At 41.8% G+C, this 140,381-nt stretch overlaps 3 protein-coding genes across 5 annotated transcripts; 1 reads left to right on the top strand and 2 right to left on the bottom strand.

Annotated features, from left to right (window-relative positions):
* Window positions 1-41,697: 41,697 nt before the first annotated feature.
* Window positions 41,698-58,876, bottom strand: CYB5A (cytochrome b5 type A). 3 transcript variants are annotated; one of them, XM_075704531.1, is made up of 5 exons: window positions 58,720-58,876; window positions 47,924-48,052; window positions 46,232-46,261; window positions 43,674-43,708; window positions 42,692-42,814 (listed from the first exon to the last, which is right to left on the bottom strand). In XM_075704531.1, exons 1-5 carry the CDS (start codon window positions 58,861-58,863, stop codon window positions 42,736-42,738), a joined length of 417 nt encoding a protein of 138 aa, XP_075560646.1. In that variant the 5' UTR covers window positions 58,864-58,876; the 3' UTR covers window positions 42,692-42,735. The 3 variants fall into 3 exon arrangements, with proteins under 3 accessions (XP_075560647.1, XP_075560646.1, XP_075560648.1); XM_075704532.1 differs by lacking the exon at window positions 43,674-43,708 and having other exon boundaries at window positions 41,698-42,814; XM_075704533.1 differs by lacking the exon at window positions 46,232-46,261.
* Window positions 58,877-62,437: 3,561 nt separating this feature from the next.
* On the top strand, window positions 62,438-82,310 carry C2H18orf63 (chromosome 2 C18orf63 homolog). The gene is made up of 15 exons (XM_075706132.1): window positions 62,438-62,470; window positions 62,726-62,895; window positions 63,573-63,651; window positions 65,009-65,065; window positions 66,487-66,598; window positions 67,824-67,865; window positions 68,855-68,931; window positions 70,178-70,287; window positions 70,948-71,044; window positions 71,141-71,226; window positions 71,785-71,962; window positions 73,078-74,154; window positions 75,139-75,255; window positions 77,621-77,708; window positions 82,257-82,310. Exons 2-14 carry the CDS (start codon window positions 62,762-62,764, stop codon window positions 77,675-77,677), a joined length of 2,223 nt encoding a protein of 740 aa, XP_075562247.1. The 5' UTR covers window positions 62,438-62,470; window positions 62,726-62,761; the 3' UTR covers window positions 77,678-77,708; window positions 82,257-82,310.
* A 29,592-nt stretch (window positions 82,311-111,902) lies between these two features.
* DIPK1C (divergent protein kinase domain 1C) lies at window positions 111,903-123,364 on the bottom strand. Its single transcript, XM_075706366.1, has 4 exons — window positions 123,182-123,364; window positions 117,128-117,805; window positions 112,848-113,012; window positions 111,903-112,118 (listed from the first exon to the last, which is right to left on the bottom strand). Exons 1-4 carry the CDS (start codon window positions 123,362-123,364, stop codon window positions 111,903-111,905), a joined length of 1,242 nt encoding a protein of 413 aa, XP_075562481.1.
* Between the last annotated feature and the right edge of the window lie 17,017 nt (window positions 123,365-140,381).

Raw genomic sequence — 140,381 nt, 5'->3', positions numbered from 1 at the left:
AGCAAAGAGGCCAGCTGTTAGGTTTACTTTTGTCTTGTTTTAGAGCCTTGTTTGCACTGAAGAAAGAAACTGTCAGGACTAAAAAATTTCTGGGAAGGAAAAGATGATGACCTCACATAATGTTGATTTTCCAACAGTGCAGGTATGTGAAATTCTATGTCAGGCTTGTGGTAAAACAGGAAATAACTTTTCCTGCTTTGGGAAAAAGCTGGTAATATACTTAATAAAATGAAGGCAAAATAAAAGAAGTAGCAGAAGAAATCCACCTTTACCTGGGCTTAGATATATTAGTGTTCTTAATTTGGACAAATGACAAATACAAGGCTCAAATGCTTTCAAATCTCAGTGGAGGAAAGCACTTGGGAATTCTTTTTCTAGTAAAATCTCTTCAGTGAAGAAAAAAAGGAACTTCATTGCTTCATTTATCATCCTCCTCCTAGCTAGATACCTCTCACCAGCAAGGTTATTTAAGCCCCATGAGATTTCAAGGGTATTAAAGTTCTACATGTATGTAGTTTGGCTGCAGAAAAATAAGTTAAACAGCTCTTGCTAACACAGAAGTCTTGTGGGAACTAGTTACTTCTTTCCATATTACTTGTGAGGCTGAAGTTCTGTCAGTCCTTATGGACCAAACTGGGATCCATGTTTAAAAAAACTATTCTCTCAAATCCTGTTTAAAGCAAGCAAATATATAGGGACACCTTCATCAACATTAGGTGAAGAAGATTAGTCCAGCAAGACATGCAGTTTAGAGAACACTGCTCTCTTCTGCAGTACCAATTTACCTGGTGGTAGTTTTGCACTGGAGGAGAACAACTGCATGCACTGAGTTTAATCATAATGTTTTAGAATGTCCCTGTTGTAATTTTGAAGACTGTTAGCCTAGATTGTTCCTTAAAAAGTTATCCCTGCTTCACTGGGTCATTGTTTTACCAGTAAGCCGTGCAGAGCTCCTTCTGCATGGCAAGCAGCTCAGACTGCTCCATCCTCTCACTGGATGATGCTTGGCTGGGGAGAAAACAAAAGTAACAGGAAGGTTCAGTTTCACTTTTTGGTAAACACAAGCAATAAACATTTCAGTGTTTCCTTTTTAAAGCTCTTTCTTCTTTTTCTGTGGGAGAGCACAAAATTATAGCATATGCCAGTTACTTTCTGATGTAAAACTGTCATGTTATTGTTACTAAAGCTGTGCAAAAAAAATAATTGGCAGGAAGTCAGAGCCAACACAATGACATTTTCATGGAAATTAAACACATTTTCCAGAGTTAAGTTTTGATCGTTGCAGAATTAATAAATATATATATGCTCAAAGCCTTGTTCTCCTTTAGGAAATGAAAATATGTCACTCACCAGTGAAATGCTGTTTTTCCCGAAACATTGTATGGCAGACTACTCAAAATGTATTTGAGGTGGGTGTGCAACCTGGTCTTAACTTTCTCGTCTCTGCCTTCATTTTTGTGGATGCCAAAACTTGTGTATGTGATACAGGCAGCCAACATCCTTAGAGCTGGTTTGTGGGAATAATAATGTTACTCTGTCATCTACATGACCTCTGTTTGAGTCTAGATCCTGTGTATGCTTGCTGTATCGTGACAAAAAGAAACATACCTTCAGGAAATTAATTTTGTAAAAGCTTTAAAATATCAAAAAATGACTACTCTTTTACTAAGCTTCAGTAAACAGAAGGTCATGCAAAGAAAATGGAATTTTAGACTGGGAAAGAAAAATGATGTGCAAGACTGATTTAGTTTAGAAATGACCTTGATACATAAATAATTCCAGCATGGAAATCAAGTTTCAACAACCGATTTAGGCAATGGAGTCATGATTTTGGGAATGGTTGCAAATAAAGGCATGTCTGATACAAGAAACTTCAACAAACTCAACAATCAGAGAAGACAGGAATGTGCATAGGACAATTATTGTATCATACGCCAACTGCAGAAATAAAAAGACAAGATGTGCTGGGGGTTTTCACAATTATTTTTAATTCACTTTGTTCTCAGCCTCATCTCACTATCACAAGGGATGCCATCCATCCTAATACTTATGGGATTATTCCAATGTGTAAATTATCAACAACCTAACCCGTTAAAGATTAGGTCCAAAAAACATTTGGGGTGCATTTTGAGTCAAAGCCCACTTTCAGGATCCATTACAGCCTGTAAGCTGATGGAAATATATAAGGAAAGCACAAAGATTTTTTTTTTTAAAAAAAGAGAAAGATTAAAGGATAAAAAGGTTCAAGAAGCAAGCTTAAAGGTAAGAGTGAGGGCTCATAACTGGCCTCTGTATATGGGTTTGGGAAGTCTGCTTGAAGATGTAGAATACTGTTGGCACTGGAAAAACAAAGAAATTTGAAAGCAAAAGATCTTCCCCGCCCTTTTCTTTTTTAAAAAAGGCCTAATCCCTAGAGAGATGTTCACTTGCTCAGAACAGAGGATAATAAAACTCCAGTGCACATTCTCTTTATGCATATGGGAATGTATATCATTATGATACAGTATACCAAGGAGTGAGTCAAATGATTCAAAACAGTACTGTAAATAATTGAACAGCAGAAATATTTGATATTTTTTCTTAGGAAGTTCTCAGGGGTTTTTTATTCTGTATGTGTTATGTAAAATAATCTATGGGAATTACAGAAGAATGTGAATTAATACCATCCTGTATTCAAATTCCATATATTTAGATTTTCTTAACAAAGATATATAGTTAAAAGTTGAAAATGTAGCAAAAATATTTTGCAAGTAGAAGGAAAAAAAATGAAAAAAAAATAAAAAAGCTTGTTTGGAAGTCTTGTTGTTGTCCTAGGAGGAATACATTTGATTCCGTTCATCTCATACAGGTCATCAAGGAACTGTTGTAACTTGACAAATAAAAGAAATAAGCACAAGTACCTGTTTCAGCAAAGCAGTTCAGCTTGGAAGGCCTCTGTTTGCTGTGGATCAGAGAGAGGTTTATATCCTCTCAGTGTTCAGTATGACACTGCCGTATTTCATTTTAAATATCCACATAAAAATTAATACCAGTTATGGAAAAAACGTAGTAAGTAAGCTTGTAATTATCTACATAAAGGAGATGACACGGTACATCTAAAGGAAAGTACCAGGGATTCTAAACTAATAGAAAATATCACTTTCAGTTGTCATATATGGCAAGTACAAATATTTACAAATATAAAAGTTTGCTGTGTGTACTTTGATACAGGCTTTTGCCTGAGGTGGTGGTGTGGGGAGAGGACGTGCACCCCTGCCCCTCTGGCTGGGGGTGGGATGCCCTCACCTTAGAGTCATAGAATCATAGAATTGTTTAGGTTGGAAAACATCTTTAAGATCATCCAGTCCAACCACTAACCTAACACTACGAAGTCCACCACTAAACCAATTAAGGGTAGAGCAGTAATTTCATGTTTCCTGGCTTGGTGGCTGGATTATTTTTTAATGAAAGTAAAAACTAGGAATCATTAAGGTTGGAAGGGACCTCTAAGATCATCAGTCCAACCATCAACCCAACACCACCATGCCCACTAAACCATGTCCCAAAGTGCCACGTCTACGCGTTTTTTGAACACCTCCAGGGATGGGGACTCCACCACCTCTCTGGGCAGCCTGTTCCAATGCTTGACTCCTCTTTCTGTGAAGAAATTTTTCCTAATATCCAATCTAAACTTCCTCTGATGCAGCTTGAGGCCATTTCCTCTTGTCTCGACCTTCTCCAGCCAGAAGCATACTGTGGCAGGTTAGCCTTGGCCAGCACCCAGACTCCCACCCAACTGCTCCCCCCACAGTGGAATGGGGGTGGAAATGGGGGAGAGCAGGAATGAGAAATCTTGGGGTTTGGCATGAAGACAGGGAGATCACTCACCAATTACAGTCACAGCCAAAACAGACTTCAAAATTAACTCAATTTATTGGCAATTATTGCTGTTGTTGTCTGTGTTGCCACGCAGCACAGCAGCGTGGGCAACCTGCTGCAGCGGTGGAGCACCCAGGGAGGCTGGCGGCATCGGCATCTCTACTTCCAGATCACGTACGTGCATCTGCCTCTGCATCTTAAAACCTCCTGTTACTGTGCTGGGAAAACTTTCCAGGATAATCGTGTTTATCCAGCCTCCATTTAATTACAATTCCCCTTTATCTGAATCACAGCTCTGTTCTCTAGCTTGAATTGCCTTCTTGTATTACTCAACACAATTAACTCTATTAACCTTCATTTATCCAAGCGCATTTTCACTTTTTACAGGAACAGGGTCGTTTTGCAATTTCAATCCTAATTCTTTTTCTCCACTAAAAACATAACAATTTCAGCCATAACAATGTCTTATTACAGCTGTTTTATACACATACTAAATACGTGGCTGTATTCCCTGAGATCTGATTTGCATCATTAGTGCTACAGCATCCATAGAGGAGCTGGAAGCGAATTGCTATTTTGTATGCTGTCTGGGTCCATGCATTACCTTATGTTTAATAACATGAAGCCAAATCCCAATGGCAGAGCACAGATTTGCAGAATGCCACCAGTTGCTTTTCAGCATGATACCTGGCAAGGTCCAGGCACCCCCTCCTCCTCCGTGTGGCTGCAAAGCCACCATATTCAGGTGTGTGACACTGCTAAGGATAAAAGTGGTGGAGAAAAATAGCTGAGACATCTCAAGATTTAAAACAGAAAGCAGCTTTCTATCAACTGTCTTGAACATAAAAGCCTCGTAATAAGCCACAACTATTTTCCCCTGAAAACATCTGTGAAAGATACACTACTTTACTAACTTCTTGTATTCTTCCCATTTCTTTTCCCTGAATTTCTCTTTTAACACTTTTTTTGGGAGTCCTGCCAGCGTCTGCATATATTTCTCTTTTCCTTCAAAATATTATGCCTATCTTCCATGTCTGCATTTCTTTTCTTTACCTATATTTAATTTAGCAGAATGAAAGCTGAGGAAGAAATATTACACCTTCAGTTTCCAAGGTTTATAGAGCTGGCAGCTTTTCTCCTGTGGTTTTCTCCAACTTTTCCATCATGCTGACTCACTTAAAAGGTGGTATGAAGTCAATGTCTACAGCCTGGAATTCAGCATCATCTGGGTGATAAGTAATCTTATAGCTACCAAATATTTTACCATATGTTAAGGTAAATAAAGTTAAATTATTTCAGGGAAATAATTTTAATTTTATGGAGTGTCTGATTTCTACATGAAACAGTGGCACTATAATACTCAAGGTATTGCCTATGAAAATCTGGAGATATTATATCAATATACCACATGATACATGATGGTTTATATCCAAAATAAAAGTCACAGAATTCATCCCTGCGCCATCAAACACTGAACAATTAATCCCAAAGAACAACATCATCCAAACCAGCCCTCTGCCACATTCTGCAACTATTTGCATTTTAATGTGGCATATGTCTCTGCATAAACACATATACATACATATACATATAAACATATATAAATATATAATGTTGAGCATATACGTTATATAATGTATATAATGTATACATAATAGAAATACCTACCTGCCTATATATAGATATATATGTGTCTGTGTTCTTGACCTCACCTTGGTAAGCTTTTCATGTAACATCAACGTAAACCAGCTTCTGAGGCCATTCGAAAACAGACGCCTACCATTACTGACCAAGTCATATTGGAGAGCAGGTCTCCAGTGATGTTCCTGAGATCGCTGTGATCCACATAAGCCACGTGGAACTCGCAAGTGGTGAATGCTGGATGGTGGGTCAGATTGACTCCTTCGTTTTTCAACTGATGTCCAGCACCCCATCCAAACCTTCAATGACTGACATCTATGAAAGCTCCAGACATCTCTCGGTGGCAAATACTTCAAGGGGAATTAAAAAGAAGAAATCAGATAAGCACAAGTATGTGACTTGTGCCAAGATTAAAGCCAGTCAACTCCAATCTTCTCTCCTGCACTGAGTGAATCATGACGGCAGTTTCTCCTTGATAATCCCTCGCTCCATCCTGCATTGTTAACAGTAAAGGCCAGAAAAATAGTGCTGCGTTCACTGGTGGTTGTCAGCCTTTAGGACGGAATACCAAAATGAAAGTATACGGATTTGTGGTTTTGTAAAAACATGCATTTTTCATGTTGAACGTATTAATTCTAAACCAACTGCCAGTCCCACAGTGAGCCCTGTTTCCCCACAGGCTAGCCATCGTGCTGTACCACCCACACGAAGGACAGTGACACATAGTGACTTCCTTTTCATGGAGGACTGGCCCTGTGCTTCCTATGTGGAGTGTTCCTACATGACATCTCCAAAATAATTATCCACCACAACATAAATATCAACACATACATGCACAAGATCAAAGAAAAACTAATAGTCTAAAATATTAAACCATTATAATGTCAATAAAATGAATATATATTCCATGGAGTGAAGTCTGTATTTTTAGATTTAGCACACTTCTATGAACATTGTCAGGCAACGCTACAATCAGTGAGCAATCTTGCTGTGTGAGAGCATTAACTACTTTTGCTATATGTCCAATCTAATGTGGTTACCTTGCTGTACCTTGTGACAGAGTTCAGGAGCAACCAGCCCATACATATCCATGTTGAGGTCATTGTGATGACTTATGAAGGGTTTTGCTGCTGTGCCCACTGGTGTCATACTCGTGGGAGTCTCCACCTTTCAAATGGCAGACATTTGATGTCTTTCTAAAAACTGTGTTCTATTCAGTCTTGGAGCCCCAGGGAAGGTTCCTGTCTCTAATTCAAGGGTCATTCATCTCTATCCTGGGTGGTTTGCTGGAGGGCAGCTGCAGGCTGGTCTTTCAGACTTCTGTGTACCACACACGTTCCTCAGGCCATGCTTTCTGCAGTGACTGCATGCAGATCTCACTGGGATTTTAAAGTGGATAAAGAAATAACGTGGATATTTTTGGAATGGCCTATACATCACTGCTGCGATATACAGGGTTGCAGGAAAAGCACAATTTCACAGTGAAATAATTTACTTAGTAGAGATACAGACTTGTCAGTAATGATACAGATATTTTCTGCATCACATAAACCAGTAATGAGCACAGGGCTGAAACTCAGGAGATATTGATTCTAAACTAAATTCTGTCACCCACCCCTTCTGTGGGTGTGGAGTGAATATTTTTTGTCTTTCTCTCTGCTATAATAATCACCTGTCCCAAATGAGTGTTGTGAGAATCAGGTAATGAACTGAAGCTGCAGAATGCCTAGGCAGGTAGGCAGGAGCCCTCAAAACAAAACAATGAGTTTGAGAAACCCAGAGGGATGGGTTTTCAGAAACTCTTGAGCACATTTTGTAAACACATTACAAGTCAGGTACTGAAAAGCATTTTTTCAGGAAGAAGATCTCATAACTTCTATTAAAGTGATGAGCAAAGAAATGATTACATAATATGTCATGACAGAAAAAAAACTCATGATACCAACCTTTCTCTCAGTCCATAACTCAGGAATCCATGATTATACAGGAAGTTTCATAGGAAACTGATCATATTAGTGCTGATAATGAAGGGCCAAAGTGTCCAGTAACCCAAGCCTGTTATTCCTGGACACCCCACGTCCCTGCGGTGCAATTCATCTCCAGTTCTAGTGAAAAGCTCTTTGGACTTGAAAAAGAATGTGACAAGAAGCAGAATCTCACTTCTAAGCTCATATTAAAAAACAGAAAACCAAAGAGTTTTATGCATACCAGAACTAAACCCATCACTGAAGGACAGTAAGGACTGATTTATGCATATAAAGAATAAAATACATTTCTCTGAGCTGGATGCAGCTTTCCTCTGAGGCGAACAGGAGCCATAGCACTGCACGCCGTGAGTGGGAGCACACACGTTGCTCCACGATATAATGGGCTGCGTGACTAATAGCAATTAAAAGTCATTGAACTGCCACCTACTGTAAATGACAATGCTGTAATTTACAAAATGTGATCTGGAAGGAACATTTTAAGCCTAACCATCACGTGGTACTGCGGGGTTTTCTCTTTGCCCCTTTATAGCTTAAGTCCTCAGGTTTCTTTCACTAACCCAAGTGGGTCTGGCTGGCGAGGAAGAGCAGGCGCTGCTGGAGCACATCCTCATCTCCAAGCGCAGGGACAGGGTGCAGAGCAGGTGAGCATGAGTCCCTGATGAGCACAACTGCCCGAGGTGAGAGGGAGGGAGCAAAAGCAGGTCTGGAAACAAGATCCAGCTGAACATGGGTATATTACCTTACAGTGCAAGTGGTCTAACAGGTAGACTGGTCAAGATTTTGCTCCCTCAGCTGACTTTTAGTGGATATTGTGAAACACTTGCAAAGAGAAATTTTCAGGTTTGTGTCTCAGACATGCATCTCATAGACTTTAATCTACAGCTGCTTCAGCTCCAGGATTATACAGATGATCCCCGTTCAGGAACTGCTGCCTCTCCTGACAGCCTGTGCCTCCAAACTAACCAGCACATCGCAGCAAATGGCCGGGAAACAATCCACAAACTCAAGTGTGTTGGCAATGAGCAAATTATTTGTAAGAGTGAACAAATACATGGGAACAATAAAGCAATAATCTGCCCATCTGTAGTTCACAAGCAAAAAGGACAGCAATAATTGACAAATATCTCTTCACTGCAAATAGCAGGTCCACCCACATCATACCTGGCTCTCATTAACATTTGCTTAAGAGTTGGTGGGAGTAAGTGGGAACACTTATGAGTTCAAGTGTGTTTTTAGTCAACACTTGAAAGTTTTACATTATATTTCATGTCCATGCACATTAATTAAGCTTTCTAGGAGTTTTCATAATAGATTCTCACTGATCATGGAGAAAAGCCACGAAGTTGAGAGCAGATCTTGATTCTTCTCACATGACAAAAGTAACAACAGATGCTGCAGAAAGGACTGAGCTTTCCTAACACTGAGCTGGGAACTTTATTAGGAGACAATAAATAATATTACCCTAAGCCCATTCACCTTTCTTTTCAACTCCCTACAACATTCCCTCTACAATCTTTCCGGATTTCAAGAAACAGTAACTACCATCCTTCTTTATCTGCAAAGAATGCATGTTTCATCAGCTTTTGCCATAATTTGTAGTTTAGCACCACCTTCCTAGACACTAAAGAATGACAGCTTTGCACTGCCAGATTTTTTGCCTTGAAGCCTTCATACAAAAGGAAAGAAAAAGGGAAGTACAAAGAAGGGTGGTTATTTCCTGATCTGTTTTAACTACTAGGCATTTTTAGTAATGAGATGGAGTTCCCCATCCTCAGCAATTTTTAGACCTCAGCAGTTTTTAGAAACTATCGCACAGATTAGTGATCCCTGTAGCACTTCAGTTATGGCAGCTCTATCAATAGCTGTGGATCTGTGCTGTCATGGTTTCAGGGTCCATGGCTCACGGTTCCAAGTCAAGAAAACTGAAGTTTCTAATGCAAACTGTAGTTTATGCTGAATATAGCGTATTTTCACATTAAAAAGGAGATTGTGAGTGCTTGATCTGAACACGGTACATTTGCTCAACATTCTAGGCAATAAGTTTTAGCCTGTTTTCTACACTTCATCATAAACAACTGTTATGGAAAGAGTTTCAATGATTCCTTGAAAAACAAACAGAATTAACAAATGTATTTCATTGGCAGCCTCATGGCCCACAATATAAATATTTTCTTCCATAATCCAAGGAGATGATAAGAAAAACAGTAAAGGCAACAGACGTAAAGGTAACTGACCTGCATTGCCGTCAAAGACAAGCCCATACCTCAAAGAAAATTCAAGTGAAGCATCTAGATTTTTTTTTTTTTAATGCATTCTTCAGTTTTCCCCTTCTGCATGTTTCCCAGCGTGCCCTCACTTGCATGGGGCATGTCCAGGATCAGCTAACCAAGAATAAGCTTAATCACAAAATTACCTTACAGTCACCCTCTGCAAAACCTCCTTTTAGGCTGAGCTCCTTATCTTGTGACCCAGAAGCTGCATATACCACCCATGACATGACCTGTTTTACAAAGTCGCACATGTTGATACTTAAAAAAACCCAAGAGGTCTGCATACTTTTGCTTGGCTTGGTGCTTCACTTCAGCGCTCTACCAGAGACTCACAGGAGGTGGTCCCCAAGATGCGGTCACAAAATTCTGGGTGACATGGTTGTGGCAGTCTTGCCTGTGTTTCTCAGGCCAGCCCCATGGCTGAGCCACTCACTGCCATGTAGGATGCTGAAGGTGCATCCCCTCTTAAATCTTTGCTTCCCTCTCTGGTTGTAAAATTATTCTCCACCTAGAAAATGAAAAAAAGGGGAAAACTTCTTAGGTATTTTGTATCTTAGTTTCTTTGCCTATGCAATTACTCAAGCATAATGTGGCTGTGAATATAAAGCAACCCCTTATTTTTATCTCCTTTGGGAAAGAAAAAAATACCAATATTGCATATAAAGCAACCATTGCACTTTCCTTGCCAGGTGTCCACCCTTCTGTCACGTACCTTCATTTCCCAAAATCAGAACCCCAGTGGCAACCAACAGTGGTTTTAGTTATGGCATTGAGCTAAGGAATGAACACATTTACGTCTGCTGATTCTGGGCAACAACACAGATAGAAGATGATAAATGTAGGAGCTGTAGGTGTTAACCTTTAAAATCTTCCCTGAACTCCACACATGAATCATTGTATCCTTTCTGGAGGCACCCTCAAGAAAATCCATGTGAATGAGTCTTTTGAGGTGGATTAGTTTAATTTCCTTACACTTTTGTATGGATATTCTCATTCAGAATTAAAAAAATAAAGTGGCCTTAATTTCATTTACTTAATTTCCAAGGAGAACTAAAGCAGATTGAATTAAGAACACTGTAATTCTGGCTAACAGTGTCCACATAATCCTGTGTAATGCAGTTTGATTCATGCCATTTCAATTCACACCTTTACTTTGCTTGGACTGCATTTCCAGCATGGCCCTGAGAAGACAAACACCAAATGCATTACTGTTTGAAGAATGTCACCATAGTGTGCAATGTTAAACAGGTATATATTATTTTCTTGTCCCAATTACTGGAGCATAGAAATTTTTCCATAGACATTGCTGCTCAATAGAGGCAACTGCATAAACATATCTGCGTGTTCACATTGCACGTGTTTTTGATGCTTCTGTTAAAATTTGAATCTGACTTTAATTGCACCTGGAGTTTGCATAGCAAATGTATTATATCAGAGTTCTTTCAACTGTGTATGACATTTACACTTGCAGAAATTACTGGTTTTCATACAGACATGCCCAGTGTAAACAGCTTAACTCCTACTTAGCAGGAAAACTATTTTTAGATGTCTGTACTTCCCCTGGAGCTCCAGACCTTCTCAGACACCAATTGTTAACTCTAAAATGCCTCTCAGATTCCTCAGTATCAGATCCAGACCAGCCACAGTGTGGGACAGGTAGCTCAGTCAGAAAAGTCATGGGGAAGACTTGAGCATCATGGCATTTTCCAGTCATAATGTTTATATCCCTGGTTCATTAAATTGATTTGGGTAGGCCCTGACTTCTCTGTTTAAAACATTAGCACTGTAGATGAGCCAGTGGGTATCTCAGAAGTGTTAACACTGCCCTTTACAGCTCCAGTCCGTCAAAAGTCACGGTCCTGGTAAGCACAGCCCACAGAGCAGGCAGCTGCCCTGGTCTGACAGTAGTTCTCCATCTTCCTCTCCACCACCCACAGCATTGCTGGCAGTGGCAGAGGTCCACTGTCCTGGTTTCAGCTGGTAGAGAGCTAATTTTCTTCCTAGGTTAAACCAGGACACCCCCCAGGACAAAGGGGAAAGCAGCACCCAAGGACTTTTGGGCCTTGTGAAAGAGTGGCCTGGAGAAGGGTCTGTGGGCTGCCCACAAGAAATCAAGCCCAGTTTGAAGCAGAAAAGCAGTAGAGTGGGAGCTATGGACTCAGTCACTTCAATTTAATGTTTTTCTTCAGTGCAATCCATCTTCCCTCATGAGTGACTGATAAGTAAGTCAAAGTATTGCGAGCAGTAAGAGATTTCTACCTCAAATGTACTCACCTGGTGAAGACATTTGTTTGCCAAGCGTTTTTCTGTCTTTCAGGTAAGTGAACTTTGCAATTAGCCCCCTGAGCATGGCATTTGCATGAAAATCGTGCCATTAAGGATGCTCTCTTTGTCTTCCAGCTGCTGCACTTCAAATTTGACAGTGTTGCTGTGTTGTTAGAAATTTGAGGAGAATAAAGGGCATACAGAGAGAACAGAAGGCACACAGTATTAGCAATTATTGTCTGATGAATACAAAGCGATAGCGCCAACTATAAAACCTAGAAAAGTCCTGCTTACAGTTGTTTAACAACTTGGAATTAAATTTTACACAATGAGCATCTGTTATCAGCCGATTTCCCCCCACACTCCTTCACCAAAAGCTTCAGCCAAGATAGTTTTCCCATTTCTGGAGTGAAGGCTGAACAAAAAACATGTCTCCATTTCTCCTCTGCCTGATGTAAAACACTGAGACCCTCTTCCAGCAGCTCTAGCAACTTCCAATTTGAAGCATGGATTTCAGATTTGCCTGCAGACAGCTTCTGCTGCAGAAATGTGGCCTTTTACCCCCATGAAAAGCAAGGCAAATTTTGCCACTACACCAAAAAGTGATAATTAACCTTGTTTGCTTCCTACAGGCCAACGCCAATGCCCTCTGCCTGTGGTTATACCCCAGTAACCGGGACTGGCAGCCCTTCCTGGGTCATGGCACCATCAAATGCCTTGGGGTGCCCAAGCCCAGGCATGCCAGGGTGACCATACCCCACTCAGCCTTGGCTGCCGGATCGTATCCATGCAGATTTCCCACTGGACAGCAGGAAATCCCCTGGAGCCTTGCAAACAGCCTTTTCCCAGCATTCCACCCTTTCCTCCAGGATTTATGGCAAACAACAGGGAATAGCTTGCTTGGAAAACTTTTTTGTCATGTTTTTAAATGGTAACATCTTACTTCTAATTCTTGACCGAAACTTTTCTGTGTGTTGACAGATCTTTGCATCCATCATGCTCCGGAAGGTGAAGCCAGCTGAGCAGTTCACCGCTGAATCGGAGTTGTGTGGTTGCAAAATCCATTTGGTAGACCCAACACAGCTGCCGCGGGGAGACCGGCACCTCTACTTGGGCACCCAAGAGATGACTTCTGATTAAAGCAGAGCTGTGAGATTCTGCTATAGAGAAGAACATCAATAACTAAAAAAACCCCACCTTATTTAGAAATTTATTTGATATTGATTTGTTCTTTTTTATCCTCCTGTATGCTGAGAGCACTGGCCACTTATCTTCAGTAATTGCAGCAGCCTCAGCAGACATCCCTGGCAGGGGCAGGGACTCTTCAGGTCTGGTTTAATTAGAACATCCCACCTCACCCTGGGGATGGGTGGCTCCTTCAGTCACGATGTCTCAGTTACACCCAGTCATGACCATAAGCCATTAGGTTTTTCCTGTCGCCATGCAAAACGTGATAAGCAGAGGCTGGAGGAGAGGTCTATAGCAAAGGAAGATGTTTTTCCCAAGGCGTTTAGCAACAGCTAATTATCAAATGTTTGCCAACTCCCATGCACTGCTAGCAATTGAAAAATTTGAAAAAATTACCAAATTGTCTTAGGTCACCTGTATAAACAGTTTAACTCATACAAATTGCACTCTGCAGGTATGCTGGGGAGGAGGCTGCTGGCGCGCAGCGGTGAGGACCCACTGGGATCCATCACCTCTTTCCTTGACTTGGGTCAGGAGAGGATTTATTTCCATGGCCTAATGGCTGAAACTCCTTAGTTTTAAGCCCAGCTCAGACTCATAAAATCCACTCTGATGCCTTTAACAAGTGTCTTTTTCCACTTCAGAGTTCCCAGTGTGGTAACTGGATTAATCGGTGTTTACACAGAGCTTTGTGATGGAAAGTCTCGGTAAAATGTGTTCTGTAGATTTAGCACTGTTCAGACTACAGATTCAAAAAAATGCAATACAAACTTATGTAAGGGTCCTCATTCAGCAAAATACTTAAGAGCTTGTTTAAAATCAAGGATTTTGGGTTAAGCACTCAAGCCTAACTTTATTAATTTCTTACACAAAATGAGCAGTTTTCCATGTTGGCATGCATGCCAGAATTCAACAATGTTTTATTTGAAGGTGTAAGCAAATTACATTTTTGTCAGACACCTGTAAATCCTACTGAAAATGTACCTGAGTTATTTTGCATAAATAATTTGTAAATGTATATTAGGAAATTTTAAATGTTCAGAGACAGGTGCCTGTTCTACATCCCCGAGGAAAAATTGAGAATAAAAGTGTCTTTAACTGTTTAGAGCAGATGGTAGGGCAATAAAAGTGCTGAACAGCTATAAAGCAAGTGTCAGAAAATGACATGCACCAGAGAAGAGCCAGTAGCAGTGAGATGTACAAGTACAGATATTAGAGAGAAGCTACTTAAGAGAAAAGAACAAAACTTTTTATCCGCTATGTTATATTCTGTCAGCCTCTATGTCTTTTTGATCCTCCTGATGCCAGTCTGCAATTGAGCGATGAACAAAAAATACAAATAATTGCTTTACTGGAAGCAGCTCCAGCCATATTCAGCATTTATCCCTCATGAGCAGCAGCATTTGTATGCTGTATGTATTACTGATTTCGTCACCTACCAATGCTGAAAACAGTGAACATTTTTCACTGCAAGTTTGAAATATGCTATCACACAGCCTAAGGAACTGTTTTTCCCACTCTTTGTCTTCTGCTCTGACTTGCCTGGTTACCACTTCCATGCAGAACTGGAAGAGCCAGGTTTCCCTGCCTTGGTAGTCAATGGCAATATTCAGCACCTGATGTACTCACATGTGTATTCATTAATGATTTCAGTGATAAAACTGTCTGTCTTTCTGCTACTGCCTGAACTTCTGTGGCTTACAGCAACTGCTTTTCAGAATTCTGTAAATAATATTTTAGTAATTAATAAAGTTATTAATCATTACATTATTATTTTTACAGTTATCTCTAGCACTCCAGAGCTTAGTGAAGAGCTGTAAAACATAACACTTCTAAACTTTTCTCTTACCTATCTACTCTGGAAGACCATTAATTAAGTAGCCTATTTGAAAAGGTAAATGGTTTCAGGATCTCTCATTATCTGTTATCTTCAGACTTTGAAAGTGTCAGTAGAATTCTTATGTTCAACCTCATCTATTCCAAATATCCATGTGTCTCTGTAGGACTTTCTTACTTGGTGGTCTTGATGTCTCTTCTGGTTCCTCATGATCCACGTAAGAACCCTTCTTGTCTTCAGTTGCTTGACTGAAAACTTTGGAAAAGAAGAATCTCCATAAGGAATAAATGTTATGTTTCAAAGGACATTTCTAGATTTCCAAGCCCAGAATTTAAGACTTTGAAAAGAACAATACTCTTTTAAGAAAATGGAGTTTTATCAACCCTAACACATTTTTTTTTTTTATGAAGTGTTTGGTTTAATTTGCCACAAACAAACGGTGATGCTAATGCCACCTATTCACAAATTTCTTATCCTTTTATTTTCCTTGTTTAGATTCTTACGCTTTGAATTAAATTTGAATATGCTCTGACTTTCATCACAGTTACAGCGTCTACAAACCTGTCAACTGGGAATCTTGGATAAATCACTTGACTACAGGAACAGAGGATTTATGCACATCTCTTCAAAAAAAGAGTAGCACTGCAAGTCTAGTAGCACAGCAAGTAAGAGTCTATAAATAAAAGGGAAAGAAAAGTTCATTTTCATTACCCAAGTTTAATCAAATTCAAGGAGTAGACAAGAAAATACAGTAGGAAAAGTAGATTAGATACTTTAAGTCTTTCTTTTTGGTATAAGAACTCTTGGTAGACAAGATGAGGATTATTTATAATTGAAAGTATAATTTAATTGCTTAATCTTCATTGTTTTGGTTCCACTGAGAGTGCTTAATCACATGCGTTGGCCATGGAATGGGTGTCTTTGAGACTGCACAGAGCAATGAAAATCATATGGCAATTCCTAAAGAAGTAGAGCTAGGCTTCTGCTTTCTTATAGAAGTACAGAAAACATCTAAGTTCATTTCTCCTCTAGAAAGAGAAAAATCTCTTCCCTTTGGTGGCTTCTCTAGAATATATGCAGAAGAAGGCTTGAAGTTTACTGACAGCAGGAGGGTTCGCATCAATTGACTCTACACAGTGTTGCCTGCTGCCTCAGATCTGCTGATGCTCCATTTTCTTTGGGATTCATCACCACATAAAAATCAGACCTGTGAATTACGTCTTTGCTTTGAAAATGTTTTGTGGTTATCTAATGCTTCACACTACATCACAGTGTTGCAATGACAGGCATTTTATCCCCAATGAAAAATAGATGAAAAGTAGCTGGAAATGCAGTTTCTTTGTTTTTTTCTGAACAAGACCAATATTTTTTCTCTATTCATAAACTAACTTGTTCAGCTGATCTTTACAAAAAGCAGGTATAGGATTTCATAGTGCTTTTGTCTACATCATGCATCACTTTTTACATAGCTACAGTTACTATAAAATGGGAAAACAAGTTTACAAACTTTTCCTGATGACCAGCAGACTTCGCTAGACTATTTTTCTTTCCATGCTGTATGTCAACAAACTATGACTCATACCAAATTCACACAGCCCCTAAGAGGATAATATTAACTCTGGCTAAAGCCAAATAACTCAAAGTTTTTGTGTGTGAACAGGAAACAGATTCAGCACAAATCTTCCGTTATAACTGAGATTAACATAGCGACGAAGGGGCCATAGCAGGCAAAGGAATGAGCTGTTGAGTTGGATATGCCTAACAGTTTCTGAGAACTGAAGAAATGTCTTTCAAAGTCCATGGGTAGTACCTTAGAGTTAGTAAGTCAACAGCAAAACTCCTAGTGCCTTAGCTGAACTCCCTCTGCCTGGATGGCTCTTCCCAGATATTTAACTGCAGACTTGCCTGGAATTCATCCTGGCAGGTCAGCCTGCAGGCACCAATCCTGAATTACACAGGAAGAAAAAATTTGAAATAGCAACATTGGAGTAACTGCAAACATGCTAATTAAAATGTGTTGCATCACACAATAACCATCAAGAATGTACACATAAAAATGTAGTAACTATTGAGAGATAATAACTTTTAATCCTTCTCTGTCATGCCACCATCGAAGCAGAAGTAGCCTATTAGTTCGACACATACTTTTTTCTAGTGTAGATGCTAAATGTGCTAGCATATCATGGCAAAATTCAAGAGAAAGTGCACACTAGTTTACATGACCATGTACTGAATGTACAACCTATACAATATTTCTTAATGCAATTCTTAGTCAGTTAGGAGAAAATGTTAAGACTATTAAATGAAATCACGGTAGGTTTTAGCGCTTGTACAATCCTCTGCAAATTTCCGAAATGCAGTCACCCATTTTTTCAACTAGTAAATACCTTATTAAAGCTAGAGTATTTTCACCAGCACAATTCTATTTTCACACACAACTTTTATTCTTGTTTCCCACAATGAAGCCACGCTAGCAGCAGTCCTTGCCCTTATCTGTGATGCTGTGTATCTCTGCACAGCTGAGGAAACAGGGAATTTGCACACAAGCACGTGGTCTCCTGCTGCTGTTCATACTGCCCTGGGCACGGGGTTGGCTGTGTGCCACTGACCTGGGCATCCAGCTCCACACTCTTCCTTCTTTCACAAAGAAGAGAAAAGGAAAAAGATTAAATTCAAACCCCTCTTGTCCTTTGAGCCTTTAGATGGGCATTCTATAAATACACAGAGATTGAAGGTTATTAGATGGCAGCCTTATAAAAAAGATTTTTTTAATGAGGGTTTATTACTAAGGGGCTCACTCAGATTAAGACTTTCACCTCGACTCTTGCCTGGCAGTCATAATAAATGAGAGCTTTACACTACCAATTATTGAATAAGCATCTGATGCCTTTTATACCATAGGGTTCAATGTTTTATTTACAATTGTGGCAGATGTGTTATGCCTATACTCCAAAGCAGTAGCTGGGAATACCCTACCCCTTTATGATTAAACACTTGCAAGAATTGCTTTGTTTTGCTACTAGAACATGGGAGTGAGTGTTTGGCAAATCTAAGTTGGTCTTTCACTGAAAAATGGTTATGCAGAAGGTTACGACAAGCCGGTACTGAAACCAGCCAGCTCCTCTTCTGTACACTCAAAAAGGGTTAAAAGGAAGACAAGACACATATATGCTGAAGGCGTATACCTCCAGTATTGTGGCAGCATGTAAAACTAAGGATATGTCTTCACCGTACAACACAGTACGGGGGAGGTATATGCAAAAGCTGAGACAGCTGAAGCAGCATGGATATGTTACTACCATGCCAATGTTGAACCTTACTGGGGCTCAGGCCAGATATCATGCTCTCTCAACCCAGTACAAACACTTTGTACTGTATAGACAAAAGCTCAGATAAAATCAAAATGGACTTCAGTTGAAGAAGTCATCAATGCCCATGAAACTACACTCAACAATTTTCCTCCAACTTTGGCCAAAAGCCCATGCAGACCCCGTGTGGGACCCGTCACTTTTGCACGGGGCAGGGACGACATCCAACAATGTTTTCTGAATCCACAGACCGCACGACAGGCATGTCTGCAATTCAAATCCCCCGTGGCTACAGCCTGCCTCTGTTTCATTGAAGGCTTTTGCTGGAATCTGCTGTTAACACTGCCTTTGACCTTAACGCTTAGACTCCTGTTTGCTAAACTGATCATTATAGGTAAATTACCCATAGGACACCACAAGTTCAGTGCAACCAAACTGTGTCAGAGCAACGCATGCAAAACCACCCAACACATTTTCGCGCTGACGAGGACACGTAGCCCCACAACAAAATCTGGAAACACATGGGTCCTACCCACGCACCCATTAGGTTATCATACACTGCTGGGTGCCCCAGGGAGGGTAACAGCAATGCCCTCACCCCTTCCCCCTTGCTAACCCTCCCCCTCTGCTTTGCAGGCACCAGCCAGGGCTCCTCTCACGTCTGATTAAGGCAATTACTCCGTCTCTTCTGAGCAGCTGTTTTCAGTGTGTATTTAGCTTTACAAGTTGCCAAGAATTTAAAATCCAAAGACCCTTCGCTGTACTTGCACAACAGAGTGCTTGGTGCAGAAAGCCAGCACGCACGCACCCACTGATTCAGCTTCAGCTGTATCCTGAAATTGCCAACTGTGCTTTTAGACCTGGGAAGTCACGGAAGAGACAGACCACTCTTATGAAAGTAATCTGAAGCTAACACATCCCACGCCCCCAGCGAGCACTGCCAATATCCACACAAATGGTAAATGGCAATAAAATAAATGGAAACTAAGTCGAAAACATGTTGTAACAAAAATATCTGCAGCATGTTTGTCAAGAACAGCTAGGGACTTTCCAGAAATGTAAAACTGGATCACCTTTTCCCTGAAGAAACTACTAAACAAGGGCAGATAAACATTAGGGGATTCTTATACCTGAGATACACTAGAAGGTCACCAGGAGTTATTTAATTAGAATTTAAATAAAAATTGATTTTCATAAAGAGTGGGAAAGTTCTTAGACAACCACTGAATCCAACTGAATTATTTTTCACCCAAAGTTACCCTTAAAAAATTTTGCATCACACAACATAACTTTGAATAAATGGCTGAAGAGTCATTTCACCTGAAAAAAATTGGCCTTTGGATAATTCCGTCTGGATGGGAGCTCAGGGCACTTCAGTCCAACCTCTTGCTCGCAGTGGGGCCAGCTCTGAGCTCAGACTGGGTTGCACAGGGCTTTGTCCACTTCATCCACTTCTTACCACAATGGATTTCTTTTCCCCCTCAAATTAAGGGAAAGAGAAAAACATGAGAAGAAGCTGTTCTGATTCAAACCGAGGAACCACTTAGGCCAGGATCTCATCTCCAGTGGTGCTTCACCAGCTGGGGCGTCAAGAGCTGCCTTCATTTTTGTCCTTCACGTGTGGCCCCCAGCAGCTTCACCTGATGCCCCCAGTGCTGTACTGGGGAGAGGGTGTCAGTCCCTCCCTAACTCAGTCGTACGATTTTCTACTGCTGAGGAGCTACAACAACAGAATGTCCTCCTCTCCTTTCCTGGATTGTTCCATTTCTTCTTTTGTTTAATTAAAAAATGCACACTAATGAGCCCATAGACCAACAGTACCTGGTGTCTGAGCTTTCAAATATGGCAGAAAGGACATATTCAAACATGACCGGATTAAAAGGAGATAAATCATTGCCTAACAGAGAATAACACAGGCCTAGCAAAATACACGTTCTTGTATGACCTTCTAGGTGAGAAGTTTGCACAAAAGGAACATATAAAATAATTTTTTTTTCCCCAAAAGATAAAATTCTAGGAATGAATAAACATTCATACGACAGAAACTTTACATGATTCTATACTAATTTTGGTCTTCCAGAAAAATCTAAACTGCTATGTTGAACAGGAAAAGGGGGCATTTTAGCTTAAAAATGCTACTAATTTAAAATTCATCACTTCTTTAGCAAAGGCCCCTAGCAATGTTGTAAAATAAGTACTTTTGAAGGCCACAAGAGAGGTCCGCCCAGAAACCCGAAGGGAAGTGAAGCACCTTCTTTAGGACATACACAGAGTAGCGCAGGCTTCTCAGAATCCGTCTTGTGCAAATGTGAACAAGCTCACTTTGCTTCCTTTACTTTCATGGAGGAAATAAACTTCTGATCCAGTAAAAAATGCTTACAAATATGCTTTTTATTTACAAAAATTAAGTCCCAGTTGTTAGGGTAACTCATTCTTGCCTGCAAATTCCATATATTTGTATTGCTGTTACCTTAAATATTTTTCAGCTGCAGGTAAAGACCTTTTTCGACCTGGGTTTGAGGGAAAACACTCTCTCAAATTCACCATTAACTCATGTTGTTCACCAGCCTATAGATGTGCCTCTTGTGAGACTGATCTGCTGCAATACCTACTGCCATACTGGAAAGAAAGTTTGATAGCATTTATCTTGGCTGTGTCCCTTGGAGGTGATGGGTTGCCCCGGTTCACTCCTAGCTCCTGCCAAGGCCCAGGATGGCTGTTTGCTACCTGCAAATAACAGAAGAGAATAAATCACAAAGAAAAAGAATTGCTGGGCTGTTTTCATATGTGATTGATTTGGTAGTTTGGGGCACAGAAACATGTTACTACTTTGTATGTTACTAGCAGAAAGTTAATAGCTCCTTTATTTTGCTACAAGGGCAGCAGCAGTAGCTGCTTGCCTAGTGGAGTCTGTCCCGTTTCTCAGCTTATTTATCAGGAATGAGATCAGATAAGGAGCACTTTGGATCCTATTCTTTAGTTGAATAAATCATGATTAATTCTTTTGGAACATTTCAGCCCGGTTGTGTTTTACACCCTTCTCCAGAACATATGCAGTGACACACCACTCATTCCTGGGAGCTGCTTATCTTTACAGTCATTTTGTACGCCTTGCCTTATAGTATTCTGACACATGTGAATATCCACTGAAACGCATTTAACAGCTTTCCTCTCCTTGTGTTTATCTAAAGCTTTCATGGTCTGTTCTTCTTATTATTCCCTGACATGAGAGCTTTTGATGCGCCAAGCAAAGCTGCTTTGGCATCTCGCTGCTAAAATGTAAAGCTGTAAAGCATTTAGAAGTTCGTCTGAGTTTCCTGATTTAAGGAATGCTACTGCATGCCTTAAGTCAAAATGGTTGTAAGAGAACAATTCTTGCTTTAAAGAGACTGAAATCATACAGCATTGCGTGGGCATAGTTAAAGAAATGTACAGTGGTATTTTGGATACAATTCAGCAAAAAAATTAATTTCATCAAAATCTACTCAAATAAAAACTCTGATACTTTTTTTAAATGAAGGTTTATATATACCTGAAGATGCAAGTCTGTTTTGAACAGACAAGTTTTAAGCAAGTATGGGAATGAGGTTGGGTACCTACACTGTCTCTCAAATGCATTTTAAATCCGCTGAGTTTACAAGGTCAAACAGTTCTTACATAGTCTGCCCTGCAAAGCCTGCCAGAGAGCTGTCAAATTAGGGTTGGTTTTTCTTTTTAATTCATCTTCATTAATTAAGGCCTTACAGAAGAGAGGGTTTCCATGTTCCAGTAGTGCCAGCTGTATCCTACTCTTCATTAAGCTATTTAAACTATGCTGAAAACTGTGAAGTGGCTTGAGAGTTTTTGACTGGCTTCCTGATTGCAATACAACATCAGTTCTGGTCCCAAGTGCACTTGCAGGAGAAAAATAATTTGTTCTGAGCTCTTAGCTTATGGGTCTTGCCCACATTAGGGATTTTTTACACAAAAATCCTCAGTTATTGCAAGTAAAGCTGAGAAGATACACATTTAATGTGCTGCTGAAAAATAAAAAAAAACAAAACAAAACAAAAAAAAACCCAAAAAACCCGAGGTCCCTGGAAGTTTTGTATGGTAAAATATCCAAAATTAACATTTGAAGATGTGATATCATCAGAGGGAATGAAAAAGATCTAATTACAGACAGGTCTTTTTACCTCAGTATTGTGATGCTAGCAACTCTAAAAGCCAGAAATACTTTATTTTAATTTCTAAAATATACATAACTCAATTCACATACAGCCTGGATGCAAATTTACTGACACAGAAGACACCATTCTTGTTGTCATGTGCAAGAGAAGAATTGCTCTTTAAGTATAATTAAAATCCTCAGAGAGACTAGCTTAAATATTTAATGATTTTCAGGTCTTGCTAAAGTGATGCTAATTATTTTTCAGGTTCTGCACACTTCCAGCTTTGGGAGATGTTTTTGCTGTGAGTGTTATGCATTCGCATAAATATCTCATAACCCCTGAGACTGAAATTTAAAATTATCAGGGTGGTGGGTTTTTTACTAATTGTAATGACCACAGTGCACAGGATGTGCATAGTATCTGGCAACTATAATGTCCCTCCTTCTTCCACCTCTCCTTACTGGGTTTGCAGAAAATACTGCTTTTCAAAATACATAAATCAGTGGAATCATAGAATCATTTAGGTTGGAAAAGACCTTTAAGATCATCCAGTCCAAACATTAACCTAACATTACCAAGTCCACACTAAACCAATTAAGAGTAGACTAGACTAAACCATGTCCCAATGTGCCACATCTACCCGTTTTTTGAACGCTTCCAGGGATGGTGACTCCACCACCTCTCTGGGCAGCCGCTTCCAATGCTTGACTACCCTTTACGTGAAGAAATTTTTCCTAATATCCAATCTAAACCTCCCCTGGCGCAGCTTGAGCCCATTTCCTCTCGTCCTATCGCTAACTACATGGGAGAAGAGCCCAACACCCACCTCACTACAACCTCCTTTCAGGGAGTTGTAGAGAGCAATAGGGTCACCCCTCAGCCTCCTCTTCTTGAAGCTCTTTAAATATTTGTTGACCCTGTCTTTCTGCACATGCTGAGTATTCTGTGGGTGAAAACACATTAAATAATAAGAGTATAATGTGTGGGGGCTGGGGGAGAGGCAGATCACTGAAGGAGCAAGCTGGAAGGAAGACATGAGATGATGTACCAGGGCTGCAGGTAGACAACAGATCCCTGGCCTGCGCTGACGCAGTCTCAGCAGAATGTGGAGAAATTGCTGGAGGTGACACGAGAAATTGCTGAAGGTGACAAATGACAATGGGAGAAGCTGGCAAAAGTTAGGGGGAGAGCCGGGAGGGATAGCTGGATTTCACAGGGGTCTAAGGGGAAGGTGTGTGAGAAAGGGCCAAATGTGACAGCTGAAGGTTGTGCGGGGGACTTCTGTACCTCGCAAGGCCAACAAGGCCTGGGGATCCACCTCAGCAATGCCCTCCAAGGCTGACATTAATCTCAGTAATGTTACCACAAACAGCAAAATCGAGGTGGGATGCAGCAAAACTGGAAGTGATGAGAAAAAAGTGATTGGGGCAGGCTGTTTATCTGGGTGGAGATAGGGGGAGGTGGACAAAGGGATATAAAAGGGCAGCTAAAAAAGTGATCAAGAAATAGGAAAAAGGAAGAGAAGGTATACAAACAATGAGATCTGGCGGTCTGGAGGTATTTGCAGAGCAGCCCAGCACGTGGTCACAGGCTTGTAGGACCATTCGGGCTGGAAGGGAGCTCAGAAGGTCACAGCCCAACTTGCTCACAGCGCTGAGGTTAGACCTGGTTGCTGAGAGCTTTGTCCAGGTGGGTCTTGAAAACCTCCAAGGACTGCCAGAACCAAGATGCTTAAACCACATCAGTTGTCTTGCTCACACTAAGTCTCAGCCCTTACGCCGAGCCCCAGATGCTGGAGGCAGGGGATTGCTTTCCCCTGCAAGCTGCAGGTGGTCCCAGGGTACACATCAAGCATGGACTCCCTTGTGAGAGCTGCATGTTATGGCAATGCAACCCTCCAAAACTGTGTTTGGTATGTCCCAGGTGGATGTCTGAAAGCTCACTGTCCCATCAGCCCTGCCTCGCCCCTTCTGTCAGGTCATCTCAATGGACACAGGCACAGGGCAGGGTTTAACCAGTGGCGAGTGACTGTGCAAGTCAGGTTCAACCAAAAATTTGTTCGCAGCTAATCCACCTTTAGCACTTTGCATCAAGCCTTTCCTACAGAACTAAGGCTAATCTACAAGAAAGTGGTTTTAATCAGGATACAAGCCATTTATGCAAATCAGGCTGCCTATCCAGTGTTTTAAAATTTAGTAACTTGTGACTAATTCCTAACTCGTTAAAAATTTTGGTGCCTAATCCATCATTTAATCACTCGGTTCTCTGCATTCATTAAATTAACCAGGACTAGAAATGCCCCATTTCCTTACATTTCACTTTGGTTGACTCTTTACAAGAATCACTCCGGGACCGCAATGCCAACACCTCTTCCTCAGGCATCAGACATTACGATTTAACCCCAGGAAACGTCATTCATGTAGCAGTAAGGCAGTAAAAGACCACAAGAGGTCAGCTAGTCTTGGCCCTGCTTCAAGGCCAGGGAAAACTACACCTAAAAATAAACTGTCTAACCTGAAGACCTTTGGCTGTGGCAGCTCCACAACCACCCATGCACCTTCTTCCACTGCTTCCTATCCTTGGTATGTTATTGCAGCACTGTTGGACCTGCAATCCCCAAATGTCCTCTGATCCTTTCCTGCAGAAGAGAAATGGCTGTTCCCTGCGCAGTGGCAGTACTCCGTGACTCCTGTCCAACTGTACCACCTTTCTTTTATCTCCATGATAAAAGTCATCCACGTGTCCAGTTTCTCAAAACTTTTGAATTCTAACCTTGTTGCCCTATGTTCACACCTTCTTGTATCCAAGGAAATGTGCACAAGAGACACGTTGAGCGAGGTGTAAATTACCTGTTCTCTAATCAGGCATGAGCCACTAGTGAAGGTGTGGCTGGGCACTCTTCATGTCAGCCTCCCACAGGTACTGTGTGTCCACACAGACTCTGGTCGTACACTGCTGTCCCTCAGAGCGTGCATTAGTGGCTTTTGCTTTGTAGCTGGCTAGCTATTTTTACAAGTAGTGTCAAAATTTAATATCTCCAAAACCTTTTTCCTACTGCCAAGTTTATTTCACAATAGCTAATAATTTCGAAATTTTTCAGGGGAAATAATACACACTTTTGATTCCAAAAGTAACAGGTCTTTAGAAAATAATAAGAGCAAAAGATGGATTAAAACATTTTGCACTCACATTAAGTAAATAATTTCTTCAACGGCTGAGCAAAATTAAGTGAATCCACACCTGAATCTAACATTTTGAGCCCTCGAGCATCTATTTCTGTTATGATTTTAAACTCCCAGCATAGGACAACAACTCTTAAAATAGTGACATTCTCAGGTCTGGACAAGATGAGATATTTTCTAAACACTGAGAAAAAAACTGATGTGTTACCTGTTCCACCAGAAAATACATTATGATACTCATCTTGTTTTCAGACATAGTTTGTTGGGGTTTTTTTTGGTTTTGGGTTTTTTTTTATCCAGAATAACAAACCTGGTGTGAATGCATATTTAGTACACAACTTTGTCTTTAATTTGAAAAAGGGTTTTTTGTTGTTGGGTTTGGGTTTTTGTTAATGGTAAAGAGTCCTGTTGTTTATGCTTTGACTTCATAGTATTCCAGATCCAATAAACTTCTGATTCTCTTTTCCTCCCCTCTCAAAGTGGCTGTTTGAAAGGAAGGGAGAAACAACTACTCTTGCTGCACCAGTACTTTAGATATGTAGAATAATCGGTAGTTGACATATTTCATCACTAGAGGGAAATCCATTATGGTGCTCCTCTCAGTAATGCTGGTAGGCACACTATTCTCCAGAGCTGCAAAACGTGCAACAGGCACATTTGGACACAAAAGTTGTAGCAACAGACTATGACATAGGGAAGACTGTTTTTCCCTTTCTCAGAGGGGTGCCCTAGTCTCATCATATCACACCAGAAAATAAGAAGGAAGAGGCTGGAGCACAAGTGTTCCTGGGAAAGAGAAAACCCCAAACTGGGCCAACCTTAGCAGTCCAATTGTCCTGCGGCAGTGTCTCCAAGCCAAAACCAGGACAGAAAGCTATCTCCCCAAAGGGAGCACAGGAAGGGAGAGAGTGAAGCCTATTTGTACCGCCAGCCCTCAAACTACAGACATTTGAAAGAAACAGCAGCATTTTGAGACACTTGTAGAAACCGCTTCTAGCTGCTCTTTCCCTAGCTAGTCTCCATCTTACCCAAGAGCTAATGTTGCTGTTGATCATCAAACAAGATATTGAAGACACCTTGTTCTGTCCAGTTTTAAAGACCTGGGACCAAAAAGCCAATCTGGAAATTAATGGTCATAAATGAAAAGCATAGCAAGCAGAGAGCTGGGGTGCTGCAAAGGCAAATTTATTGCACTCTGCCTCATAGCCTTGATGTCACCTTACGTACTGCTGTACTTGCTCCCTGTCTGCTATGCGCGCTGCAGACTTTCAGGACATGAACACGCTGGATGCGTACACCCTTGCCTCGCCACCCCGGAGCCCGCTGGCTGCCAGCACTGCTGCCTGGGGCAGCTGCTCGCTCCAGCTCCTGCCGCACATCCCGGTGCAAGCGCAGCACTTGCCCTCGCCCAACTCCCCATGGGGAGAGTCCCAACCGGCACCTGCCCTGGGCACTGCTCCAGCCCTCACATCACTGAGGATGACCCGCATCGCTATGAGAAAGAAAGAAATGCAAGAGAACTGCTGAAGAGGGAGCAAACCTGATTTTCAGTGCTGTCTCTCAGGGATTTTATAGTACATTTTATCTTTGACCTCGTTTGGTAGGAGTCAAAGCAAGACAAAGAGAGAACAGAAGAGGATTGCATGAGCCACCGCCATTTTGCATGAGACAGTTTGTCCATTTCTAGTTTAAACATTTCATTTCAAGATAATAAATTGAACTTGTCTCCCAAAAGACCACTTCATGATGGTTTTACAGTGACCTTCTGTGGCAAAGTACTACAGAAATCAGTATTGCATGTGTAGCTGGCATTAATTATCCTCCTTTTAATCAAAACCTCATTTTTAATGAAACACAGTTGCCACAATTCAATTCTTACTACTTTTATTTTCCTTTTTAAATAATGTTATGCTCCTTACCATTCAAACATTGCATCTAAATATCAGGACATTCTAAACCCTGAACTTCATGCTGTGAATAAAAGAAATAATAAAGATATTTCTGAGTGATTTCTTGATAGACAGGTCCTCACTTTGCCATCCATGCTTTCTGTTTTTTTGTTTTTCTCTCTACTGCAGTAGTATACACTAGTAACTACTTTGCTGCTCTGGTGTCCTATGCACAGATGCTGAAAGATGGAGTACATCTTTGGATTGACACAGGGTTACATTGACTTATACTGGCAACATCCTAAGCTCTGATCTGCCTTCTATATAATTTCCCAATTATATTGTTCCTTTAACACACTACAAAGCGATTTTCATCTTCTTATACAACTCTGAATGCAGCTGAGCATTAGATTACAAGATTTTCAGGCTTCACAGACCAATGCCTGAACCTAAGAATCATCAAAGCCTCGGAGATCAGACTGAGGAAATACTTGCTATAATTCTAGTTTTGAACAGCTGTCAAAATCCATTTAACTTTCAAAGTTTCTTATTCTGTTCCAAAACCTGGAGTAGCTCTGTGTTTGCATATTGAACGGCTGAAAAACCAAGACATAGTAATATGTCATGCGTCCTAGAAGGCTTTTTCTCCTAACAGTATTTTCTTCTCCTATGAACATATATTTTAGCACACATATTATGGACATTTAAAAAGGACTTATATGGGATTTAAGTGCTATTCCCAGAGAATAGCAACTGGCAGAGAAAAGATGATGAAGGAGAGCAGGAATAGTAGGAGGAAAAGAAAAAACTAGGGAAATCGCAAACAGGTTATCAGCGAAGGCTGGTGGAGACACCAACAGCCTGTCTGCGGCCACCACCTCCATCTTGTTGCTGCAGGTCACTTTTTGCTGTGCAGACAGGCAGGACTTCTAGATTTGCCTGTTTTGGAGCTAGAAATGCCAAAACACCCAGGATTCAAGCCTGTTTCTAGATTCTTTTCCTCCAAGAAACAAGTATCTTGGGGAAAAGAAATTTAACTTGCAGAAATCCATAAATAATAGCCCATTAATCACATGGATTGGTTGTCCTATCGCTGATTTTCCATACTTACATGCTTTAGAACAGCAAGATAATTGACAATCATTTTCCTTACTCACTGATTTAGCCAGAATTTTTTATGGTAAATTTCATACTGAGGTTTTCAGTGAAAATTATATCCTTAGGCTGAAGCCAAGGTGTAACCTTCTTTCGGTACTTGTTTGCATACACATCTATACACACATACAGAGAAACTCATAGAAAAACCTTGGTCGAAGGATCCTCCTGATCTCATCTAGTCCAATCTCTGCTCAAAGCAGGGCCAACCTTGAAGTTAGATTCAACATTAAAATTAGATCAGATTCCTCAGGGTCATGTCTAGTCAAGTTCTGATTATCTTGAAGGATGGAGATACATGTTCTTTCCATAATAAACAAGTGGCTTAGATCCAGAGCACAGGCAGCTCAAGGACTTAATCTTTTGGAGTTTATCTGCAAAATAAATTAAGAACTCTAATGGAAGGGATCATGTAGAAGCAAAGACACTTCATCTCATTCACTAGACTCAGATCTGAGCTTGGATTATAATCTACTGTTCTGTGATTAATTTTGCTTTTCCATTCCCAATGTTTTACTTTCACCCTAATAACACAAAAATCGTGGGTATTCTTTTCCTGTTAGGGGAGAAATTAATTACATTAGATACAGGTATGCAATTTAAGGGCTAAAATTAAAATTGTATCAAGATGTTTCCTTTTATATTCCCTCTCAAGCATAGAGTCTAAAAAAATTCCTTTACTGATTAATAGACTTCTGGCAATCAAACAGTCCAAAGTTTCACTGGCAGGACTGAACTCTATTGCTCTTTATCGATGATAAGCCTTTTCAAAGAGCTGTACAAGTAATTAGTTAGGCTTTTTAATAAATTACCTGGGGAAAAAATTTTCCTTTTCACCAGCTCAGAGTTCTCAGCAAGCAAAATAATAAAATCAATTGGTAAAAAAATAGGTTCATTTCAAGATAAGTTTCAAAATGTTGTGGCATTTGATGTGTTCCACATTTGTTTTGAAAGACTATGCAAAATGTTGATGTTTTGCATTATAAAATATAATTGCCTAAAAATATGAATTGTTTTGGAAAAAGTTAGCACAGACAATGTTTTAAATACACAAAATATTGAATAGCAACATGAAATTTTTCAGCTAGGTAGGACCTAGGTGAAATACAGGACCAGACTAGAAAACAAGGGCTGCTGTAGTTTAAGCCAATTGCAGACATTCTTGACCCCGGTGAAGGTCTCTCTTCACTGCTGAAGGTTGCTGAGCCCATCCCTGTCTCCGTTCTTCATCCATCACAGTCATGGCCACTGCAAACCTCTTTCTTATGGAGATGGGTTTATACTAATATGCTGAGTTGTAAACTGGGATAAACCAGCTGCCACTGGCACAGAGCTGCAACCTCCAGCAGAATGGGACTAAATCCACCACTACATGTCTGTCAGAGCTATTAGGCTCAGCAGCACACAACATGAAAGTGTTTGCCCCCAGATGAAGAACAGACTCCAGGTTCCTTCTCCCTTTACCTGCCCCTCATCTCTTAAAACAAAAGTTTAGCCCTGCCTGTGTAGCATGCTGAGCCTCAGGCTGTCCATGTTCTCAGAGGATACCAAAGCCATTCCTCTCAGATCAAGCCCTCGGGGACTTTAAGCAGAAGAACATCTATTTTATGGTTCACGTGATCAAGGTATCAATTTTCTCAGCCTGGTTAATGCTGGGACATCTCTGGAAGCATATACAAATGCTACCGTAGTCATGGGGGAAACTTAAGTCAGACAGAAAGGTTTTTCTCTGGAGACTAAGAAACTCCCGGGTTAAGCAACACCCAGGCATGGTTTTCAGGACCTCTAGTTTTGAAATTGGGCAATACTTTCATCTGGCTTCCAGCACCACCGGCAACAGTACATCAACAGTAGGAAATGAAACAGGACCAGGGCACAGGTCCCCACTGTATAGACCTAGCCCAGGCAGCCTTACACAGCTAGGAGGGTTGTGGATGCCGCAGCATGCACAAAGGCAGGCAAACTACGTGCAGAGGATGAGTACATCCGAGGAGGTTGGTTGCAGTTTGCTGATGTAGCAGCATTGCTCCACGGAGCAGTAAGCAAGTGAGACAGCATCATGCAGAGATGACCACAAACCAGGAAAGTCACTTGCTGTAACCCCAGCTGAATCTCTCTGCTAGCCTGGGCCTCTGGTAGATTGGGATTGCCATCAGTTCCTCTTTGTCCTCACTTCCAGACAGAGTATCCAGCACATCAACCTGTCAGTAGGTTGAGAAGCATGATCCTAAATCCATCCTTTGACAAGGCTTCATTTCTCACTGCCTGAACAAAGGTAGCCCTTACTGTGAGCCTAACCCAAGCCCTAGTGCAGCCTGTGCCATACCATCCCCAAGTTGTTTGCATGCCATTTCCCTGTTGGGACATCAGAAGGCTGCCACAGCCCACCAGGACACTTGTCTTGTGCTCAGTCTCCAGCCTCCAAAAGCTAAAACCACAACTGCACTATCAGCCATAATCTTACCACATGGGCTGTAGGACAGAACATGGCAAGAAGCCCCAAACTTGATCCCTCGGGGCTTCTTCTAGCTGAGGCCTCATTCTTGTTCAGTGAACTCAAGCACACATCTTATACACCAACCACCCCCCCTGCCAAATTGATCTATTCTGATTTCCAAATCAGCTCCCTGTCTGTCCTAGCCCTTATTCCCATCAAATGTCCCATCATTCCAGCCCAAAAGCAAAAAGCTGCAGTTCCCTCCAAAACAAAACATTACCTGTTCACATCAACTTCCAATAAACCAAATGCATCTAAACCATAGCCCTAATCTTTTACACATGCTTAAAAAGGCAAAACCTGATCTAGGTGTCTTCCTCAACACACTCAAGATATTCTGAGACTCCAGACTTACAACTTAAAAATAAATAACCAATAGCTCAATATAGAAATTAGAAAATTATGTCTTAAATATTTATTTTATTTCTCTAACTCCTCGCTTCTTTAGCTGAAACCTGTAATTAACCACAAATTATCTAAAGGTGCTCCTATCAGCTCAAGAGGAAGATCAAGCCAGGACACATTCAACAAAACTGGGCATTTTTTCTGAATGCAAGACTTACCTCTATATTTAGACCACTGAAAAAAACCTACCTTTGCAAAGCCCAATCAAACGTTGTACCTATTAGTAGGAACAAAGGTGTTTTGTGAGCCCAAAATGCACAAATGTTAACCTGAGCCCTGGACAAAGGGTCTTTTGAAGGTGGAGACTGAAAAAAATGCCCTCAAACCATGCCAGTGCACACCCATAGCTTGGTGTGGCTGCCCTTTACACCAACTTGCTCCACTGGAGAAAAGGGTGATCCTTCCAGAAGAGGCTCAGAGGAGCAGCCTCATGAGTTAGCCTGAACTCATGGTAGCTCAAGATAGCTGTTTTTGTGAAAGCAACCAACGTATGTCAGAAGCACTCTATCAAACCTCATTTCAGAAAACTGGAGTCTGAAACATACAGCAATAAATTCAAATCTTCCTCAGACCTAAACCCAGAGCCCCAATATAAAAACTTTTTCTGCCTGCATCATCCTCCCACCACCACTAAAAACTGTCAAATCCCAAACCAAACCCCTAAATAAGTCTTATTTATTCTAAACAGCTCCAAAACATACACACCTTCCAAAGTATCCCCCACTTAGAAATCAGGCTTATCAAGGAATGAGATTGGGGATGAAGTTAGGAATACAAGTTACCAAAACAATAGCCAAGAGCATAACATGTAAATCAGGATGGCATGAGTCCTCAGGTTTAGAAACCGGGGTGTCTAGGACACACTGTGGGCTGCAGCCTCATAAAGACGGCACAGCTGTTGCAGGCACCAGGGCACAGGCTTTGCTTTGACTTTGCAGAGCCTCAGGATGGAGGTTTATCAGGCTTGCTTTGCCTGAATTCATCTATACCTGCTCGAAGCTTTCCTTTTACTTGGTTTGATTTGTTGCTGTAACAGCTGTTCTTCTAATGACCAGGTAGCTATGCCTAACTTGCTTTACTTATCTTCTTATAGTATAACCATATTACACAGATACTAGCAACATGCAGCTGTTATGTGTAGCGTGAGATATTTATGACCTTAGCAGAATGATGTAATGCAGAGAAATGCAGGGCTGGTATGAGAGCCCTGAAGGTAGGCTTGCAAGAGGTGGTGTAGAGGAGTACAGGCACAGGATGACAGACAGGGCATGAGATAATGCTGAGGGCTGCAGGGCTATAACCAGCACACCAGTGGCCAGCCAGAAGTACAGAGCTGGGAGCTGAACAAAACTGATCTTAGGAGCAACAAAAGTCACAAAAAGAATAAAGAACAAGTTTCTAACATAGTTAAAATGTACCATAGATAGTAAATTCAGATGTAACTTAGAATTGCAGACCAATGAAGAAAGAACAAAGCACAAAAGCATTGGGAAACATGAAAATGACCCTAAGTGGATCCTAGAGGAGGAGGAAGAAACCACCGACACCATATTCCTCCCAGTGAAGGACTCAGGATGCTGTCACCTCGCCATACCCACTCCCCCTAGGCTGAAGCCATCAACCCAGAGGAGCAGTGGAAGGGTGAGCGGGACACCAGGGGAAAGGGGTAGATCCTAGACAGTGCATGCATAACAGTTTTGACTATTATTATTATTATTATTATTATTATTATTATTATTACTGAGGCTTTCCATAAATAGTAACATTCCTAAATTTTTTCCTCCTTCTTCCTGTTTTGAAAAACAAACAAACAAAATTGATCTGCATAATAACAATTTTCTTATTAGCCTGCTAAGATTTCAGTTATACTAACACTAAATTCTTGGTGTCCCCTGCCGTCCCCCCATAAGAAGATTTTGGATGTCACAAGGCTTGTACAAGCACGGATGTATTTAGATGAAGGGTGGCAAGGGTTGCTAGACTCTGGCTGAGGCTGGAGTCAGCGTCTGGTTTGAGGTTGGGTTAATAGCTCGGGTTTGAAGGGCTCTTCCAGAAAGCATGGAGCTTGGGCTCCAAAAGGTCTGTCAGGTGTGGCTGAGCTAAACCAATGTCATTCACTGTGATCCCTTCACATCTGCATCTATGTTTTTGCAGCCATCCCTAACTTTAACAAAAGCATTGGTCCTTGTTCAGTGACCCATGCAGGCATCAGCTGACAGCTTAACCTGCCACCATCTTTCTTAACCTATCGGTTGCCTTGGTGTATCCCAAATCCCAGCTGCGGCCAGGTGGTGGGTGAGGATGATGGCTCGGGCTTGCATACACCTGTGAGTAGGAGTAGGCTGGAGGTGAGCCTAGCTGGTACCACCAGCAGCCCTGCAGCTTCTTGCCTCCTCTGCTGCCCGAATTTGGGGGCCTGAAGCTCAGCAAAGGGTCATGCTGTGCCAACAGGAGGGGAAAAAGAGAGAGGCTGCCCAGGGAGAACCCAAATCAGTTCACTGTCTCCAAGACAGTCTCACCTTTCCCTTGGGCTTTCTGCTCTCTGGTGTCTCTGGACTTGGGTTAGGTCTCAGGGAATGCATTACTCTGGATGTTTTTCCTTCCAGTTTGGATACTGGACCATATCAATGGCTCTTAGGCAACAGAAATAGTTGATTATGCAGTGAACCTCTGAATGGAGTTGTCATGCAACAGGGTCAATTTAACTCTTTTGCCTTGGACTCTGGCCCAGGACTGTTGCCTCCACACAGTCCAGAAGGACACAGTAAAAGCTCAAGTAAACAAAAGATTATTGGTCTGCTTGGGCAACTGGGAAGAAGAGGAAAGATAAATTAAAATGGCTGGATAACCATAAAAAGATTGATTGTTGTTACCAGTTGTGGTTTAACCCGTCAGGCAGCTAAACACCACACAGCTGTTCACTCACTGCCCCCCTCCCCGGTGGGATGAGGGAGAGAATCGGGGGGAAAAAAAAAAGAAAAAAAAAAAAAGTAAAATTCATGGGTTGAGATAAAGACAGTTTAATAGGACAGAAAAGGAAGGGAAAATAATAATAATAAAAGAATATACAAAATAGGTGATGCACAATGCAATTGCTCACCACCCACCGGCAGATGCCCAGGCAGTTCCTGAGCAATGGTTCTCTACCCTCTGGCCAACTCCCCCCAGTTTCTATACTGAGCATGACATCATATGGTATGGAATAGCCCTTTGGGCAGTTTGGGTCAGCTGTCCTGGCTGGGCCCCCTCCCAGCTTCTTGCTGGCAGAGCATGGGAAGCTGAAAAGTCCTTGACTAGTGTAAGCACTACTTAGCAACAACTAAAACATCAGTGTGTTATCAACATTATTCTCACACTAAATCCAAAACACAGCAATATACCAGCTACTAGAAGGAAAAAAAAAAAATTAACTCTATCACAGACAAAACCAGGACACCAGTATAGGACAACGGTAGAGGATAAGAGGTTTATTCAAGTTTTGCAGTGGCGAAAGATAGAAAAAACATCAAGAACAAAGCCTTATCTACTTATATTTATATGAAAATTATTCTACACATAGACACTGAGTTAAAAAATTTAAGGAGGGAAAAGCTTTTTATTGTGTCCCCCCTTTTTTAAAAGGAATCAAAACCAAGTTTAAAGACCTCATTTACTTTAAAAAAAACCAAACACATTATGTTCTTATATTTACAAATAATTTACCAAGATAAAAAAATATTTTGGCCTACTGTTACACTGAAAAAAAAATAGATTTTAAGGGTTTTTTCCCATCTTCTTTCACTTTGGATGTTTCAGCAAACAGCAATTTTCACAGAACAAAAGACAACACTACTCTCATTCAAGCTGTCAGCTTCATTACGTCTGTCCAGTTAAGCCCACAGCCTGACATAACTATATTCCTCATCACCGCAGAAAAGCTTTTAGACAGTTAATCAACTTAACAAGATTCCTGCAAGGATCCCAGCATTTGCTGTTCCCATTAGTGCAACCTTACGATGCCTCGCTTCTAAGGTCACTGAATTTCTTTTCATTAACATGCACTTGCGTGACACAGCTGATCCTGGCACGCCTTCAAAGAAACTCCCAAGCAGCCTCTGGTAACCCCCCTGCAGAAACATTTGCTCCGAGAGGTTAGCAGTCTTCAGAGGTGCCTGTGAAAGGAGTCTTGCAAATAAAGACATGCTAAGAGAAAAGAAAGAATTATGGAAACGCAATAGGCAGCCCTAAAACATCACCTTTATGACCCAACTGCTACGCAGCCAGACATCTGTTTAAAAACCCCTCAGCTGTAGCTAATGAAACCCTTGGCCGCAGAGGGATCAGCAAAGTGCCTTCAGCCAACAAGGCAGCGCTGGCAAGCATTGAGGAAACACACATGAAGACAAAACCTCCTCTTCTGTGGTGGGTGTGCAGCACTTCTTCCTCCTCTGAACCTTGAACACTTAAAAAAAAAAAAAAAAAAAGTCCATTAACGATGAGGGAATCATCCAAAAACTCCCCTGGGCAAAGACCAAATCCCTCCATGACTCAGAGCCCTGTTATTTCAAGCAAGGTCAGTGGGAGTTACCCTGAACTTACGGTCAAGCAGCGTTTGGCCCAACGGTTTTTTTTTTAAATCTGAGTTTTCTTCTGCCTCTGCCTAACTTTCAATTAAAGGCATAGTAAAACTGAAGGAGTGGGACAGGGTATTTATACTGATCCCCCAGCCCCGCCTGTGCCATGCTCTGCATCGCCCATGCTAGGGAGGTAAAAGCTTTGAAGGAAGAAAACACAGCAGCAGTGCTTACAAAAGCCCGGTAACCCCATATAGCGCATATTTCTGTAATTTTATGTTGACAAGGAAAAAAAATAATAGATCACCTCAACCTCTTAGAAAACCTTTTGTTCCTCGCTGGTCACGTTGTCTGGCAACAGAGCAGCTTTGTGTTTGGGCTGAGATCTGTGTCTCAGCTGTGTTTTGGCACAGCTACAAAATCCAGATACAGCTTTTGCCCCACAGAAGGCGGCATGAAGGATGTGAGAGAGGAGGCAGAAGAGAACTATTCGTTCTTAGGTGAAAATTTGAACAGATCTTTTCAAAAAGAAAAGGGTTTTCCAGTGCTCAGTTCTCATGGATGAGCAGATAAGCTTCGGAATTGATTTTTCTGTGAGAGCTTTCCCTGTTTCTGTTATTAACATATATCTCTATATATGCAGCTAGATGAACAATTAGGAAGATACCTAGGTCCTTTCAGCAGCACGGAGTGTCCTTTCAGCAGCAACTAGGTTTTGGCATTAAGCAACCGTAAGACCCTTAAGATACCTTAGCTTAGTAAATCTGTTGCTTTCCTCAAGTATTTCTAATAAATACTGTGTCTCCGTGGTTGTGGCTCTGAGAAGTGCAGCTACCTGGGCAGAAGGTTGCAAGAGGCTTGGAGTATAGGTGGCACAAGTGGGTGAGGGTGGCCTTGTTTTAGCAGCACAAGCCCTCTCCTGAATGCAGCTTCACTGGCACAAAGCATTTTTAAACTGCGGCAAAGCTGCCCGTTTTAGAGGGATCAGGCTGGTCAATGCAACAAAGCACCGCCAAAACGCTCTGGAGTAAGGACACCCTCTGACACCTGGGGAAGCTTCAGCAGCCGGAGCGTGGTGGCTTAGTACGGGAGCCGCAACGTGCGAGGAGCGGGGCAGGAATCATATCATAGAATCATAGAATGCTTTGGGTTGGAAGGGACCTTGAGAGATCATCGAGCCCAACTCCCCTGCAGTGAGCAGGGATTGAACCTGTGAACTTGGCGTTATTAGCGCCGTGTTCTAACCAACTGAGCTAACCCCGCTGGTCGACCCAAAGATAACTCTAGAAATCCTCTGCTTTTGAAAACCAGCACCAGCTAAGTGTTGCACGACACTCAGAAGGTGGCATAAGAAAAGCAACTTTTACTTATTGAGAAGAGTTTCTCACAGTTTTCAAATCCATGTGCTCTTTGATGCCCACTGCCTGGAGCAAATCTTACTTTTATTTTACCAATTAAAACTAGTTAAACTTGCACTTACCTTCCTTACTCTTTTCTATTGTCAGCAATTTAAAGAGCCCTGATGAGTCCTGCACACTATTTCTATTTTACTATGATACTTCTCATCTCTGAACTGCTTGGTGACATGGTAACTCACAGTATCATTAGAAACTGCAGGAACTTTTGGATGTGAACTTCAGTATTTGAAATACTACAGTTTGAAAAAAAAGATAATGTAGTATGTTGGTGAACCTTTCATTTGTCTTTTAGAGTGGAAATCAAATCCAATTCTGACCTTGTGCAGTCATTGAATGTACCCTATGAAATTTTTTATTACTAGGGCAGAGATATGAAATTCCTGCATTCTGGCTTGGGCACATGAAATTGTAATAAGCCTCAAACTATTTCATGAAATGGAGAAATCAAGAGGAGGATGATAACCAGGTTATATGGTATATCTTTTGCTAATGTCTTAGCCACTTAAACAAAAGACACTAAAACTTGTTTTGATACTACTATTTATATTGTTTATAGTGCAACACATTGATAAAGATGACACCCATTTTGTTATACTCGTAGGAGACAAAATTTGTCATATGCTGAGCAGCTGCTTGAATGGATTTGTGGTCTACACATAGCTGATTTATGCAACAAGATGCTAAAAACCAGGAATGCCTAAGCGAACATGTTTCTGGAAGGTTATCCTTACTCCAGAGCACTTTGACAGCACTTTGTTGCATAGGCTGGGTTGATCCCTCTAATGTGAACATTGTTGCCTCAGCTTAAAGTTTATTTAAAGTTTTAAATTAAAAAAGAAGGCATTTTTATGATATAGCAATCTAATTTCTGTGGAAATCCTGTTTTCTTCATGACATTTCCTGGTCACTGATCTCCAAAGGTAACATCTGGGATACGATCAATGAATACTAGAAGTCACAACACTTATATGACACTTTAAAAACCTAGAAGTCCTTTTTTATTGTGTTAATAAAACAAGTATTAAAGTAAATTTAGCTGCCTTCTAATAGCATTGTATGAGTGGAGTCAAAATGAGATCATTAGGGGAATGTTTACCCAAAAGACAGAATGACTAGAGTGCAGTATGCCAGAAGAAATAGTGTGCTGAGCAACATATGTACTCCACTTTTAAATAACACTCCATAGCACAGCACACAGCCACAGGTCATCGCAACATTCACACGTAGCATCTCATTTGGTGCTCAGTTTCAAAACAAAGTTTGTAGTCTTAATTCATTCCATAATTCAGATTTTTAATTGTTCTGGTAGTTTACATAGTAAGCAAAACATCTAACACTGACATGCAAAAATTTGTGTTTATATGGGAATTTAGACTCATCCGCTTGCCTGCAAGCCCCGTTACTGATACCCTTTTCAGCAGTGTTATTAGAACCACTGAGCACTGCAAACAAGATCAGGATCTGTTTGCACTACATATTTTACACACAAGAGTGAAGTCCCTGCACCAATGGGTTTAAAATATGTGGATTTCTAAAGTACAACAAGAATGTAGTTGGGTGATTTGTTGTTAATGTTAGCCCTATGCTTTTTTTAAAAAAATTCTTATTAGCAGCTGGAGGTAAGAAGGCTATCTATTTTTAAGGAATTCCTAACAAGCTCGTGCCGACTTCAGGAACAAACCAAAAGGTTCCCACATGGAAGTGTGCGACAAGTCTGGAGCTGTATTTGTGTGCTTCATGCAAACCAGAAGTGAGGCCCAGCAGAAACCAGTAAGGTCACACCTACGGGAATGATGCAGACGCATCCAAGCTTGCTCTAAACTAGGCCAGAGTTCACCCAGGCTGTAAAACTTTGTCCAAGAACCAGGGTAAATATTCAAGCAGTTCATCTGTTCCAGCAAGAGAAAAAACAATGCCAGATTCATAGCAGGGAGTTGAGAGTAAGACTCTCTGCAGCTTAGCAGTTAGGGCACAGAGCTCAGAAAGAAAATCATGGATGACAGTCTTTGCTTCACAGGCTATTTCTGTTTTCTCCAGCAACTGTTCCCACTCTTTCTCACATGCTGACACTTACTCCTGAATACCAACTTACTGTATATGAAAAAGCACAATTTGTCATGAACACTAGTCTGATCCTGTAGATGTATGTTGTATGTGATCCAAGACACCATCCTGGATCAAGACTCTCATGGGACCTTGAGGCAGGAAGGTCTGGTTTGTAGACTTACACATCCTGAACAATTTATTTCAGGATACAAAGGCAGTGTAAACATTGTGAAGTTGTACAAGGAAACAACATGGGACAACTGATTTAAAGCATTGACCACCAAAACCAGCCTCTCCAAACAAAAATGAGTATTAAAGCTAATTGTCGGACAATTAGAGCAAGTACCTTCAGATCAGATCTGGGGACAAAGGATTTTATTCTGAGAAGAAAGCAGACTCTGTCCTTTTGCTGTCAGACCATAAAAACATTGACTATCCTTAATTTAACTAGTTTTTCAGTGGCATAGTCATTCATTCCTCACCACACCCATATACCTTTTCTCTTCCTCTTGTATTCATAATTAAATCTAAAGTCACATAAAAACTCCTGCATGATCCCTATGGAAAGCAGCTCTCATCTTAGGGTATTAAAAAGGCAAATTATAAGCCTGATTATTTTTTGAGTTTATAAATTTATCAGTTTACATTTAAAAGCCTGAAACAGTCATGTCCACCTCTGAGGAAAAACTTACACCAGCACAGGTGGAAGGGAATATGACCAGACCAACTACAGGAAACAAGCTGTATCCATCTACATTAGCACTTTAACCTGTATCAGTTTTCAAAGCATTGCCTACTCAGCTCCGCTCACTGTGTTTTTGGTTCACGTTGGGGAAATTCCCTGCACATGTCAGCTGGACTGCTTTTAGATGGAACTGAGCTTGCATAGGTACTCCAGGGGATTGCATGTGCTTTGGCCCCCAATAAACATCCAGTATATGGGACCCAAACAGAGCTATACTATACTAAAACTCCCAAAACATATACAGCATGGAGAAAAGGCTTTTTGCAAGAAGTGTTTTGCCTTATGAATCCACTTTGATTGCACTACCCTGTCTGCTGATGTGGACATAATTATTCCAGTCTGAAATTCTTGCAAAAAAAGAAAAATATATGAAAGGTTAAGCTTTCTAAAATTGTTGTATTGTTTTTTTTTTTTTGCCTAACCTAGACTTGCAAATTTCAATGTTATTTTTAAAAACAAACAGAAAATTCAGAACTTCAAACTTGATTTATAAGTTACAGATAACCTTTAAAAAGGATTTATTAAGAAGTCAATGAAGCCTGAGTTTTTAAACTCAGCTTCACCACATTCAGAGGAAAAGCTAGGACAAAATAAGTTAGTGCTAGACACAGGCCCAAACACTGCCATTTATACTGCAGGTTATAATTTTCAAGGTAAAGAAGTTGATGTACTGTGAGTGTACATGTGTCTATATCTGTAAACCAAGTCCAACAGAACACATGAATACAAATGTAAGAGATCCTAAACACTTTCACAGCTGAAGCTGTACAAGATCTCCTTATTTGCTATTTAACAGTAAAGGAATTCCCACAATAAGGAATTCTTGAAGGATACCTGTATTGACATATTCCTACATATGAACAAGACAATCTCCTGAAGTCACAGCACTTCCCCCCCCCCCTTTTTTTTTTGAAGCTGCGTTTACAGTGTACTATCTTTCAGTTTGATTTGACTTGACACAGGGCCTAAACTGCATGCAACTTCCCTGGTGCCGCCAAGAGGCGGCCCTTGGACTAGTGTTTCAAGTCCTGAGGTATGTTTGGGAGGCTGAACTTACAGGGCCAAACCACTGTTAAGTCATTAATTGGTGTTGAGGTTATGCTGATGAAAACATTTACCTAAGCTAACTGCTCCATAGTACACTTTTCCCACTTCTTGTATGCAACTTCCCTGCGTAGGGGAAGTATCTTGACTTTCAGGACACACCATCAAACAGGTACTTCTAAGAAGTGTCCCAATATGCAAGAGCATCCCTTCCAATGCCTTCAAAGAAGTTTAGAATGAACATATTTGAGCCAGCATGAGTAAGCAATTAAACTTTTATTCATGGTCATTTACATATGACTAAAAATGTTCACCACAAAATGCAAACTTTCAGTTATCTTGTATTTAGCAGTGAAAATAGTCATCTCTTCATAGTAAAGCACCAAGGAGCACATCACAGAGCAGTCAGAAACAGATTCCATGTATCAATTTTTCCCCTCACAACACACATGACAAAGATTTTATAAAAAGTCTAAAAGTTCCAGAACAAATTCTAGAATCACCTGAGTGCTTGGCAGGAACAGTATTATTTAGTAGCAGTTACATTACCTGTAGTGGAATTTACATAGCACTTTTTCTGCCTTTTTTGCAAAGAGCTACTTTTCACAGAATTGAGACAGACCTAATAGGGTCAAACATTGTGTTTCACAGTTCACCTGAATTTTTCAATGGGCATCAAACAGAACAGCTTGCTAGCAGGATTATCTACAACAAGAGCAGATGTCAGGAGGAAAGGGAAAAAAAATCAGCTCATTATAGCCCAATTGGTACAGCCCAACTGCTTACAGGCACCTATACCTACTACTCCACTCAGCTTTTTCCATTACATTTAATTAGCATTTCAAACATAGTACATTAAGAAGACAACATGATTTTAAGTTAAGTTGTGTACATGCACAAATACATGTACACAGCTTTGGTAGTCATTTAAAGCTGTAAAATTTATATATAAGAGTCCTATGGACCCCACTACAGATTAAAAAGAGAAATAACCAGAATCAGAGTATTACATACAAAACAGTATTCTAACACAGAAACAAATACAGTTATGAAATAATTCATTAGAGAATAAACTTGTTATACAAAAAGAGAAGTGCTGCCTTTTTATTGCTTCAGAACAGCAAATAAGAAGGCAACATTAAGAAAAAGTGCACAGCAGAAAAGAATTGTTCAATTTTCTGAAAAAGTTGGAATTTTTCTTCAGACATCAGGCTTTTGTCTGGAAACATATTGGGTTAGGATTGCTTATATTCTCCCAGATCAGTCTCTTCTTACATTAGTTCGCAGTAAGGTGCTTACTCTGACATGTAGGAACGATACATCAGGGCCACGATAATTGCTGCTACTGCTGGGATCACCCAGTTGGACCATGAACTAGAAGGAAGTTTTTGAAATAGCAGTTTAGGGAGTGACAACCAGCAAGTTTAAAACACACAACCAAAAAAGTCACTGCTTAAAGAAGTCCTTCCTCCCCACCCCAACAAATACGTTCATGTTATGACAACAGAACACCTGAGCTAGCCAGTAATACTCAAGCCAAGTAAAAAAGCTTGTACTGTTAAGGCTTTGTACTAGAGCTTACAAGAAGTTTGCTTACGAGAGAATAGTAAGACTCTAGACATGTTCAAAGTCATCATGTGCTGCCCAGAATATTATTCTTTCAAAGGCCATTTAAGTAGCAGCATCATATGACACTTTCAAGCACCCAAGCTCCCCACTCAGAGGTGCATGGAACAGTCCTCTGAGGTTTCAGCAGTAGGCAGTTGTCAGCAGGATATAACTTTTTTTAAAGTTTGATTCAGTGGTGTTCCAAAGTGTTCTTTCCACCCCCTCCCAATTCCAAAAGATTTTCCTTCTTAGAGACACGATACTCTTATTTCCCTTAGATGCAACTGGTGTAGCAAGTCTTAAAAGTAAGGTGTCCACGTCAGTAAAAAAAGTCAGCTATGGCACCAAGTATCTTCTATTCACCTGACAGCCTCCAGAAATGAAGGCTTGTGCAACACAAACCATTTGTTAGAGACTGATGCATATCAATGTGAGAAAAAAAATCCAGGCATTAAGCTAACATGCTTGTAAAGTGGTACACAGATGCCAACTTGGACTTTACATAGAACAGAAATTTTCATGCACCATCCTCTGACATATAAGCTTCCAGCAGGCAGAAGCTATTCAGCTTCCTAAGCTTCAGAAACATAGTGAACCAAGTTTGACATCAGGTGTCATACTATACCTGGCATTAGACTGAGTAGTGGTAATAAGAGTTTCCTGGAAAGCAAAGAATAAAGAGATATTTACATCAGGCAGACATCCCTCTCCATCTTAACTAGCCCCTCAACTGCTCAAAACTCATTAAATGGGACTAATTTAAAAACAACTCAGTGCATTGCATTTGGAAAGCATTTTCTCAGAATTCCTATAACAGACTGTTATATTAGAAGCTAGCTAGCAGCAGTTTCTGTAGTCAATATTGCATCAAAAGTTATTTAAAAAATACCACCACAAGGAATTTTGCTGCAAGTTTTCCATGAAGTTAACTTCAACCTCAGGTGACTAAAGCTTTTCAAATGTCACCTAAAAGACAAAGATCCCTTACTTGCCTAAAATCTAATTGAAAAGACTCTGAATTAATACACAAATACTTCTTATATGGAACCTACATGAAGAAAGCTACTAATTTACATCAATAAGGCTTATTAAACTAATTTTTAGTGTGGTGTTTCAGACTGCATAAGAATCAGTCAAATTATTATAGTTGTTTCTGATATTGGTTTGGATTTCTTGTTCAGCTTCCACAGAAAGAGCAGCACTACAAGATCAAATCCCAGTTGGGTACATGTGCACAATTTATATGAAGACTTATTAATTTGAATACTACTAATTGCACATGGTCCTAAGTGCATTTAAAAGATTCAAGCATTAAAACTGTACTAAAATTTAGTGGTACAAGCTGAAAAAGTAATTGCTTTAGAATCAGAATATTTGCAATTCATTTAAAGAGTGAAAGATTCCTAACATCCTCTCACAGGTTCAAATAGGCTACTTTTTCAAGCACCCAAATCATCACAAGTTTACATGTGACAAATACCATGTTTAAAAGGATAAGACTCAGTGATTACATCTATATTGGGTTTGTGAACGCTTCCATGAAAAACTAATCCCGAAGCCAAACAGTATGGAAGAGCTTGTGCCCACACTATCAAGGCTAACATCTTCCACAACAGACTTGCCACTTCTAGGGTGAGGGGATGTTTCCCCCACACACACCAAGACAGCAAGAAGAACACGGCCCAGTTCAACAAAAACTTGGTTTTAAACAGTATGACACTGGACACGTACACTGGGTGTACTTTAAATACACAAGAAGGACATTTGACCGCACAAGGCCTTCTGACAGCTCCTAGAGAGCCACGGCACACAGGGCCTAACCTGTCACATTACACACCCAGAACACAATGCAGAGTAAAACTGTCTTATCAGCTATGTACACATGTCCTGCTGGAGGAAAGTGCTTCAGCTTTCTTCTGGAATGATGGAACACACACGTGTAGCCTAGGTAACTATGGCCAGCACTAGAACAAGGGAATAAGCCAAATAGCAGCATAGTAAAAAGTCATTTGGATACATCTTAACTCCCAACTGACCTCACTCTGGCCAAACTAATATTCAAAGTACTTCAGTTCAGTTGAAGTTCCTGTGAGCTTAGTCAAAGGACTGTATTACTACAACTTGCACTAGGCAGTCTGCTTTTCAGTTGCATCTGTGGTTGCTGCTCTTACAGCTTAAGAGTAAGTTGCCTAAATTTTCAAAAGAAATCTAAATAGCAAATGTTATTCTTGGTGGGAAGAAGCTCTGAATTCCAGACACCACTCCATTTTTTATTTTATTAGTATACTAGTTCCAGTCCTTAATTAATAATACAGTTAATAATTACTATAACAAACATTTCTGTGTATATACATTTTTTTTTTAACTTTCTTTCCCTTAACTTATTCATATTATTGGCAGATCTTACAAGAGTGCTTGTTTCTTAAAAGTAATCTCTCAACAGCAAGAGTAAGGTACTATTCCTACTACACTTCATTTCAAAGTAATCTTCAACTACTTAAGTGCACTGCTGTACTGTTAAGCCAGCCCTGAGCAAACATCCTCTATAGACGCAGCAGCAACTGTACAAATTAATCCCTGATGCACTTGCTCCTTTAAGGGACACCTGAATTTTACAAGTTTGGTAGTTGAGTGCCAACACACTTTATTCTATTAAAGTTAGAAAAAAAAAATTAGAAAATAAGTGCAATACTGCATTGACAGGACACTCAAAGTCTACTGAAAAAGTCAGGAAGCAAAGAGTATTTTCACCTTGAAAAGGGTTGCAAACTAACTTATCTATAATACAGCAATCTATATCCTATATCTACTAGTGTTATCAACACATTGTTAAGCACCACATTTTCCCCACAAACATGTATTGGTTTAATCCATTCTGTCTATAAACTTTTTTTTTCTTAAACTGAATACCAGAAAACCATTGACTGATTCTAGACTCACCTTTTTGCTATAGTGTAATGCCATCACACTTAATAACCTCTTGGTTCAAAACCACACAAATTAAAGAAAAGAACAGCTAACATGAAGAATAAGTTGAAGCCAGATCAACAGGTTTAAGAGATTTATGACCTGAAACACTACACTTAAAACTGAATTATTTTTGCCTCTGGGTGTATACCATTCCAAGAGACACCGTTCCTAATGACTAAAAGAAACAACGTGGCATTTCAAGAAAATACTCACTGTTGGTTTCTGAAGCTTCCCTCTATCATCCTGCAAGAAAACAAGCAAAAACCCCATTTAGACAAAAACACAAAGCATTCAAATAACATTTATCACTAAATTCAGTTTGCAATTCTATTCTGTTAATGTGTACCTATTTTTACCTACGAAACAGACTTGCAAAAGAGCAGATATCAAGGTATGATTTTGAGCTACCATAAACAAGATCACTTCCTTAAATAACACTTCCCAGGATACAATGCAGAAGTGAAACCCAAGTCCCCAACATATTTCAGTATTTCTTGTGCCCATGTTTTTGCATTTCTTTTGTCTCTAAACAGTACACATAACCTTAGCTTATACACCAATTACAATCATATTAGTTTACTTCTACCTAGTCTACTCATTATCAGGCAAAGTCATCTAACTCATTTTGGTCCAATGTACAGTACAGAGATCCCAAATTCTATGGATCTTTCACAAACTCATTAAGTTCTACTTGAAATAGTCACATTTTGCTACAAAAAAGCCCAACAGTATATAATCCTGACAGCACTGCATTTGTACACTAAACTATCAAGCTGTTAGTTTCATATCAAATGAAGACAGGCACTTGTCAGACAACGAACTGGACTGGTGACCAGGTTAAGAAAACTTTACTGGCAAAACTGCCACCCGGAAGAGATAACAAGCCTGCAAGGTTACAAATATGCATCAGAGCAGAATTATTTTGCATGAGGAGAAGCTACACTATTAACATTTATCAAGAGAGGACCTAAACCCAGTACAAGATCAGGAATCTTACTGTGAAATATGCTGCTTAAGACAGTGATATTTACCCCAAATATAAGACAAAACAGAAGAGGAAAAGAGAAAGGCAGGGACAGGCACTAGAGTAGAGCAGACGGGCACACTATCAGCCTAAGTCTCTAACAAGTGGTTTTCAAGTATTAAGACACAGGAGAGCTTAAAAATAAAAAAGGCCTATCTGAAGGAAGCCAAGGCAGCAGCTCTGCAGCTAGCAATAAAGCATTCAAAGCTTGAGGCAGCACAAAGGTGCTTGTTAAAAGTACAGGAAAGGGTAAGGACAGTATAGAAAAGAGGAAGTGACAGATGATCCAGTAGGAAGTGATCATAAACAACCCTGAGAACTACCAGTAGGGAACACTGACACAGCACAAAACAGGGGGAGCCAGAGAGGGGGAAGACAGAGCATCAAACTAGAAGATGCTTAGAGTAACAGTTTTCTAAATGTACATATGAAGAGCCAGGATTGTATTTTTAGATCCAGACAGAAAAGTCTAGCATATATATTGACAATGATGAAAGAATGAAAGCAGCTGTTAGTAACCACTCTGCATACTGACATAAGAAAAGGTCTAGACATTCTGATATGCCCACCTTCAGGGGTTATAGTCTCATTATAAAGCTCACAGTGTTCACCAGAGATGGCATGATTCCATATTCAGTTTATTTGAGAACTAGGCTGTAAAATATTTCAAAGCAGCAAACTCTTAGATGTGACCACCCTTATGCTACACTAATCAAATCCCTTCACATTGGGGGAACCTATCCCCTGTCCAGGTCTATCCACAAACAGCTGCAGGGCCAGCATCCAACCAAAGTAGCAGCTCTCCTTTTTTCTAAAGTAAATTAAGAGAAATAACTAGACACAAAAACACGATAGTAGTACGGTTACTCTCACATACTCACCGGATGAAGTTCCCCAACAATAAAGGTTTCTGACAGTGTCCTTGCATCTGTGGAATGGCCAACATCTTCAAAGTTCTCAGTAGCATCTCCTCCAGCTTGCTCCCTGAGGACCTCTTCACCACCCGGGTGCTGCAATTTTTAATGAGTTTGGGTTTGTTACTGAAAACCATTCCACATTCTAAAAACCTAAATTCTTAATTTCTAAAAATAAATAAATTGTCCATACAAAATCAGCTTTTAGACTTTTTGTAGCAAACATAAGCCTCTCTGAATAACTAGAGAGCTTTATATACTCTCTGAAGCCAAAACCAAGGAAGCTAAGTTTCTATGCCATTAGCGACAGAGCAATAAGAGGCATTACCCCTAGCAACAAAAGCATTTAGAACATTATGGTAATCAGTCTTTTAATAGCCCAACTATTAGCTAAAGTTGCATTCCATGTCCTCACTTCTGCAGGAAATGTGTATTTTTATCCAAACAACACTTTATACGGCAAAAGAATAAAAGCCAAAAGGTGTAAGTTGTAGCAAGAACATTCCAGGTACATGCAACAAAAGAGCTATTCACAAGAAGAGCAATCAAGCACTGAAACAAGTTGGCAAGGGAGCACACAGAATCTCCATCTGTTGAGGTTGCCTAGACAAGGCACCAAGGAACCTGACCTTCAAGTTAATCCTAGTTTGAGCTGAGGGTTGGACCAGATAACTTCTTTTGGCAGGTTATTTTATGATCATCTAGTAAGCCAGCTACTTTGGAACTGCTGAAGCACAACTGAAAGCTCATAAAAGACACTAGAACAGCAATTTGGTTTTAGCAGACTATGGTAATCCCAAAATGACATTGCTAATAAAACCACTGAGATGTACAGAAGTCATGTCCCATATCTCCTAATACCTCAACCCACCACCATTCCTTTAACCTAAATCCCTGCTCTCCATTTACTTTTATTCTTCCCTGGGACACGCTTTTGGGACTGCATGCAGTTCTACATTTCTATCTGTCAAATAACTCTGTATGTACTGCAAAATTTATCACATCGTCTAGTTCAGTGATTTTTCTCAGTTTCAAGTTACTCATTCATATAACAGATAAGTAACATGCCATAAAAATTCACCACTCAACTTCTAAGTAGGAAGCTACTACATAAACACCAGGAATGATTAGGTAAGGAAGATGAAAACACTTTAGTACTACTGTCTTGGATTAAGGCAACCATGAAATAAGTTGTAACACTTTACCAGTGACACAGGAAATAAGGTTTTGAAGCCCCAATTCTATTTTTAATGCTTCTGACTACAGGATCTAAAATGATGAAAAAAGGCAAAATTTCTACTATTTAGCATCATCTTGCCTGCAGTATAGCTGAACAGAAAGGCTATGCTTAGACAGCAGATTAAAGAAATGGCATAAACATTTCTACTAGTCTAGGCAATTCAGGTTAGGATTTACTTCAAATCCACCATAATAGCCTCCTATCAATCATTCTCTTCCAACAGAAGTTAAACTTGTTCATACAGATCAGGAAGACACTATTAGTACCAGTTTCCAGCAGCACCAAAACTCCAAAACTTGAATCTTTGCATTAAAAGCAGATGTTTGTTTTAATAGATTAAGAAAGTTGCCTTTTTTTTTTAGAAAAAACAAAATCACCCAACACTTTTTTTTTTTTTAAAGAGCCAAGATACCAGATAGAAGGGTAAGGGATCCCTACCATGACTAAGCAAAAGCAAGATTAAGCAATCGATAGAGAGATTAGGCACAGCAGCCGAGCCAAAAAAGGTTAAAAGAGTGCATGCAGAGTAAAGATTATGCAAGCAGACGTGCAAATACAGTATGCTCACCAAAATCCTGCCCTTGAATCTATTCTGATAAGTATTCAGGGAAAGGACTGGACAAAAGTTGAGGGATCACTCAAGTTCAATGCCTTGAGATATGTAGTACATTTAAGAAGCTGAACTTAGGTCTACCAGGCTCTCCCAGATATTGCCACAACTAAGCCTTCAAAGAATTCCTCCAGCAACATGGAGTTTAGGGGTGGGGTTGGTTTTTTTTTTTTAAAATACCATGCTAAAAAAATTGCGCTCCACAAAACAGGAAAATATATGTAGCATCTTCAGCACAAAAGGTGGCAAAACTCCTTGGAAAACATGCTTAATAAACAAGATATCAACAAGTAGCAAAAAGAACTGAAGTTAAACTACCCATACAGCACTACTAGCTTGAGTAGCACATGCACTCGTACTCATGCATTGCAATGAACCCAAACCCTACTCATACATTAGATAAAACAAGTGCATCTACACCAATGCATGTAGCATGGACAACAAACAGCAGGAGCTGGAAGCCCTTGTGCAGCAGGATAGCTATGAGTTGCATCGTTGCCATCACAGAAACATGGTGGGACAACTCTCATGACTGGAGTGCTGCACTGGATGGCTATAAGCTCTTCAGAAGGGATAGGCATGGAAAGAGAGGCAGTGGGGTGGCTCTGTATGTTAGGGAGTGTTTTGACTCTATAGAGCTCAACAGTGGTGATAAGGTCAAGTGCTTATGGGTAAGGATGAGGGGGAAGGCCAACAAGGCAGATGTCCTGTTGGGAGTCCGCTATAGACCACCCAACCAGGATGTAGAGATAGATGAACTGTTCTACAAATGGCTGGCAGAAGTCTCGCAATCGCCAGCCCTTGTTCTCATGGGGGACTTCAACTTGCCAGACATCTGCTGGAAATACAACACAGCAAAGAGGCAACAGTCTAGGAAGTTCCTAGAGTGTGTGGAGGATAACTTCCTGACACAGCTGGTTAAGTGAGCCTACCAGGGGAGATGCCTCACTTGACCTGCTGTTTGCAAACAGAGGAGGACTCATGGGAGATGTCATGATCAGAGGCCATCTTGGGCTTAGTGACCACAATATGATAGAGTTCTCGATTCTTGCTGACGTAAAGAGGAGGGGCAGCAAAACTGTTACCATGGACTTCCAGAGGACAGACTTTGGCCTGTTCAGGATGTTGGTTGGGAAAGTTCCTTGGGAGGCAGTCCTGAAGGGCAAAGGGGTCCAGGAAGGCTGGGCCCTCTTCAAGAAGGAAGTCTTAAGGGCACAGGAGCAGGCTGTCCCCATGTGCCGTAAGACCAGCTGGCAGGAAAGACAACCAGCCTGGCTGAATAGTGAGCTTTTGCGGGGACTCAGGGAAAAAAGTAGAGTCTACCGCCTTTGGAAGAAGGGGCGGGCAACTCACGAAGAGTACAGGGATCTTGTTAGGTCATTCAGGGAGGAAATTAGAAAAGCAAAAGCCCAGCAAGAACTCAATCTGGCCACTGTCATAAGAGAAAATAAAAAAATGATTTTATAAGTACATCAACAATAGAAGGACAGCCAAGGAGAACCTCCATCCTCTGCTGGATGTGGGGGGAAACATTGTCACCAAGGACAAGGAAAAGGCTGAGGTACTTAATGCCTTATTTGCCTCAGTCTTTAATAGCCAGACCAGTCATCCCCAGGGTACTCAGCCCCCTGAGCAGGAAGACAGGGATGGAGAGCAGAATGGAGCCCTCATAGTCCAGGAGGAAGCAGTTAATGACCTGCTATGCCACCTGGATGCTCACAAGTCTATGGGGCCAGATGGGATCCACTGGAGAGTACTGAGGGAGCTAGCAGAGGAGCTTTCCAAGCCACTCTCCATCATCTATCAGCAGTCCTGGTTAACAGGGGAGGTCCCTGATGACTGGAGGCTTGCCAATGTGACTCCCATCTACAAGAAGGGCTGGAAGGAGGGCCCGGAGAACTACAGGCCTGTCAGCCTGACCTCGGTGCCAGGAAAGATTATGGAGCGGTTCATACTGAGTGCGCTTGACAGGCATGTGCAGGCCAACCAGAGGATGAGGCCCAGCCAGCATGGGTTCATGAAAGGCAGGTCCTGCTTGACCAACCTGATCTCCTTCTATGACCTGGTGAACCACCTGGTGGATGAAGGAAAGGCTGTGGACATCATCTACCTGGACTTCAACAAAGCCTTTGACACTGTCTCCCATAGCATTCTCCTTGGGAAGCTGGCAGCTCATGGCTTGGACGGATGTAGTCTTCACTGGGTAAAAAAACTGGTAGGGTAGCCAAGCCCAGAGAGTAGTAGTGAATGGAGTTAAGTCCAGTTGGCAGCCGGTCACAAGCGGTGTTCCCTAGGGCTCTGTTTTGGGGCAAGTCTTGTTTAATATCTTTATCAATGATCTGGATGAGGGGATTGAGTGCACCCTCAGTAAGTTTGCAGATGACACCAAGTTGGGTGGGAGTGTCGATCTGCTGGAAGGTAGGATGGCCCTGCAGAGGGACCTGGACAGGCTGGACCAATGGGCCGAGGCCAACTGGATGAGGTTCAACAAGGCCAAGTGCCAGGTCCTGCACTTGGGTCACAACAACCCCATGCAACACTACAGGCTTGGGGAAGAGTGGCTGGAAAGCTGCCTGGCCAAAAAGGACCTGGGGGTGCTGGCTGACAGCCGGCTGAACATGAGCCAGCAGTGTGCCCAGGTGGCCAAGAAGGCCAACAGCATCCTGGCTTGTATCAGGAATGATGTGGCCAGCAGAAGCAGGGAGGTGATTGTGCCCCTGTACTCAGCACTGGTGAGGCCGCACCTGGAATACTGTGTCCAGTTTTGGGCCCCTCACTACAAGAAAGACATTGAGGTGCTGGAGCGTGTTCAGAGAAGGGCAACAAAGCTGGTGAAAGGTCTGGAGCACAGGCCTTATGAGGAGCAGCTGAGGGAACCGGGATTGTTTAGCCTGGAGAAGAGGAGGCTGAGGGGAGACCTTATCGCTCTCTACAACTACCTGAAAGGAGGTTGTAGTGAGGTGGGTGTTGGGCTCTTCTCCCAAGTAGCTAGTGATAGGACAAGAGGAAATGGGCTCAAGCTGCGCCAGGGGAGGTTTAGATTGGATATCAGGAAAAATTTCTTCACGGAAAGGGTAGTCAAGCATTGTAACAGGCTGCCCAGAGAGTTGGTAGAGTCACCATCCCTGGAAGAGTTCAAAAAACAGGCAGACATGGCACTTTGTGACATGGTTTAGTGGGCATGGTGGTGTTGGGTTGATGATTGGACTGATAATCTTAGAGGTCCTTTCCAGTCTTAATGATTCCTAGTGTTTACTTTCATTATAAATAATCCAGCCACCAAGCCAGGAAACATGAAATTGCTACTCTACCCTTAATTGGTTTAGTGGTGGACTTGGTAGTATAGGTTAATGGTTGGACTGGATGATCTTAAAGGTCTTTTCCAACCTAAACGATTCTATGATTCTATATGGGCAGCTTCACTGAGGCACTCCAGCTTTTCTCTGTAGGATTAGTTTTTGATCTAACTAGTAACTGATCCCTCTGCCTACAAAACCGCAGTACTAGCATTACCACAGTGACCGTGACCAACCCTCTCAGTGGCTATCACACATCAGCTGAAGGGGACAAACTCACCCTGACCTCTGCTACCATAGCTGGACAACTGATAGTATTTTTCCCTCACATCAGCAAGACTAAGGTAGAGAGAATCAGATACAGAGTTCCTAACTTAGCACCTAACCAGCACTTAGCCACCTAGCAGATCTTACTAGTAACCTACCATACACACACAAAAGCACTTTGAAGCTAAACACTTTTTTTTAGATGGCACCTCTGCTTGAAGATGCAGCCTTGCAATCCCTCTGCACACAACTAGCACACAATACAAGCAATTAACAGAAAGACTTCACCTCCCCTAATGAAAGGTAACATCTGTAACATGTCATAAAGGGCAAGAAGTGACCTTTCTATCAAAAGCGAGCATTTTCTATAGTTCAATGAGTTTCTCAAAGTTTGTTTATACAGGGCCTTTGTTTACACTTCTGCATGGTAAACAAAGCTTGCTACCAGAATTTCTACTTTAATGAAGAGCATCTGGATAGACCCTGGAACTAGAAGCCCACAAGACTATACAGATAACTCCTAAACTGAAATCCTGCTGGTACAAATAACTGAAGTGGTTTTGCAGGTAAAACTGCGGTTCAAGGGAAATGAAAAATCTTTTGCTGATAAGTTAAGCTAGTCTAGCTGATTCCTAGGACATCCTGAATATAACAACACAGAAATTTAAGTTACATGCATAACAGAAGTCTGTACAAAGCCAGCACTAGTACATAGCACAGACTAATTCTTGACAGCAGCACATTAGAAAGTTTTAGATAAAGCAAATGAGCACTGCTCTCATCTGGCTCAGAAGTCTGTGATTACTTCATCCTGAACACCTATCACCCCTTCTCCCCCTTGGTACAGTCATGCAGCTTTCTCAGTGTCACAGTTCAAGACTATCAAAGTATAACTATCCCTCCTCCCTTCCCATACCGGGAGAATCAAATCTAGGTCCAATTTAGCTTTTGGGGAGATTAGCAGACATTTCCACCAGTGGCAGTCTTATAAATTCAAGTTTTTATTTCTGCACTACAGGGAATAAGAAGCAGAAAGGGGCAGCAACAGAGCCAGAAAGACCTGGAAAACGTCAGCTTTACTGTGCAAGATAGACAGACACTTGTTTGCTTTAAGGGCACTTTCATGTAGTCTGAACAGTCTTCAAATAATTTCCATCACATATTTAAGTTACAGGACAGAAAACTCATGTAAAATTTTAGATGCCTAGGAGAATAGATCTCTGTATGAGAGTGTATGTTTGAAAACCATCCTCAGGGTTTTAGATGAACAGCAAAAGAAATGGGCTGGGTGCCCATTTCCCCACTTACAAACAATCACAGCTTGCAGTGTCTTCCATACAAGAGCGCTAAGAAGTCCTATTTTTCAAAGCATTTTCAAATCTTCCTGCAACCTTCATCAGAGCTTAAAGAAGCAATAACACTGGTTTTGATACTTAGACTGCAAAGTTCTGAAATAAAAATTCATATGGTACATTGACAGACTTCAAAACATGCTAGTACCAGCACCTTTCGTTTAAGCTATTCATTACCTTAAACACAGAAGGTATTATGCTACTCCTCCACAATATCATTACACTGGATGAATGTAACTTATCACTACACAGTGGAGAGAACATTTTTCATTCTGACAGAATAAAACAATGTTTGTTTTTTCTGCACTTTATTTGATCAGCATTAACAAAACACATTTTGTGGGAGCTGTCCATTCCATTTAGAAACAGTGCTATGAAAGCACAAGTTCACACCTTATTAAAAACCCATTTCCACTGGCCATTAATATTTTTGCTAAATTATGACACCACCACCAACTGAAGTAACTTAAACAAAGCCATTATTAGATGAGTATGAACTACATACTGTAGTTAGTTTCCAGAATAAGGAATTTCTCTCAGGCAGAGATGTTTCTGTTCTTGTCAGCTTCTCTGCCTAGCTTAAGGAATCCAACGAAGTTCCCACAAAAGCCATAGGGAGGACTCTCACCACAATGGGAAGAGGATCAGGACATTCACCATTTCATTCTTATTTTTATAGGCCCAGCTACTCTTGTTTAGCTCATTAGATTGATGTCAAAGCCTAACTAGTGGGATTGCTTTATTAAACTATAGATAAATACTATCAAGCATTACCAACATACTTAATCCATTAATTGACATTTAATATTATTCACTTATGTAATTACCTGTAATACAGATACAGCCATAAGATACTGCTGTGAGTACACATGCATTTCTAGTAGCTATTTTCCCTTAAATGATGTAGGATCTGAAACTATGAAAAGGTTTCCCAAATTTTCTGTAATACAGGTCCGACAGCGTTTGAATGAAAAAGATGATATACAAGTTTCTGGTCTCAAGAAGTCTTTCATGCCAAGAGCTTTCAGATACTGCATTCCAAAAGCTGACATCTCAGGATTTCCTCTCCTAGAGGATATACTTTGATAATTGAAGAAAATTCATATATATATATTCAAGTTATAAAGTTTTCCTAAGATCTGCCATTTAAAAATATATAAAAAAGCAGTTGCTGGAATTTTCGTCTTCAGTAACCCCTAGGATAAAGTGTCAAAGTACACAATCCTTTCCTCCTCCAGCATTTCATCTGTATTTCAAATTATCTTTTCTAAGCCTTGTCCTTAGGAAACCAAGCTAATACGGTCACACCATGCAATGCCTCTACTCCTTTTTAGCCTCACCACTCCCAACACACATACATCACCACCCCCAGGTCCACTTAACTTCAGTCAAGTGTTCACAGAGGCTGATAGTTCCCAGAAACCAAACATGTTTCACTAAACATCTATAAGCTTTATGAAGAGACAACTGCTGGTCAGAGGAAATACACCCTTTAGGCATTGTAATGGAGTGAAAGGCAGCAGCATACTTTCACTTACTAGGCATGAGAGCATCCAGGGTGTCTTTAGCACTGCAGCACTATAAAGTTTTCTTATTGATTGTAAAGTTGAAAATACTTCCATGGGTTAACACAGTGGCTGGAAAGATTGCTTGTTGAATTAAGAAATGGCACTGGTAAAGTCAGCTTCCGTTCCCAGTTCTTCACTGCCTAGTAAACTGATACTTTTATTTATTCACTACTTGGGAAGCACAGGAGTGAGGTGATGCTTTAGCAGTGCATCCTCTTTAGTACTACTGGACTTATTTTAGCAGCCTAGATTTAATTCTTGAAATATTTTAAGCTTTTCTACTCCTGCAAGGAACTGCAGGGAGTAAACCCCAGTTTGACCAATAATGCTACTGAAACAGCTAACGTAATCCCCATTTCACTGAGAAGTGTTTACTGGGCTCCAGAACACACCAGCAAGAGGCTAACTCCAATTTCTCCTCCTCTGTCACACGTAAACACCTCAGGGTGCCTGACAGTATGGAAAGAATTAGCACATCACTTGATAACTTAACCAGGTATCAAAAGTGCTAAAAAAAAAAAAAGAATAAAAGAAGTATCCTATGAAATATTTTAATCCAGGGGTTGCATCCCAAAAATCACCAACACAATGAACATGACAATATCCAAGCACTTTCCTTAGGAGTATAGCTTCATTTAGATACTTTATTGAAAATAGCTATCCAATCTCATTCATTTATTTCAGAATATGACCCAGAAATTTCAGCTCCACAACCAGCTATATTCTATTGAAAACTGTTTAATGTGAGAATAAGATGTGTACCAGAGTGTATCAGACATCCCGCAGTTGTCCCAGAAACAACTATTTAACTGCTTACAGACAAGCTGAATTATTTTGATATGCTGCTGAATTAGCAACGTTGTCCTGAAGGCCAAAATGAAGGCTTTCTTGGAGAATTTGCACAAAGCAGCACTTCTTAGTATTTACAAATTTCATCACACGTACTTAAGGAAGAGGCTGTCAGCTTGTTTGTACAACTAAAATTCAAAAGCTCATTAGATCCTGGATTTTTTTGTCAAGTCTGTTTTTCTTCCTTGGGTTGGATTTGGGGGTGGGTGTGGGTTCCCCCCCCCAATCTGGAAGTGCTTATACAATTATGTATTAACCAAAACTGATCAAGTTTCCAAGACCAGCTACTTCAATTTCTCAGGCTGCATGAAAAACTGCATTCTCCTCCAGGGTTTCTACAATTACATTGGCCTTGCCTGCAAAACCAAACAAACATTTCCATAACTAAAGGATGACAGACCAGGGACAGAGCCAGATGAAAAATAATCAAGAATGAAAAATAATCAGGAGGGAGTCAGTATATCAGTTTCACGATCTGCCTTGCTGAAAAGCCAAACAATTTGTGCTGGCACATAGCTTCAGAACAAAATACTACCTGTATCAACACTACCTTTGAAAAATTGCTTGTTGACCTCTTATTCGCAAAAATGCTTAATTTATACTTTGATTTTCAAAATGTGGTTTACAACCATAAAAATCAAGACGGGGCCCCAGAACAACTGAGGCTTGAATTCTGTCATGTCTCTACCAATCTGAACTATATTCTCAGAGAAATTAATGTAAGTCTACCATAACACTTTTTAATTGGGTGCTAGATCTTTGCAGATTGAGAGTAATGGGAGTGAGGGAGCAAACTCAAAATATCACTAACAAATCCTAGCTACATTTAATACTAAAAAAAAATTGCTCACTAGTTGCATTTCTGCATCTCCACAGAAGAATGTTTCAGTCCAGTAACTAAAACGCTTCTTTATTAACCATGACTATCAATGATTACATCAATTGTTCATCATCAGCAAGTGACCGAAAATGTCAATCGTTAACTGGGGGGGAATAAAAGGAAGTAAAACCACAACCAAAGGCATTCAACCTGACCGCTACAGAGTCTGAGCTTCTGCAGGTTGGCAGCACGGCGCTGCACGCCCACGCTGAGCCTAGCAGGAGCGCGGGAAGAGCACAAAGCCTTCAGGGAACTTCGGTTTCCACCACGGCACAAAGTTGAGGGGCAGGTGAAGGGAGGCAGCAGCTCCCAGCAGCGCCTTACCCGCGAGTGGGGGGCGGCCTGCTCGGCACACTCGGGTTCCTCCTGCCCTAGAGGCGGCCGCTGCCCGGAGCCCCCCCCCGCCGGCCCCCCGGGGCCCGAGGCCGCCGCACGGCTGTGCCTCTGGAGCGCTATCGCGGCCGGCCGAGGGCGGCACCTCGCTAGCCGCACCCGCGGCGGCCGCCCGCCGCCCGGAGGAGGCCGACGAGGGCCCGCAAGCGACAGCCCCCGCTCCGCCCCTGCCGCCGCGCCCCCGGCCACAACGCGGGGAGCCGGGCGGGCCAGCCGGCGAGCCTGCACCGCCCCACCGCGCTCAGGGGGCCGCTGGCACCCGCAGCGTCCCGGCAGCGCGGCGCCGGGCTCCCCCGCCGGGCACCCACCTCGTCCAGAAACTTGGTGACATCGTAGATGCGGTGGTGCAGGATGATCCAGGTGCTCTGGCTGTTGTTGTGCTTCTGCACCTCCTCCAGCCGGTAGTACCGGCCCCGCCACGACTCGCCCGCCGCCTCCCCGGAGCCCACCATGTCCCCCTCGGCACTGGCGCCTCTGCCGCCCCGCAGCAGCCTACAGCCCCGCTCGCGGGCGCGCACGCCCACTGGCGCCCAGCCGCAAGCCTATCACCGCCCGCCGCCGCCCCGCCCCTTCGCCCGCCCCCTCCACGCCGGCTTCTCATTGGCGGAGCGAAATGCCTTTCAAAGAAGGCGTCAGGCTGGCGACGGCGGTGGCCGCGGGGGCGGGACTTGCGGGGCGGGTCGGCGGCCTCGTGCCCCGCCCTCCCCCCCCCCACCCCGCCGCGGATGGGAGCGGGGGCCCTCCACGTGACTCAGGCGCCGGTCACGTGCCGCGCCGCGCTCGCGCGGGGCTGGCGACAACGGGGGCGAGCGGCGGCCGCGGCCGGCTTCTCGGCGACCCCGCGGCTTCTCCCCCATTCCCCCCACCCCCTCCCCAGCAGCGGGCGAGACGCGCCCCCAGGGGAGGCGACCCCGGCTACGAGCTCGTCCCCTGTGGCAAGCGGTTGGCTGCGGTGAACGCCGGGCCGCGGGGCGACGGGCTGATCGTTTACCTTCTCCCCGCCCCCCCCCCCGCAGCCTTTCACCCCCACGGCTGCCGCCGCTTGTCTCCGCGGGAGCGCCCTGCCCTCTGCGCCCCGCTTTTCCACAGGGAAAAGGCACGCACCCCCCCCCCCCCAGCACCCCCCACCCGCGCGGGGGGGTTCCTCGCGCCGCGGGCGGGAGGCGCGCGGCTGCGGCGGCGCCCCGCGTGGCCCGTGAGGGAGCCCGGCGGAGGCGGCCTGAGGGGCGTCCCCGGCAGAGGTGCTGCCTCACGGCTCCGCGGAGCCCCCCCGGCTGTCGCAGGAGCCCCTCGCCCTGCCTTGGGGGAGCCCTGCCTTGCGCCGAGGCTTCCCTGTGACAGCCGGCCTGCCGCGCTGCCCGGCGGGCTGAGGGCGCAGGGGGCAGCGCCTTGCCCTTCTCTGGGTGACGGCCTTTCACCCGCCCGCCAGCCTGCCTGCCTTCAGTGTCGTTTAAGCTAAAGCCTGGCGCCTTTGCTCTGGCCTCAGATGTGTTTGACGGCTTTCTTTGCTTGTTGGGCCGGAATGGGTCCCCGTCCCCTTCACGGCAGTGCCCCGCGCTGCGCTACCAGCGCTGGGTCATGTCCGTGTGCTGCTTGGGTGCCTCAGCAGTAGCCCCGTGTACCCCCTCCGGTGTGATTACAGGCCGGGGCTTTTCTGTGGGTTTTTTTTTTACAGCATAACTTTACTGAGAGAGAATTTACCCAATGCGTCCTGTCGAGACCCCTTTCCTCGAAGCTGGCGCTTAGGTAGTTGTCCCGCAGCCTGTGCGTTTGCTGTTGGTTGTCAGCATGCGGGACAGCTTCACGCTTCCTCGCTGAATGCCACCATGATCTTCAGACCCCGACTCCAGTTCATTACAGTCAGCCCTAATGGGAAGAGTAGCTACTGTCCCTCGCAGCTTGGTGTCGTTCTCCGCTTTAATAAGGTCGTTACTGAAAATAACAAATATCTCCGCCAAGCTCTGTGATTTACCTGTCTCTTCTGACAGTAAACCAGCAATAGCCATTCTCTGATGTCCTGTGGTGCTTTCAAGTTCATGTGTTGTGATTATCAGCATCTAAAGATGTAATTTCTCCCACACACGTTAAGCTCTCCTTCTTTTACAGAAGGCAGCTGGGTTTATTTCCTATGATTTATAACTGGTAGTTCTATGTTAACTGGTACTTCCCTCCTTACCCTCTCCCCTGAAGGGAGAAGCCATTTGCAAGCACTCTGTCCCATTAGCTTTTAAGATGACTGGCAAGATTTAACTTACGCTGAATACGGCCAGTGCTTTCCCCAGGGGAGTTGGCATCAAACAGCAAGTGGATCACTGGAGCGTTGCAGCATGTGTTTTACAGCATCGTTGCTACAAAAATCCCCAGTTGGCCATTTAGGATTCTTTTAAACATGATGAAAGCTGAGGACACAGCTTTCATTTCTGTGTTTGCGAACGGACAAGGTTTTTTTCTCATTTGTTTAAAACGGTCTTTTCCCTTAAGCTGTAGCTTTTGAAATTCTCTGATGAAGTGATAGTCTTGGCTGGCATTTTAAAAAAATCTACTTTTCATGATTGCTAGAAAAAACTTGAAATGTGTTTTAAGGGTAAGAAGCAAGGAAACATTATTTTCTTTAAAAATTACAGTTATAAAACACTGATCTTGTGATTTTTCTAGGATATGACTGAGGTTAATCTTTTTAATGTGTTACGCTGGAAGCAAGGCAAAACAAAATCAGAACAGCAAAGTTATCTTTGACATTGTTCCTCAAAAAATGTTTCCGGTTCATCATTTTTGGATCACGATTTGCAAAATTGCTTTTCAGGTGAATACCTGGTGACTTCATAAAATTTGGAAACAAAATATTTATTGCTGTCTTCACTGTGCTGGTAAGACCATTTCCAAAAATGGTTTTAGGGTTTGGAGGGGGGAGAACTATTAAAAGTTTTTTTCTGGTATGCAGTGTTTGTTCCTGGCTTTTCATAACAAGCAGACTTTCTATCTGCCTGTTTTTCTTTGAAACACTTTGATTGAGAAAGGTGCTGTAGTTAAAAGGTGTATTTTCTTTAAAAAATGAAATGTTAGATATTCTTTTTTGTCATAAATATTCTAGTTCCTTTACACTGAGCCTGACCTGTGCTGCAATACATGGGAGTGTACAGCAGGCATCCCACAGGCCAGATGACAGCCATAACTTCATATTACTCCTACTCACATGAAATTTGTTAGTATTGCATCAAAGGATCACATTGTCAGTCTGAAATTCTCGTTCTTTTGGTTCTTCTTTTTAATGCTTTTTAGGAAGTTCCAAAAATGACGGAGTTGCAGCACATCTGCTCAGCAGTATGACAGTGAACATACATGTACTCTGTATTCTAACTTTGCATGAAATATCAGGTCATGTGCACTTCAAGATAATGATTGTGGCCTGAGCCCAAAACTGCCTCATACTCTTGAAGACAAAATATAGTCAATAATTTCTATTATAAAGGCAAAGCTTAGGATATGAGAGACAGCTTTGGTAGAACCACTGCATGTCTAATCACATTCGACTGCAAATACCAGCTACGTTTTCTTCATCTTTTGATAAGTATGTAGGAGTGTACCCGTTAAAAATTCTCACCAAGACAAAATGCTGTTCTTCATACGTTTCTCCTTTGAGAGCAAGAATGGGAGAGCAAATTGTCTGTGTTCATTGTTAATATATAGCTGAATGTGATTCTGGATTAGTACAGCTTTAGTCTTTTGTAAGACTGTACTCAGTTCTGCATAGGTTAGAATACAGTGTTCACCTGTGGCTTGAGAAGAGAGATGGATTTAAGCAGGGAGCACACAATTTCCCTGTACCACTGGGAAGGGAGCCCGGTCTGGAGAAAAAGGAAAAGATTTCCAGTGTACCTCTGTGTTTCTGTAGTTTTCATTCTCTCCGACAGGCCAGCCATGGTCTTTGTATGACTTAGTGAGGAGATCGCTGTTGAGCTCCTGGGAATTGAACTTTTGTGACAGACAGGAGGGGACCAGCATCACAGAGGGATTCCTCAGCTCCTGGATCCCAGACAGATTCCAGCCCCTTGTAAGAAGGTGGAAAGGATGCTTTTGTCATTGTCTACTCTGAATATTTTGACTCTTGTAAATAATTATTTTTTCAAGTATAATGCAGTATTTATTGCAAAAGTATATTGAGCTGTCTGTTTTAGCTGACCAAATTATGTTATATTGTCTACCTAAACTTAGTCAGAAGATAACTGATTATTCATTTACCTGATACCATATACTTTTAAAGTTCTGTAAACAAATACCTGCCTTATAAAAATGAATGAAAATTTTTCTTTTAAGACCCAGGTGCCACTTTGGGGCAATCAACAATAGAACATGAATGACACCAGGCACCAGTCTCTGTTCTTTGTCAGTCTGCCAGAGCTACAAAAACTCTGTGCCACTACAGTAACACTGAGTTCTCAGATACCAGAAACTGAGACAAGGAGTACACAGATAAAGATTTGCAGGTAAAGAATTTTGAGGATTATTATTTTCCAAAGCTGTTGGTAGTTGTTATTCAAAGATTTTATTAGCAGTACTAGAATTAACTGTAATAGAATCAATAAAATTCTTAGCAGCAGCAAACAGTATAAAGTTGTTCAAAATATGGTGTTTTTTTTAGTGGGGAATTTGCTGGCTATTGGGGAAAAAAACCACATTTCTATTATGTTTTAAATGTCATCAGCTAAAAATAACAAGGCCACCTACTTCAAATTAATAAATAGTTAAAATTAATCTGTGTTCACTCGCAAAGTTGGAATGCTTTAGGTACATCGTTAGAGCTATTGTATTGCTTTATGTAGGTTGAGACTGAATGAGAAGAATATTCAGAAAGCATATGCACGCTCCTTAGTGTTCACCAAGAATTATGTCATTCCATTTAATAGGAAAGGGAAGAAACGCCAAAAGGAACACTTTTGGAGAGTTCTGTTCATGTGCCGAAGGCCTGAAGTCTTTGTCTTAGACCACTGTGGGTGGGTTAAGAGCAAGTGACTTGGATTAGTCCAATATATTATACTGAACTGCTGGAAACTGATTAAAAATTGAATGTATTATGTTTGTAGAAGGTGAGGAAAATAAATTCAAGCTGAGAAAATCAAGTACGGAAAATTATTTTGAATTTTTTTCTCACTTGTTTTTTTAGACAGTTATTATTCCTGCATCAAGACATCCTTTCTGCTCCTGTTATTGGAACACTAAATCAAATTTCAGTTGTAATGGCGGTTAGTATCACTGTGTAAATAAGTATATGTAGTTACATACTGTCACAGATGAGCAGAATGCACCTCACTCAAAAGAGAGAAGCAGCAATATGTATTATTGAGGTAAAAAAATATTTTGACAGGATTCAATAAGGTCAATGGCAAGGTTCATCTTATTAATTACTGCATGAAAGAAACATACAAAAGAAAATTGAGTTACAATGACTCATAAAAACACCAGAGGCATGAAGAGTAAAGAGGACCCTCCCGTTGAGTCATGAGGTTCAGAGTGGACACCCTTGCTTTCTAAACTCCTTTTCGGAGCCTACGTGCAGCTGGATCCAATCTTAGTCTCAGACTTGGTCAACAATTCATATTTAATGGAATTATCCATGCAATGTTTATAATATCTGAGTAGCTACATGGATTCATACTATTAATTCAACATGTTGTCACTTACCGAGGATCTGTCACGGGTAAGGGATCTCTCTGCCTTGGGTAAGGAAGGTTGTCTTAGTCTCGGGTAAGGAATTCCGAACCTTGAGAGGCATCCCTACTCAAGGGGAGAGTCACCTGGCGTGCAGGCCGGCTGCCATTCAAGGAGAGCTCAAATTGGGCCCATCCTGATTTCAGTATTTATAGGGTGAAGTAGCTGGCTGCTAGTCAGCAGTATAGGCAAGACAGATGTCTTGGGTTTAGCTCTGATATCTTGTTCTGTACTTTGGTTGTCTTGTACTTTTGGGTTTCAAAACCACCTTTCCAGATGTTTTTCAAGACACACTCACTCCCTTGTACATAAGCCAGGGATTTTCCAGCTCGCAGGTTCACCGCAAGGACATGAGGCCTGTTGCTTCTTCGTCAGCCTGAACCAAAGTATAGCTAGGAGTCAAGTGTATCCGTCACACATATATGCATGTTTCTCTAAGAAGTGTTTTGTTTGAGGATCAAAGATAAGTAAAATTACGTCATTTAAAGCAAACTTTTATTTTTGTGCGTTAGTAATACAGATGACAGCTTATGTCTTCTGCTCTTTTGATGAAATAGCCTTTTCAGATGGTGAACCTTTTGTGGAACAGAATGGACTCAATTAGTAAGATGCCACCCAATTCACAATGAGAGCAGCAGGGGCAGAGTTCTGCGATTTTCTTTTGGGCAGTCTTTTGCTTGCTTGTTAGTGTATCTTTAGCTGGAAATGAGATTACACTATGACAAATGCCTGAACTAATTTTAGTAATGAGAAAATACAGGATATGCTGTTTGCTTTAACTATTCCTTAGCATGTTTTTCTTAGGCAAAGTCTCTGATGGACCAGAATTTAATATATAATTTGCTAAAGCACCCCTCAATTTCAGACACTTCAATTTTTTTTTTTTTTTAGATACCATTTTACAAATCAGGAATATGTCAAGCCTACATAGAGAAACAAGGAGCTACCGTAAGTGCTGAAAGATGGCACAGTTCTTAAGATTGTTACACTTGTCTGCAATTGCTGTTGCCAGAGATGAGTATTTTTCGTAGGTCATGCAACTTGCACTGCAGAAGCCAAGTTTCAGGGTAAAAAAGCCTGTCCCATGGACAAAATGTCTCTCACTAATCTGTGTATAGGAAGTGTACTTTGTCAGAGTCAAAAGTTTTAAGAAGTTCCCAAGCAGTTTCACTCGATTTCTTGGCTGCAGTGGGATCCTGATGCTGTTCAGGGGCATTGGGGTTTGACCTGGAGGCAACGACAGACCTGCCCTTCGGGCCACAGACCTGCAGCTCCCCTGCTGGTGTCAACCCTTCTGCGTGTGCCCTATAGGTTCCACAGGTGGGGCTGTTCCCAGACATTGGAACTACCTCCACATTCATGTTTTGAGTCTATCCAACCTGTGTAGAACAGTGTCGGAGAAAAAAAAAAACATGGAGAAGAAATAGAACCCATGAGCTTAACAGCTGATATATTTTTAGACCATTATGCATATGCTTTACTATCTTCTATGCAGTGTTTGTGGGTTTTATGAATGTATGTGTGGATGCACTAAAATTGCTGAGTCAAAAGGCTGATAGTAAGCAAAGCCAGTAGCTCTCATGATTCATTTGCACAGCTGCTTGGGTGTATTTTTCTTTGTTCCAGGAAGTGTAAATGCATATCTGGATTAGCAAGACATATACTGCTCAAATATGCTTAACTTACAAAAGTGCTTTATGTTGATATGTGTAACTGACCTGTCATTGTTAGATTTTCCAACACCAGCAGATTAGTAGTATGAAGTGTATTTAGTAACAATGAGCTCCAAGCAGATCCTTGCAGGATCTCATTAGAAACATCCTCTTGGAGGTGTATTAGTTAACTTTTTTTAATCCATTGTAAAATAGTTTATTTTTCTTGACTAATGCTAACTGTCAATAGAAAGCTATGCAGGACAGGCAAGTGGTCAGGCAAGTAGTACTGCTGGGTGAATGCAGCTACATTTATCTGTTTTTCTTGCGATTGCAAGAAAATGTCTGGTCTTCAGCTTGACAGCAAAGTTAATATATGTAAATTTTGGATGTTGTGCCTATTGTCTGGAAAGAGATGCGTATCTAGTAAAGTACTTCATATATTTCAATTAATCTTTTCCCCAAGTCTATTATCAGCCTCGTGAAAACATTAAATGAATTGTAGTGCACCTTACTTTGACGATGCATGAAATCTAAATGCCTACATCAAATAATGTGCTAACTTCTTGTAGAGGAAAAGTAAAGTTGTGTAACATATACTAGGATTTGGCTCCAAGATGCAGTGGCAGTATCTTTGATTAAATTTTGCCTGCAGCCTTTAAAAAAACCTGTTAAATTATTAATAATGTATTTTTCTTTTCTCATTGATGTTATTAGCTGGAAGCACCACAAACAGTTAGTCCAGCCATTCTCCAAACCTGTCTCTCCTACACACTTACAGCCAGACTTGCACCCAGATGGAACAAGGCTGGTCATCTCTTGGTGCAAGGTATTTGACTCACCTGGGTCAGGGATCAAGCATTTCATTTTAGTTCTTTATTGTTGCATTTATTTTCCATAATTTAACTTCAATAGTTATTTCATTCCCATCATTATTTCATTTATTATATTCAATTATTTAATACATTTATCCTAGGATTTTTTTTCTTTGATTGCATTTTTATTGTTCCTTTATCCAAGTTCAATGATTCAAGTTAACAATCTGAATGGACGTATCACTCACTTTTTCATCTTCCTCCTCATCTTTGTAATAGATCAAATAATTATTTCAACTGAATGCAACATACCAGATGAATAATTTGCAAACCAAATATTGTTGGACAATAAATGTCTTCTAAAAATTGGGCCTGTTTTTCAGATTCAAGCTTTCATCAGTGGCACTTCTGCACAGGGTTTGCATGCTTTTCTAGTACAGAAGTGTTTTTCTGTCAGACCACCTCCTTCTACCAAGCTCTGTCTTTTTAGATGGTAGTTCCTTTGCCTGACATCTCTCTACTAACTCCTGTGTAGGATAAATGTGTATTACCAAAATATGGAAAAATAGATGTGTTTCAGATACTATGGTGTGCTCTTATTAGGCTGAGCAATTGTAGAGATCATTGCAAATATACACTGAGAAAAGTGTATATGTTATTGTCTTATTTCCAGCCACAATATTAACAGTATCTTGTTTCCAGTATCTTCAGAATATATAGCTCTCTGAACGAAATCAACTATTCAGGAGTAGCAGCTAGAAGTAGAGGGCTAAATGGTAGCTGATATAAAACTGGTTTCAGTGAAAGACATTGACTAATAGCAATGTCACCCTGGTGCATGCAGCTTGTCTAATCATTTATGTTACTAAAGCTGGGCAAAACTGATGATAGATGGTAAAATATGTAGTAATACTATACAGATTCACTTTTGAACCTGAGAAATTTGTTAACTGTTAGTCAATTAAAAATACTTCTTTGTATAAATTCCTTACTGGGAGGAAAAAAATGATGTATAAATTGCTGTCCACTAATATACTTTCATATATCTTTCTTTTTTATATAAGATGTTAATGAATCAGTGAAAAGTTAATTGATAGAGGGGTTTTTCTCTCCTTAAAAGGAACAAACCTTTCATCATTCATGACACACACAAATGAAACTGTGATTTCTCCTTTTTTTTGCATAAAGACATTAGGCATATAGTTTAGAAAATAATGTCTGTCTGTTTTATTTGTTAAGGAAAAGATTTTTTGTCTCATTCAGGAAGGCAAAATGCTGTTGGTAAGTACACTATTCTGTTCATGGTAAACTTGTGAGAGCAAGGTATAGTTATGTGCTTTCATACTGCCATGATCCTGGTATTACCAACACAACATCTTTTCACTTTTCATTCTGAAATAACCTCAGTCAAAATACACTTGATGGCAGATGATGCTCTGCATGTAATAGTTGTCAGCTCAACTGCACCTTTGAAAAATTGCCCACAAAAAAGGTAATTTTTCTACTCTTAATCTACAGCCATAGATTGAAATTTACCATTTAAAAGTTATGATTATTACAGTTAAATGCACTTGCCTCAAATTACGAGTCTTGCAAGTGATGTGAAAGTTCCGTAATAATAGGTAGGAAAATGAGCTAAAGTGGCTGTTCTGTACATACTACATTTGCTGTTCACAAAAGTTAAGTCACAAAGGATGCTACTTAGCTATTGGAAAAATTACAAAGTAATATTTTTATTCCAGTAGAAAAGTTAAAGATTACATTTGGGGATATTGAAGCCTAAATTTGTAATAGGGACATACATTGAGGAACATAATACATTCAGTTCCTGTGCTAGAGCTTGCTCAGAGCTGCGTAGATGTTCTGGAGATATGTCAATAAATGCTTGCCTTGCTTACTTTCCTATTGACCACTTCTGGATGCATAGTACTGGGCTAGATGACTCAGCACAGCTAATGGTTATAATAACTACATTTGCTTTGAAAATGGGTGTTTGTATATCAAGGATATGAGTGTCAAGCATCCAGTTGCATGGACAGCCATGAGTTCCTAGGGAGTTGTACTGTATGGATGGTAATTCATTATTATTTTAATTTTTCACAGTTAAAAAGAAATTAGGTTTCATTTCCATGCTGAGGAAGTCTAGCTTTTTGGTTTTCCAATGCAGCATTTTGACTAACAATTACTTTAAATAAACATTTGGGTTAGCTTTCTGTCTGGCAGATGAACTGTAGTTCAAAACAGGGCTTTGTGCTTTGTTTTTGTTTTAGTTATAGACCTCAATGTATCAGAGAGACAGCTTTGCATCAGTGTGGAGGCTTGCTCAATTCGGTTGCCACCCCCTGAGGTATAAAGCGGTTATATTTTCTGTGACTGTATTTGTCGTATTAATTTTTATCTTCTTTCCTGTTAAGTGACTTGCAATTAGCATGATGGGGATAGAAGTGCTTATTTCTGATTGTATTGAGAGTAATCATATTTGTTGACTATCTGCATCTGCTCTAAGTGCATAACATCCATATTATATCTATAATGATGCATTCTAGCAAGCACTGTAAAATTGAGATTCTAGACTAATTAATAGACCTTTCAAAAATGCTGACAGAATATAGTCATGAAGTGTCTTTATGATTCTAGATTTCCTTCTAGCAGTGTTTTCTAGAAGGCATTCACTGTCTCACTGTAATACATAGACAGTTTTGAGTAACATCTTAAAAGTGAAGCTACAGATAAGTTGTCAGCACTATGTTTAAAGTCCCTGTATATAATTATTCTGGAATCTGCTTCATTTTCTACGCAGCTTCCAAAATACGTGAGCAGCCTGGATTTTGCTGCACGTAAGCATAATTAATAAATTGTTTAAGAAGTCCTGCTTGAGGTTGAAAAGTTACCATCCTTTCTGACAACTATGTCACCTTTGTTGAATATGTCCATACATACAGGGGCATATTGTCAGGCTTGCTGGTTTCTTCCAAAATAAGGATTTCTGATTCAAACTCTTCTTTCTTAGAATAGAAGAATAGGATTTCTTCTATGACCTAGTTGGACAGCATAAACATTAAAGCTATCTTTAGGAATCCAATTCCAAAATGACACAAAGCAATGATGGAGGCAATCATGATCTGGCTTCATTATCAGTTTGATCATTTTAATACTTTTCTAAAACAGAAACAGCCAGATTTTCTTGTCAGTGAATAAATGCAAACCCTGGTAGGCCATGAAGAGAGAAAATGTTTCTCAAATCTTAGTGTCTGATTGGTCCCTACAGTCAAATATTTTCACATTGTGAAAATGTGTAGTGTTTTTTGACTTCTTACAGGGTGAAACTCTATGTCCCATTAATTCTGTTGCTTGGTTCTTTGCACTTGATTAGGCAAGGTGGCATACACAGTTACTAGACTGTCAAACATGGGTCTGTGATTTGAATTTTAGAAAATGTGCATGGAAGTGAGACGGTTCTTAGTTTGAGAAACTCCTTCTGTACTCTTACTTATTAAAAGACTTAAAGTTGTAATACACAATTATTTTTGAAAATTTTAATTTTGTACTGCTGTAGAAATATTTGCAAATAACTTTTTTTTTCCTGTTTGAAGCTGGGAGATTTTGATATTTCAGCAAACACCTTAAAGCTGTTTGACAGCAGTGAAAATACAGTTATTCACCAACATTCCATATTAAGTAACTGGTGCTATGTTTTGCCAAGGTAGGAGTCTGTTTACATTTCAGCAGAAACAAACATTTCCTGGAATGTTTGCCATGCAAATTGTGAATTTGATACTAGTGATAAGAACAGTTCTGTTTTACAGTCTGTTTTACATTCAGGAATCTTTCTTTTTTTACTTTTATGGTCTCAATGTTGTGGAAAATGAGAAAAATTAATCAGTGAATCATAAATTACACATTTAAATACTTCAATTTTAGTAATCTCTGTGCTACTTCTGTGATATGCAAAAGCATTAATTTTTCTCAAATACAATTTTAGCAGAAAGTGTCAATTTAAAGAAAAAACTTATTTCCCCCTTTGCCACAATGTATTTCTATTTTCACCTATGATTTTCATCATAAAAATATGAGAAGTAATCATATATTTGCTTTTGTTCTACATTCACTGGTAGTAAGTATTACATACAAGAGAAATTAGACTTACATGTGCCAAGTTCTTTTCCATACTTCAGAAAGTATTGCTATTGTTCTGTCATAAACTTACGAGCTAAAGGTATTAGTCCTCAAAACGTAAAAATAATCCATAAATACTTTCAATGCCAAAAAGTAGATTTACTTTTTTTTCCCCCAAAAGTCCAGTATATTTTCAGCTGAGTTTTATGACACCCTTTGTAAGCATCCCTTCTTTACCTATGCACAGCATGAAAATGGGTCAGATCATAAACATCAGCCACATAATTCCTCCAGAATCTCCTTTCCATTCATATAAAGAATTGCAGATGCACTGGAAGAATCTGGTAAGAAACAATATGCACTGCTTTTGGTTTTCCCTCCCTTTTTTGTACCTATTGAATTTGTATTTGTAATACACGTTTGTGGTTTTTTTTTTTAAGTATGGATATATTCTTCCAGATGATCTTGAAGAGACAAAAATATATTTCAGTGTTTACTTCAAGCCAATAGGTGAAAGGTTCTTTACGTATCCTTTCAGAATATTTTTGTTACATTTCCTCTACCACACTTCTAGTGAATATCTAGATTTTCATTTTTGATTGTGCTACATTTTCTTGTTCCATAATTTCATAGAAGTCAGTGGAGAATTTTTTCAGTAGACAAACTGGAACAAAATATCTAGTCAACTCTCTTTGTCCTAGTATTGAATAATAGTAAGTCAAATGGATCAGTTTGCTTCACAGCTTCTGTAAACATGATAATGCCACTCTAAATGGTGATATAAAAGGAAGAGTTAAATTTCTGTAAAAATATGGCCAACCAAGATTTGTTTTAAAGAGAATTTTCCTGCTAGGAAAGACTAGACTAAGGATTACTTGTATTGCGTAATCTTTACTATGGTAGATTAGTATGGTATAATCATGTTAAAGTCCTGTAACTTTATAAGCTTTAGTCCCTTAAGAAAGTAAGTGCTTTTGTTCACCTTTTTTCAAAAAGCTTTAGACGTGTTCATCCTCAGCGAAGGATGATTCATAATTATAGAAGTGTAAAGAAACTCGTTATGTATCCCTGAACACTTACTCAGGTACCCTTTAAGTTGCATTCGAAGTCAGCCAGTGCAGTATTTCCCTAGAACAGATTCAGAAAGTGTGTTGAACAATTTTCTTTCTGACATGAAGTGTAATCTTTCACATCTATGTGGATTTCCAGTAAAGATGACAACTAAAGCACTTTATGCTACACAGGAACTCTCCAGGGCTCTGGTGCGTGTAACGGTTTTTATAAACATGTTAATAGTGTGTACTTTGTTCGTGGTATGAAGTGGTCTTTATCATGTTCAGAACACAGTAAAAGTGTAAAACTATGCTTTTCACAACCAACAACTATCAATCATGTAGCTTTAATTAAATGTGTAATTAAATATTATATTGCTATTTGCCATTGTTATGTTGTTGTTCACATCACAAATTAATTAAAAAATTGGACTTAGTGTTAATTAGTTGCTATCAGTATTTGCAGTTCTGTAGACCTTATTTTACAGCTGGATATCCAGAACTTTCTCACACCTCTTCCATAATAATAATAATAACAACAACAACAACAATTATAATAATATTTATTATTGTTATTATTACTACTATTATTACAATTTATGGAAAAAAAAAAAAGTTCTGTGGGCTTATGCATTTAAAAACACTCAGACTGTTAAGATTTACTCCATGGCTGGTGATGGAAAGGAGGCAAGCAATCAAAACTTCTTTAATTTGAGGTTTTGACAAATGCTGAGACTCAAATTTCTTTGGTAGTAGTGTGTGAAAGAAGAAATGAAGTAATTAATTCTGAACAAAGAATAGTGACAGAAATTGCAGAGATTCTAAAATACTATAATCCTCTTTCAGAAAGCAGTTCCTGTTTATGTCTCTTCAGTGATCAAAGCTAGAATGACTCCTCTTTGTCATCTGCAGTTTTTATAGACATCCAAACTGTCTTTTGCTCAGAATACAGATGCCCTTAGAAGTCTTAAGAGACAAGGAGCCCTGTCAGTCAAACTCTCTGCAGACCCTCTCAAAAGGGCTAGGCATTACCCAACTGGAAAGTGCTAAACCAAGATAATTACTGTAATTTAAGTCTTTCCTTCTGAGAAATACGATATTCCAGCATAGTTTTTAAACCGGGGGGAGGAGAAAAAAAAAATCGTCATTTATAGTGACAACAAAATATTGTTTTAAAATATCGTTCATTCTAATTCAAAACAGGAAAATGTATGATTATATATTGTGATGTATATTAGGTAGGTATCATATAGTGATGCATCAGGTGGCATTATCAGATTTTTAAATCCAGTTCATTCAATTTAGCAACTCTTGTTGTATTGCAGGAAATAAAATCTAAGCATATGAAATTGGCTGGTGAAATGGTTTGTGTAGTATCTCTAACGCAGGCTCCTCCAAGAAAACAGACTTTGCCTCGACTTTCTCCACCATGCAGTATAGAAAACAGCCACTGGATGGAGCGTTTGATCAAAGAGCCAGAAACACAGACTTTTCCAAGTAGCAGTAAGGGTACGGAAAAGTTTAGCATTGAAGCAAAAGAGAAATCAATGAAAAATAGGCAAATACCAGGAATACCAGAGTTACCAGTTATGAAATCTTTAGGAATGCCTGTAAATTCAGCCTTTGAACTCCCCCCGAAAAAAATCAGCAAAATTATACCAATTTTCAAAGGAAAGTTAATGCAAATGAATGGAAAGACCAAAAATCAAATGGATGGGAAGAAAAGAGAAAATGCTGAAAGACATTCACCAATAAAAATTATGGGTGTTTCATCTTCTATGCGGACTGTGTGCAAGTCCAGCATAACTCCGGTTTACAAACCCGTTCAAAATATGTCAGTCAAAAATCCTACTCATAGCAGCATACTTCAGGTAATGAATGTGAAAACACATGCAAAACATGGTACACCTGTATTTCGATGGAAAACAGAGTCTGGTGGACAAATGACTAATTCTGATTTTTCTGATAAGTCAGCTTCAGGTGGGAATTCAAGTGAAGGCAGTCACAAAAAGGCAAATTCTCCCTCCTTTCTTAAGAATGTTGGGTCAGTGCTTCAGGAATCGAACATCAATCTGAGTCCAAATACCTGTGCATCTCCTACTTCCAGTGCAAGAAGGGGAAAAAAGTTTGCAAGTCAAAATACCGCACAAGTTCTTGAGAAGCACCACCAGTCAAAGAAAGTACATTTGCAGATTTGTAAATTAGACAGTGAAATGACAAATTCTGGTTTATCACAGCAACAAAGAAAGAGATCAAATGAAGGAGCAGCGTTAAATATTCATGAATCTGTCTTAAATGATACAGTGTGCATTGCCAGAAATGAAGAAAGTAAAGCAGCATGCCGTTCTAAGGACTATATCACTGAGACAACCAGTCGTCACTGCAAATCTAACTTTGAACAGGTACGGTAAATAACAGAGCTCATTTTCACTGGTTCTCACAAATTCAGTATATTCTAAAACAATGTTAAGCAGTAAAGAGCATGGTTTTCATCATGTTCTACCATCATTCTCAATAGAGTTTTCTAAAATTTCTACCATGTAAGTTAATGTTTTCAGCCACTGATGCGTTTTTTCTGAAAGGGAAGATGATTTACTGTGTTGTCTGAGATACACACTTTTTTTATTTGGGACTTTTAAGGTGGGATAATTAGCTTTCCTTTCTTTAAGACAGTTTATCAGTTTATCAAGATTTGTGTGAGGTTAATGTGATGAAATTTTTGGTGTTCAGTCTGTCTTCATATGAAACCATATTAATGAACAGCTCCTGGAAGCTATCTCAAACATCATCACTTGTGTAGTGCTGACTGCATTGTGTGTAAGTCATTGTGCTGTTAGACAAACATGGAAGTTTTGCAAATACAAGTTTAATTACAATTTCAGTAAAAGCACAAGTTGCAACAGGAAAAAATCCTACTGGGCGTAAGGAAAAAAAAATCTTCAGAGTGAGAGTGGTTAAGTACTGGAACAAGTTGCACAGACAGGTTGTAGTGCTGTTGTCCTTTCAGATTCTCAAAACTTGATTGGATGGGGCCCAAAGCAATGCGATCTAACTTTGAAGTTAGCTCTGGTTGGAGTAAAAGTTATGATTAGATGACTGCTAGAGGTACTTTACAACCTAAATTTTCCATGATTCTGTCTGCATTTCAATGAAATAAATAGCTGAGCTGATTTCAGTGCAATTTTTATGAGGCTGGTATCCCCCAGACTGGGCATATGGATGAAATGCGTTGTGTTTAATCACTTTTTTCACCTATAGAATGTAATTTGTTAGGTTATTTCAGCTTTGTGTTATCAGGGCACCTTTTGAAAAAGCAGGTCATTTTAACAAGTGGAAAAATACTGGGTTTTTTTTGCTAATGAAGGTATAAACATCTATACTTTAAGATGATTACAGGAAACGAGTATCTGACATGTGAAACACTGCCCTCAAAACCGACTTCATCAATCAAGCAGAACAACACGGAAGCATCTGTAAAGAAAGGTTGTGCCAGAAAAAGACAGGTAAAAAAATCCCACACATACACCCCTTAATCCAGTTTACAAGACCCGAATTAAGAGATAAAAAGGAAAATTTAATTTTTTTCATTTTAGCATGTTCCAGTTAAAACAGGGAAACCAAGAAATCTTATTGAGCCTGCTCTAGATAAAATTAACCTTAACCAGGATAAAATTAACCTTAACCATTGGTTAACTTCAAGCATGCATTTTGTCTCCTGCAGAAGATACTACTAAAATGAAAATGTTTAATAATGTTACTTAATGTATATATGTTTCTGAAGTAGATTTTCTGATTCTACAGAAAACAGTTTTATTCTGCCCAATATAACTATGGGCATTCTCATTGGCTCTGTAAGTGTCTGATCTTAAGTGCTCAAATTCAGCACATTGTGTAGAAATTAATTCCAAAAGGCTATTTGTAATTATTTCTGGGGTTTTAGAAGTTATATTCTCTTAATTATTTAATATATTTAAGTTGTTATGGTATTACTAGATGGGGTCATCAGCAGCAGTTAGATTCCTAACATGAATTTTTTTTTTATACTTTTTCCTCTGGATGCTGCTCTAATGATAACAGTGTGTACTTTTAAATTCATCTTCAAAATATTTTTTCATTATTCTTAAATATTGCTTTTACCTACCACTGGGCTACACTTCTGTTTCTAAATATCAGTTCTTTAAAACTCAGTTGTATCTTCCACCTCCTTCTCCTTACAACCACATTCTCTGTGTTTATACTACCTACAAATTAGGCCCACTAGAAAGAACAGGTCCCAAGTCTCCAATGCTCAGTACAATTGTATTTTCTTACATAGGTAAGTGTATTATTTCTGCTAACAGCCAACTGAAAATACTGTGCAGTAACTCTACAAAATAAGCCAGGAGGAAAAGTTGCACACACTTAACTCCCTTTTCACCCAGGTTCCCTTGCCTTTTGAATTTCATTGCAAGCATAACTATTTGAGGTCTCATTACCCAAGCTTGATCTGAAGTGCCTTCACCTAGTCACATGTTGCAATATATAAACTACCTTGTCAACATACTCATTAACTGTTGATTGAGAACTTAAGAGTATGTATCCATAATTCAGATTCTTCCACTTAATTTGCATTGGTTAGCATAAAATTTTATCTGTTATCTTTTTGTTTTGTTATGCTTTTCAAGACAAATACAAGACAATTCTGTAACTTTTAATGGCAATCAAAAGAGCACAGACTGTACTATCCGTGCAGTTCAGAAAGGGCGGGTAGAGCAGCCTCAGGGGCCTGCTGCAGGAACACACTCACACCCTAGAGCTCAGGCTGCAGCAGGGAAGGGAGGAGTTGGTGTGGGAAGCGCCAGCCCAGCTGCTCTGAGCTGGCCCCATCCACCTGCAGCTGGGAAAGGCCCTTCCACTGGGCCACAGCTGAGTCACTAGTGACCGGCCCAGCACTGCGATGCTACAGCAGGAGAGTCAGAGGTCAGTCTCACAAAGAAGAAAAGAAAAACAGCAACTAAAAATAACTGTGATTGTAAGAATAACAGCCCCAGGGGTCTTAGTACTGAAGGGAGACTTCCACCGTAACACAAATTAACTGCTGAAGTCCTTTGCCTGCCACTGGGAATGACTCAGCCACACTAGGGCTTGTGAGCATGGAGTAGCTCTACGGGTTGGGCAGCCTGGACAAGCAGAGCTGGTCTGGCAGCACTGCTGGGATGGAGAAGGGGCACTGTCCTGTCCTAGTCACGAGTCACGAGTGCCCCATGCCATTCCTCTCTCTCCAGGCAGGCTGTTAGTAGCACGGGTACCAGCCTGAGCTCTGCAAGCTATTTTTGGGAAGCAGCAGGAGACAGCAAGTTCTTGCTGTCTGCCTGCCACACTGCCAGTTCAGCGCTGCCGCTGCTGGAGCCAAGTGAGGTGGATGCACAGCCCTAGGGAAGCTTTAGCTAGAGTCTCAGGAATAGGAGAAGGACTTGTTTATTAACTGGAGTAGGGATGGACTCTCCAATGCTCATTAGTCTGATTCCTTCTCTGTCCAGACTAAAATACAGTGGTGCTGACTGCAGACACTGCTGAACACTTCTCTGAAGAGTAAGCCTTTGTCATTATCTCAAGTTTGGACACAAAAAATGATCAGTTGGTTTTGAAAGTCTTAGCTGTCAGCATGTAAAAGGGTATTTTCAAAATAGCTCTGGTTTTACTTACTTACCTACTGTTCATATAAACTTTAAATCATATTTAAGTTGGAAAATAAAAACTTTAATTCTCATATTATTCAACTAAGCATTTCACTCAGAAACAACTTTTTAGTTGAGCTGTTAGCTTAGTATTATTACTGCTTTTTTTGTGTTACTGTTTTTTACCTTTTTGTTTGTTTGTTGTTAACAGAAAGAAGAAGGTTATTCAAAGTTAAAGAAAGCCAAAAGAAGTAAGCCTTCTATTTAGGATGTTCTGGAGTACTGAAAGAAAACTCTGGGTATGCTCATTACAAATTTTAAATATTTTTCTTTATTAAAATAGTATCACTATAATAGTTCCTACTCTTCTGCATCATGATAATGATACCAGCTGTCTCCAAAGGAATCACTTTACTAAACAAATGGTTTCTAGAGCAAAATAACAAGGTAACAGAAGCTAAGATTCTCGGTTTTATTGGACACTAGCAAATAAAGCTCTGCTTTGTTTTGTGAAACCAGCAACATTAAGTACAAAGACATCTTGTACTTAGAAGAACTTAGAATTTGGCTTAAATTTGTATTTTGATTGGCTTGTTTTCTTTCAGACTAAAAAAACCTGGTTTTTGTGCTGCTGAGTTTTGTTTGAATCTGAGCTGAAGTTAAAACCAGAAATCATTAAAGGAAAGCTATGTGTATTATTTAATATCATTACATGAAATGGGGTGGCTAAATGCTTTTGTGGTGCTAAGACCTAATCCAGGGACAAAAAGGTCTGTCTTACAAAATGAATAAATTTAGTTTTGTGACCAGATATTTCAACCCACATCATGGGTGGTTGTTGAGAGCAGTCTTGCAGGAGAGAACATGCTTTTCATGTGAATGTTCCTTTGAATATTAAGGATACAGGTAGCATATGAAACACACCAGTTTTATTGACCTCATGCCTATCACAAGTTAGCAGTAGTAAAACATGTAGGAAGGAGCAGCCTATACAGTTAACTGTTTCAGAGATAAATAGAGGTATATTTATTCAAAAGACAGTATTGATATAAGCAAGAGGGTCACACAGACACAACACCACAAAACTGTGTATTATACAAAACAAATAGAAAAACAATAGCAATAAAGAAGCAAAATATAAACTGTGCATCTTTTAATCTGACTTTTGGCTTCAATGTAAGTGATAACAAGTAGCCAAATGTGCATTTTGTCTCAGAGATGCACTTTATGTCCTTCCTTTCTTTGCGTGGATAAATTTCCTCTAGTGAATGTACATACCAGTTGTCTGCCTTCCCTAAAGGAACTCCATTGTATGGATGGAAGCTTTCCATATAGGGCCTTCATACTTCAGTATTCAGCATATCCTTTTCATGGATCTAGCATTTCATCTCTCCTCCTTCAAGCCAGGCAGTTCAGGCATGGTCCTTCTTCAGAGGTGATCTGTTTTAGCAATTCAGCATAGATATCTGTAGGTCCAAAGTCTGTGACTTTCACTGAGGACTGATGAGCAGAAACAGTGTCTCTGAGAATGGTCAGAACTTTATTTTTTTACTTAAATTAAAAAAAAAAATTAATTTTTTTCTTATTTATGGGTTAAATGCCACAGGATCAAGTTGATCATGGTAGGTGATGCTTAAACCCTGGAGAGGAAATATTGTCTTCCATAAAGTGTTTAAAATATGATTTCTAAGAATCCCATTGGTATGGATTCTTCATTGGTGTTGATGATTGAAAAAGAAAACTAGAGTTAAAATAACTTCTGCTATTGGACCGGTGCCTACGGTTTTGATTCTGAAAAGCCTTGCTCTGAATTTCTACTACACATGCATTCAGAGTGCATGTTTTCATTTGATCACTTGAGAGTTACTTGTAAGTATTCAAATTTACCGTGTAGCAAGATTTATGCGTGAGAAGGTCTTACAATGGAATTCAATGATGTAGTCAACAGGAAGGACTTGGGTCTATCATTCATGACAATAAAAACATTTTTTTACAATTACCTTGCAAAAAAGGTCAGTATTTATGACTAACGTGCCAAGTTGCACAGCCTCTTACCTTGTCCAGGAAATCACAGGATAATCCTAATTTTCTTCTTTGTTTTGCTGGTGAAAATAGTAGGTATAGTAATAAAGCAACGTGAGAGAAGTATTTAACATTTTAAGAAGTTGAACATTTGATCCTAATACTAAATCATTCTCATTCATTCTGATTTTACCCATATGTAGACAATCCCCCACTCTTTGGGGAAGGACTCAGGCTTTCCTCTGGCATAAAAGGAGTAGCTAGATATTAAGCATGAGTTTGAGATACCCCCATCCCGTCCCTGTATTTAGGGGTCTGGACTACGCTGGGTACATTGTTCTTTTTCAAGTCTGTGCAGATTGGGCCAATGGAGCCTCCAAGATGGCTGAGGTGCCCAGCCCATGGGGTGGGGGCAGGATATCTGCTGCTGAGTGAGCTCTGTAGAGTCTGTTGGGTGTCTACTACATTTCCATTGAATTAAATTAATGTTTTGACACCTAACACATATGTGGACAGCTAAATGTAGGTGGTCTAAATCTGGAGCTCAAAACCTTCCGAAGAGTTAGACTTGATTAGTTATTCAGTTTAAATAAAGACTATTAAGCTATTTTATACTTGCTGTCAAATTAAAAAAAAAAAGTCTCCATGCTTAGTCTTTTATTAATGAAAGTCATCCTATCATTTTTCAAGGCCAAAAACTACTGTGAAAGGGAAGTTTGGCTTCTAAGACCAATCAGAGGAGCAGGGCTTCCAAAGGAGAGTATAAGCTAGTAGAGAAAAATGATTTAAAAGAAGGATTTGCATCATTACAAACATCAGTGATAGAACAGACATATTCAAAATAGAAGCAATGAAATTCCCAAGCCATTTCCATTGTTCTGCAGAACCCGTCCTGTTGCTTTGCTCCTGTGTTGTCATATGATACTGATGTTTGGTTTTAGTTGCCAAATTTCATTCAGCAAATGAGAAGCTACAAATTCATCACATATAGTAATAATGGTATTATTTTACGTGAAAGTAATTGCTACCATTGCTGTAAGGTTATTGTATGAACACAAGTTGGAGGCAGGGAATCCACACAACTGGAATTCAGTAAAAATTCTCAGCAGTTTTGTATATAAGGGCTAGAGATCTATTGGACTGTTTCTTCTAAAAGGTTGTGAGAGACTGAAGGAGTTAATGTATGTTGATGTCTCAAACATTGTAGCAGTTGGTTGATGCCTCAAACCTTGTGGTGAAACAAGTTAAGATCTGCATGGCAACACCGAACCGCAAGTGGGAAGTCGGTTGGCACAGAGCACAGGCAGGCGTGTCGGAGGGTGCGCAGTTCCGTATTTCTAATGTGCCTCACAACTCAACATATATGGCCAGAGGTCATACAGAGTTCATTTGAGGAAGGGGCTCACGACCACCGAAAAGACCCCTCATGACCACCCCCCCCACACACACAATGACACCTGTGCAGAAGATTGAGAACTTTCTGAAACAAGAACCATGTAAGTTGTCGAGGCGATGGACTTGACTCAATTGAGAGGTGGAGACTGGCCTATAAAAGACATGACTGTGAGAAAGCCAGGTGCGCGCCCATCACCGGAGGATCACCTCATCTATCATCGTCATCACGGGATCCAAGGGTGGTGATATCTCTCCCTCTCCCCTTTCCCTCTTTTTCCTTCCTTCTTATAAGTAGTTCAGTTAGAACCCACATTGCCTACTGCTGTGCTTTCCTAGTTCAGGTTGCCTACTCTTATACTTGCCAAGTTAAGGTTGTTTCTATCATCAATAATGCGCTTAATTGATCGTTTGGTGTCGTTTCACCTTAATTTAGCCCAAGGGAATCACAGAACCGCCATCATCCTCCCTGGGAAGCCCAGTTTGGATCATGACAAAGGTGGATTGCCCCAAGCCAACATTTAGGAATTTCTCTTCTAATTAGAAAGCTATAGTACACAAATTTCAACAAAGCCATCTTTCAAATGCTTTCTTGATGTGAAATGTTAGGCTAAAATAAGACCTTCTAAGATGATATATAAATATAATAGCTTGAGCTGGTTTTATGAAGAAACAGATTTAACTTAAATTTGAAAATATTTTCATGGAAATTGTATGTGGTGAAAATATTTGGGCTTTCATTGAAAAAAGATTCTGAAAATGTTTAGTCTTTCAATGAAAAAGCAACTTCTTTTATGATGGGGGAAAATTCATTTCCTAATCAAATCTAGTGTCAGAAATAACCTTTGGACTGTGTTCATTAGTATGTTGTTGGTGCCTAAATACTTGAGACATATTCCAAAAAAATAGATACTGTCATTACATTATTGCTATTATCCTGTCCATTTTTCATTGCTGCAGGATTGTTCCAGGTTAGGGTTAATCTAATTTACTGCATGCATGACCATTTAAAAATGCTAAAGAGTAGTTTCGTAAGATTCTGTCTCTTACTTTCTTGTAAAGCTAAGAATGTGGTTTGACTACCAGATCTCAGCTGGTTAAGAAGGTGTGAATATACTTCTGCAACCAAAGTTCCTTCCTCCAACACCACAACTGATTGTAATATTTTGAGGGCTTTAAATTTAAAAACCCAGACTTAAGAGGAAGGATAAAGCTGAGAATAGTACCATAGATTTATCAAGGAGAGAATTCTTCCTTGTTCTGTATAAACATGCAAACATTTAACTTCAAATCCCTAAATCCAAACTTTGTAAACAGAATGAAAATACAAATGTGGAAATACAGCAACTTTTGTCTGGATATTAACCATTGTTCTGAGTTGTCTTTCGTTTTCTTCTGTGATCTAAGCTTTTTCTATGTTTTCCTCCATGCAGGTTCCCAGGAGGGCATTAACATACTTGAGGATCTCTGAGCTTTGTGAATTTTGCTCTGTTTATTTCACATCATTGGCACCTGTTTCTGGATGAAAAACTGAGGGTTAAATACATACAGTCAAGTGAACCCATGTATCAAGACCTTCTCCAGACAGTTTAGGTTAATAAGCCTCTAATGAATTTGAAAGTTTAGCTAACTGCTTATTTTTTGAATCACATTATGTCTGTCCTAGTACTTGCTTACACACTTAATCATTCTTCCAAGTTATTTTGAAGTTTCAAGTCTGTCTTTTTATGATATAATTTTATTTAATTCTTTGCTACAATGTCTGGGCCTCTTTGTTTTATCAGTAAAACGTTCCTCAATAACTTTTCCTTGTCAAGTCAAATGGTTAGAAAATAAACAGTACAATTTTTCTTAGGGGAATAATCTGAAGGCTGGATTTGATTTCAGCTTCTTTAATTCTTGTTATAATTTTTAATGAATTTCCATTTTCAGAAATGAAGCTGCTCTGTAAAAGATTTTTTTAAGTCTAATTGATAATGCCATTCTTCAGCAATTCATGCAGAATGTGTATAGCTGTTCTTTGAGGAATTTTACCAGCATAAATGTATCTTCAATGACCTACTTGAAGGTGTAGTTACAAATATATATGTATACATGATTGTTGCCTCATAATCGCTGGTTTTAAGTGAATATTATTGTATTACCTGGATCAAACATCACACTACCAGCTCCTAAACTCAAATGATATAGAACTGCAGTTTAACACTTGCTTTGGATATATATTTGCAAAACTTTTTTCCTAAAAGAATTGGTACAATGGAACTTTATGCGCTTTATGAAAACCTTTTTAGGCTTATATTGCCATAGTTGTATTTTTATTTACCTCATTTTTCAAAGCAGGATTTTGCCCTGCTACAGTGACAACTTTTGTTTTGTTTGTGTTTTTTTTCCTTGAGTGGTGACTGTTAATACAGCTCTAATTTAATGGTGCCAGTGTTTAAAAGGAAATGGGCACTTCAACAATATGTAATTTTCTCATACATAATGCAAAAAATACAAAACAACACAAATAGTACAAAAATTAGAGCAATATGCTCAGCGAGAAATCAGATCATATTTACATTTTGTCTGGAAATTGGTATACAAAGCTACTTTTCAAATGCTGTGGTTTAGTTATTCTTTCATGGGTTTGTCTATATGTAATTGATCTTTTTCTTGTCTTACAATATGAAAAAGCCTGCAGAGCAGTCGCATTTCTACTATGCTATATAAATTAGGGCTTCATCTGATCTATTTCCTGTTGTTGCTTTTTAAATGCTGCCGGTTGCCAACATTTGCCTTGTGTTATAACAGCAGTCATTTTGCATTATTCTTGCATTTTAAAATGTTTACATCATTTTGTGTTATCCATTATAGTACTCAATATACAGAAAATGTAATTATTGCAGATCCAATTTCCTCCATTTAGAATAAACTATTGAATTATTCATTCGTGCTAAATTGCCGAATCCTTTCTCATCTGTGCTGTGGGACAGGACCCTGTTACTCTACCCCACGCACCCACTCCTTGTAAATGTATAGTAAGGTGTTGATAGTGAGTGGCAACGTGCTGGGTGCAGGAGTGGTGGTGGAAATGCCACTAACAGGGAGGAAGGATTAGTGCTGTGGCTGCCTTCGGAGGATCTGGCGGTGCTGAAGGGACCTTCACTCCTGCCTTACCCTTCACTCTTCATGTGGAGGGGTTGGAAGAGCCCGTCTCAGTTTCTGCTTTTAATCAGTTCTTACTAACCGGGCAGAATACCCTTGCTTCTGGCAGGTACACGAGCTGTCAAAGCACAAGAGCCCTCGACTTCTAGGATCACCTGGAGCCTCCACGTGTCATGTCTGCAGGCTTGATTTCTCAAGATTAAAGGAACAGACAAACCACTCGCCCCAAAACATATAAATGTACCTCAGGAACAAGTGGAAATGTAAAAGGTTAAAACAATCCCCAGGTGTGAGAAACTGGTAAGGGGTCAACTGGCAGAAAGATACCACCTGCCCTTTGACGCCTGCTGGGTTTTATAGTGTTTTATAGCTTTTTCATCAGTTTTCAAATAATCTGATTCTATGTCTAAGTCGATTCAGATTTACATTTGAGAAAGCTTTCTTTGGCCGCTGTATCAGAGGATTCAGAAAACCTCAGCTGAAGTATTCGTAATGAGTTTACATTATTTAGTAAATATGCACTTCCCAGAGAGTGATCTTTTCTCAAATATTTTCATAAGTTGACAGTGTTCTTTTCCTCCCTGCTCTTCACAGATGTAAGCCGAAGGGACTTCTTACATACTTTAAATTGGCATATGCTCAAGCGCTCTGTGAAATCTGAACTTAGAAGTTTATAAATTATTTTATAGGTGCTTGTAACAGCAGGGAAGCTTGCTGTTTAGTTCCTTTGGTGCCAGTTTCATACCAGCTTGTGGTTAATAGTTAATTTAAAAATAGTCAGATTAAGACCTCTGAAAGTACCAGGTCACTATATCACAAAGTAATTTAGTAAATAGAGCAATTTAAGGACTTTGGGCTGCATGCTTATTTGCATCAACATGCTCGTCCTAGCTTCATGGAGAACCATGAATTGAAGAATTGTGGCACCTCTTGGACTGGTTCAGGAAAACGATTCGTTGCAGCCCTGCAACAGCAGAGTGTTCTGTCTCTTCACAAAACCATGTAGTTCTGCTGGCCTGCGGACAGCACAGAGCAGCGGCGCAACCTCTCACCTAAAAATTTGCAGCCAGGATGAGCAAGTATGTTTTCCCTGGGATCTGTGCAGAACTTGATGCAACCTCTGAACAGCTTAATCCCCCCAGGGTAGCATTAGAATCCTGGACAAAGCAGTCTAACTTTGCTGAAAAGTATGTGAAAATTGTTCCTGAAGAGCCTACAGTTCCATCAGGAACACACATAGCTTCTTGCAACGGTTTTTTTATTGTTCAAAACGGTGACAACAAATTTCTTATTAAACCCTATATGTAAAAGGAATTTAAGTGTGCTCCAGCAAGAGAAGTTCGAACGTATTGGAAGCTAATATGTCTGATCTTCTTGCAGGATGGAGCTCCTTGTCTGGGATCAAATAATCACTCTTGGGAACAGGTACAGTTTTGTTCCATTGTGAGAGCAGGCCAGTATGTGTGTAAATAAATATATATCAATATATATATGTACACACATATGTGTATGTGTTAGAGCATGTGAGCGTGTATACACGCATACATACGTATAGCTATGTTTCATTACAGCTGTTTAAAAACTATGTGGAGTATGTGCAATGTCAAAAATGTTGTTCTAGTACAGACAGTTCAGATCGGGCAGCAGCGGTCGGTAGTTCCCTGTTGCCAGGTACGTGGGGTGATGTGCAAGGGATAATTTTCATTTTGTCATCCTGGTTCCTGTGTCAGAATCTGCGGCACAAAACTCTGTTTACATCAAAGGGAACAGGCAACCAAAGCTTAGCTGGTTTCAACTGTGCTGTCTCTATCAGTATATGAGTTTAATTAAATACTAGTAAACCATCAACTACTATTTAAATAAGTCAGCAGTTAGCCAAGTGTGCTGATAGTTGCAGCTTGCAGTGTAGCTGTGGTATGAAATCTTGGGTGATGCCAACATAGTAGTGAAGGTAAAACTTCCACTCTACGTGCCAGGACCTACCTGTTACAATGCATTGGTCTGCACGCTGCAGGCGTGCCTGGGAGTCAAAGTGGTCACCTGGGTAGGTCATCCGCAGTTGAACCTTAATAGAAATAAACATAAAGCATGTGATTACACGCTTTTCAGCTTCCACAGTCCAGTAGAATGCATTTCCCTTTCTCACGCGTGATATCGCAGCACAGATTTTAGCAAGAATAAACATTCATCTTACAAAGCAGCTGGCCACCTGTCTCAGTTCAGTCAGTGAACTGTACCAGGGAAAGCAGCTCAGACTGCTCAGTGCCGAACTGCTTTCCAGAATAAAAACAAAAAGGATTACTCCACTGGGAGGTGCTAGCAAGAGACACCTATGCCTACACAGCCAAAAGAGATGCAGATACCTATTTAACTTTTTATATTACATTTTTTATTATATTACGCAGCAGAAGTATTTTTATTGCAACTGGAGCTGCGTGGCTCTGGGATATTTCAAAGCAGCTGGGGTAGATGAAACAAAATTCAGCCTCTGCTGAGCGTAGTTTTCAGTCTTCAAAAGAAAATATTATCAGAAAATTAACTTAATTTCTTTTTCTACTGTTCATATAATGGAAAATAATATGGAAAAAAAGAAAAATGGACCCTCTGTAAAGCAGATATCATTCTGCAGCTTACAGTGCATCTTATAACATATGTGACCAGCACTGTAAGGATCTGAAATTTGTGTAAATTCCAACATTTTTTAACCAGGAAATTTCCATAGTGCTCCTTCTATTGAAAGAAAGAGTTAAGTAAGACTCAGTTCCATAAGGTTTTATTTCCTGGGAGATCAGATGCTTTGAAGGCTAATGAAAGCATTTAATTTCATATCAAATCTCACAGCTCCTTTAGGAATGCCCTCACTAAAATGCCACCCAGCCAAAGTGAGCACTTTGTCCTGTGGACCAAGTTTGGGTTATTGTTTATCAGTCTTATAGTACTAATTGATATTCTGCCTCTGCAGTTTTTTTAATTTGGAAAGAATAACAATAAAATCCGACTTCTGCACATCAGTGAGAGTAAATGCATTCCACTAATGGAAAACGCGTTGCTCCCAATACCTGGGCACCCGGCCAGCCCAGCTTTGTATTAAGCATACATCTTCATTAATTCTCATTTAGAGATGAATCGATTGATGTTAGCAGCGTAAGCTCAAGTAGTGTAAACCACCATTCAGATGAAAAGGAAAAAACAACATCAGTTTTGGGATTTCGCCCGTACTGGGAATACTGGATGCGCATATATCCATCGGCTATCAGCATGTATGCGTCTGCTGGAATCCGAGGCCCCAGCTGGGTGAGGGATGCTGAACTGTACTCCCTCACGTCCTGCGCTCCCCCGGCAGGGCCAAATCTGCTGGCCTTTGCATCAGAATGCTGATTTTACCTCCTTTCCCAGGCTTTTTCCAGGCTGGAGGGAGCTGACTGGGTGGGAGTGGGCAAGAAGCTGTGTTAAATCAGAGAGACACTCTTTTAGAAAGCTGGTTTATATGTTTGACATATGACTGCAGGGATTAATTACTTTTAAATGAGTCCAAATTAAAAAGCTAAAAGCTATTTACTTCCTGCATTGTTATTTAGTGATAATAAGGCAGTGGGAATTTATCTTAATAATTACGCTGAGAGTTTCAATACTCTGAATGCTGTATACATCTTTATGGAGGGAAGTTCTCATCTGCTTGGATCTTTTCAAATATTACTGGAATTTTAAAAGGTGCTATAGAAGAAGGGTTTTTTTCTGCTTTGCAGCTTAAAATATTTGGGTTTTTTCCCAAACTTCAGTCAAAAAAACCCCTATTTTTATGCCATTGTATGGAATCTGTAACCCAAGATGGAGATCTGAAGCAGTCTTATTGACAACTCAAAGGGAGAACACAGAGTGGAAGATCTCACAGAAAGTCTCTGTAGATTAAGTAGAAAAACAAAAATACACAGAAGGAAAGCTTTTGGTGATCTGAACCCATTCCCCTATACACCGAGGGCATACCCATCTGGCTGGAATCTCATCTGAACCTACTGAGTTGTGCATCAGTAATGAGATAACATTGAAAGTACGCATTACTAATTTTTAAGACAGCTACTCTTAGAAGAAGACTATCAGACTTTGTGAAGAGTGTAATAGACCTGCCAGGGCTACATTTTCACACCACAATATTTTTATTTTCATGTCTCCAAAGAGTCAGTATCTGTTTAAGTTACAGCAACACTCATTTATTGTGCAGTTTCACACATTACCCAGGGGAAATTTGATGCAAAGTTTAGCTCCTTCAAATCAACTTCACATGCCTACTACTGCATAATCAGGGCAAGTATTTTCAGAACAATTTGGAATAGAGCAGCCTTTTAACATATTCATCACAAGAAAAAGTTTAGCATAGAATGCACCAAGTGTTTTTTTTATGTTTTTGTGAACACAGGATAAAATATTTATGCCGTAACTCACTATTTCATTAAGATATAATAAATATGTTTTATTATCACTTTCAGATGTTACAGTCATGTAAGCTCAGAAGGTCTGTCAAAATTTGGAAGTTGCATAGCATCACTGGATATGACACTTGCTGTTTTGATGAGCTTATACTTGACCAGGCAGGAGAGACACATATTTGGAGTCACAGGCTACGGATAGGAACAGAGAGCTGGTAAGTAGCAAAATTTATAACTGATTATAAGTCACCTGATTCCCATCGAGTTCTCTGCACATTTAATTGTGTCTCCCTTTATGATTATGGCAGCACTTCTATTAAAGCTTGTTAATTAATCATATTGAATTCTGTGTCATTTTCGTCACTCCCCTCTCCCACAAATTTATGCATGCTCAATCCAAAGGCATAGCTCTCTGCCTGCATCTGAATGAGGGTTGTCCCACCTGTGCCTCATGAACTACAACGTGCTTAGAACTTCAGTGTGAATAATGCACTTTTGGAAATGCTCTACCGAAAGTAATTAATGGGGCTGGCTTTTATTCCTAGTGAGTCGTGTTTGGGCCAGCAACAATTTTCATACGGTTTAGGTCGTTCACTCTGTTGCTTAGTAGGACAGATGTGATTAAATGCATTCAGAGTGTCAGAGCCAGGCATCTTTTGAAAAGGGAATCTAACAAGAATTGAAATAAGCTTTATTCTTCCTGTTTCGGTCTTTTGAGATTGAGGTATTTCATTCATTGCCATACACATTAGATTTCTTTTACCTTTTCCTTCTAACTTTTATTCTTGAGGGAAAAAAATATTTTGACTTAAAATAAGACTGTAAGCTTAGGTATTCTGCTCATATACTTGCTCGTGTCTTTTACCCTTGTCCGTTCTGCATCAACTTCCACTGCTTCTTGCTTGTGCTTACAGTGTGTTGTCTCACAAAACTACATACTCCCGTTCATGGCATCATTTTGCTGCTCTCTGCCACTTGCTGCTTTTCCTTCTGCTCTGTTCCCAAGTGGGTCGCCCACAGCCACAGTCCCTCAGGGTGTTCCTGCCCGCGGGTGCCTCTGTCCCTGCCAACACCTCCCCGGGCAGGAGTGCCAGCCCAGCCGAGCCATGCCAGGACCAGCTTCGCCTGCGGGCAGGTGTCCCCGCGGTGGCAGGACCCGCAGGCAGGACGATACGGCTGCAGCCCTGGTCAGGGTGCCTTGCTTGGACAGCAGGACCCTTTCTCCTGTCCCCCAGCCTCCCCCATCCCACTCGAACATCATTCCCCATTCCTGCACTAGTGGTCAGATGGCCACTGAACCCGGATCTCCCCCGTCAGCAGCAGCAGGAGAAGCGGGTGTCAGGGCGATGCGGCTTGTGTGTGCCCAGTGCTCCTGCGCTTGCAGCTGCAGAAGGTGCCTGCCATGCTCCCATCCTCAGACTCAGCCCCTATGTGATTTTTGAGCAAGACAGAACTTCCCACAGCCACTTAATACAAAATCAGAAAGGACCTTAACAAGAATGGTCTTTGTTTGGATGCAAAATATTTGCTGTGAGGAAGGTGCTGACCCTGCTTGGTACCCAGCGCCTGCCTGGCTGGCTGCCTCCCCTGATGCCCCGACACCTATTCCTCCATTTCCCGGTCCCAGGCTGCAATGTTTATCCACGTTGGTTGTTGGTGCTACCTGAGCCGTGTGGAGCTGATTGCCTCCTGGGCCAGGCATCAGGCACTCATTCTATCCATGAATACATGCCAGAAACCTATTTCTGAGCAGCCTGGCGTGCCCCAGAAAGTAAGACAGCGCCAGCCTCTCCCACAAGGCTCACTCTCTCCCACAGTCTTACTCCAGTCTGATGTTTCCCAGCCAGAAATCTCTATCACTAGTCAGTGTTTTCTTACCCCTGCCTTGGCTTCCACACTTGTATCAGCCCAAGCAAAGATCCAGGGAGGACCAAGAAGTTTGCCAGTTGTCTACTCTTGCAAGACTTGCTTTGAAGGGACCTTTGAGAGAGGGACCTTGAGACTTGTCCTCGAGCAGTGGCTTTTCCAAGGTGTGAGGGTGAGGGAACGTGCTGCTGATTTCAGATGAATAGAATCATACAATCATAGAATCGTTTAGGTTGGAAAAGACCTTTAAGATCATCCAGTCCAACCATTAACCTACACTACCAAGTCTACTCTAAGCCAATCATGGGTAGACTAGACTAAACCATGTCCCAAAGTGCCATGTCTACACGTTTTTTGAACGCTTCCAGGGATGGGGACTCCACCACCTCTCTGGGCAGCCTGTTCCAATGCTTGACCACCCTTTCCGTAAAGAAATTTTTCCTAATTTCCAACCTAAACCTCCCCTGGCGCAGCTTGAGCCCATTTCCTCTTGTCCTATCTCTTGTTACTTGGGAGAAGAGACCAACACCCACCTCACTACAACCTCCTTTCAGGTAGTTGTAGAGAGCGATAAGGTCTCCCCTCAGCCTCCTCTTCTCCAGACTAAACAACCCCAGTTCCCTCAGCCGCTCCTCATAAGGCCTGTGCTCCAGACCCTTTACCAACCTTGTTGCCCTTCTCTGGACACGCTCCAGCACCTCAATGTCTTTCTTGTATTGAGGGGCCCAAAACTGGACACAGTATTCCAGGTGTGGCCTCAGAATGATGCTCTTCAGCTGACTGCGCCACCGTCTTTCTTCTAGCTCCTACATCCTTTTATGCCCAATGATCAGTCATCACTGCCAAGAAGTATATTCCTCCAGTTGTGAATAGGGATACCTGGAAGGTGGTCCTGCAGCATCCCAAGATGGGGTGATGGATATACCAGCAAAACGACTCCACCCCTGCCAGAGCTATTGTTGACACAGAAGCCGTCTAACAAGAAAGTTTGTGATGGCTGTGCCTACTGCACGGTTTGGTTCCCATTAGGCACTACCAGAACTACCCAATAAGTAGGTGTATGGTAGACATGAAGGATAAGAAAACACAGAGAAGGTGGATCTGTGACTGACATGAATCAGGAGCCCTGCACAGCTCTACAAGCAGCTAATTTATCTGTTTGCAAGCTTTTACTCCTTCCCTCCTTGCCTTCTTAAAGGCACCATCCTTCAGACTCAGTGACACCCCCCATCACAAAATGCCCTGCAGTGGGTTTTCTTGGGTTCAGCATGGTTTATTTTGCCTTTTTAGAAAAGCAGAGATACCCTTGTTTGCGCTTCTCCTGCCATGGCAAGTCTTACCACAGTCTCCATGGCAGGCCTGGCTCCACAGTGGCTTCCAGGACATCCCACGCTGGACTGAGTTTTCACAGGGCATGAGAGTGCGCTTATTTGTAGCCCTGTTGTACAGATATGAGCAAAGCATGAGAATGAGGAAAGCAAAGACATTTTTAACTGAGGCAATACCAATGGACTTTGACCTCTGCAATGAAATAAAGTCTATGTCCGTGCAGGTGCTCAGGGAAACCTGAGGGTGTAAATGCTGTTTGCTCCATTCAACCCCAGCTTCTGGCTGCTGGTGGCTAGTGCGGGGAGCTCAGGACTGGGTTTCGCCACCCCTTCCCTTTTTGTGTTAAATGGCAGTGGTAAACAGTAATGTAAGCCAAGCAGAGCCATTTATGTGGGGCCAGACAGTTACGGCCCTAGATGTGTGTAATGTAAACAAGCTGGGAAAGAGCTGCAAGGGCCTGGGGGTAGATCCCATGCTCAGGGTCTGCCAGGGTGGCAGACAGGAGTGTGGATACAGGATTGTTTCAGCCTGGGCTGCCCTCAGGATTAACCTAATAAAGGGGTATAGAGGTGGCCTCAGAGACGAGCCTGTAGTTCTTGACTCCGCTAATTAGAAGTCATGGGAGTTTCCATGTGTAAGATTTGGTGCAAAACTATTCTTAGTACTTAGGGAGTACATTTTATTGCTTAGAGTTTGTGATTAAATGGGGAAGTAAGTTCTCATGCCCCTTCATCTCCCATTTATCAGCATGGCTGTATTGAAACTAAAATAAATGACCTTAGAAAGGAGAACCTTGTGTTACAAAAATACTCTTACAGTATGTATGGGAAGCATGCGAATATTCCTGAAATATGATCAAAACAAAACCCAGATGACTCAAAGAGATGGAAGTAACATTATCTTTCCTTTATTCAAGCAGAATTTAAATCCGCTGCAGGCAGTCTCTAGAAATAGCACTTAATGCGATGCCAGACTATCCTGCAGGAAAGGTGCAGCACATTAATGTACATGGATTGTCTTTGATTTCCTTTAGCTATATGGAAGGGCATAATCGGATAACTGCACTAATGGTAATTGTGTGATCGATTTATTCACAATGATTAGTTAAGGGCAATGTTGTTCTTCTGTGGTGGAGAACAACAACAAGAGGTTAGACCATTGTCTCAATTATTAAAATAAATTTTAGCTAGTTTGTTTTGTAGGGGTCTTTGAAACTCATATTAGAAACATGACAGTAGCTTTCTAGAGTAGTACTTTGCAGGCTGTTTGGAGGGGGCTTTTTTAAAATTTTTACTTTTCCTGACCTTGCCCCTGGGGCCTCTGCCTGATTTTACATCTCTGTGGGCTTCGAGGGTGGTAAATTTACAAAGCATTCCTGTCTCAGGTTTTCAGTATGTCCTTATGGTGCCATCCTTCCGAACCCAGCCTGTAAATGGACAGCAGATGGACCCACCCCAGCGCAGTGACATTGACATAGGTGCCATTAACAGTTCTTGAATCTGAGGGGACTGTGTAGAAGTCTTTCAGTCAAAGCAGTAAAGCATACGTTAGCACTGAGAGGAAATCTTCCATCGGTTTCAATGGATGCAGACCCAGATCCTTTTCTTCTCTGTTTTCTTCATTTCTGAGTAATTCCTGTTTCTTCTGGGCATCTGAGGCCTCAGTTTCTCTGTCCATCCTGATTTCAGGGTAGAGTTGGCAGAGAAGAAACAGCTTTCTAATAAAAAAATACAGCTATTGAATGCCATAGTTGGGTCTTTAAGGTTTTTCCCTATGAGTTTCGTTGGAGACAGGTGAAGCTTTGAGTTTTATTTCTTTCTCTTTAGTCAGCCAGACCATTGGCTGGTATTTCTTTTGAGTTTCCAGTGCTGTTCTGGCCTACTCCTTAGACAGTGGATTTCTCTAACTTCATAAACAGACACTTGAGGTAGACAAGAATGCAGATGTTTGTTATACAAAGCAGAAGAACAAATATGTAGTTTTCTTTATTCTCAATAATACCTGCCTAGAGAAATATTAAAATAAAACCATATGCTCATAGAGTGCTCAATGCTTTTTAAAATGCTATATAAAACACTAATTCACTGTGAGTTTTTTATTTCAGTTTATTTAAATAAAGAGTTTATAATTAAAAATGCTAACAACCATTCTTGCAGAGCATTTTGCTTGAGTGGATTTAGCTTGCCAGTGCCTGACTCTGACTTACCCAAAGCTGTCTTACTTCATGAGAAAGACATTGTACAAACAGATGGCTGGAAGCCAGCATCAGACAGGTTTAATTGAGAAAGAAGTGAGAGTGATTAGCCATTGGAACAAACCACAAAGAGATGTGGAGGGCTTTCCATGTCTGGATGTCTTCAAATCAACAGTCAAATCTCACATGGAAGAAATGAGTAATCAAACAAACATTTGGGGGGGCCACAAAAAAGGGTAACTCTATGAAAGTCTGTGATCTACAGAAGATTACAATATTTAATGATTCCTTCTGGGCTTAAGTCTGAGTTCAGGGCAAATTAAAATACTGATAACACGAGTGTGACTTTCTGAACCCTGAATTCCCTTGCAGATCTTTTTCTCCAAGTCTGCCAAACTCTGAACATCCAACTATTGAGTGAGTAAGGAAATAATTTTGAAAAAGCCCAGTTTTGAAAAGTTGCCAAGAAAATCATGGGTCCGCATGTTACAGTAGACATCTGTAGGTGAAAACTTCTCACAGCAGAGAGAAGCTGTTTTTATCCTGATGGGCCATCAAGGAGCCCGACTGAGAGACAGTCTGCCCGCCACCGGCACTCTTTGGCCCAGAAAACTCCTTGGTGACCCCAAGTGACAGACTGAGATAACTCTTTGACCCAGTAAGTTATTCTAGATGGACATCAAATGTAAATGCTGCCAGGATTTGATTGTCTTCATGCTTGACAAGTCCAAGGACAGAAAAACAGATTGAGCAAACTGACTTGTAAGTCATCGCCAGTTCTCCCAAAACACATTTGCCATCTAAGCATCGACTCATGTGATAAAACATTTTATCATTTGATAAAGATGAGCTGTCAGGGGTTAAGGTACAAGAACAGGCTATTGGATGGGAAAGGAATCATTACAAGCACTTATTGCATTAGATGTTTGTGGTTATAGAGTCTCCACTCTGAGATCAGCAGACAGGCATCGCCTGGGACTGCTCGGGGCACGCTGCAGTGAGGGCTGGGACCACACATAACCCACTGCAATCACCCCTCCGTGACAACAACTTCGATAGCAAGCAGAGTTCAGTATTTAAAATACCTGTATGAACAGTGGCACATCTTCTGTCCGTACGTAACAAATGAATAGTTTGTTAGAGGAGGAAGAATTCAGTAGCTTTTCTCTTTGCAGTAAATTACTGTTTGTGAGGTATTAAAAGAGCTGCAGCTCTTTCAACCCATTTTTATAATGTTTTTCTTGCAAAATAAGCAGATATGTATTTTAATTTCAGGCTAGCACTCTAACCAGTGCGGGTTTTCTTTCAAAGTTCGAAAGAAAAATTAGTTCCTTTGCTGAGAGGATTCCTGTGATCTAAAGCCACAGTGAGATATTTCCCCTGTTATCAGTATGCAGCTGCTTGCTTTAAATCACTAACTTCTGAAACACTTTTTCGAACATGCCTAAAATAGACTATTTCATGTGGAAATAAATGAGTTTGTGAAACCATTTTAATTATTTTATTTCAGTGAAAAGATTAAAATCTAAGTCTCTCTCGCTCCACATCCATGTTGTAAATTAAAAGAATATAAAAGAGATTAATCATTTTCACACCAGATACAGAACAAAGTGTATTTTTTCCTTTCCCCCACACAATCTTGAAAGCCATCAAATTCGCCCGCCCACCTACTGTGCGTATGAGCTGAACATTGTCAAGTACAAATTAAGGATCTGATCTAGCAATTGCGTCTGAATGTAGTCTTACAGAGCCATGCCGACTGCGGTGGGGAATCACAGGCTTGATTCAAAGCCTGCAGAGCGCTTCCGTAGTACGCGGGGGATCAAGCATCTCAGAGAAATAAAAAGGCTCTGAATCTGCAAATTTTGCCCTTATCTAATTGTAACTGTAAGAAAAAAAATGTTACTGCCTCAATTTTAGAAAAATTTAACATCATTTAACAATAAAATGGCCTGATAAGTTTTTGGAGGGGAGGATGTACTTGTCTTGAGGGGTTGTTTGGAAATCAGTTTGGTGAGAAACTAGACCTCAAGATCTGGGTCTTTTTGAGTTCATACGGTCTTGTAGTGCCATTTGCTCCCAGTGAACATACCAAGCCTTCTGCCCCGCTCCCAGGGAAGCCGGTCGTTGGGAATAAATTAAAAAACAAGGGCTTAAATGTAGCCTACTGGGCCCTGGGCTACAGCTGGTGAATACCACGCCACACACCGCAGAGACATGAAAACCTTGATTGCAGTTTGGTTGGCTGTAATTTGCATTTTGTATTTGTACTATGCATTTTAAATCAGGTGTGCATTAATGCATCAATTATCAACAATGAGCAGCACAGAGTGTCAAGCTTTTTATCAAGACTTATTCAAGGCTAGCTGCTTTTTAATGTGTGTGATTAGTTGCAACCAAAATTACAGTAATCTAAATAAAATTATATGCAAAACAGAATAGGAGGCTTTTACATAAGAATGGGGCAAATGATACAACAAATGCCAAAATGACTTCTAATGTTGGTTCAAATAAAATGTTTATAAGAATTACTTATGCTTTGAGCTCAGTACTGAAAAATGTGAAGATTTAGTTTATTAAAAAATACTTCAAAGCTATTAAACTCTCTGTTAATGGAGGGCATGCCCATATTTGTAAACGCTATAAAGAGTGACTCTAAAACTGGGAGTCTGTTTTATGCAGCATAGTGAGCATCATTCACAGCAACAGAGTCATCCCGAATGTTATGGGGAGTTCTGTATCTCAAAGTCCCCTTTTGCTCAAAGTCTCCAGTTCCCAAATGGTGAGTCTGTTCTCTGAAAATCATCATTTGAATTGGGGCTTCTACAATGCCAGTTTGGCAAAAGGGTTCTGGAAACTGTGGGGTCATATGCTTTAAGGCAGCTCACAAATTAGGGCTACTCCTAGGTATCAAAATTTTGGCATCTGCGGGACCACTCCTTTTGCCGAGCAGCTACAGGACAACAGATCCTAGACATTAAGCCTAGTAGGTAACTTGACAAAAACCCCACACTAGTTCAGTGCCATTTTTGTGTTCCTGTGGATATTTCTCAAAGCAGATGATACATTTTTTGCAAAAGATTTGCTCTGATTAATTGGTATTTCTCAGTCTTTAAAAAATTGCTAAAAAAATTCCCAAGCAGCTGGCTGTGGAGTCTTTACACAAGAAATACTTAAGTACCCTTAAGTACCCAATCCTAAGAAGCACTGCACTTCTGTAGAGCAATTTATGCCCAGAATATTCTGTAATGTCTGGTCGATTGTTGCCTGTTTTCCTTGGCTCTGCTCCATGCCTTCGAGTAATTTCTCTCACCAGCTCACTCAGCGGCTTCACCATGGACAGATTTCCTGCTAAGTTTCAGGTTTTTCCTGTGCCTCTCAGGTATTCTGGGTTTCTTAACCTAATTAGTCTGGGTTCTCCAGCTGTGATTCGACTGATAGGAAAAAGGGTTTCTGTTCTCTGGACTCCGTATTTGATGTTTATTCACCTGATTCTCCGTTCATGCCTGCTGCATATATGTTTCAGCACATTTCATCACCTGCTTTCCTCTGAAACACTGCCAAATGCCACCTCACCTTTACAGCCTGCAACGGAAAGTAAATTAACTTGCACCAAGCTTGCTCTTGACGCCAGGGAGGCTGACTTTGGTGTCTGAGCTAACCAGTCTACCTTACCTTCAGTCCCTGCAGCTGTAGCGGAGGCATTGCTGCAACTCCTCTCCTCCCTTCTGAAAGGACTGAAGGAGGGAGGCACAGAGATCTCCGCGGAAATCCCACCGCCTGATTTTTTCCAGTGCTGCAGACAATGGAGATGGTTGGTCCTTTAGAGCTGCCAACCCCAGCACTAGCTTGGGCTTCAGGGTGCCTTGTGGGGCAGGCAGGATGCCAGCCCAGGGTGGTAATGCAAGGCATGCACAGGGGCTGGAGGCTTTGGGCTGAAAATGCTATCCCAAAGGTCAGGGTTTCACTCTTACCTTTCCTCCAGGCATCCTGTGTCCTTCAGCATGTCAGTTCAGGCTAGGCTTAAAAGATACCTGTGCCGGGAGTACTTAGCTCGAGTATCCACCTGCAATGTACCTAGCTCCCCATGACTGCTAATAATCCAAATAACAGTGTAACTAACTACTACTTTTTATCTCTAAAAGTCATTATAAACGAGAGCTGTTTGAAATGCATGGAAAAATTAAGAGTAGCAAAGCTCTGCTTTGTAGAGGTATTGCTTAAGTATAAATGCATTAATGTTTTGGGGTTCTCAGCCTCTGTGTCCTGGGGGCTGTAACAGTGACAGAGGCAATTCAAGCATGGGAAAATACTAAAACATGAAAAAAATCCAAATCCATAGGTAACCTTCGGGTAATTTGGAGGTAGGATGTTTGTTGCATCTTTTAGAAGTTGACTGTGAACTTGTTTATCAACATAGCCCAGCCTATAACACAACTAACCCTTTGTACAACTATAGACTCAATAACACAACTAACCCTTTGTACAACTATAGACTCAATTGTGGTGGCAAAGGGGATCCACAGGGTTGGCCCCTGGGGTGTAGATGATACAGAAATGACCCTGTGCTTGGTAAGAAATGAGCGTGTAAAAAATCCCCTGGGCCATAGGAATGAGGTTTTGAACCACTGAGGCTTGATTAAAGCCTGAAATGTGTATTTTTTGTAAGCTATTTTGGTTTCTTTAAGGAAGTCCAAACCCTCAAGAATTTTGCTGTTAGATGTCACCTGCTTATTTCTCATTATTAAAAACAAATTTGCTTCTCTGCCTTGAGGTAACAAGTAACAAATATGAGGTAGTGCATAACAAATGCATATGTCAGAGCACAACTTGGCTGTGTAATTTCACTTGCGACGCTAGACGAGATGTTAGTCTGTCACTAGAACGATGCCAGATTGCAGTCAGTGAGGATCTGACTGCTAATTTTCCTCTCCCAATGGTCTGTACTATTTTGAAAAGAAGTTTTCTTTAATGAAAATTCCATTAACGTTATTCTCTTTCACTACCGCTAGCTGAGAAGGTTCCACTCACTTTATTAAAAAATCATTTTTCAAATAAAATTATTCTGACATTTTCTTGTTCTGATGATGAGAAAATCTCTGAATAATGTGAGAGGAATAAAAATGTGCTGCCTTTTTTTTCCATAAGGAATATATTGTAAAAGATACTTGCCAGCTCCACCAGAACTGTTTTTGTAAGAATATTTGTGGCTTTCCTGATAGCAGGGCTGTTAGACAACTATTTTGTCTGAACTCAGAGTGGCTCTCTGACATGTCCCATTTGATAACTGATGAGACTGCACAGCCAGCTTAAAATGTTCAGCTCCAGATCCTCAGACTGTGTAAAAAGCCCCGGCTCCATTAACTTCACTGGAGATGTGTTTGTTTACACCAGCTGGCATAGTGTGAAATGTAGCTATTGTCCGTGGAGGGAAGAGGATATGAAATGTCGGAGAGGCAGCCACTGACAAATAGATTATATTTGACAACAAAAAAGGAGCAGAATGAAATCTCCATTACTTTTTTCAATGCTGCTATTAAATGCTCTTCCGCTAACTAATGCCACAAAGCTTTTTCCTCCTACAAGCAGCAGGCTTGTGTTAGCACAGGTCACAATTTATAATGTGCTAACAATTTCTGAGCACCCTTCTAAGGAAAGCCTTAAGGTAACCCTCAGATATTTGCAGGTTGCAACAAAATTAGACCAAAGATCCTCAAGTATTCATCCCAGATGTAAAAAGTCAAAATGTTGTTGTCAATGGTAACAAAACAGCTCGTAGCCAAATTCCTGGGAAGCCTGTACACCTACTGAAGAAAGTCTGAGAGGCTGCTTTGCTGTAGCCACACCATGTTCTGGTCCAAGCCAATAAAGCCCCGAGGCACGCCACAGATGCAGCAATTCATGCTGGTGATTTCCAGATGCTTACTTGGTGCATGGCAATATCCCTAATTCTCAGTAACAAGCCTTGTCTCTCTCTCTAAGCTCACCGATTCAGAGGAGCCGGTTTTGTTTTCTTTTTAGCAGATACCATTCTCTGTTTCTACTGTCATGCAGCAAAGAACACATTGCTGATTAGAAAATAAAGGTTTTTATTGCCTCCTCTCTGCAAGTGTGATAAGGTATGACAAGATATACATTACCTTTACTCTTTCTGGCATTCTAAGGAACTGCCTCTATGTTTTTGGCAGTCCCAGCTGCCCCCTCAGTGCAATGGCAGTGGAAGGTGAGGCAGGAGCATCCGTGGCTGCAGTCAGCTGGATGCCATTGCAGCTTCAAGCAGAGGAGGAAGCCCAGCCTGCCTGAGCTTGTTCCTACCTAGAGACCCATGGGATGTATTCAGTCCTCTCCTTCATCTGATACGGGTCAGATTTGTGAAGAATTGCTATTTTTACAGCATTGCAAGGGGTCAATTTCAAGGTCTCCAGCACTGTTTTCTTAATGAAAACTAAAATGTTTGAAAACTGTGCTAATTAGGAGATCTTAACAGCCTTTGACTTAATCTTCAGATCTGTTGTAGGTCATGTATGGGGGAATATGGTTTCATACAATTATAAATTAATGAGGAGTATGTTATTAGTGACAATGAACTCTTTGTGGTTTATGGTTTACTGAAGAATATTTTTTAAAAGGAGACTTTGTGCGCTCAGGGCAATTTATGCTGCAACAAGAGTGTCTATAAACTGCAGGTGTCTCATTAAATTCTGCTGGTGATTAGAAGAAGCAGCCATGTGCAGAGATGTTCATCAGGGGCTCCATGATTTGTGTTGTCGTGCTCGTTTTTTCCCTAACAGCTACACACTAAGCATTGATGCTCAGTTGCTGTGAGCAGAACTCTGCAAAACCAGACAGTTTCCATTCAGAAGTGAATGGCATCGAGCCAGCTACTGATTTATATACTGACACATACCCCTTTATAATGACCGTGAGAACGTTTGCTACTTACCTGCTACCGTTCTTCAGGAGTACATTAAAAATAATTTTCCACTTGATCAGTGGAAGCATGCAGCGTGATATTTTTACTGGACATTTTCATAGAGAGATCTGCAAGGGGTTGCTTTATACAATTGCACTGGAGAGAGAGAGAGGTTGAGAAAGTTTGTCAGTATTCCCAGGTCTGGTTAAATGGTTTGGCCCGAAGGCAACATGGATACATGCCCATTTCTTCCCAGCATCAACATGTGTTTGAAAACAGCAACTTGGCATAATGCTTTAAAAAAAAAACCTGAACACAAAACAACAACCCTTTTGTATCTGCCGCATATACTACTTCTTTGGGGAGAAAAAGCAGTAATATTCAAGCTTCTAACGATAGTGATACATTATTTAGAAACTTGCTATGTCTTACTCATCTGAACAACTAAAAGGCATTTATTTTTATATTTCTGCAGAATTTATTTTATAATTTTCTGCTAGTTACATGACAGCTACTTTTTAAAATCTTCGTACCTCCAGTGCTTGGCTGTTCTCTTTTCGTCCTTAATCTTGCAATTGTGCCTAAGATAAAGGAGGAGCAGTGGGGTTTTCTCAGCACTAAGGTTCTGTTTGGGAGGAAGTATCTTAAGTCACACCAAAGAGCACCAAACTATTGGGCTTGATTCTGATCTTTTCTCATGTTGAGGTTTTCCAGTGGACATAGATTATACTGATATCCGCTCTTGCCCCTGAAGGTCTTTTACAGAGCAGGCCAGAAGGATCCAAATGTGGATGCAGTCGGGCATTATTTATTACTCTGGTCCTGTCTAGCACCTGGCACAATGAGACCCTTATCCACTTAGCCTAAGAGAGACAACAAAATGTCTAAACCATGATCATATTGTCCTAGAAGTTCAGATGGAGATTAAGTTTTGGGATTCAGGAATTTTGCAGACAATTCCTCCTGTTGGCAATGCAACTCTGCAGTTCCTTAGCATTAATGAAACTCTTGTTATTCCCATTCCTCAGCTTCCTCAGAGCTTGAGTTGGCTTTGGCTAAGCCAGAGTATGAAATCTGTGCTTTGGCTTAGAGTAGAAGATGCCTGCAAATAACTGGATGGGGCACTTGTTAGACGGAGACCAAATATGTGCTCTTGGCTCCTTCACATAAGGAATAGCCACAGTTAAAAGAAACATTTAGGTATTTTGGGTAATAGTAGTTAAGAAGGACCATTATGCTTCTCTGATTTTTAAACTGTGGTTGACATTTTTGAAAGGCTGCATGCTGGCACTGAGATGTGGAGGTCAGCTAGTCCAACCTCCTGCTCAAAGGAGGACCAATTAGACCAGATTTCTCAGGGGCTTGTCCTGTCAAGCTTGAATATCCCCAAGGATGGAGACTCCACAGCCTCTCTGGGACCTTGTTCCAGTGCTTGACCCTCTTCACAGTATAAACCTTTTTCTTAATACTGAGTTGGAATTTCCCTTGTTCCAGCTTGTGCCTGTTGCCTCATCCTGCCACCGCACACTTCCGAGCAGAGTTTGGCTCCATCTTCTTTACACGCCCCCGTTAGCTGTACACAGCAATCGCTTCTTAAGGCTAAACCAGCCCAGTTCTCTCAGCCTCTTCTCATAACAATCTTCCCTATTCCTATGCAAGAGAGAGGCTGTATTTTTTTGGTATGGCTTTCTTCTTCTAAGGAAAAGACACCGTTATCTTCCACTTTTAATAGCGCTTCATAGTACCAGAAGTGTCCACAGAGATACACACAAGCACCCTTTAAAAGCCCATATTTGGGCTTGCTCCAGCTCTGCTCTGCACTCCAGCATCATTGCAGCTTGAGAATGTGCACTCAGAACAGCTAGTTTAAATATTTATAGCTGTGTAGTTGCACGCTCCAGCTACCAGACTTTTATCCGAATGCCCTAGCAGGTGTGTGTGCCTGCATTGAAATCCCTGTTGCTTCCAGAGATGGCATGTGCCCTGGCCGACAGCTTTGTGAACTCCTGGACTACAAATTAGACACAGCCTTGCTGTGCTCTGCTGTCTATAATATGAAAGGATGGAGCCCAGGAAATTCTTTCTCTTCCTTTACACTTTCCAGAAAAACTGCCTTATTTTGTAGTGATTATTCAGACAATTCTTATCTGTTTCCCACATGGATAAGCAGATAGTATTAAATTCACTCCTACAATCCTTTTGCAGCAGGCTACATGAGAGAAGCTCTTTCTCAGCAAAGTTTGTGTGAGGCTGTCAGAATCCTGGAGCTGTGGGAATGGGGTGAAATCAACAGACGAGGAACTTCCGTGGTGCCGCATTTGTTTTGTGTTCTTTCACTGCCCTTCTTGACATGTATGCAGCATTGCCCTGAGGCACCAGTCTTGGCATGGGAAAGGCTCTTGCGGCCCGTCCCAGAGGAGCAGAACAGTGAGCGGTGGTGTGAAGTCCCCCCGCAGCACCCCACCGTTGTGCCAGGACGGTGAAGGACCCCAGAGATGAGAGAGACTTTCCTGGAAGAGACACCTCAGTACTGGGAACGGTGCTAGACACTCGCCCTCCAGCACCCTGTGAAGATCCATTAGAGAACTGGCTTTTCTTTCCCAGTGAGCTTGCACTCAAGGACTGGGAGAGTCAACGCTTGTAACTCATTGCCTAACGATCAGCGCTATCGGAGGAGAGGGGCTGAGCTAGAGCCTTCAACCAGCAGGTTGGCTTGACCTATCTGCTCATTGTCCAGGTGCAGGAGAGACAAAAACCCCGTGTCCCACGAGCTCCCTGCCCTGCCCTAGAGCTGGCTGAGGTGCAAGCGGAGCTGCAGCCCCATTGCCAGCGTGCCAGACGCCATTGCTGAGCCAGTGTCTGTGAAGTCATGGTGATGGAGAGTGCCGCCGTCCTTGAGGAGCATCCCCGGATTATTTCTGAGATGGCGCAGCTGTGTATCACCCTTTCCACAGAGATTTCAGCCAGGGAAAGAAAAAAAGCTCTGGGCTATACTGAAACTTCTGTATTCTCACATTTATTAAATGACCTTATGGCTCATATTCATAGAATCATAGAATCATAGAATGCTTTGGGTTGGAAGGGACCTTGAGAGATCATCTAGCCCAACCCCCCTATTACTCCTACCTCTGCCCATTTAAAATGCAAGGAGCTCCTGCTCTCCTGCCGACATGAATCAAGAGCACACACCAAAATTCCCAGTGAGTCATGCTGGTGTAAATCCAGCTTGAGCCTTAAAACATGCTAATATCACATATGAATTCATGTCAGTACATATGCAAGGGAAAACGTACACAAAAAGAATGAGGTGGGAATGAAGATCTGTCCCTGCTATTTAATGTAGAGTCCATTTGCAGGCATCTCAGTAGGGCTTATCGCTGTCCTTTCCAGCTCTTGGCTTCATTTCTTCGCTTTTCAGAGATATCTACTGAAACGGCAATGGAAATTCATGGTGTGTGCTTGCATTATCTAATGCCTCTTCAGCAATACTGCTTTGACTGCTGTAATACTGTTCATCTGATATTTTCTAAAGTTGGAGACTAGCATATGATCCAACAAATGTATCTCTTTAATCATTTAAGAAAGCTCAGTGAAATCAATGGATAAAACCGCAAAATTTGATTAAGCATTCCATTAATTTTTCATTATTTCTCTACACTGTGTGATGCTCATTCATGTTGCTAATTACTCTTGCATTTTCCCAATTTATATAGAATATAATAGGAAAAACAAAAATACTGGGCATTTGTGGACTATTCACTGAGCATTTGTTACATGAAGTTGCAGTTCAACAAACAGATGCATGAGTACTGGTGTGCACACACACTGCCTTTACTCCACAAACAATTGAATATGATGACTAAAAGGAAGACCATGGATATAAGTTTGTAAGGGTTATATTTTGTTCCTCTATGCTCCCGTCCAGATGCAGTTTTGCCAAGAGTCAGTTGTAGTCTTAATCCATGTGAAAGCATATATGAAAATAAGTTTGGCAAAGCACTTACTTGTACATATGTAATCTAGAATCAGATAGGATAATACTGGGATCATTCCATTAAAAGCAAAGTTCTGAACACTGGAGTAATTACATGGATATTTATTTAGTTACCGTTAGATATTGAGTCCATTAATCAGGCCCTGGCTTCATGTAATAAATATTTAGCCACTGATAACTCTCTGCAAGATTAGAATGGTGCTTAATAACCCTTGAATAAGAGAAAAAAATAATCTTTGGAAAGTGCATTTTTCCAGATATTCGCTTTCTTGGGATAATGGAAAAAATCTGTCTCCTAATGACAAACATAGAACCTGAAATGTCTGACATACAAACGGGAAAGAAGTAATTGGCATACCTGTGAAAAGCAGTAAACATGTTCTGCTTTTTTTAATTTTCTTTTGAATGGGAAAGGAGCCGAGGGCTTTAAATTATGCAAATACAGACAAATGTTAATTCATAACTTTACATGGGATATTAGTTGAAACGTATTTTTTTCAATTACTTACATTTAGCCAGAGAACCTCTTCTTTAAAAATAAAAATTAAGCTCTGTGCTTTCCTGCAGCTTTGCATGTCATACCTTTAAGAGAATGAACCCATCCTGAACTCGATGCAGCTTGGTCTTTTCCTGCTGTAGCACGAATCTTGGAGAGATTATAACCAATTTAAGCAGGATGGGGGATTCGGTTTCTAACTAGCTACAAGAAAACCACTAAGGAACCAGCAAGGGAAAATGAGAGGTATTCACAATAGTCTCCCTCCAGCTTGGATTACATGTATCTTGAAAGCACTAGCAGCAGATACTTGTGGAAGTGATTATGCACTGGGTCATATGCACACCCTTCTGGCTGCCGTCACCACTTAGGTACATTTGTAGTGTAGGAAAAAGCCCCTCCAGTTTGCAGAAAGAGGAGCCCAAAGAATATTGCAGAGGGCACCAATAATCACAGCGTTTAAAGGAGCTCAGCAATCACCCTGCTGCTTAGGGGCCCAAGCCTGCAGGATCAAAACGTTCAACAACCTACAGGATTATGGATCATAGCCTTTCAGGGATTTCCACATTTTGCCTTACTTTAATTTATACACATAATAACACTTTTATTGAGAAAAGCACTCTTTTCCCCTTTTTTGGCCAACATAGGCTGTTACTAATTAGGGCAGTTTTCTGCATTTATGTAAACAGTAGTTCTAAAAGCTTTTGCTAAGTTATTTTATTCAGTCTAGCCTTTAGGCTGCAGATGTCATTATACAGCTCCGCAGTCTACTTGACAGATCCTTAGACACATACAACAAATGTCTTTGCAGATGCCTGCGCTATATCCCCTGTGCTGCTGTTCTTTTTTATTTTAAAGGACTACAATAGAAGTGTTTGGGATTTTTTTTCCAATCAATTTACTGACGTTCTCTGATTTTTCAGTGCGGGGTCTCTTCTTAGCTTCGGTTCTGAGTTCAGTTGTCCTGGATTTTCATAATTCCAAGCAACACACTCTTTCCCTCTCTACGTGTTGCTTCCTTTTCCTGCTACTGAAAGCCTAGTAGCCTTTCTCCTGATTTCATTGGGGATCCTGGAAAGTGGCAGCGACTGAGGCTCCTGCAGAGTGACTCTGCTTATTGCTTGGACTCACTGCAGGTCAGCTCCAACAGAGGGATTTCATTGCTCAGCTGTACTAGGCTTCTGAGAGCATCTGCCAAAATGCCTAATCTGATTGTACGCTTCCACCAATACCGGTTATGGGTTTTGTTACAGTTGGTTGTCCAGATGTGTAAACTGATATTACAGCCACAAGGCTCTGATGTTACAGACTGATACTCGTTAAAAGCTACAATTTATCACCTTCCTGCCCATTACATACAACAATATGATCTGCTGAAAGACAGGCAACATGGCATGCGGCTTAATTCTTTTTTTTTTTTTTTTTTAAACTACATAAAAAATAAATAGGGCAGCTTGGGTCTACACTTTTTAACCAAGGGAAAAAAAAAAAAAATCAGTGAGGAGTCCCTAACTCCTTCAAGTTTCTGATCCCATTTTTCACCTGTAGGAAGTGTTTTGTTCAGTCAATGCTAGTAATCAAAAGAAAAGAAACCCTTCCCTTTCTTCTCCTCCATCCCAAATATCTGTTATTATATCTGTTGCTGACTTGAGCAATGTATCTGAATGCTCCCAGTGGACATGGGGGTCAGTGAGTTCACACTAGGGAGTAGTAGGCTCTATATGAAAAACTGTGGCTATAGTAATGACCTGCTGTTCTGGGTTAGTCACCATTAAGTCAACCTGAAAACACAAGGGACACCGCATAAATCCTTTGGGGCAAGGAGTTTTGCTCTGTTTCACATCACCCTAGTGCAGGACTATTGCTTGTAGATGTTTTTGCAGAGTATACAATGCCAATTGGACAAAAATCTGCATTTAAGGAGTAGTTCTGTGAAAATCTTGAGCAAAGGGTTGAATTTATCTTTCCTAAAGATTATGAAGTAGACCTCCAACTGGACTCACCTCTTGTAAAATGTGGGAACAGATAGTGTATTTAGATTATTGCAGAGTTGAAGCACGTGCTGCTAATTGAGATGCAAAGAAGGAATAAACAATGACTTAATGCCATTCGTGTTCCACAGAGAGCCATAAATATGGGGAGGAAGTTGCTGAGTAAGGCACTAATGCAGCAAATGGTAGAAATTAATCAAGAGGTAGTGCCACTTTCATAGGGCGAAAAGGATTCAGGAACAGCCTGACCGAGCAAAGAGATGGGGCTGAGATCAATTGAATGGGAACAGCCTTCTTGGGATTAAGTGGCCATTCCCAGTGCAGCCAAATGCTACTAGTGAACCTATATAAGAGGAGTCATTTTTTATATGGAGGGGATGAACAGTGTGAAGAATCTTATGTAGTCTTTGATTTAACAAAGCTGCAACTAGATACCAAACAGGGATGCCAGTAGGCAGGTGCTTTGGAGACACGTGAAAGTGAGAGAAATCAAGCTAAAACCATTCCAGCCCATGTTAAGATTGCAAACAGTATGCAGAAATGAAGTGGGAAGCAAAGGTGACTTCAAAAACTATATGTGGACCTCTTCTTTTCTGGATCTGACCACTGGGGCCGGGTAAAAAAGTCTCTGCAAAAGATTTTGAGCTTTCATGAAATTTCTCATCTGAATCAGGATGAAAAGTAAACATCAGAAAGTGATGAGGGTACTAACAAGCTTCACTGCGTAGACCAGACAAAACACTGTTTTTTAAATTGTGATTCATTTCAACCTTCATCTTTTTATTTTGCCAACCTTTTCAGTATGAATTAACCAAAATTGGGAAAATAACTTGCAGATTTTTCCGTATAGAAACTGTCAAAACTGAGTATGTTAGACATTTTCAAAATTGACTTAAAAGCATTTTAAATTGAGGGGTTTGGTGCCTTGGGGTTTTTTTAATTAGACTCTTGTAATGCATGATATCATTTTTGACAACTTTTCATTTTCTGACCATACCCCAGGACTGTTTAACTGCAGAATTTCCCAGCTATCGCTGCTGGCTGTTGCATTGCAACACGCTGTGCCAACAGCCCGGGTTCAACAGCACGCAGGGCGCTCACTCAATACCCACCTGACCTGGCCGTGCCCTCTGAAATACGTGCCAGCTGGGTATCTCTTTATGCCAGGGCTATTTTTGGTGGGCAGTGCTGCCAAGGCAGCATGAAAAGGGCTTTGTTGGAAGGGACACGTGAGCCTGGTTCTTCATTGTCAAACACCTGTATAGATATTTCCACCATAAAACATGGGTGTAAAATAATGCAGTTTGCACTTGCCTCCTTAAGGTAAATGGCAACTAAATCAGTGTCTTCAATTTCTTTTTTTTCTGTCCCAGGGAGATAAAGGCATGACTACTGTTTTATTCCTGTTTTGGTCATTGGTACCCGTGCCAAATAAGTTGGAATATTTCATTTGCTTCACTGGTAGTATTTTTCTCTCCTGTTTCCTAGGTTTGATTGCCTTTACAAGGTGCACGGGGGGCAGTGAAGAATCAAGCCCTGTGTCACACAGCCTGTCAGATTCTCCTTGTCTTTCCACTCACTGATGAAGGTGTACCAAAGCCAGCCAGAGCTGGCTGCATCAGCGATATGCAATCTCACAGCCCAGCCAAGTACAAATAACCCATTTGTGTCGCTCTTGAGAGGTTTCTGAGGATTATTCTCTGTATCCTGAAAAGAAGTGAAACCTAATGAGCTGGGAAAGCGTGTGGTGTGGGGGAAGCAGGTCCCTGCCAGGTGGAGGTGGCTGCAGCCAGGCCCTGGGGGGTTTGGAGAAATCTGTGAGAGGCAGCTTCCCTTGCTAAATCCTGCCAAGGAGAAGGACTTCTGAGCAGAGTGACATTCCACCAGTGTTTGGCTGCCACCGCGTTTCATTTTGCTATGTTTTTTCCACCTGTTTTAAAACTGCAACATCATATCCGACATAACTTTAGCCTGTTTGAAATGCAAACCTGAAAATGGGAAGGGGACCCCTGCCATGGTGGAGTGTAGCCCTGCTGCAAAGCACTGTGTGTTGGCATGATGCTTGCTTTTCCCTGATGGTACCCTCCGGGCTCAGGAAGGAGGAAAGAATAGATGGGACCACGGAAACAGGAGAGGGATAATGTGTAAGATCTTCAGGTTCCCCAGCAGCGTTTGGGGTATACGCTGCGTCACTCCTGACCTAGCAAGCATCAGTGCCTTCAGTAGGGAGGTCGTGGGGAACACACGAACCCTGATCACACCGCCAGGCTCTGTAGCATCATTTGCACAGTTGGACATCTCTGTGCCTTCCCTTCCCAGGGGACCCCACAGATTTGCACATATAAAGGAGAGTTACTTATCCCCGTGTCTCAGAAGGGTGGATTTTGTTGTGAGGGAGACACGAGAGCAAAAACATAAGCTGGTGATAACAGAACCACAGGAGCTGGAGATAAAAGGCTGCCCCAAGGCAGAATCATTGGCGTAACTGCATGGACTCATTCCTGACAGGCATTCACTCTTGCCTGTAGTTAAAAATCACAACTTATGAAGACTGAAGTTTTCCCAAATGATCTGTGCCATATCTCCACTGTTCCTTACTATCACAGAGGCTGTAACAAATGTCCAGCCTCAATTGTCCTTGCTACAATTTAAGCTCATTGCTCGTCATATCCACCAAGGAAATCTGGACAGGGCAGTTCTCTCCTATTCTCTTTTTATCAGCTTCTTTCTGTTTCTGAAGAGTGTTGCCGTGCTTCTCTTCAGTCTCTTCTCCCTCAGACTAAATGCCGGTTTATTCAATCTTACATCATAAATCATGTTTTTACAAAGTGGGCCATATTTTTTACTTCATTTTTCCTATTTCTCCTTCGTCTCTTTTTCCTTATCTTCTCTCTACATGATACATTATCTGTCTCCAACCCTTTACCACAATCTGATTCTATCCCTAATTATTTTCTCCTCTATCAATTTAATGACTTTGTAACAGGGCTTGTTTTGGAATTTGGGTTTCTTCTTATTCTGCTCTGCCTTCCTGCTTTTGCAAAGGATCATCTTAAAGTATTGAAACATTGGCTGTCTCCCTGGGTAGAGGAGAAGCGTGGACTGAGCGCAGCTTTACCAGTCAGGAGCTCCTAAGCTGTAGCTCTGGCTGTACTGTCTTCAGTACAGCCCCAGGCAAGGCAGCCAACCTTGCCCTCGCTATGAGCTTCTTGAGGGCCTGCATGATTTTTAAAATTACAGTAGTGTATTGCAAGAAACAGAAAAAAACCCCAGCACTAGTCTGAAAATTTGAGCTAGTTTTGGATAAGTGTCCAGGTCTCCTAAGCAGCTCACATTTTTCTGGTCACAGGCAGTCTTTAACATCACCTTAAAGAACCACTCCAGAAATGGAAAGTTTATGTATAATTAGTGCTCACAGGCTGCAGGGCTGTCATAAGGCTGAGGGATATACAGACAAAAAAGATTAGGTGGTGTTATGTGTCTCACATCCACAAGCCAGTACTGTCAGTCTTAATATTGAAGAGTCCTTCCAAGCTGAGGGCTGTCTTAGGCTGTTGTTTTTTGTTTGCGGCCTTTTTAATGTCTTCATGCAAAAACCAGCTCATGGGCCTATTGCCCAGTATTGGGCCTAAACACATGCAATGTCTTCTGAACCCGTGTGTTAGATTCTCCAGCCACGGCTACACACAGTTGAAAGGCAAAGTTAATGATTTTAAGTTAATCTAGGGATCTTTATTTATGTAACTGATGGCAAGATAATGAATTCTTATGAAAAATTTCCTTTTGTTCATTAAAAAAATACTGTGTAAGAAAACCCTGGGTCTGGATATCGTTCTGTTCAGCGCAAAGGACAGATTGTTGGCATTCCTGGGTAATTCTGCTCTCTGGCAAAGGAGTGCTTCTTATCAAGTGCTCTGATGTACAAGTGCCTGAGGCCTTGTTCGCATGGGAAAATTCAGTGGCATTTTTCATACCTCTCCACTGCAGAATATAAGTACCCACATGGGAACTCAGCAGGGGTATAATTATTTTGCTCTAGAAAAGTCCTACGTACCTGCATATAATTTCTTCCCAGAAACTTAGCTATGGCACAGGCAATGCAACACACCAGAGAAAATGCACTTGGGGACATCAGAAAGGACAGCTTTGTACAAAAGCAACTCTTCACTCCTGTGCCAATACATTTCTCTATATGAGATTGTTTTTTTCACACAGAGCACTCTGTCCCTAATTTAAAAAAAATCATTCTACAGAGAAGATAGAACAAGCACCATACACTTTCTTATCCACACCCACCTACCCACTATTTTAATTATTGGTATTAGTTTTGCTGCACTTACTCACACTTTTCTTCCATAAATGCATCCTCTGTCTGAGCACCGCACTCAGACAGATGCTCTCTGAGCAGTGACTACAGTTCTTGGTAAGCAAACAATGTGCTGAATGCTGATGGAGAGGGCTAGCGCTAGCTCAGGAAAATGAGCAAGAACGGAATCCAGGTAATGTAAAACAATTTCACACTTGAAAGGACAATAACGGGACGTGCGGCACCTGCAGCCATGAATTTCATTTGCATAGGAGAAAAACAATCTCTGTGCTGTAAATGTAATACAATGGGTGGGAGGGACGAAAGAGTGAGAGGGAGAAAGAAAACACGGGCTGCCTCGAATACAGCATCCCTTAGCAGTGGCTGGGATGTGGCCTTTGCAGTTCTGCCTTTTGTGTCTACTCTGCCCTTTGCAGTTCTCGCTGAGTGACCCGAAGCAGGTGGTATAACTCGGAGAGAGATTTCAGAGTCCTCTGGTGCCCGGCAGCGTCCACGTGCCCCGGCTCGGCACACTCCTGCACAGCCTTCTGCAGCTGCAGCTGCAGGGGGAGGGAAACCAACGGTCCTCTGAGGTTTGGAGAAAACCAATGACGGAATATTTTGTCACAAATTACCTGAGGAAAGGGAAAAGAGCAGACTGTTGTCTTTCAGGAGCTAAAGCTAATGCCCTGCTGCTTCTCTAGGACTGTAGCAAAATGTCATCTGAATCCAAAATGCCTCCAGCCATTCAAAGACAAAGGTGTAGAAAAGGAGCATCCGCAAAGGCTACGCTCTAGCTGAGGAATCCCCCTTCTTCTCAGACTGCTCTTGCACTTCTGCGTAACAAGAGGTGAGGGTGAGGGGGTGCGAGACGCGGGCAAAAGGCCACCAAGCAACACTCCCCCAGCCCCTCTGCTGCGCTGGTGCCTCCCACCAGCACGAAGTGGGTGAGCACTAAGACACCTCGTCCCAGGGCCAGGAAGCCCCTGGACACCTCTTTCCACAACATGCGCCTCCTACGTCTGTCTGTGGAGTGGAGAATCGCAGCCATAGCCCCTCCAATGCTTACGTGTGGACAGCCTGACTTTACCATTAGCGGAGACAGTAACGCTAATCCCCTGCCCCTACTTCCTCCACTCTCCTATGTGAGGCATCAGGCTAACAGCTACACAAAACCATGGCAAATAAACACTAGGGAATATAAAGATCTGTTTGGGTGGCCCAAGATGGGGTTTCCGAACAGGACTGGCCACCTTTAAAAACCTGACTGTCTTCATCTCACAGTCTCCTACTACATACCATGCATTTTATAGTCAATGCGATTTTAAAAGAAATGGATGCATAAAGCAGCTGTGTCTACTCACTTGCAAGTTGTTATTGGCTCTCTGTGCTCCACATTTTCTGATTTTCAGATTGCATTTTGAAAAGCAATCAAAAAAATTACAATCTTCGTCTCCTGTGCAGTTCTGTTCGAGGATGTCCCTCATTTTGGGTTCAAAAAAGGCCATATCCACATCAATGGCCACCACCTGTGGATCAAAACAAGCATCAGATCTGGCATGGCACAGCTCAGATAGGGCTCAGATAGGGCTGAGCAAGTGTTCTTTGCTGCTTGCTTTTGGAAATACTGTGCTGAGAGCATCTGCCAGTGGAGAACTGGGATCACAATGAAAGGGCTTTATTTCACGTAACTGAGCTGCACTAGTCTTATAAATGCCACTTTTTAAACAAAAAACAGCCAATGCTTACGACACCAGGAAAAGGAAAATTATTTGTGCACAGTATGTGTCCCTGGGGTCAACTGGATTGATTTGCCTTAAACTGGGACTATCCAACTTGAAGATCGATTTACTTCTTGTTGCACCTTATGCAGCTGGCAACGCAACCTTTTCATTATATGATGATGCAAAATTCCCCACAGGCCAGACGGTCATTTCACAATCCACCATTCTGACTAAACCCCTGACTTTATCATTGTGGAGAGGAGCAGTGGGATGTGCAGAAGTACCGGCACCTGCTACAGCTCCTCCGAACCTGCCATTGCATTTGGTGGGTTTGAATCTGCTCAGCTGTAGAGAGATCCTTGATGCTGTCGAAAGTCAAGACTGTCTCTGCCCAGTCCTGTTTTCTATGGTTTGACTCATTTATTGTGCATGGTTCTTGTCCTGCTTGTCCAGAAATACGGTACTTAACAGAGTCCAGCCAGCAGCTGGTCTCAGCAGAAAAAGCGAGGACTGAAGGGAGCAATCAGTTTTCTTGCCCTGACACAAGGCTTGCAAAATAGTGAATATGCAGCACAAAGAGGTCTGCAGAGCTGCTGCCTGTGCTAGGTTTGAAACCATTCTGGGAGTGAAGGGCTGTAGTCTCAGTTTCTGCCACTGTCACTCCACCCATGAATATTTCGCTTAAAAAAAAATCACAGCAATAAACAGGGAAAGAAAGGAAGCCAGTAATGGGATGGCAGCTGCTTGACATGAGACAAACTGTGGGTGACCACAGTGAACGCAGCCTGCCTTCAGGGCCATGGATGCAGCAACCAGCGTGCGTTCAGAGCTGTGCTTAACACTTGACAGTCAGGGTCGGGGACTCTCCCTTGCAGCAGCTGACACACATTTTCATGGAGGGAAACGTCTGGGACCTGGGCAAAGCGGAGTTACTTGGGCTGAAATGATAGTCTCATTTTTAAGATTCAGCCTCCCAAATAACAGGGGAAGCTGAACTGTGTGGCTGGAGCGGCAGCTGGATCAACCCCAGGAACTAAAGATGTCTGGTCTGGTAGAAGGCCAAGTAAACCTTCCACAGGCAAAAGAAAGAACAAGGTCTAATCTCCATTTATTCTACCTCTTTTTCCCCAGGGAAAATCTTAAAGAGATGAGGCATAGCTTAAAGTCTCAAGTATTTTTAAGCTTCTTGGAGCGCTTGATAATGATGACGTAACCTAAGGAATTTAACACGTTTGGACAGGCAAATTTGTTTTCTTTTCTTCTTTACTTCTTAAGCTTTCTGCAGTTTTGCCGTTCACTTCTCTGGAGGAGAGACAGGAAAAGCAGTGCAGGGTTTCCCCAGTCCTAGAGTCACTGCATCAGCAGCCTGGTGGGGTCTCTGCCAGCACTAAGCACCTTCAACAAGCTGAGCAATTGCTCCGCTAGGAAAAAAAGCCCTGGCTCCCAAATGTGGGGCTGCCAAAGGGTTCAGTGGTTTCACTGAAGTTCATCTGTTACAAAAATGTGTGTGCATCCAGCCAGACCCTGCAAAGAGAGATCTGGGTGACACTCTACCTATAAACAGCTACATTTTGGTGGCGTGTGTTATGATTGTAATTGATGATGAAGGTACCTAAGGAAATGCGGGAAGTGTCCTTGGCTCCTGACCTGATTTAAAGCCATGTTTAAGGTGCTGTAATCTTTCTAGTTCTCTCTGAAGTGCTGGTAAAATAGCAAGCTCTCCTGGAGCACTGTATATTCACCCAGACCTCCTTCCAACTCTGCCCCTTATGTAGCTCTATGGCAGCTTAAAATTCCCCTGGATGATCTACTAGGCAGTGATCTCTCCCCTCCGTGCTGCAGGAACAGCACGTGAAGGCTGGAGCAAGGACCGGAGGCTTATCCCCACCATTTGAAAATAATACTCAAAGTAAAACTATTGCACTCTAGGCACATTTCGTCGAGCATTAGCAGTCTCATTGCTGGGATGAGGGTAGCAGTACTATTATGGGTGTTTATTATTATCCTATACAGAGCACAAGAAAGAAGCAAGTGAAAAATTTGCTTAAAACAAACATGAAGGACAAAAAAAGAGGCTGCCTTGCTGTGTCCCTGTTCTGGAACTGGTTGATAAAACCACCTAGAGTTTCTGCTTCTCACTCTCCTTCCTTCTTTGCTGATCAGAAGGAGATCTGATCACTCTGTTCGCCCCCCCCGCAGCTTTCTGTCTGTGTGCATCTCTCTCTGCGCCCACTGGGGTGAAAACAGCTGATACCAACAGGCTGCAAGTAACGTACAGCTGGGAGAGCTGTGAGTGAGCAGCAGCTCATTTTTTGTTTTTTAACTAATTCTCCTAGAAAATACTAAACTAGAGCACTTTCCTATACCAGAAGGTGACTGCTGTCTCTTTGGGCCCCAGGAGTCACGGGAGGATCCTGGAGAAGCAAGCGTCACCAAAAGGACTCGTAAGGGCATCATAGAATCATAGAATTGTTTAGGTTGGAAAAGACCTTCAAGATCATCCAGTCCAACCATTAACCTAACACTACCAATTCCACCACTAAACAAATTAAGGGTAGAGTAATAATTTCATGTTTCCTGGCTTGGTGGCTGGATTATTTTTTAATGAAAGTAAAAACTAGGAATCATTAAGGTTGTAAGGGATCTCTAAGATCATCAGTCCAACCATCAACCCAACACCACCATGCCCACTAAACCATGTCCCAGAGTGCCACATCTACAGGTTTTTTGAACACAAAGACACATCCAATATTCTTTCTCTTTCCCTAAATGAAATCTCTTTTCCTCTAAGCAGCTGGTAAAACAGATGCTCTGGTTTGTGCTCAGCCACAGGCAGTCACAGCCCTGCGTAACTAAGAAAGATGGGCAAAGTCTGCCTTGAGGAATCCCTGCTGTACCTCACTTTGCCTAAACACTGGTATGCTTTTTTAGTTTCTTACAGTAAGTCCTCACCCATTCCCTGTTCAGCTGCTGTACGGCACCTGAATAAACAATGGGAGGGAAGGGAAGGGTGAAGGGGAAGCACTCTAATTGCTCTTAATGGCTATATGTTTAGGCAATGTTTGTCTAGTACTCTGAAGATGCAAGTGTTATATTAACACTCAGTGAGTACTGAAAATAGCCTTCAAGTCCCTGAAAATGCTTTATGTTCACTCAGAGTGCAGCAGCTTCACTGATGTCACTGCAAACTGTGAGTCTGGTTCTAACACTTACTTATTGCACAGTGCCTCCAGTCCGTACACACAATTCCCACCGAAACCAGTGGAATTTCTGTCTGCAGAATGAATGCAAGATACATTCAGCAATGTGGTGCTGAGCCACATCACTACTTAGAAAACATGCATAGCTATTCAGGTCTGAGTTACAGCTGCACAATGAAAACTCCAAGAGTAACAGTACCAGGGAGTTTCATGTCGCTGTCCTTGGATCATTTCCAGACCAGATAAGCTGAACACTAAAGCACGAAGATGTGTGTGTTCGTATGTGGGGAATTCCCCTTGTGCCAGGTCAGAGAATTCAGCCGTAGCTTTCAAATTCAAACCGTTTTTCCTTTCAGCATCACTACCAGAAATAGTTGCCGTGACTCAATTTACAGGGTCATTTACGGCTTTTGAGATCTCCTTGCCTTCACAAGGTATCTGCCGCCACATCCAAGGGACCCTGTCAGTGCCGGTGCCTTTGAGGAGGTGAAACAAATCAGAACTGAGCAAACAGTTCTTGAAACAAGCAGCAGGATTGCTACACATACTACAAAGAGGAAAAGCAGTAGAGAAGCTCCCCTGTCACTTGTAAATGCATTGTTTTTTGCAAAAACTTGGCCAAAAGCTGTATGAGGAGGGAAGTGTCATTTTTACACAGCCACTTTCAGAGTAGAATTTGACCTCAAACTGCTGCAACACAACCCCAAAGACTCAGCTTACCGTGAGATCATGCCTGATAGCGAAGTTTTCTGGTTTGATGTCACACAGGTGAAGTCTGTGAGAGAAATCATTATCGAAATGCTGCACCATGTCCAGAAAGCTGAGTGCAATGTCAACGACAGCTCTCACCCTGCTTCTGTGGCCAGCAAGGGAGGGACCGACCACGTTTTCCAAGGGAAAAAGAGTTTTGTGCCAGGCGTGTCCAGCTGTGAGATACTCCACAGCATAAAAGTGTCCACAAGAGCCAATAATTCGTAGCACGTGTTTGCTGAGGTCCTGCAGCAAACTGAAGTAGATATATTCTTCCTGCTGGAGCAAGGACCACATGCTGGCCACCTGTGCTTTCCAACGTGGTCCCTTCTTCTTTGTCCACAGGGGCCCCATGGTATTGTTAGAGAGTTCTAGCCCCAGGACATTTTTGACCTCCAAGGCTACCATCAGCAGAAGCTCTGTTTCAGGAATATTCTGTGTTTCCACCTCCTCTAGCATACTGAGATGCTGGTAGCTGGAGAAGATTTCCTTTTTGGATTTCAGGATGATGGGCTGGCCTCTCCAGTCAGCCTGGATGACCTTCTTACCTCTGTCATAGTAAAGGCAGTGTTTGTACACCAGCTTCTGTGCCACACACAGGTCTTCACAGAGGTCACCAGTCAGGGCTCCGCTGCTGTAGTCAAGACACTGGAGTGAAAGAGCAGAATAGTCACACCAGGACCATACAGCCATGGACCACTTAGAAGAAAGGCAAAGAATCAGCAATATTCCTAAGCTCAAGAGTCTTGCAGCAGTCGTGGTACTGCAAGCGCACACCTTCTACAACTGTCAGGTTATTCAGTGGTTTTTCAGAAGTCTCTAGAGACCTTTTACTAGGGGGAATCTTGCTTCAAAACAGGGATTCTTGGGATGGTAAAGGACAGGCTTTTTTGGGGCAAGGAAATGGACTAGATGACCTGTTACGCTTCAGTTCTTGCCACATATGAATTCAGTGAGACAAGCTTTGAACACGCTTGGCTGCGCTGTGTGAGATTCTGGTCTGTAACACTTTAAGGAGGTAACTTCCAGTGTAATTCAGGACTTCTCTGGAAGATTCAGGCCAGCATAACTTAGACATCCCCACTTAAACTACAGGAAAATCCATAGCTAGCTGGATTGCTGGGACCTTCTGCAGCCCTGTGTCTTTCAACCTTGCACTCAACGTGCCCTGAGTGAAGCTGTAAGAACCTCCTTCTGCACTACCAGGAAACCCAGAGGTTGCGCTCAATGCCTCTTGGACCAAGAACTTTCAGAATTTTTAAACATGTAGATGCTGTACAACAAAATTACTTTTCCAGTTTTTATACGTACTTATCAGAAGTGACATTCTAATATGAATTAGATACTTTTTTTTTTTTAAATGGAAAAAAATTGGCCCATGGAAACATGGGAACTTCTGCATGATAGTTAAGTGGTCACTGCAAATTCGTACAAGAACTGCAAGGATTCCTTCACTAGTCCTTCCTTCAACCCATAATTGTTTCCATACCATCATTTCCAAAAGTGTAGGCAGTCGATATATTCCTGTGGGCATTCAGAAGTGCAGCTGCAGGGACTGCTTTGGGTGAATCAGTAGATGGGATGATCAGAGGTCTCTGGCAAAAGGGGAATAGACTCTGGTGGTGTAGGAAGCCAAACATCTGGGAGGCAGCTTGACAGTGTCGGCCTCCTTCATTGCTTTCTGGCATTTGAACCTTCATTTAAACAAGTTGGCAGCTCCCACTGCATGTGGAGTACTTGCAACGGCTGCCTGACCCCCACCTCATTTGTGACTTGCTGTTACATACACAAGAAACATAATCATAAAATTCAAGTGATGTATTTTCTTAGGACAGACTCTGAGATGTGCACCAGAGGAATAGATTCTGATGCCAGGCAACATTCAGCGTCCAACCTTAAACAACACACTGGGCAATGGGTGGAGGATGAAGTCCAAAATCCAGGAATGGTGATAAATTGACTAAAACAGCTCACTGAGGGCAGTTCAGACAGGCATAAAATTGATTTATACTCTGATGTTCTGACAGCCCAAATGAGAACATTCAATGCCAGCAAGGAGAGCCAGGTAGGAAAACTCTAGCATGAATGTCCTGACCCTGAGTTCAGGGTGATGTACCTGTGTGAAACACGCACATCTGCATCCACATCCACATCAGGATGGTCGAGCAGACTTACTGGGCTGTCCACAGACTTCAGAGCAGGCAGATCAATGTTCTTGCTTTTGAAAATCCACTCCTATGAACATAATACAAATTTATCTTCCCTTTTTAAGTAGGAAATGTAATTTTCTCAATGGAAGTAGTTTAGCAGTTCTTACCATCTGGAAGTCTAAGCAATTTTAGAAAGAAGATTACAAACAGAAGGGATTTCGGGGTTTTCTTTGGCGCGTAAGTATAATCGCATTAAAAATCATTGCTCTCCTATTGAGAAGACCACAACCTAACTCTTCTTCTGCTACAGTAAGAGAATACAGGGCTTAGTCCTGTAATTGCGTCCACATGGGTGAACACTTGCCCCTGTGGACAATTTTGCTGTGGTCCATCAAGTTCACTCTTAGAGGGTCCGTATGCATGGACCTCTTGCATCTAGAAGAACACATGCCCAGAAGACCTGCAGTCAAACATGTGAACATGCAGCTTATTTTCTTGTGCTGCCATCACGTCATTCTTACTGGCATTAATGAGAAAAAAGTAGTTGTGGAAAAAATAGTCTCACATTTCCCAGACACAGGAGATGAGTAATTTTTGAACCTGGCTGCTGTTTAGGACTTGTCCGCTGCTCCAGTTGAACGAAAAATCTGTGATTATTAACCTAGTACCTCACAAACAGACTCTGAATCTGATTTTTCTTACACTGAACTTGCGCAGAGTTTTGCAAATGAGGATCTGTGAAACAGGACTTGACCAAGCAAAAATGCTTCTTCAAATAAGCAGTCAAGAAGTTTGAACAATTTTCAAGTTGTCTCTCTCTACTCACAGAATGTAGTCAGTTGTGAGTCACTCAATGGCTTTAAAAATCTCCTCAGTTTCCTGTTAATTATAACCTAGGAGGTCAGCAAAGACTGACTGCACCTTCATGTCCTCACTACTCTCCCCAGCTTAGCTCACCAGCCCTCCCACTATAATCCTTTTTTTTTCAGCCTCCGGATGATTTTTGTGGTTTTATTTCCTCCCTGTTTCTTCTCTCCATTTTTCCCTCCGCCAGCCTTAGAAGCACAGAGGTGAGAACTGAATGCTGTTGTCCAGTGCTCCAAAGACAGCCAACAGCCCTTCCCTAATCTCCTTTTTGGAGACATTCAGAGATCATATCAGCCTTTTAGGCACGGACTGCCCTGGTAGTTCATGCTGAAGCAATTATTTGACCCCTACATCCTTTCCCAAGTCATGCAGTTTTACAAGACAGTCTTCCGTCCTATTGGCGTAGCTTGTACTCTTGTGCTCCCCAGTGTAGTAGTTTGCATTTTACTGTATTAAAACACATTTTGGTGGACTGAAAACATTTAACCAGGTGATTCAGATTACCCTGCAATGAAAAAATGGTCTGTTTATTATTTACCAACCCAGGAACCTTTGCACTAACCGCAAACTTTACCATACAAGAGTTTATATCATCACGATGACTGCTGATAAAAAGAAGAATCAAATCCCCAAAGAAATCTTCCAGAAATGGTCCTCCACACTGCCATCCCTGTCTTAATGACTGCATTTTTGAGATCTGTCAATGAGACAGTTTTAAATCTATCTAATGAGTGCCCTTTGAATGCCACTAAGTGCCAGATTTTTTAAACTAAAATAGGAAAGTGATACTAAGCCAAAAGCCTTATCGAAAAGCAGCTATACTACACAAAAATGCAAACACAAGCACGGTTTGGACTCGCTCGTCTGTTTCTGTTTAAAATCGGCTACATCATTTTTAATATCCTTAGTGCACTTTTAAAGATAAGTTAAAAAAGCTGGGTTTAAATTTATGTAAAAGTTTAAATTAATGTAAACCCCACTAAGGTGTTATATAAATTTAAGTAACTTACTGTACCACCATCACTTTTGTGTAGATCAGGCCTGAGACTGAGTGCTGCCTTGTTATCAAGTACTTCTGCCATGTAAAATACTGAGCAAGGTTTGGAAGGCATCAAAATTAATTAATTTCTCCAGAGAAAAGAGAACTTGATCGCTATGATTTAGTGTGTTCAGTGTGAATGAAGATGAGACCGGTGTTAGGAAAGAGCAAGGGGTCTTTTGGAGAATTAAAGTTGGTCTCTGCAAAATGCCCAGTGCTACTTCAGCCTTCCCGGTACAGTACACATCTGCACAGATGTACATTTTACTCAGAAGAAGGAAAAAAACCTTCAGAAATACCACTTGCAAGGGTATACAACCATGCAATTTTCACCTACTTGCTTAAGAAGCTCAACTTCTTGTCTCCTACTGAAAATATGACAGATGACTACTAAAATAGTTTTTCTTGGAAGTCGAATTTTGCTTAATAAAAGGCATGAGACTCAAGTTATCAGATTATTTGTTTCGTAGATCAATTGCACTTTCTATACCTGCGAAATTCACGCCATGCTCAGATGTATAAAGACTTATTTCGGGGCTGATGAAGATAAGCTCATTTCCTAATTGTTCCACTAGAAGGACAATCCCTTTCTAACATCATCTAGGAAAACTCTCGCGGACAAACCTTAATGATACTGACTGAAGACTCACCTACGGAAACAGATGAGCACAGCAATCTCAGCTACTCTTCCTCTGGAAGGAGGGTCTGACACTGAGCTATCGCCCAGCGATAGAGACAACTTTCCAAGCTTGCGCCTGAAATCTGATCCCTGCCTGGGCTTTTGAAGTCATGCCTGACGCTCTCCAAACTGAGGAACGGCAACAAGTCTCTGTCCATCTGCTTACTGGCGAGTGTGATGGCAAGGGCCTGGACCTTCCCGAGCCCCGCGGCTCCTTGCAGCTCTACGCCTCCGTGCTCTTCCCAGCCACGCAAGGAGTGGGCAGGATTCATTCCTTCAGCCGCAATCCTGAGCTCAGCTGTACGTCAAGCTGACTGCTGGGGTAAAGAAATTGAATCTCACTGCCATTAAAAACACGCTGTCAGGACCGCTGCCTATAGTTCCTGTTCCGTTATTATACAGAATTTAGGGAAAATCTACGATCAGTTTTTGCTTGCTGCAGTAATAGATTATTTAATTTCCATTAGGATTCCTCCCTTCCCACCTAACCATCGGCACTACAAATACCTTAATTAAGAAACAAAATTAAACTCAAAGCGTTAACCCACGCTGCTCCTCTTCTCGAAGTGTTTCCTACACAATTCTAAATCTGTTTCTTTTCCTCTTCTTTTTTTTTTTTTTTTTTAGGGAGATTTTATTGAATATTCCCAAATCCTTTCTTGAATTTTGAATAGCTGCATCTTAAATGCCAGCCCCTGCCAGATGTAAAGGAGGCGTCACAAGCTGTGTGGCATTTCTGAAAGACGACTTTTGCACAAACACCCTTTCGGCTAAATAATAATAATAAAAAAAAAAAAACAACAAACCAACCAAACAAAAAAAACCCAAACAAAACCACCAAAAAACCCGAAACCGGAGGGAGTTTTCCTCCCGCTTCGGAGTGTGTGGGGTGCCGAGCTGACCTTTCCAAAAGGCTCGGGAAGCGCACCCGCACCCCGCGCCGGGGCCGGCCCGCTGCCTGCACCTGCCCCGGCCCCGGGAGGGGAGGCGGGGGGCAGGCGGGGGGCAGGCAGGGGGCAGGCGGGGGGCACACAGGGGGCAGGCAGGGGGCAGGCAGGGGGCAGGCGGGGGGCACACAGGGGGCAGGCAGGGGGCAGGGCGCTGCCCGCCCTCCCGCCCGGGCTGCGCCCGCTGATGCGGCGCCTGCGGCGGGACGGAGCCGGGCGGGAGCGCCCCGGCGGCGCGGCCGAAATCGGGTGCCCGGCTCCTCGCAGCCCTGAGGGAGCCCCCGCGCCTTACCCTGCCGGGCAGCGCCCGGGGCATGCCCCGCGTCCCGCCGGGGCACGTACCAGCCTCGCCAGCATCCGGTGGCTTTTCTCGTCCGTGCAGCGCTCGGAGAAGACGCTCCGGTGGAGGAGGAAGAGCAAGGCGCTCACCACCACCCAGCAGGCAGCCCAGAGGAGGAGGAGCACCGGCGTGCATCGCCGCCAGGTTTTGAGCCGCAGCCTCGTGAAGCCCGCGATGCCCCTCATCGTCGCGCCGGGGCTGGCCGGCGGGCGGCCGCTTCAGCCGCTGCGGCCCCGAGCGAGCGGCGGCGGCGGCCGGGGTGGCCGCGTTCCCCCCGTTCCCCGCCGCGCACGCTTGCCCCGCTCCCCGCCGGCGCCCATCGCCGAGCGCCCGCCGCCTCCCCCCGCCCCGCCGCCGGGCTGCCCCCCGCCCCCGCCGCCGCCCCCCTCCCCGGGCCGCTGCTGCCCGTAGGGAGCCCGGAGCGCCCCTTTTGAATTTAAGCCACGTAGTTCCGCCGGCTTTTGTCCGCTCTCCCCCGTGCCAAGCGGCCCCCGCCGCCTCTTGGCGGCTGCTGCCCGCCGCCCCCCGCCCCTTCCCCCTCCGAGTTTCTCACCCGAGAATAAAAGGGGGTTTTGAAGGGTGATGGAGGCTGCTGCGGGAGCCCTTCCCCATCCAGGCGGATTTGGAAAGAGGCAGCCTGGAGACGGACGGCTCCGTCTGCTGAAAGCTTCGCCTCCCATCCAATTCCGCGGGGTGGGGTGGGGGGGAAAGTTGTTTATTCTGGAGTAACTTCTCCTGTTTTATCCGCCCGGGGCTAAAGGAGGAAGACAGAGGCGCGACTCAGGCGCCCATTCACTAAGGCACCCCCCAGGCCCCCCCCTTGACTCGCCAGCGGCTTCCAGAGCCTCCCCTGCCCGCCCCCGTCCCGGCCGCGGGGGTGCGGGCTGGCTCCTGCCCGCCACCCCCGTGTCCCGGCTCCCTCGGCAGCCAGCGGAGAAAGCCAGCGGAGCAGCCCCACCGAACACGTTGCCAAAACAGGGCAGGGGGTGCTGGGTGCGAGGGTGCTGGGGACGATAAATTGTCTCCCTGCCCCCCTGGCAGAGAGAGTATCTGCGGCTGTGCCCCTCTCTGAGGAGGGGTCAGCTCCGTGCGACAGTCTCTCATATATTTGACTTTGTTAACGTTCCTAAGGGGTCCAGGACCCGGCTGCTCGTTCCTGTGCAGCAAGCAAGGTCCTGGCATCCTTTCCTCAGTCCGGATGCAGATGTTCCCCGTCTCTGTCTAGACCACCACATTCACTTTTTTTCTCCCTGGACTCCCACTTGATAGCATCTCACCATCACAGTTGCCAATGGGAAAATTCATACTCTAAAGTACGGCCCAATGTCGTAAGGGTATCTGATTCAGGTTTGCCATCAGATACGCTGAAAAAGGACCAGATTCATTTTCTTTCCCTGGTATGGATGGTTACCTCAGGCTACTCTCAATCCCATAGCAGGAAGATGAATTACAGTTAATGAAACCACTCGGAGGGTAGATTATTTACCCAAATGAGTAAGAATAGCAGAATCTGGCCCATGGATGGAGAACTGCAGAATAATTCCGTAGACGTATTTTAATGTGCATCTTGTGTAAGTTGCTCTGGTGCACATTTTGTTAGTAAATTAACTTAATGTGAAAAGGGGAAAGTTCACTGCTGGAGAGCTGGGTTCAGGCATAGATGTTCTGTACCATCATGTCCAACTTAATGAAAAATATCTCCCTGTACAAGTCATTAAAAAGAAAGATGTGTCTATTGACGTGATCGAATTTTACCTCTCAGAACAGCAAGGGGAAGAGCACAGGTGCAGCAAACTTGCTGCTATCCACACCTTTTCCATGCTCAGTACACTCCCCCCTACATGGCAGAGCAGGGCTTGAAATACAGCTTCCAAGTAGAAGGCAGACTGTGGCAGAAAAGAAAATGGAAAGATAAAAATATTGCTGAAAATATGGCAGCTTTCTAGAGACTGGCAGTAGGGAGGAGGATGCAAAAAAAAGAGCAAAAGCACTTTCCTCTCCAAAGAGGCAGAATTGTTATCACTAGCCACATCTTCTGTCCTCAGTGTGTTTTGCTCGCTCTCTCTACCACCTCACTTCACCTGCAGAGGCTGTCTATGGCCATCCTGTTTATATTTGCTTTTTTCCCCTCCCAATCCTTTTCCCTAGAGGAAGCTTCCTTTTGAGGCATGGGGGAGACAGTCTGTTTCTTGGGAATGTAGCAAGCAGGAAAGACTGACTAGGCAACTAGGAACAGGAAACTTTTAATCCTGTTTCTCAGTCTGACACAAGATACTTTCAGGAGCTGTCTCTGAGCAGTTTTGGGTGTTCATCTGGAAATCCCTAGGACAGTAAGTGCAGAAGGGCAAGAGGGAGCGTTGCTTAGCCATTCCTCCATAAGGAGTACCAGCTAGGCTTGAACATAGCCAACCATCCCACCTAGGAGGAAAAACTGCAGGTCCGCCATAGCAATGTCTGGTACAATCCTGAGATGGAGGGAGATGTGTCCCACATGGAAGAGGGATGCAGGTGGTAGGGGAAACTCAGGCATCAGAATATCTCCCTACAGCTTGGTCCTAAGCTGTCTGGGTAATAGTTTAGGCACTACCAAAACTACATATATTTTACACTTTATTTTTTAAAGTGTGGATCTTGACTTCTCTGTGTGTCAGCATTCCCCAAGGGATATTATGTATTATTATTTCATGTCCATGAAATTCTGTATATGAATCATTTGTGTTTTCACGATAGTTCTGAAAACGAATCTGAATTACTCCTGACTGAGAGCTAGGAGCAAAGTATGGAGACTTCAGGTCTGGTTAGGTGTCATAGCTGAGCTGCTCTGGTTGCTGCTGAAAGAGACAAGCATGTTCCCTCCTCCTCCTCCACCATCACCTCCCTGTTTTCCTCCTGCCTGCCTAGCCCAGTCCCTGGACTGGAGATACGTCTCACTGCCCGGTGAGTTTTCTCAGCTCACTAACAGGGCAGAAAACTGTGAAGCTGTTCTTTGCTGAGATTATTTTCAGACAGGTTAGAAAGTCCTGAGGATGCCACCAGGCACGCTGGTAGAGCTGTTGCGGGGAGGGGTGTTGCAGGGCCAGGCGCCCTGGGATGCCGGAGGCAGAACCGTCCCGCTGGCCCAGCTGGATCGCACGTCTGCACCTTAAGGATTCAATGCGATATTACGGATAAGGGGATCTCAACGGAAACAGTTACTGAAAGGAGCAGCCCTGTCCCCATTTCACCCCAGCCATGTGCTTCCACTGCTTCCTCGGCAGCTGGATCAGGGTGGTCAGCCCAGCAGGCAGCACCTGTGGGTTTCTGAGCGCACTTTTCATTTCCTCCCAAAATACCAGCTAAAATTAACGGGATTTGAGGGTGTGTAAGGAGCCCACATCATTCTCTGGTTTGGGAACAGCTGCTATACATAGCGAGTGCAATTCTACCTTTAACATACAGGTGTCTGCTGCTTTGAAATTATGGAATAAGAAGAAATCGACCAAGAAAAAAAATAATACTTTTAATATAGTTTTAATAAAGTTTTTAATAGTTTTAATGAAAGTACAAGGTGAAAGGAACCTGATGAAGCAAATGCAAGTTGCATGACACTCACACTAGACTGTTTACCAGTTTCATTTTACGGTAAATCCCACAGGAGGCATTTGCAGGCAATAAAGCCCTGTCTTCCCAGAAGATTTCAATACAGCATTCAGACAAAGGAAAGGGTTTTATCTAGTTATTCAGTCTCTGAACTTTCAAATATGCCACCGACTTTAGTGGGAGTGAAAAGTTGGACAATTCTGGTGAATATGTGTGTGTGTGTGTATACATACCTCCATGTACGTACCTGTATATATACACACATATACACAGACATTTTCAGAACAGATCACAAATTGACTCAGAAAGCTGGGATTCAGTAAAAGATAAAAGCCTGGGTGCTTTAATATCAGGGGTTTAGCCTTTAATAACAATCTGCTACTAGCTGCAAAATTCAAAGCTAGTTTTAGATTTCCCTAAACTTCAAGGTTCTTCAGACTAAGAGTTAATTCTAGTCCATCCTCTATAAAATATGTATCTTAGCGTCTCTCTGTCCCATAGCAATTTTCCCTTGAAAAAAACCTCTGCATCAGAGAAACTTTGTCTCCTGTATATATTACAATGGGACTATTTCATGTTGCACTCCTGTATTCCTAAAGGAAGCTATATTCCTTTTTTCATTTTAATTGAGAATTAAGCTTGATGGAAATTAATTAGTGAAGTTGAATTAAAGCAGGCGACATCAAGGGCAGTAAAAATAATCCTGGACTAACTGTATTGGTTCCTACCCAATTAAATTGCTGAAACATTTGAATTACTGCTTAGAGCACGATGACAACATCAAGTTGGTCTCCTGTTCATTGCTGTGTTGGGCACATCACAAAATTGCGCACCAGCGGTGACAGTTCAGAGCTGGAATAACCACAGGCTTCAGCGGCCAGGAGGGAGATGCCTTGGCAGTGCCAGGTGGAGGAGCCTGGCACGGTGTCTACCTGTGCTGTCTACCTACCTGTGGGCTCAGCAGCTCCTCCAGCCAGGACCGTGAGGATTCCTCAGCTTGAGGAGCTGCTGAGCCCCTAGGTTTCTCATCGCCTTCAGACACAAACTGCGTTGCACAGGCTCAAGTTGTAGTAGGCTGTTAGTCCTTACTTTCCTAATTGCTAAATTCTTTATGAGAGTTTAAAAGAAAAAAAATAAATCAGTCATTAAGAACTACCTTGGCACTCAAGTTAATGAAATGTAAAATTGGTTCATTAGGAATTACTGTTCTGTTTGATTGATTTTATCACTTTCTGTCATTAGCACTAGGTTGTCTATGGAAATAGGGTACGTTTTTGTTAATCTTTCACAGGGCACAAATGAATTTCCTATTTTCCTGCTAGAAGCTCAGGAAACTTTGAAATGCTGCTCAAATCTACCTGGAAAATATATTTTAACATATAAATATTTCTTTCTGATTTCCTGTGGTGAAGTTGAGTTCCTGAAAAATATCACAAGGTTTGACATACATTTGAACATGTCCTTTAGGCAGTGAAATTCCCCTGCAGAGTACTGAGTCTACCAGAGGAATCCAAATGTATTTTCTCATTTATGCCATTAATCAAAAAGAATATGTTGCAGACTATTCACAGAAGTTTTACTGCATCAATGTGCAGTGAGTTTATTGGGTCACGCTGCAAACCAGAAGCAGAAAAATGGCACAATATAAAATACAGAGTATAGCTTTGTGGACAAGGGAAAAGGCTAGAGTAATTCACTGATTTAAACAAGGGAAAGTGTTTAGGAAGAAAAAGCTTTCCCATGTATACACAGAATAAAGAATTTGTAATTTATTTTGTCCTGTTTGCTTTTTACTTTCAGCAGATATTTCTTAGGCATAGTTGTCCGTAAAAGCCAAAGATATTTGTTTCTTCTTCCCTTTACCACTCTCTAGATTCCACAATGCAAATTTTAGTTGTACTGCTCTTCTCATATATCCCCTTCCAATTAATCTCTTTATTAATCTCATACCAACTTTTCCCTCTCATTTGGAAACAGTAGCATCTGGAGAAGCCAGTGAGATACCTTGGCAAGGACTGCGGCAGATTGTGGTTTACTTGTAATTCTCCAGATTAGATGGAACAACCAAGATGTAAAAATACTCTGGAATTTTTGTCCACATATCAAAAATTATGCCTGACACAGCATTGCTTATTGCTTCTCTGTGACATTCTTTGTCTATTCGTTCTACCAGTCACCAACTGGAAAAAATAGCTTAATTAGCTGTAAGATGAAGCTTAATCAGTTTGTAAGTGGAATTATAAGTGGAATTGTCTTTGCCTGGGATTGGAGTCAGTGACTTCAGAACAATTTTGCTAGCCTAAGAGGATGCTCTCCAATGGAATCTGCTACTGTGTGGCATGTTGTATGTCTGTCCACAGTGTGTGAAAGGGACAACAAAGAAAGAAAAATGCTGCAGTTATTTTCCAGTCTTTCTGTATGCAGTTTCTATTCTGTGCACCAAGTTCAGGCCAAGTGATCTCATTATACTAATACTGAATCTGGCTCTTTGTAGCCTCCCTTTATGAGACTTTGAAGCAATTCCAGAAATATTTTGAAGTTGCACTAAAATTATGTAGAAAGAAAGAAAACCCCACCATCTAATAAGCTAATTCCCTGTGGCCTCTTGCATTGTGCTGTTATTTGCATGGGTGATCTGAAGTCATTTAAACAGGCAGATTATTTTACGCAATATACATATGGCTTTCACAGCACTGTGATCATTTAGACATGTGGTAGCTCAAAAGAGTAAGAGAGTTAAGTGTCATCTTTTCTAGTCAAATGACTGGATTATACATTCCAGTGTATTGATTAAGAAGGTGTTTCTATGGCTGACACTGCCAGAAAAGTTACCACGTTGTCATATAGATTAAGATCGGTCCAGCTCTATGGCTGCAGACTCTCTGGAATTAGTTTACGTTAGGAATTTGCACCAGGCTGATTTTAAATTTGTTTCACTGGCAGACTGATCTCGGGTAGCCAAGGCCCACCCACTTGCATCTTGTTATGCCATAGTGTTTAAAATGCAGCCCAGCTGTTTCCAGAGGTCTGCACGCTCTCTGTTATGAGAAATGGAAAGCGAAGAACTGATTCTTGGAGATGGAAAAAGACATCTCCATTGTAGGCACAAGTGACCACCAAGTGGATACTTTTGATATTGCACATGAAAGGTTTTGTAAACTATAAATAGACCTTCCAGAGAGAATCTATGCTGCTTTTCTCCATTCACGTAAACAAACCTGAATTTATAGCATTTTTCTGATTGTTTTGCTTTGTTCTTTTGGATCAAGGGCTGTGTACTATAGTACTCTATTTTAAAATCAAATTAAATTTAGCCATCACATATGATAGATCATAGCTCGTTTACAAATGGGTATGTCCATGTCTTGATTTCTATTCTAAAAATCCAAATCTGAAATAGAAAAAAAAAAGAGGATTTAGGAAATTAATGGATGACTTTCAGTATCAGTTCTATTAAATTTAATTACTTTCAGTTATTTCCTTGAAGCTGTTCTTTGCAGTTTCGTTGTGAATGATGAATGGCTGGGCATGGAGCAAACTGCAAAACAATCCAGTAGTGAAATTCAGTTTTCTATCAGTCATTGCAAGCGATTAGCTTTTCTTTAGGTAATGTATTGTTAGTTTGCACGCATCCAATGTTGTATGACATTTGTTTAGGGAAGAGCAGACAATTTAATTGCTGTACGGCTTACAACATGTAGCTCATAATTATACCAAGGTCAAATATCCATTAGTGCGACTCCCCTGTGTTACTCCTGAGCAAGAAATCTGCATGTGCGATCCTGTCTAGCTGCCTGAGCAGTGGCAGTGCCACTGCTGTATGACGTTCCTCCTGTTACATAGAAGCATCCTCCAGGAACTGGAGTAGTTCTGCTGGCCAGGCCGGTTTCTGAGGGGGTCACTGCTACACAGGCATCAATAGCCAATATAATAAACAAGGAGTGCCACGGCACTGCCTCCTGCTTTGAGCAGAGTTGTCTGTGTCTGAGAAGCTTCAGAAGTGGATTTCCATAGCTTCTTCTGCAGGCACAATCTTTGTACCCGACTTGCAATGCAATTCCTCACACAAAAGAACAGAGAGGAGAATTTGCTTCTCATCAAAGCCAAGCTGGTGTGTACAGTTTACTTGGTAGATGGGTCTTGCAGGAGATGTAACATTCCTCTCTGTTGCTTCCTATGCTATTTTAAAATCTGGCATTGAGTCAGCTCTTCCTACCAGGCCACACTGGTTTTTGCGGGCTGTCTTTTGATGAGAAACTAAATTGACTGAGAAATACTTTATAAGGCAATAATGTACCTTTTGAATAAAATTAATTGGTCATGGGCCAGAGCTGATGGCTGCTGCAGTTAGCAGGAGTCATCCCATGATTTTCAGCTGGCTTTGGCAGTATATGTATCTTTCAGCTTTAAGGATGTGTGATTACAAAAATCCCCACTTAAGTTAGCCACCCAGTTGTCCCTATCTGCACTTGTGCAATGGATAATCAAAATTTTGCCTTTTTTCTTAAAAGCAGAACTTCATAGAAGCTTGAAAAATGCCTTTGTGTAATAAAGTGTTTGCTCCAGAACTTCTTATGATTAAACAGGCATTACTATTCTTAGTTTAAGTGATGTGTTGTCATCCTTTTCCTGTCTTCTGTCTTCTGTCATTTTTCTTCAGTATGATCCCATTATCCTCCCTGCTTACATTTTTTCAGTTCTCCTTATTCTCCAATGATTTACCATTTCTATCCTTCTTAGCCCTTAGTTATCTACCACAAACAGCATCTGTCAGTCATCTCTCGGCTCAGAGGACTTTGTGCATTGTAGAATGAAGTCCTTCTTCCACATCCTTAGCACATGGCTTCTTCAGAGAAGAAGAGGCCTAATTCTGACCCAGTATCAGTGGAATTACTTTTGATTTACACTAAGATACACAAAAAGAGGAATACACAGAGATGCCATTGCTAGACAATATTCAATATTCCTGGCTTTTGTGACTCCCTCTTTCCTGCATATAATGAAATTATGCTTTCAGCCCATGCTGTAGAGACATACACACATATGTTCTTGCCAAGCAAACTCATAGCAAGCCTCCCAAAATTAAAACCAGGGATTGTATTATTCTGGATGTGATCCTCAATCTGGGAAGAGGGGAGATCCACCAAAGGACAGGGAAAGGAACCATGGTGAAACCACAACAGACACTGAAGAGCAGTCCTGCAGAGCTGCAACCCTGGAGGAAAATTCCAGCTGGCGAAGCACTTAAGCTCCTTTTCCTTGAGGAGACCATGCAGTGCTGGCCAAGTCTTTTTAATATTTCTCTTTCACTTTGGCAAATCAACAACTTATAAAAGACCAAAATAAAGTCTCCCAACACTCTGAAATATATTCAAGGAGAAATTGAAAATGACATCTACTCACACACACGGCATGTTCTGTGTGCTTTCAGCATGGATAAACTGGGCATGGTGTTGGGATGAAATACAGGGTACTTGAGATTAAGTTGCAAAAGGGTAAAGGTTTTGGCATTTGCGCTCTGTGGTCATTCCAAAGAAAAGTGCTGGATTGAAGCAGTCTCCAAGGGCTGTGGTTCTCATTTGCAGTCAGGCTGCATCTAGCCAGACTATTGACCCTTTGCTTGCCTGTCTATTATGCTTGCTTGTTACATGACACACATCCCACCATTCCCGTTTGAGCTGTTGCCTTGTTATATTAATGCAGAGTATCAGGACAAGCAGGCAGAAGCACAGAGTGCTTTAGTGACTCTTACACAGAGGAACAAACATTGAATAAAGGGTTGTAGGTGCATTTTTTACTCCTTTTAGAGCACTAGCACAGCTGGCCTAACGCTTCAGCAAGCAAGGAATCAATTGGCATGCCCACTCAGTGACTTTCCAAGATCTGCAGTTTGCGAGCCAGTCCTCCAAGGTGCTGGGGAAGAACAATTTACTAACAGCTTCTCCCACCATTCTTTCATCTGTGCCTCAAAATCAGAAGAGGGAACAGTACCTGCCCTCTCTGAGCCTAAGATCCCCAAAATAGAAACATTAGGGCAGTGCAATGGGGATCGTGCTGCCAAAAGCACATTAATATTTGGGCAATCTGCACATTAAATTTAGAAGAGTTTCTTTTTGTCTGGCTCTCTGCCACTCTCTCTAATTAGAGACACTCTCTCCAGCCCTCTAGACAGGTTAGCCAGTCTTCAGGTTTATTTTGGGTTCCTAACAGCAACATTTCCAACATGTCACTGCTGCATCCTGACAAGAGGACACGGAAAACACAGATTGCAATGTAGTGTACAGACTCAGCAAAATAGCATACAGGGAGGGGCAAAGCCACCTTGTATAAAGCCAGGAAAAAAGGAGTGAAGAGTTATCCAGCAGTGCACAGCAAGACCCTTGTATTCTACTTTGTGTTCTCATGGTTTGAAGATAAATCTAGTGCCTAAGATGAGAGAATTCAAGATCTATGGTGTCCTGAACTGGCTTAGTTAAGCAGCTAGTGACTACTGAAGGCTTAGAGTAATCAAGTTTTGGTACTTTGTGAAGACACTGGAGGATTTGAAGTTGCAACAAGCTTTTCAGTGTGGTTTTTAACAGGAAAGTTACAACCGTATTGATATAGAGGCTACCAGAGTTGCAGAAAGGTTCGATGCATCAACCACTGAGCTAGGAGGTTGGGGACAGGAAGAGATTTGTTAGGATCAGTGAAGAAGGAGAAGAATCCTGAGAATCCTGGGCGCTCTGAGCATCCAACCCACCATTGCAAGGCACAGAGCAGAGCTCCTCAAGCTTGTGCCAACCAAGCCAGAAAGTCAACCTAGGACAGCAGCACAGAGCCACCCTGCAGTAGTGCTGTGCTCAGGCAGGCTCCTCTGCCTGCTGTGTAGTGGCCCGACCCTGCGGGACTCATTGGGAATCAATGCAGATGTCTCTGTTCTGAGCTGGATTGCACGAAGCCACAGGGCAATATGTGCCCTGGGAATATAAACCCTCACTTGCCAGGCTCAGTATAGTGAGAGGACACTGGAGATGACAGAAAAAGCAGCCAACAAACGGTGGCACAGGGGAAGGGAAGGAGCAGAGAGAGGGAGAAGTGTCCTTTAGTGTTTATTATTACTTGGGTTGCCAAGCCACATGGGCCCCATTTGGTACTGGTGTCCCATTGTGCAAGGATGGGAAGAAGGATCATAGGACCACAACTCTAGGCTTAGATTCAGTTCTTGTTTCAATTCAGCATTTCTCTGGGTCCACATCTTTGTCCACCACAGCAAAAGCTGGGTCCACAGTCCAATGTAGGGACATGGCACACTCCAACAGGATTCTGACCAGGGACTCGGGCACACAGGCACCCCACACTGCGCTCTCTCACGTAAACATCAGCACTTGCTACACGGGTTAATCTGCCCTGTACTTTGATTAATTACCAATTTAAAAAGTATTTCTTTTGTTGGAAGAAGTTTGTGAGGATCAAATGCATTAATTACTCTATGGCACACATGCATATGTAATTAGGAAGGCCATGAGCATGCCTAAATATTCAGCACCCTACAATTACATAGTTCACATAAGCAGCCCTACTCTTTTTGGAGGTCAGAGCAAGGTTACTTCTGAAGCCATAGTGCTGACTGGAAAAGAGGAACAGTAAATGACACTTTGATTTGTTTTAATTTAGTGCTATTCCTCTAAATGAGTTTGGCCTCTGAGGCCACATTCATCCTACCACTTGGTTTTGAAAAGCCAGAGGTAATAGGTGAGGCTCAGGTTGCTGGAATGACAACAGCAAGGAAATTTCCAGATGTAAGCAGCTCCGTTCACCTTTAGTCAACAAAACAAACCTGGCAGAATTGGGTGTAATTCCATCATTGGATTTGGCCCATAAACTTTATCTCCTTCTGCTGGGTCCAACACAAACTGTAGCCTGCTCTGTTCCCAGGGAAGATTTCATACTTGGCCAAAAATAGATGTTGTGATCAGAAGGCAGAGAGAGAAGTCAAGTCACCCAGAAAGCATAGTCATCTTTTCACCGACAAACAGCTAGCAGAGCAAGAACCAAGCTTAGTTATACAGGCCTCCATGCCCACGGAAAAGTAAACTGCTTCCACATGCCTTATTTCAGAACTGTGGCCATCATGAGTGGAGAATATGTCTAAAATAATGGGGAAGAAAAGTGAAGCCTTAATGCAAAGAATGATGTTCTGGAACAAACCCATCATTAAATTGAGAGAGGAAAAATCTGACAAAGGAAAATTACCATCCTGTAAACTCCTGCAAAGAGTTTTATCTGAAGTCTGGTAACATGAGGAGTTTTTCCTGAAGCTCCTAAATGCCAGAACTGTGTTTCACATCTCCTTCTCCATGCCTCAGACAGCTTCTAGTGCTAATGGCTGTAAAACAGTTAGAAAAGGTGAAATGATCGAGTGTCACTGATTTCAGATGACATCTAGACAGAGACTGAAAGACAGAAAAATATGACCCAAAGGGACCTCAAGAGCTCATTTAGTCCATCCCCACACCCAAGGTAGGCTTAATTAAATCTATTTTATGCTGATTGTTTTCTTGTCTAATTTGTGCTAAAGACTTTTACAATACTTCCAACATTGGAAAGTCCACAATTTTCCCAGGCAATCTATTACAATGTGTGGTGGGTTGACCCCAACTAGCATCTAAGCCTCCACCCAGTTGCTCCAGCAAGATGGGGGAGAGAATCAGAAGTGCAAAAGTGAGAAAAAAAAGCTTGTGGGTCAAGATAAAGACAGTTTAATAAGTGAAGGGGAAAAAAAAACCCAAACCCAAACAAGTGTTGCAAAGGCAATCACTCACTACTTCCCACCAGCAGACTGATGTCCAGCCAGTCTCAGAGCAACAGCTACTTTGAAAAAACTCCCCCCACTAGTTCTATTGCGAAGCGTGACGTTATATGGTATGGGATATCCCTTTGGTCAGCTGGGGTCAGCTGTCCTGGCTGTGTCCCCTCCCAGCATCTTGCCCACCCAGCCTACTGGGAGTGGCAGAGTGAGAAACACTTTATATCATAGAATAATAAAGTGGTTTGGGTTGGAAAAGACCTTAAAGATCATCTAGTTCCAACCCCAACTGCCATGGGCAGGGACACCTTCCACTAGACCATGTTGCTCAAAGCCCCATCCAACATGGCCTTGAACACTTGCAGGGACGGGGCATCCACAGCTTCTCTGGGCAACCTGTTCCAGTGCCTCACCACACTCTTAGTGAAGAATTTATTCCTTCTATCTAATCTAAATCTACTCTCTTTGAGTTTAAAGCCATTTCGCCTTGTCCTATCACTACATGCCCTTGTAAAAAGTCTCTCTCCAGCTTTCTTGTAGGCCCCCATCAGGTACTGGAAGGCTGCTATAAGGTCTCCCCAGAGCCTTCTCTTCTCCAGGCTAAACAACCCCAACTGTCTCAGCCTGTCTTCATAGGAAAGGTGCTCCAGCCTTCTGATCATCCTTGTGGCCCTCCTCTGGACTTGGTCCAACAGGTCCATGTCCTTCTTATGTTGGGGGCCCCAGAGCTGAATGCAGTACTCCAGGTCTCATGAGAGCAGAGCAGAGGGGGAGAATCACCTCCTTTGACCTGCTGGTCATGCTTCTTTTGATGCAGCCCAGGATATGGTTGGCTTTCCAGGCTGCAAGCGTACATTGCTGGGTCTTGTTGAGTTTCTCATCAACCAACACCCCCAGGTAGTCCTTCTCCTCAAGGCTGCTCTCAAGCCATTCTCCACCCAGCCTGTATTTGTGCTTGGGATTGCCCTCACCCATGTGCAGGACCTTGCACTTGGCCTTGTTGAACTTCCTGAGGTTTGCACAGGCCCACCTCTCAAGCCTGTCAAGGTCCCTCTGGATGGCATCCCTTCCCTCCAGTGTGTCGACCGCACCACACAGCTTGGTGTTGTTGGCAAACTGGCTGAGGGTGCACTCAATCCCACTGTCCATGTCGACGACAAAGATGTTAAACAGAGAAAGCCTTGACACTGTGCAAGCACTGGTCAGCAATAGCTAAAACACTGCTGTATTAACAACACTGTTTTGGTCACCCATCTAAAACACAGCACTGTACGGACTGCTATGAAGAACATCAACTCCATCCCAGCCAGACCCAGGACACAATGCTTCGTAATCCTTATTGTTTCTGAAAATGTTTCTGGAAAAATGTTTCTGGATTCCCAGTCTCAACTTTTTTGGTGTGATGTAAACCTGTTCTTGCCCTGTTTACTGTGGAGAAATGATCCCTTTTGCTTGCTGCAACAGCTCTTTAAATATTTCAAATTAATTACCTTTAAATTTCAAAACATTTAATTTAGTCTCATGCTTTCACTTGGGACTCTGCCTTTACCCCAAATTTTCCTTCAAGTATCAGTGCAAACAAGCTGAAAAAACAAAATAAAGGTTGACTGGTACCTCTTCTAAGCCTTCTAAGACTCTTTGTTCAAGCGTGGTCAGACTGTAGATTCTTGGAATAAGAGTAGTTTTGGTTGGAAGGGATTTTTGGAGAGCACCCAGTCCAGCACACCACACAATGCTCTGGCCCTGCCAGAGCATAGACCTTAGACCTATGTTTATAGATAGGTTGTCTCTTGGTGACCCCACTGTCAGGGCACTGGGTGGGCCAGGGACTCCCTGTGGGCCCGGGGTCCAGCAGCAGTGGAGACTCCCCAGGTGGTTCAGCAGGGCATGTCCTCCCCAGCCAGGGCCTGTCCCACCATCCCTCTGGATGGGCTGAGGCCAGGCCAGCACATGGGCCCAGGGGTGGGCTGGGCTTGGGGGACCCATGGCTGGGCAGGGCAGGGCCATGGAGAGCTGGACACCAGCCCTGCTGGGGCAGCAGCTGACAGTTCTGGGGGTCTGAGGTGGGGTCCTGGCCATAGGCAGGGGGGTAGGAGCACCGCAGGTGAGCAGGGACAGGCAGGGCTGGCAGTGCTTCAGGGCACTCTTGTTTGTTTGCAGTCCTGTCCCTGTCCCTGTCCCTGTCCCCTGCATGGGCTTTAGACCCATGTTTCACCTTTGCCTCCAGCCCAGTCTGTGGCCCCATCTCCTTTTGCTCCTTACAGGACTCTCTGACTGGACCCTGGACCTGGCTCATCACTTGCCATATCTGGGTCTGTTGTGATGGACCCTGTCACCAGCCCCCAGCTCTGCCTGCCGTGTTCAGACACTGTGGGACTGTGCCCCTGTGCTGGGTCACCCCTGCTGGGGTACCTCAGCCAGCCCCCACTGTTCCCTGGCAAATACCTCCATGGGTGGAAACTCCACAGCCTCTTGGACGACTTGTGCCAGTGCTCAGCCCCTTCCACCTTATATCTACTCAGTATTTCTCTTGCTGCAACCTGTGACGATTGCTTCTTCTCATTTTGCTGTGTACCTTTGAGGGTGATCTGTCTCCTTCTCTATACTCTTCCTTTAGTTAATAGTAGACAGCCATTTAATACCACTTGGCCTTCCCATCTTGGGGCTGAACAAACCCATCTCAGCCATTACCATAGATCATGTTCTCCAGCCCACCTAACCATCTTGGTGGCCTACTGCCACCAGTCAATCCAGTTTGTCCACATCTAATTTGCTCTAGTTCGTCAATATTTCTAATCTCTCCTAGGAGGAGAGACAGAAGGAGGGCAGAAATTAATTTGGAAGAAAACCTGATGTGTCTCAGAGATCTATGGACTTCATCCCACAGAGTCTATACGTTATATGCACACCTGCAGAGAGGATACAAAACCCAACAAGGGTTGGTATAAGGCGTTGTCATACATAAATCTTACATAAATCTTACAGATATGTCAAGTTAGTTACATGCATTCAGTAACAGAGTCTGGTGACTTCTTAATGGCTTTCAGACTCCAGAAGAGTGCAAGACAAGTATGTTTTTTTAACACAGCAGTAATGAGGTATTCCCAAGGATCATGGGCCTAAGAGAAGAGGGTTAACATGTATTCTTCAAAGGTCCTTTACCTCATGAATGTGCTCTGGGACCTTAAGTTGATTTCTTGAGGTCTATGATGCAGGTTGGTTGTATGAAACACCCACCTCTCTGGTGAAGCACCTGGGAAAAACAGAGAACCAAAACCTCAGGGAATCCCCCCAGACATACCAGCTTGACCCATACACACCTACCTGTGCAATCCACAGAAGTTAACACACTCTGCCTTCTGCATTTGAAAATACGAAAGGAGGGAAGAACCTGCAAAAAATGCTGTCTTGAAGCTTTCAAGTCATTACCCAGATTAGTGTATTTAAGGTAAGAAATGTTAATGGTGTCAAAATGTCAATATAGATGCATGTACCTGGGTGTGATATAAATAGGACACACTGAAGTTTAGAAGGGATTAAAGCAATCAGTGAGGAATTCCTTAAATATCAGCTGCAACCTATCTATGCTAGTGATTTACATTTACTGTCACTGTCACCAGTGCAAAAACTATTATGTGCAGGAAAGCAAATAAATCCAACAAAGCTGCACTGTTAGCAAGTCTGTATATATAATCTTTCCTTTCTATCTAGCAGTCCACCTAATGCAGTATGAGTGCCTAATGTTTAGAAAATTTGGCTTGTGGCCCACCCAAGCAGAAACATACAAAATAAAGAGGAAAAGAGGAAGACAGAGTGGGAAATAGCAAGATAAATTAAAGAGGCTGAAGACAACTAATTTACAGCTTTTCATGTTTTTTTGTTTTTTCCCCTCAAAAGTGCAGTAAAGTAACTGTCGTGGTTTCACCCCAGCTGGCAAGTAAGCACCACACAGCTGCTCACTCACTTCCCCCCCCGCTGGGATGGGGGAGAGAATTAGAAGAGTAAAAGTGAGAAAACTCGTGGGTTGAGGTAAAGACAGTTTAATAAGTAAAGCAAAACCTGCACATGCAAGCAAAAGAAACCAAGGAATTCATTCACTCCTTCCCATCGGCAGGCAGGTGTTCAGCCATCTCCAGGAAAGCAGGGCTCCATCATGCATAGCAGTGACTTGGGAAGATGAACGCCATCTCTGCAAAAGTCCTTCTCTTCCTTTTTCTTCCCCCAGCTTTATATGCTGAGCATGGTGTCATATGGTTTGGAATATCCCTTTAGTCAGTTGGGGTCAGCTGTCCCGGCTGTGTCCCCTCCCAGCTTCTTGTGCACCCCCAGCCTCCTCGCTGGTGGGGTGGGGTGAGAAGCAGAAAAGGCCTCGACACTGTGTAAGCACTGCTCAGCAGTAACTAAATCATCCCTGCATTATCACACTGTTTCCAGCACAAGTCCAAAACACAGCCCTATACTAGCTACTGTGAAGAAAATTAACTCTATCCCAGCCAAACCCAGCACAGTAACTGTTGTGTATTTATCTTACTCAGGAGAAATGACAAAGGAATTGAGCAATGTGAGATTTTTAGATGCCCTACACCTGCATCCAGGGACATGACTATCACTTGAAATTAATTTCAAAAGAAATGAGAATGAGATTTTGTATGTTTACTGTAGCTTCCATAGAAACTTTCTCTCCCATTCCGTGGCTTCGCATGGAATTTTTCAGGGAGGACAGCCACAGGTATTAAGGCAATGGTATCTCTGTCGGCCTCCCACAGCCCATGCCTCTCAGTCCGCTGCCGTCCCGCAAAGCTGATCCACACAGTTGTCCTCTCCTCAGACCAGTG

The sequence above is a fragment of the Pelecanus crispus genome, chromosome 2 (assembly GCF_030463565.1).
Source record: "Pelecanus crispus isolate bPelCri1 chromosome 2, bPelCri1.pri, whole genome shotgun sequence".
NCBI classification, from domain to species: Eukaryota; Metazoa; Chordata; class Aves; order Pelecaniformes; family Pelecanidae; genus Pelecanus; species Pelecanus crispus.
This window is presented reverse-complemented; position numbering and strand designations above follow the sequence as displayed.

Bases quoted from the DNA above. Each gene is read 5' to 3' on its own strand.
- CYB5A (XM_075704532.1), bottom strand. From the start codon at position 58,863: ATGGTGGGCTCCGGGGAGGCGGCGGGCGAGTCGTGGCGGGGCCGGTAC. The intron at 48,053-58,719 runs GTGGGTGCCCGG...TAAAAATTGCAG, and splicing joins TCACCAAGTTTCTGGACGAG to CACCCGGGTGGTGAAGAGGT. The intron at 46,262-47,923 runs GTGAGTATGTGA...GTTTTCTTGCAG, and splicing joins TTGTTGGGGAACTTCATCCG to GATGATAGAGGGAAGCTTCA.
- C2H18orf63 (XM_075706132.1), top strand. From the start codon at position 62,762: ATGAATGACACCAGGCACCAGTCTCTGTTCTTTGTCAGTCTGCCAGAG. The intron at 63,652-65,008 runs GTTAGTATCACT...TTTTTTTTTTAG, and splicing joins AAATTTCAGTTGTAATGGCG to ATACCATTTTACAAATCAGG. The intron at 71,227-71,784 runs GTATCCTTTCAG...ACACTTACTCAG, and splicing joins ATAGGTGAAAGGTTCTTTAC to GTACCCTTTAAGTTGCATTC.
- DIPK1C (XM_075706366.1), bottom strand. From the start codon at position 123,364: ATGAGGGGCATCGCGGGCTTCACGAGGCTGCGGCTCAAAACCTGGCGG. The intron at 117,806-123,181 runs GTACGTGCCCCG...CTTTCACTCCAG, and splicing joins ACCGGATGCTGGCGAGGCTG to TGTCTTGACTACAGCAGCGG. The intron at 113,013-117,127 runs GTAAGCTGAGTC...TTTGATCCACAG, and splicing joins CTATCAGGCATGATCTCACG to GTGGTGGCCATTGATGTGGA.